The 144,179-nt window shown below is 37.6% G+C and overlaps 1 protein-coding gene across 4 annotated transcripts; it reads left to right on the forward strand.

Annotated features, from left to right (window-relative positions):
- Positions 1 to 13,803: 13,803 nt before the first annotated feature.
- Positions 13,804 to 107,619, forward strand: TDRD3 (tudor domain containing 3). Of its 4 annotated transcripts, none has more exons than XM_071448514.1 (14): positions 13,804 to 14,035; positions 55,431 to 55,515; positions 59,256 to 59,321; positions 62,590 to 62,750; positions 64,840 to 64,981; positions 70,133 to 70,204; positions 70,680 to 70,829; positions 71,517 to 71,657; positions 72,577 to 72,733; positions 73,368 to 73,493; positions 81,656 to 82,488; positions 84,421 to 84,546; positions 103,825 to 103,972; positions 107,356 to 107,619. In XM_071448514.1, exons 1-13 carry the CDS (start codon positions 13,995 to 13,997, stop codon positions 103,942 to 103,944), a joined length of 2,220 nt encoding a protein of 739 aa, XP_071304615.1. In that variant the 5' UTR covers positions 13,804 to 13,994; the 3' UTR covers positions 103,945 to 103,972; positions 107,356 to 107,619. The 4 variants fall into 4 exon arrangements, with proteins under 4 accessions (XP_071304615.1, XP_071304616.1, XP_071304614.1 ...); XM_071448513.1 differs by having other exon boundaries at positions 13,806 to 14,035; positions 103,825 to 103,961; XM_071448515.1 differs by lacking the exons at positions 103,825 to 103,972; positions 107,356 to 107,619 and adding an exon at positions 102,373 to 102,888 and having other exon boundaries at positions 13,805 to 14,035.
- The last annotated feature ends 36,560 nt before the right edge of the window (positions 107,620 to 144,179 follow it).

The following is a 144,179-nucleotide window of genomic DNA, read 5'->3' on the forward strand; positions in this document are numbered from 1 at the left end:
GGGATTTATCAGCTGCAAAGTGCCATCAAATTCACTTCCCTACAAGGGTTTCCACAGAGCCTTGGCCACAGGGTTTCCACTCTGCTCCACCCTCCATTCCATCCCCCCTCAGCAGGTGCTTATGGTTGTCGATTGTGTGTGTGGGGAATCTTGGTGGAATAGGTTTCGAGCATACTGATCACATTCCATCCAAGGAGCAGCATCATTTTGCCATATAATTTCTGTACCATTACAACTTCTGTTAGGATGCGAATGTAACTTCTCTATTGCCTCTAATTTTACTCCCAGTCATCTTTCCACATAAGGCATCTCAAATCAGAACATATCAGAAAGTATCCTTGATCGGGAATACAGTAAAGTGTCAAGGAAAAAGATTTCTTTCAAACAGACAGAAACCTACAAAAAAGGCAGGCCACTTATTCCTCTGGGCATTATTTCTTTAAGTTCTGGTTTTAAGTGTGCATTCTTCTTATTCTTTCTTTGTGACCTTTCTCATAAGGACAGGCATTTTCTTATCTTCTTCTTCTTCTTCTTCCTGGAGTCAAGTTAATTTAATTTACTGATCATATCAAAGGCCTTATTCCTATGTATGTGTATTTCACTGGATTAGTTTAACTGGATATAAAAGAATGTTAAGTAAAGATAATAGGATGATTCTTTTGAACACAACAGGTACAAATTAAGTTGTTAACTATATTATATAGCTTGCATTGCTTATCATGTCTGATAAGCAAGCTCAATAACATTTAGCTTTGGCACAGCATGTAGCTTCATCAAGAACATAAGTCTTTGGACCAATTTTTAGTTGCAATGAAAACAAAAGAGGGCTGCTGATTCAGAAATTGTTTTTACCTATGGTTCTGTTTCTTCTCAATCATCTCTTCTACACCTGCCATGGGGGAAAGTCAGTGTTTTATGCAGGGGCTACCTACTATATTGCTGGAAATTATGGCATAGTATAGCATGAGGAACTAAAACTTGTCTATTTTGTAGAACTGGAATTTATGCTAGTTTATCATATCAGGCTGTGGTGTTAAATGAAGTAGTTTAGTTCATGCAGGAGAGACAGGAATGGCCAAGACAAGCACAATGGATGGCTGGATGAGGTGGACAGCTGTTGTCTGCTGAATAGCATTTTGTTTGTATGAACCAGCACCCTGATAAAAATCTCTGTTCCTGTCATATAGCATATAAGGTCTTGTTCAAAGAAAGGTCTGCATTTCAAGCCTAAATTACAGCATAGCTTCAGTTACTCCACTGATTTAGGCCAGCAGACCTAATTAATTAGTCATAGAGTCATGTAAACTGGAAAGAATCTTTCTCTGGAACAGATCTGCTCTGATCCACCCTTCAGAGTAGGTCTGTCAGGTTGATCAGAACACTCAGTTGAGCTTTGGGTATTTCTAAGGATGGTTGGTCCTAATGGTGGAGATAGCTGTGGCTGCTTACCCTCAGTAGGAATAATTGTTTTTTCCTCTTAATATTTTACCAGAAATTCCTTTGTAGCAGTTATCTCTCACTCTTCCTCATGCTTTCACTCTGCACCTTCAAGGAGAGTTCAGCTTCATCTTCCCTACATCCTCCAATGGGCTTTGTAGACAATGACTTCCCAAGCCTGTTCCATGCTAAACAAACTCAGTTCTTTTAAGCTTGTCCTCATAAGTCATGTACTTCAGGTTTTAATCACTGAGAGTAGATAAATGGTTTATCTATATTTGTGCGTTGAGCATCGTATAGAGTTCAGCCCTTGGAATTCAAGTCCTAGACATATAGCAAATTTATCTTTGTGTTCAGGAGACAGAGGACCCAAAACAAATTACAAGATTTATCTTAGATGCATGTAAATTGGCAGGAAAACCTAATATCTAAAGTGTCTGAATTAATTACTGTGATCCTCAGATAAATTAACAGCAGCGCATTTCTATGCTTATATATGGCTTTACTTCAGAGAGGATGAAGGAAAAACATTACTTTCTTCTGTCTGGTCTTTAAAAATATACTTTAAAAATATACCAAATACTTTTAGTTTCTTGAGAATCTTTTTCAATTTGGTAAGGTTTGAAATCCATACCTTAAAGCCAGAAGAAGTTAATGAGTTTTATTTAATAAGTTTAGGCAACAGGAAAGTCAGGGGTTATTTGATTTGTTTGTACAGTGGGATGAGAGAACTGCGGAATCAGTAAGACAACATAAAAAAGTTCTGTAGCTGGAGGAAAAATTCAAGCTAATATAATGTACATCATATAGCATTATAGCAATTTCCAATCAAAACAGCTTATCTTGAGAATTCAGGAATTTATCACAATGCAAAGCCTTTAAATTATGACTGTGTCTCTTTCTAAGAGACATTCTCCAATCCAGTCAGAAATAATAGGTCAAGAATTATCAGGTGAAGTATTGTAACTTCTATTATGCAATAGCTCAGAGTAAACTGTCTGCATAGTTATTTCAAGTTTTAAGTCTGTGGACCTATAAAATGGAATCAAAGTGATGCGCTCCAAGGTCAATCCCCAATGGCTTCCTAGACTGGAAGAAACCATTTCCTTCTGTGTTAAGTAGTGCCATCCTCTCCATTTTACAAACTTCTTATCACCTGCATTTATTATTGCAACATCTGTTCCAAAAGATGGATGTCTTCTTTTGGTATTTCAGCTTGGGTTGTATCTTCTATTGCAATTAACTAGATTTATTTTAGGGCAGTTTCTGACCACTAAGCACAATGAAAATGAAAGCCATTAAATAATGTTGGTGGATTAGAGTCCTTAATAACATTTCACTTTCAGATCCTTTGAACTTACATACTAAGTTCATCTACTGCATATGAAAATCTACAAAACAAACAAAACTGATGCATATAAATTCAGAAGAGAACAGTGCTCCAAATCTAGGAAATAATTTGCCTTTGTATTATTGGAGACTTGTGGAAGCAGAGAAACATTTAAATCACCCATGGAAAGCTCAAAGGGCAATTATGAGCTAAAACTTCTGCACTTCATCTTTCAGTTCCAGAAAAGCATTAGGTTTCAATTTTACATGGATTTCTCTAGAAAGCCCTCTCTTCTCCAGTGGAACTCCTCTTGCTTTGCAGGAGTGGGCTCCTAGAGCTGTTCCTTCACTGCTGCAGTACCGTACCATGTGCATTCTTCTACCTCCTTACACATCAGATACCTGTAAATCTCCAATCTATTATCCTAAACCCTTTTTTTTTTAATAAAGCATAGAAATAAGCTTTCCTTCAGTAAGTGATCCTTCCTCAGCTTTCCAAAAGCAACAACTAAGTTGAGAAACCTGAAATAAATTGCATGCATGTTCTGTAGAAATCCTCTAAACAAATAAAACTGAGAGACGCTTTATAGCAGTAATAATTTCTTACTTGCAAGTGTTTCAGAAGACTCCCACAGCAGCAGGTGTTAAGGAAGTATCCATCTGTTCTCGTTTCTCTGCACAGAAGTACATTGAATAGATAAGAGTTTCTAAATGTTCAGGGTTGTCATTAAAATGGGTTAGCTGTGATCGTCACTTAAGGCATTCCTGATATTGAAATTAAAATGAAGACAATCTCTGGCTCTGTTGCTATTTGAAAAAGTGATCAATGGTTCCCTGAAGAAACATCCTGTCAACTGAGTGCTTTTTAAATTATCTTCTGAAAACCACTTCAGTATTCCTGTGACTGAACTGGAAATGCTGTATCAGCAACATTACTGTTCTCTGAAAATATGGATCAAACCCCAGCTGTTGCAGATATGTTAATTGATGAATAAAGTTAAGAGATCTGAAGCCTTTATACTACACTTGAAACTTATGTTTCTATTTAAATATTGAAGGCTTTTCAGCTTTCTCCTCCAAATGCAAAAAATTACTTGAGTCACTTCTAAGGAAGGCTTCAGAATCTCTAAACTTGAATGCTACAGTATAAAGACTAGAGGACTGGAGCTTCATCAACACAGCAGTGAAATCAGCATGAGAAAGGGGAGATGGCAAACAAGCTGTGAAAAACAACACGTCAGTTTTTCTGGAGTTCCTTTGGACAGAAAATATACTGAGCAACAGAATGAATGAATCTATGAAACAGCTATAAAACTTCTACACACTCCAAGGTGTTTTTATACTTTAAGTATTATATAAGCTACTACACTGTCCTATATTCAGATCAGAAGATGGATCTTGGCAAACAGTGTGCAAGTGTTAAGAATGAAAACTCCCTCTCTACTCTTTCAGTATTGTACCCCACTCAACAGAAGGGAAAAAAAAAAAGTTTTTGCATGTTATACATGTAACAATTATAATATCTTTAAAGCTAAAATAATACCAACTGAGGTATTAAGGCTTTGGATTAGTTTGAGATTTGCAAAGTCTAGTAGCTTCCACCTAAGAAAACATTAGCAGTACCTTGCTTGCCAAAGTTTGATTTCTTCATTAAGTTTTCACTTTCTATATTTCTCTGATACTTTCTCCTCTCAGGAAGGCACATTGCTTTAAGTCATTTTGCTATTTGTATGTGAATTACTTGGTCTGGATACTTGGTAGGCAGATAGTCTCATAACTTGATGGAGCAGTTCTGCTAGTATCAACCACAACTGTTTACAGCTGAATCTATCTCCAAAGCTTCTGGATATCAGCTTTGCAATCATCAGTTTAAAAAAAAAAAATACAGACCTCTGCATCTCCCAAAGAATCCCCTCAAACAAGTAATAGCTGGCCAGCCTTCAGCTGGCATGGGATATTTCCAGATTTTTAGTCCGACCCTAAATGTAGTTATAAATATAGATTTCACATTAAATTTTTGTGCTTTATGCAATCTTTTTCTATTCCTTAGTTGTTATCTTTACGGAAATTGTTGGATCTACAAAACTGCGAGTAGAGGAAACAGGGTGTTTCTTTTAGAAAATAGTTTGTTTGCAATGTTATAGCTGAGAAGTGGTAAAAGTTTGAGAACAGCATTGTTATTCAGGGAAAAAAAAAATAAATGGCAAAACAAGAAACAACCCACCCTACCACGATATGGACAACAGAGCATGTGATATACTAATTTGTTTGATGGAAAAGTTCAGATTGTATGCTAGGATTGTTTTGGCACTTGGCATTTTGCTAAGCCACCTGCCAGGTTAAGCCACTCTAATCATGTAACCATGGCGATACTGCTGGCGTCAGCGTGAAGAAGTGATTTGTGCAGCCAGTAAGGACTGGGCACCTTAATGCATTAACTGGAGCTGTTAGGAACTGTTTGGAAATAAATATGTAAAATAGGAATAAAAGGTTCTTTTAGATTGTTCAGTGTTTTGCTTCAGGCAATATTTGTTAGCAGCAGGCCGCCGTGCTTATCGGGCTAAGAGAACATGGTTGTGAGCACTGAAATAGATAACAAACTGCTGGTAAATAACTGTTGGTTTATTCTCCTCTGCTGCTTTGCTTTTGTGCTTTGATGGGAAACAACTGTTTCAGTTTTAGCAGGAAGGGCTAGCCTATCCTTGTTCTCTGCTGAGGTAAACTGGCAACTTACAGCAGTATTGCAGAAAATCTGAAAATAAGAGAAGCCCAACAAAATTTGAAAGTTTTAATTAGGTTCTATAAAGATGCTCAGAGAGTTGGTCAAAGTGTTGCTATGATATATTATACCTCTTCTTCCTATCCCTCCGTTGTTTTCCAAATGCTTTTCCCACACACATTTCCTGTCCCTCTCACATTTGCCTTTCATATGCCCCTCAGTTTTGTGTTTTCCTAACACCTTTAATTTGCAGCTACACTGCTCCACAAGTAATGGGTTTGTTTTTTTTTTCCAGAGAGGCAATGACCTGATGATATACTGTCTCCAGCATCAATGCTGGCTTAATTGATTTCTACCCCCATGTCAACAAGGTGCAGGACTGTAATGTGAATCAGACCAGAAAAGGGATCCACTTCAAAGTAAAAACTTCAGCATCCCTTCTCTCCAATTTCCCTTTTTTCAGCCAGGTGCCTGGTCCACACAGCAGCCCCACAAGCATAAGCATATGTAAACATAATTAAAGGAATGCCTCAGCGAATTTTATAGAGGGTGGAACAGAGTACTGATTATTTCTGATTTTGTGGCCAGATGAGGGAAAAAGATAAACTCATAAAATCTGTACTCACTCTCCAAGCCGAAAGCCTCATTTGCAGAAGAAAAAGGGAGTCCTTAGTGACCTCTCTGCACATTTTTATGCTGTGTGTACTTTGGTTTGCTTACTAGTAGCATTACTTGATGTATTATTTTCATGATAAATTATTTTCATTAATGGCATCTTATTTTACTGGTCTGAATCCCAGTTGACATAGGTAGCCCAAATTGTTGCTCTGTGCTGTGACCCACTTGTTGCCAATTTTTCTTCATTCTCTCAATTTTTTTATGGTCCTCCTCTGCAACTTTTTCTTCTAATCTCTCATTCCTCCATTTTTCCCCTTTTGGTAATTTTTCATGGTGATTGCCAGTTTTCAGTGGTTCACTAATCTGCCAAACACCACTGTGCTTTCTGGAGTATATTTGTGTCCCCCAGACTGGCAACTGTTGGACTCTGTACAGGAAAGCTGCTGCATAAACACATATATTCACTTTTGTACTAAATCACAATTTTTTTGTGGGCTGTGAAAAAAAGTGAAGTTATGATTTTGTACTGAAATAAAGAAATGAAAACTTTTAAAACAACTGTGGCAAGCAGAAGCCCACTTGAGGATATGGGGCTATGAATATTTTTAAGTCCCTGAAACTCTTCACTTTGCTCTTATGGTCCCATTTCTGTATGGACTCCATTTGAAATGTCTTAACTAGTTAGAATAAATATGCTAGTCAGGGAAGTTCCAAGTGCATCCTTGCAAATAGTGAGAAATTGCTCAGGGCTCTAGCATTTCTGTTTCTTTTCATCCTTCATCTTTGAGAACAGCATAATTTAATCAAAAAGTTAGCTGAAACATAGTTGGAAAAAGAAAATGTTGTTTTTAATAACTTAAAATATGTAAGGCTGCTTTAAGGATGATTCTGTAATTTTGTAATTCCCTTCATAATAATGCAGTTACTCAGAAAATAGGGTCCAGTTCTCTCTTGAAAGAAGATTAAAAACCTACCATGAAGATCAGATGATTCACGTTCTTTTGGTTTGTTGTGTTTTGCTAATAGGCAGGAAAGAAGGAGCACAAAGGACAGAGCAACCAAAATCAACAGATACAGAAGAGATACATAAATAAGAATTAGAAAAGAAAGGAACTGAATCACTCATAAGTGAAGGTCAGCAAACAGCATGCCCAGTTATTGCACTTGATTGCTAGAAGCATTGATTTTGCTGCTCCTTGAAAGTTCTTAAGAAATGTAGTTATTTTTCCAAACTGTACTGCTTTGGGCCTGCAGACTACAGGGCAAGAGCAGTGGTAGGCAGAAGCTGCCACATCTGAATAAGAAAGATGCCTAACACAGTATATTTTCACTGCCAGGAAATAACAAAGAAGCATTCTTGCCTGTTTAGTGGGTATTAAATCATGGATAGAAAGTCAACTGCTTATCTGGAGCTGGCATAGATTTCCAATAACTTGCTTTTCCTCAAGCACAAACATAACAACAACACTTGAGGAAAACCACAGAGTGAATCTTTTATAATCCAAAAATAATCTTTTTAGATTTCCATGAGAAAACAGCACTTACTTATTCAGTCTTTTTCTCTCACCTTGCAATTAAGTCAAGTGCTGACACAGATTACTGGGTAATTTATGCCCCAAACTGTTCAACAGAGATGATGCCTTCTAGTATTGTGGACATACAAAATAAAACCTTTATGACTTTTAATAGCAAACCCAATATACAGAATTCCTGCACAGCCACATACACATGGTGTTTAGGTAATAGGTGGTGCATGTAATAGGTGGTCACTGTAATCACTGTTTTGCTGCACAGCTGTGCTCTCCAATCTAATTTGTGTTTATAGTTAAGGACATATCCTGTTCGTGTACTCTGTGGGATGATGGTGTCTGTGCCTGTTTCTGTGCCTGTGTGGCTCTGACAGGCTGATCTACAGCTTCCATTACCGTGATGTTTGGGGTGTTGCTGTCCTACCCTAGAGAATTTGGCTTAGTTTTAACAGAGATGTCCATGTGACTTGACAGGCAACCCTACAATGTTCCATCCATCCCCACCCTGCAGGTTCTTACATCCTGCTGAAAGCTCCCTGACACTGTGTGAGGTGTCCTCTTGCATGGCTCTTACTCCACAAGGCCTTTACCCTCCACAGTAAAAGTGCTGTCCCTAACTTGTCTATTCACATACAGGCCACAATTCCTCAGCATGCAGCCAGCCCTTCATGAGCAGCTCTGCCCAATACTGCTCGCAGGCACTGACCTTAATTTTACTGAGACAAACTTTCAACTTGAAAGCTGGGGAAGCATGAGGGAAGCAGAAGCCTGCAGAGAGGACCACACATTCCCTACTTGCTCTCTTCCTATTTGAGGGCATTGTCCTGTCCTGTACATTGAGGGACTGTATGGCCAGCAGCTGGCCTCCAGCAGTGTCTCCATTGTCACTGAGCTTTGTTCAGTTGTATCATGTGGACTGATTTCAGACACCGGGTGACAGCCAATGGGCCACAAACTTCTCCATGTAACACCACGTTCATGGCTCTGGGATAGCAGCTCTCAGGAAGCAGCAAGCGTGGGCTGTCCCACAAGAGAAGGAAGCCAGGAGCTGAGGGCAATAGCAAGGCAGGTAGGGCAATGATCCCACCCAGAAGGGCACAGTCCTACAGTACCTGAGCAGATGCCACACTGGGGATCAGGGTGAGTACTCAATGTTACAGTGGTCTGCAGTAGGGAAGCAGGTGTGAAGTCAAGTCAGCAAATCAACCCAGTGCTTCAGGATCAGCAAGGCACATGGACAGGCACAGGCAGACCTAAGACAAGTCTCAATGATGGAAGCCTGAGCTTCAATGCAGCTTCCAAGCAAAGAACAGGAGGCCCCCATTAGGCTTCCCATAGCTCCTCCTCACACAGCTCTGTTCCCAGCACCCTGATCCAAGGCTACAGCTGCACCACATCAGAGCTGCAATGGAGGATGGGCAACCAAGCCCCAGGGAGCGGGGAAGAGGCTGCAGAGCCTCTTGGTGCACTCAAAACCCTGACAACAACATGCTTATTTCCAGATTTTCATCCAGTCCAGAAGGTATCAGTCTCTTAAAAGTAATCTTGTTAGAGACAAGGCACAGCTGTTCAGGGCTGGGATGTTTACTGCAGCCCAGTAAAGTCTGCAAAGCCATATGCTGTTTGATCCTCTGCTCCCTGGCTATTTACCAAGTCAGTGTCCAGAGGGGCAATAGGTTGAGCTCTGCCAGAACAGCTGACAAACACCAGCCCTTCTGCTGGCCCACAAGGGGCCCTGAAAGCATCATAATTATACGGAATTACATTCTGCAGTACTTACTGATTCATCATACCCTAGTGATCATTGCAGTGGTTCATCTGCACTTTGAGGTCTGAACTGCTGAGATTTTGATAGGCAGCCATGCACAGAGCCAACAACAGCATCACTGTGCCATATATAAATGCTCCTATCCTGACAGCCACAGTGCCCCACCGAGTGTGATGCTGTCTTTTTGACTGACATGATGCCAGTGTGAACTATACCTTTAAGATGCCTGACATACACTTAGTGATTTGCAGGAGAAAGTGGGGAGTGTGGTGAAACTGAAGGGTTCCAGAAGAGTGGCAAAATCAATTAGAGCAGCCTGACAAAAATGTTAGCCTTAACCTTTAGTGGAAATTATCTCTCCTTGCAACACCACCTTAACTACAGTCTGTGGCTATAGGTGATGGCATTATGTCCAAGACTTCATAATCCTTTACCACTTCCATGAAGGATATGTATTTGCTGTTTGTCTTCCCTCCATCCCACTCCTTTCCAAGCCTTTCTCCTTCCTCTCCCCCATGAAGAAAATCTTTACTTCTGTAACTTTCCCTTCTTCTCTTTAGTCTGTGAAAAGTCCATCTCTTCTCCAGGTGCCATGTAAGAAAGACTGAGTGCTGAGTACTGTCCTTCAGATAAAACATACACAATATTTTAGCTGACATGCAACAATACATGTAGGAAAGCTAATCCTTCTGACTGCAATCATATCAGTTCAGGACCCAGTCCATCACAGGACATGGAGAAGTAACCACTTCTGTTGAAACTCCAGCACACTCCTAAAAATACAGTGACCAGAAGGAAAGGCTCTTTACATTCAGTGCCCAGTAACTTTCAGCTACAGATCCAGGATAAGCAGATATCCATCTGCTTTTATGTTCAGTAAGCAGACCTGTTCCCTTCAGATAATGAAATGAAGAAAGCTTATTCTGTGGGAGACAAAATAAAAATTGAGACCAAAACAGCCTTTTCTGCTGCTGTGGGGACCTCCTATGAGACCTGGTCTTCATCCCAATGTTGTTGCTTTCAGCACATCCGGTTGGGTTGAATGATGCCGTAACTCAGGAGTGTTACAGGTTTCTGCTCTTGCCTGTTTCTGGAAAGTGTGGTCAAAAGTTTCAGCTCCCCAGTTTTGTGAGCTTACCGCTAACCAAGAGGATTGAGCCTGGAACTGGCAGGAGATGAAGGGAGTAAGGATGAATTAATCCAATTAATCAAGAAACCTGCAGGGCTGCTTCAAAAACTGGCTCTTGCTATCTTTGCTGCATGCTAGTTCTGTCTGTTAGAGTTGTCTCACCAGAGGTGCTCAAGTAGACCAATCTTTTCAGGTATTTAAAATTACAGAACATTGTGAAATAACCTCTTTGGCATAGATAAAGTTGTCCCAGGGCACATGGGCAGCAGTCAAACAGAGCTGCATTTTAGGCAGTTTGGACAGAAGAGGTCCATGTGAATTTTGTGGACAGTGATGCACTGATTCATCTGGAGCAAGCTTTTTCCAGAGAAAGCTCTGAAGGCACAGAGCCCCTGACAGGAGTGCAGGGGTTTAGGTCAGTCCCTTTACAGCCTCTGGTGGTACTCTGGTGCTCATTACCTTCAGCAACGTCATTTATTCTAAAGGTGATCAATATAGAGAATATGCTCTAAGAATGTTTTATCACAAACAGTTGGTACAGAGGGTCTTATCTGTGGGTTTCTGACTGCCTGGCAGGCACTGCATCACCTTCTGTTTTACAGTGGAACTAATTGCTCACCTCGGTGCAGCACAGCCAACAGCAGCTACAAACTACAAAGCTCAGGCAGTGCCCTCTGTGAGCAGAGGAACACCCACTAATGGGGACTTCTCCTGCACAAAAGGAGGCACATGTGAATACATACACACACATCTCAGCTTGCATATAATGAATTTATTAGAGCAGATGCCTGCAGACCTTTAAGAAGGACAACACCTACATTTCCTTTATAATAGATGGCATTTAGTGTCGTGAGGTGCAACAGCTAGCCCTATGCCAGCATAAACTGCTGGTATAATTGCCTGGTGATTTTAATGAAGATTTAAGTAAGCAAAACCTTCCATGTATTAAACTAACATGAGGCAATGCATAAAGTCTGTAATTCTCATTATCTTTTCCTAGGTCATACTCCATCCCTTATTAATTGGTTCTATGGGCATGCCATTTTGAGTTACAATGTTTACAACCTTTTCTTGAGAATCTAATGTGCAGACAGGTCAGACTCCAAATGCAAGGTGTTTTTATTCCCATTTCTTTTGCATAGTAAGTTCTGAACTGAAACCAAACTTATGTGCTAGTGCTTTTCCATGTCAGTGGCTGCTACTGTTGCAACATAGGTGTGACTTGGCCACCGACATTTCAGTGTGACTCTTCTGCTTTATAGTATCCTTGTCACTAACTCAAGAGTTTCTTTGGTACAGACATACATTAGGTCTGATTCAAGGCTCTTGGGTTAGTTAGTTCTCCTTGACATTATTCCTTTTGCAGCTCATGTTCACCTGGAGCCTTGACATGACATAGGACCGCACAACCTCTGATAATCCACTTTCCCCATTAATAACGCTCCCTCTGCTAATTTTTTTGTTGATGTTTAATGACCACCACAAGGATTAACACTTTCCTATGGCTATATTCATTGTTTTGAGATTTTGCTGGCAGAAATCACATGTTAGTCTTCTATTTTAAGCTGCCTTTTTTTAAAAAAGATTTTATTTTAGGTTTATGTTAAGGCTCATGACCAGGAAAGCTTCAATTATATGTGTAGCATATTCAGTTGAATAATACAGGTTTTGTTTTCTTCATCTGCGTCAAGCTTTTAATAATTATCAGCTTAAAGATATACCTGCCTTCTTAAAATCAGCAGCCACACAGGACACCATATCTACTTGTGACAAAATCTCTGCCCTAGAGTATATAACCTATAGACACAAAAGAAAATATAATGAATGAGCAGCACAGAGTATTGTGTGCAAAAGTCCTGAGTGATTTGTACTCAGTATAGCAAAGAGAGGTTTTCAGGTGGATCGAATAACAAAAAAAAAAAAAAAAAAAACTTAACAAAAAATACCCTCAACGAAAGTGAAAGGGTAAGCTTTGACTTGAAGATGCTTCATATAAACTGAAATATCTTAAGGATGAAAATAATTCATGAAGAAAAGTCCACCTTTAATACACGAACACAGCAAGCAGACAAGTTTCAAAACCTCAGTGCTGAAAAAAACCATTTGGCGTTGACGGGTTACAGAAGTAGCTGGACGTGATGCACTAATGCAAATAGTCAGTGTTTTCTGCAGAGCAGCTGACCTCACCTGCAGGTAGAAACCCCAAGCACCAAGGCCTTGATAAGCATTTTCTTAACTCCTGATCTGCTCGTGTTCACCTTCTGGCCATTTCTCTGGATGCTGGGAACACAGAGTAAACAGGGGGACAGTGCTCCCACCTCGCCTGTCACTGGCACCTGAGGGCACTGGGCACTGGTGACAGCAATAATGAAATAGTGCTATTCTGTTAAAGTATAATCCCCTTTGAAAAGGCAGATAAAAAGCCCCCAAAACGTTCATATCAGTGCCCAGCATTTTAGGGCAAATCATTAAAGGAAAAACCCCAAACAACAAACTGCCAAATATAAAAAAACCACAGGAACAGTCTTTCACAAAGAATCATTAATGTAGGGAAAGACTATTAACAATGAGCCCAACCATTCATTAATGAGCACTACCAAGTCTACCACCAAACCATGCCCCTAAGGACTACATCACAGCTTTTCCCTGTTCCAATGCTTCACTCTTTCTGTGAAGAAGTTTTTCCTGATATCCCATCTAAACCTCCTGTGGCACAAATTGAGTGCTTGACGGACAGCACTTAGCAAGGGGGCAAGAGGGAGGAGAAGGGAGAGGTTGGCGCACCTGAGGGACGGGGAAAGATGAAACAGGATATTGCTTCACACCGCAACACTTAAGGCCGTCGTTTTCTGGCCATTTGCGCTCATCCTACCATTTCTTACTTGGTAGAAGAGGCCGACCCCTACTTGGCCACAAGCTCCTTTCAGGAAGGTGTCAAGAGCTGGAAGGTCCCCCCTGAGCCTTCTCTTCTCCAGGCTAAACATCCCCAGCTCCCACAGCTCCTCCTTATGCGACGTGTGCTCCAGACCACTCTAAAAATCCCTCCTCACCCGCAACGCGCGTTTTGAGGAGAGCCTTTCCCAGAACAACGCTGCTGTCAATGATACTATTCATAGACGAAACGCGTTTAAACAAACCCTTCCCCGACATTACACGGTGTCAGGCCTGAGGCCGGCGCTGCCCTCATTCCTTCCCTTCCCCGCCATGGCGGCAGCAGCTTCCGGGCAGCCTCCAGTCGCGGGCTTTGTTCGTCTCTGCCTGCGCCGCCTCCGCCCCTTCCTTCCCTCCGCTCCCTCCCTTCCCCCCTTCCCTCCCTCCCCTTGGCCGGCCCGAGCGCTCGGAGAGGCCCGCGGGGCGGGGGAACGAGCGGGCCCCGCGTCCCTTCTCCCCGTCCGAGCGAGTGCCGGGGGTCTCCGCAGCGCCCGCCAGCCCCGAGTGCTGCGGGCGAGCGGCGGGGGAGGCGCCATGGCCGACCGGGCGCGGGCGGCGCTCTCCGAGTCGGGCTGGTAAGTGGGGCCGAGCTCGGCCGCGCCGCCGCCTCCGCCTCCGGGGGTGACTCCGGGCGGCGGGGCGGGGTGGGCAGTGCCCCGTGTTCGAGGCGTGCGGTGCGGGGGAGCGTCCCCGCCCCAGCTCCGCTCGGAGCCCGTCGGTGGCGGGCAGGGGGCTGTGCCGCCCCCGGTACGCTCAGGGCCTGGTGCCGGCCCGTCCTGGAGGAGAGCTCCCGGCCCCTCCGCAGAGAAGTTCCCGGTCCGTCCCGCCGGCCCTGCGGGGAAGGGCTGGCGCCCCTATCCCGGGGCCACCCCTGAGGTCCCTCGGGATCGGCGGCGGCCCCCCCGCCTGCCCCGGGACCGGCCTCGCCCGGAGGCCTGGCGCCTGCCAGTAGTGCTGGGGCTGGTAATTGCATGGTGCGCCCCTTCAGTGAGGGAGGCAAGATGGAAAAGTGGAGTTAAGGCAGGGTAAATGAACCACACATGAGGCTTGAACTCGGGTACTTGTGTTTTCTACGGAGTCCCAGTCGCTGGGCACACAATGTCCATTTTGGAAGAGTGTTTCATCGAGTTGTGCTTTTCAAATACCTGCTGCAAACACTTATTTGCTAGCCTAGAGAGGAGGTTGCATTATAGGAAGTTTTTGTTTTGGTTTGGGGCTTTTTCGTTTGTTTGTTTGCTTGTTTTGTTGAAGTGATTCACTTATTACTCAATGCTGACTTTTCTCTGTAACTACTTGGAAAGTCTTTCACCAAACCCAAAGTTTAATGCTACCTGTTAAAGCATGAAGCAACTTACACAAAGTTATTTCCAGTGGTATGTTGGGGACATTTCTGTTTTATTGTTTACATTAGTGGTTGGCCTGGATTGTGGTTTCATGCACGTCTAAGGTGGAAAAGGATAAAGTGAGTATCCTGTAATTTAGAATAGAACAGGATAATTTACTTAGGAGGGACCCTATGACAATCATCTAGTCAAATCGCTTGATGACTTCAGGGCTGACCAAATCTTGGTATGTTATTAAGGGCACTGGCCAAATACCTCTTAAACATTTGACTGGCTTGGGACATTGACCACTGCCATAAGAAACCTCTTCCAGTGTTTGACCATGCCCTCAGTAAAGAAATATCCAGTTTGAACCCTTCCTGACACAGCTTTGAGCCATCCCTGTTCGTCCTATCACTGGATCCAGGCACAAAAGATCAGCACCTCCCTCTCCACTCCCCCCACTCAGGAGGCTGTAGAAGGAGAGCAGTGAGGTTTGCCCCTCAGCCTCCTATTCTCCAGTGGAGACAAGCCAAGGTCTTCAGCTGCTCCTCACAGGACATGCCATCAGTTTTGTTGACCTCCTCCATATTTAAGGACCTTCACATAGTTTTCCAATTGTGTGCAGAGTAGTCGAGGTAAGGCCATGCCAGTGCTGAATATAGTGGGATAATCACCTCCTTTAACCCCCTGGTGATGCTGTGTTTGTTGGGCCAGCTTTTGCTACTTTGTGGTAATAGTAACCAAACAGAGTAATTAGGTGTCCTTTGGTATGCTTCTTGGATAAGTGTATCAAGACCCAGAAATATTTTTCAAAGTGGTTCTGGGGCGCACAATCTTGTGGCTCCTGGCTGTTGCTGAATTGAAATAATCATAACTTTTTCTGCTACTTTTTATAACATTAGTTAAATTAACAGGAATTTTGGACTGTGACTTGAAACTTGCCCCTATCCTTTCCTGTACTTAGACCTCTCCAAAAATGCAAAAGTTTTCCATAAAATTAGTTTTATTTTCTTAGTTTGCTTTTTTTGCTTTCTGTTGCCTATTCAAAAATTTTTCAGTTTTCAGCTCTTTAGTTATTTTACTGCCTTTTCAGCTGAACGAGTGCCATTTTCAGGTTTTTGGCAGCACAAATATGAGGTGCCTCTGAAACAGTCTGTCCCTCTGCAGTGTTTGCTGCCCTCCTCGGGGGTACAGACTCTTGAATGGCTGTCAACAGTTGTTATTCTTGCAGTTCTGTAGGGTGGGAGCCAGAGGCTGAAAGTTGAAGGGGCAAGTAATGGTCTCATTATCAGGTCCACTGGAATTATGCCCTGACCTAGTTGCATTGGGAAGGGTAGTATAAAGGAGAGAGGATTTCACACATATACTTTTGAGGAATGTGAGGTGGAGTGGAAAAAGAAATAATGATTTGGGAATCTTGCTTAGCTGTGTTCATGCACTTTAGAAAAGAGTAGTAACCTGTACATCCATGCTTCTAACTGCTTTGCTGTTGCTCTTTCTTATGATTTTTCTCATATTATTAGATCTTAGAGTTATTTAACACATCTGTGAGTGAGCCTTCAGTGGTGTTTAATGTAGTATTATGTGTCGAACTACGCTGGTGATTAAATAATGTTTTGTACCAAAGTGGTGGTTACTGTTGCTGTGACCTGATGTCAGAATGATAAGTTTTCTAGTACAAAAGCAAAACTAGTTTATGTGTTAAAATCTGGTCCCACTTAAACTGCAGAAGCACTGTATGGCACGTCAAGTAAAAAAAAAGTTGTCCTTGCTTAGCTTAAAATCTGCTAGCTTGTAAAATACTGCCTATACTGACTGGATTTTACAGTAAGTTTCTTAAACCCTACAAGGTTAGAGAGTTAAGGTAGGCATTGTTTATGTCAGTTTCTGCAACTAGTGTTTACCTTTTATGAATTAAAAATAAAGTTATTTTTCAAGTAGAACAGTAATAAAGTGTAGTTAATATTGAACAGTAATTATATATTTATTCCCCTCCCTCAACCAGGTATTGCCAGAATAATCTGTTATAAAATTGTCTCTGAATTTGTAATGTTTACCTTCAGTCTATCAATTACATTTTTGTCAGCTTCTGAAAGGTAAAGTAGCCCTACCTAATAAACAGTAGTAGGTAAAGTTGGGAGACTTTTTTTTTCTTTTTTTTGGTGATGGTGGTGTTTTATGAAAATGAGTAAAAGGCCCCTGTAGTTTGTGTGCAGAATTGTCGTTTTTCTGAAGACAGATCCCTGCAGCTCTCATTGGAAGTCTGAATTTTTTGGTGCTAGTTCTTTTTGTTATGCACTGAACTGTTCCTTGGAATGAGATATTGGCTCCAGCTAGGGGAAGAGATAAGGTGTTTGTATTATGTGTCAGTGAAAAATATATTCTGTCATGGAATAGAAGTTCTGTATTAATTTTATTTAATTATCAAACATGAGGAAGGCCAAGTGGCAGAATTACCCTTTTGTATTGTTATAGTTACATTAATGAATTTCAGAACCAGTTTTCCAGTTCTTATTAAAATATGGGCCTTAATGGAGCATGAATTAGTGAATCCAGTTTTATTACTAGAAGTGAAGTCCAGAAGAACTGCTGAATACATCCCCTTACATAAACAATGAGTCGCAAATCACTTCTTACTGGCTTGCAACATAATTTTTTGTGGTGTATTTTTTGGTTTGTTTGTTTTTTAAATTTCCTGGGTGGCATTTCACAAGAGAATATGAAAAGTCAAGACCTCTACAGTGTTCCTAGATCTTTGCAGAACCTGGGAATTTATTATATAGAAATGCCAACATATTGTCAAAAATGAAAAATATGCCATGGCCTACAGCAGGTTTAGCCTGTGGTTCACAGATCTTGGGTCTGGTGATTGATCTCTGTAGGAAAGCAAGAGGTGCAAACTGGATAAGTAAAGATTTTTTTAATACAGCTAAATGTACTTGTGAGTTCTTTGGCAACTAGTGTAGATTTTTTTATTGCACAGTGTGATGCTGTAGAAATTATTGACTCTATGGCAAAAAATATTGTCTTGTAAAGCATGATGTATTTTGAAGATTATGTAAACAAAGCTGTGACTATGAAAAGTTACTCCCAGAGATGAAGGGAAAATGGAATTGTACTAGTTGTTTGGAAACAAAAGAATACTGCTTAACAGTCCCTGAGAAAACCTTTATATTAATGTCATTGTGGTTGTATATTCTTTGCAAGTGAAAAATACCAAGTTGATGTGCAACAGACTTTTAAACTGAGTTTTTGGTATTTCAGCAAGTGGGTGATGTGCTGCATACTGGGTTTAAGATTGGTGTGTTCACATGTGTCCTCTTGTAGGACTAATCATCTGATATGATCCAAACTCTAAAGCAAAAGTAGGTGTTTGCCTGGAAATAGAAGGAAGTTCTCAAAGGGAGAATCTAACACCACTTTCTAAGAGCACAGCAGGCATTTGGCAGAGTAGTCAGTTCCAGAATTCTGCAAGATGATCTGCTTTTCCCTCATGTTTTTTTGCTGTTCCAATAAAACATTTTTGGAAATTACAGCTGAAATTGGTTCCTGCATATTGAGCAAGCTCAGGCAGGAGACAAGACTTTCCTTAGACACAAGCATAACACACATCTTATGTTTCACAGGAGAGATGCATCTGTTTTGAGATTCTTGAGACTTCTTTTGTGATATGCAAAATCTTGTGAAGTTTGGTTGGTACCATGAAATCTCAAAATGCCAGTACAAAACAAAATGCTACGTCATTGCATTTTTTATTTGTTCAGGTGTATCCCTTACTGGGTGATCTGACCAGTTGGCATTCCTGCTGGGTCACGAGTAATGGGTAGTTAGGACCTGAATTGTTTGTGTCATTTTCACTCTGGAGGAGTGCAAAAGGTCCAGCATTTTGCATTCTGTTAAGGGAAGCAATCCCAAGAAACTAATTCAGATGCTATTTTTCCCCTTCTTTTTAAAGAAGATGCCAGGTGTTTGAAAAATAACTGTTACTAGCTGGAATTGTTACAACTACAATAAACAAATTTAGGGGTATAATTAAAAGTTGAAAAAAAGGATGGGTAAAATTAGGTGATGGAAGGAGGTAGGGGACTAACATTTGGAACACTGCTGTTTGCAGAAGAGAGAACTGAAGGGGGTGAACTTGGTGAGGTTTATATAATCTGCAGGCAGGACATAAAATTAAAGTAGATCTCTTACTCACCAAATCCTACACAGTTATTGCTCACTGAATGCTGCAATGCTAGAATTGGAAAGCACTTACTGAAGTCAGTAGCAGATTGGTTTAAAAGTGGATGAAATTTTTGACTAAGGACCTCAACCAAAGCTTATTTGCTGAAGACAAGTGATTATCCTGTGGGTTAGTATGGTTGGTTAAAAGATGAGAAACAACGTAGATAAATGATTGCTTCATGTTGGAACAATGTTAGCAGTAGTTTTCTGCTAGGATTAAGGGGTTCATTATATTGAAAAATATTCTTAAGGAGTGTCAGTACTATGGCACTGTAGCAGTTTGTTGGTCTTTGGGGATTGGTAAAATACGAATTTATGAAGTACTTGCAGCAAACTCTTCCAAAGCCATTGTCCAGTTCTTTCACATGCAAGTGTAGTTCAGTTCTGGTGAATGCCAAATGATGCTCATACAAGGGAATATAATGCCAACCTGTCTACAGAGTGATAAACTCTAAATTTGCTCCTGTTACATATATACATGCATGAGAAGGGCAGTGGTCAGACAGCTGTTGGGAATTGTTCACAAAGAATTAAATCATTGTTAGGCCATTATGTTCATCAGTGGTGTGTTGAAATCATTAACAGTGTGCATTAATATAATCATTGAGGCACAGCAAGGGTTTAATACTGGAAAAGTGGATAAGAGATGTGGAAGATACTCTCTGCTGGAAGATACTCTGTGCTGAGAAACAGAACAACAGAACAAGGGAAGAGATGATAGAGATCTATAAAATCCATAGATCATAAAGAAATGATGAGTAGAAAGCAAGAGTAGCTGCTTTTCTTAGGACAAGAATTAGGCCACGTGGTGAATTAAATGTGCTACCTGATGAAAATTAGAGTAGCTTGTCAAGCAATGTGTAATTAAATTGTGGAACTTATTTGCCACATGATATTGTGGAGTAGAAAAAGTGTAAGTGAGTTTAAAATTGTAATTAGACGAAGCCAGGTAGGGATAGTTGCACTGAATACTGAACTCTACAGTGAAGCTGGCCTACCAGCTGTAAAATGGCTGATAGCCAGGAATTACTGTGGACACTTTATGTCTAGGTATTTGCTGTGGTTTGCATTCTTGACCTGAATCATCTGTCTCTGGCCACCCTTGACAAAAATGGAACTGTGTTACACAGCCCTAGACTGCGTAAGTTAAAACACCATTTATGTTCTTATTTTTATATTGTTAGGTAAACGTCCCCACACCATAGTTCTGAAGAAAAGGATTTTCTCCTCTTGATTGAAGATGAGGGAAGAGGGAGTGAGGATTTGGAGAGAAATGAACTGAACTGTTGAAAACAGAGCAAAAAGGCAAAGCAAGTGTGACAGTCCCCTATGTACTCCATCTCAGTTGTGATTTCCACTGCCTTGCTGCAGCTTGCTTCACCCTTCTGGTTTTCATCAGCTGCTGGGAGAGACTTTCCCTGCATCTTTTTATGTGAGATCTTGAATCGATTTATGCACTGTCTTGGGGAACACAGACTTCACCTGCTGGTTTCTCTGCTAGGAAGCTAAAGCACTAATATAAGATGTCCTTGATTTATAGAATTGTTGCAACTTAAAATGAAGTTGTTGCTACTGTGGAGAAAAAAAAAAAGGAGGAAAGGTAAAAGCTTACTCCACTTGGAACACATCTAAATTTAAAGACCTTTAAATTGCTGCAGTTCTCTTTGTAACGCCTGCCTTTTCAGTGTCCTGACTTTTGTTGGTATAGTGTGTCTCACATTGATTCTTTCCAATCAATGCATTCCCTGGAAATGTAGGCTTCCCATAGCTAGTCTCCTTTTCAGAGTTCTTGGAATTCTGAATGTATTGAGTCTTGTTTCAGACGTTATTTACTTAGCATTGTAATTCTTAGGCTTAGTCTTCTTGATGGAATGCAAATACTTTGTTAGGGGCAAGTGTTACTTAATGGGTTTGACTCAGTGACATTCTAGTTTCCTTCTTTCTACCTTCTTTTTGTGCTGGTGCTCTTTGAAGAGCTCATATTAAACACTGCACATTACCTCCTGTCCACTGAGTTTCATAATACTTTCTATAAATTTTTCTGTTGTTAAACTAGTTTATGTCATCACACCAGCAAGGTGATGGGGTGGAGCTTCTTACACAGTTGAGATTTATTGTTCTGACTTGATTTACCTTTTCCCTCAGAGAAATTTTGTTTCTCAGTGTAGTGTTAATGGGATTTTGGTAGGGATTTGAGGGAAGGATAGAATTAGCGGCATGCTTGATTATTATTTGCCTTTTCTAGCAAACCCAAATGAACTTCCCATTGGTAGGGTGAATTAATAAAAGCAGCAGTGTTTAAGAAGTCTAAAGTTTTCTGAAGGTCAGTATCTTACCACTTGAGCAAAGGTAGGAACTTTTAAACTTATATTTCCTGATAATTTAAATTATTAGTCAGAAAGCCACTGTCCTCTAGAATGTTCCAAATTTGAGGCATTTGGAGTAGATGTTGCATATAGATGAACTGGGTCTCAGGAGAAAGACCTTTGCAAAGTCTTTGTGTTCTGAAATCATGTTATAAGACCCTTGAGACAGATTTTTTTTTTTAAATCTCTTCCATTTCTGTGTGCTCACACTCCCCAGACAGTGAGTACTTGAGCAGCAAGCTGGTGGGAAAGTAGCTGGTGATCTTGGAGTAAGGTACTGTTATTGTTCATACTGATAACAGTGATATTCATTAGGATTTTCTGTGTATATTTTGTGTGTTACTGCTGGTTAAAATACAGCTTTATGTAAATAATACACATAGGAGTACATAGGAGTAAGAAGCTGTCCTGAAGTTTTAGAGAGAATTACACTTGGAAACATTAGATATTAAATATCCTGTACATCAGTTATTTTTTTCTGTGATTGTCATAGCAATAGGATTAAAATAAATTTAAGGCTTGATTCTCCAATCTATGCATATTGTTCATACTTTCAGGAATAGTACATTTTCTACTTCTTTGGAGCAAAAGGAGCATATTTAATTCCAGTAAGAGTCTTTCTAATAGAGCTGACAGGAAGAAGGAAAGGCTCTCCAGGGGATGAATAGTATATGCGTGTTTCTAATCACTTTTTATGTTCTTAATGTAATGCATAGTCATGAGGTGTCAGATTTTAGGAGGACTGGACAGCTCTAGGACTGATGTACAACCTTTGAGCTTCTTTGCACATTTAAGGAAAAAGAAAGTGGTTTAAATAATCTTTGTACTACTGGTAAGTAATTGAAGCATGACGGGTGTTCTTTTATTGGCATCATTTTGAACCCTTGACTTTGGAAAATGTAGCCTAGGTTTTGGAAATGACAGTGATGCCATTAACTGACAGCAAGTGAAAACTTACTGGGAAACAGACTGCTGAACTCGCTTCTTTGTGAGGGAGTGCTGTCTGGAGGCAGTGGTCAAGACTGGCTGCTTCTTTCTTTTTATTTGTCTCCTAGTGCTCCAGGAGCAGCTAGAGCTTCTAGTGCTGTGTCATATCCAAAAAAAAGCTGTTGAAGAAAGCCAGAGGAGAAAAAGCCATGTGTGTTAAGACAGCTTCAAGATACTCTCTGTGGCGTGGCAGCTGTGTCTTTGGCACGGCCCCAGCCTTAGTATATTTGTGTTCAACTTAGCACTTCAGGGTGGCTGCCAGCATTTTCTTGGGAAAATGTGAGTGAGAAAGTGTTCACAGCTTTTATCTGAGAAGAAAAGAAAAAAAGAATTTTAAGAATTTTGTTACATGAGCAAAGTAAACCCTCCACAGTGTTGTGACTTTTGTATGTCAAATTACTGTGGCCTGTTGGCCTGTTATGAATCGTGGAGTAGCAAATCTTCTCAAGGAGCAGAAAGCTTGCAAGAGCTCTTGTCCAGCAGTTTCTGACTGCAGGGGTTGTTTCTAGCATCTGCTGTTTACAGCAGTGCAGCTTGCTGGAAGCTTATCTTATCAAAGTTGGGAGTTAGTGAGGTTATCTTGGGCATATCTCTATGTGTCACCTGGAAAAGTTTGACATTTTTGCATCACAGCTATTACTGTTAGATAACAGTATGCCTGTGTTATCACTAAATCTCTTCTATTAAGTAGCTGTTAGAGACTCATGTTCACTTGTTTTTTTCAGTCTACTGAAGTTTCACTGTGTTATATTCTTCTACTGTTGTAAAATCCAATGTGTGATCTTAGTGTTTAAATACTTACAGATGTAAATTGGGATACAGCATTAAATCACAGGCTAGAAGTGTGCATTATCCAGTACCCTTATGAAAGGCATTAATAATGTTATTCTCCTATTTAATGAGGATATGAAATCACTTAGGTCTGATATTGATGGCAGTGTACTGAGTAGGTAAAATACATCTTTCAACAGGTGGATAATCTTGTTTCATGGTATTGCTTGTTAGGACGATAGAAATGGAAATTACCATTTATTATGGAAGCACATTTTCACTTCTTTTGCTTGATGTAGCTGTAATTTCTATTAGGTTCATTGTACAGTGGGAGTGCGAGAGACTTTAAAAGGCATCAGGGCAGTTAAGTTTACTCAGAGTTTCCAAGTAATACTTTTTTTTTTTACTTTTGTAACTGTGATACTGTGTCCAAGACAGTTTTAAATACAAAGCAGAGGTGAACTTTAAACTACTTTTTAGAACTGAAATTCTAATGACCATTACATTTTTCCTCTTAGCACACTTTCTGTTATACAGCTGAAAGTACTAGCAAGTGTGAAGTTTTTGATTTAACTGTTATTTGGAGAAGAGCGTAAGGGGGGAATGTATCAGTGAAGGAGCTGAAGAGAAGGTGGGTGATTTTCAAGGGTCTGGTTCTGACTGTGCAGAGTAGTGATTTCTGAATGAGGCACACTTTGTGTTGAAATAATGAGCTGCTAAGGAATGAGGAGAGGATCCTTATGTAAAAATATGATGCATCAAGCTGCTTTTCATTGAAAAGAGAATGTATAATGAGGACAGTCATGATTCTTGGTTTTAAAACTTATTTAAAGTTGTGTTCTTAAATTCAAATGTTAGGTATGATACACAGTCATGTGTGTAATACACAGGTAGGTTTTGATAGATTAGAGAATTGCAGTTCAGCTAGTGTAAGAAACAGCCTGGAATTCTGCCTTTTGGCAAATACTTGCCAAATACCTCTGCAACTTTTCACTTGAGTGCTATCTACAATTTTTGGTAAGAAATAACATCAGATTTGTTTGTAACTATGAAAATCAGAGTAAGTGAAGAAAGTGGAGGCATCATTGCTTAAACTTAATATCTTAAGATAAACAGGTTTGGGTTTGCTTAATAGTTAAATAATTCTTGAATATGTAGCATAAAATGATTTCAATCAATTTTTGTATCATTAAATAGTAGTAACTGTTTGTAGTAATCTCTTTGTTAATGGCCAAAGAAACCTCTCATTCTGAGTTTGGTCTGAAAAATTTCTGACATATGTTTCAGAATTTAATTTTGAAGAATTGTCTAAAATAGAGATAATTGGTATGGAATAAGCAAATGAAGAAACAAGAACTTGAAGGTGTTTTTATGCTTGAGTTTAAGTTTTGTAAATCCACTGAGTTCAGCCTTCATCAAATAACTATTGCAGAAATTTGCATTTGATGCTCATTTATGATTTTGGACACTTCAGGAAAAAGATTCTTTATTTGTGATTTTTAGATGGAAAAGATTTCCTTGGAGAATGCTGCTGACATTTTACCAGTGTGTGATTTTCTCTGGGTTTTGGAATGGGGAAGAGAAGGAAAGAGAATGTCTTTCTGAACACCACATTAGTCTCTGTTCTGTTTTCTTAATTTATGTTTTAGTTCCTAACTAAACCATGCCACCATATGATCATAACATGACGAAATGGAAAAAGCTTAAATTTAGTCTAGAAGAGTAATTGCTGTTATGCTTTAGCTGTGGTCATATTTTCCTCATGCTGTTGTACTAGAGATGAATTTAGTGCTTTGTAACTGCATAATTCTACTCTTAAGTGTCTTGCAGTATTTTTTCTCTGTTCAGAATAATTGCTGTGTGTCAATGTTGTTTGATTCTTACAATATCATAATTTTTATCTTTGAATAACAGTAATAACTGTCTGTCCCTCCCCTCCCCCCCAAACTTATTGACAGAACAGAAAGTAATTTTCTATCAGATGAAGTGTTTCTGTGATTGACTTGGGAAGGAAGGGAAGTGAGATCTTGAATTAGAAGATCATTCAAAAAAAGCAGGAGAATAAAGAATATGTGTTGTTCTCAGGTTACACATTATCTGACTGGGAGGTTAGATGAATCTTGAATGCTAGAGCCCTTAATTTAAATCCTTTCTCTTCTTGAGCCTCCAATGCCAAAATACTAAATTGAAAGTATTAATTAAACCAAAGAATATGAAAATAAATTGTAGGGGTGAGCTACTTCAGTACCTGATTTTTGCCTGTTACTTCAAAGAACATTTGGGTAAACAGTATGAAAAGGAATATAATTTGGTGTCTTACCATGGCAGATTTTTTTACACTTTATTTATAGCAGTAGTAGTGAAGGGCAATGCATATTTTCTCTTCTGCAAAGTGGTCTTTAAATTTTTACTAACTTTGAAAAAATGTTTTCTCTATTACAACTCTGTGGGCATAACTATAATCATTGTAGTGAAAGAATACAGTTAGAAAAAATATGCTCCTGTACTATGTTCAGACTGCATTTACGGATACTTAACTTGGTTTTGTAGTCGTTTGGATGATCATCTTCACATTTTTTACAGGCCTATACTTGGATTTAGGATAAGAATACCATTGATATGCTGATGATTTAGTTGTTGCCAAGCAATGTTTATATTGTCAGGGACTTTTCAGCTTCTTACTCCACTCTACCTGCTGGTGGTCACAAGGAGCTGGGATGGGACATAGGCAGGACAGCTGACCCCAGTTGTGCCAAGGGATATTCCATACAATATGGCATGATGGTCAATGTATGTACTTGGGGGAAAGCTGATCAGGGTCTGCTGCTTGGGAACTGGCTGGGCCTTGGCCTGTAAGTGGTGAGCAACTGCACTGTGTTTCACTTATGTATATATTAATTAATTATAATTATAATTTTTATTATTTTTCTTCCTTTTGTGTCCTATTAATCTATCTTTATATCAACCCACAAATTTTACTTTTTTTTCCCCCAACTCTTTTCCCCATTCCATTGTGGATGAAGGAATGAGTGGCTGTGTTGTGTTTAGTTACCTGCTGCTTAAATCATGACATTTCCTTTTTTGGCACGCAGTATGGGACATAAGGGTTTGAAACAGTGGAAGATCTGACTGGAGCATGTTGAAACAAATTTGTTGTAATTGTAGAGTTATAGAATGGCTTGGATTGGAAGGGACCTTTATGATTACCTGCTTCCATCCAACCCCTTACCACGGGCAAGGACACATTCCACTAGACTCTAGACCACATCCAGCCGGGCCTTGAACACTTGCAAGGATGAAGCATCCACAGCCTCTCTGCGCAGTCTCTCCCAGTGCCTCATCACAGTAAAATATTCTTTCTAATATTTCATCTTCACCTACCCTTGGCTCACAGTATTGATTTGTGTGTAGAGCTGTGTTGTATATCGACAATACCCGCTTTAAATGTCTAAGTGTATATATGTATAAGTGTCTATATGTTGTATAAGTAACAATTCTGTGCTGTTGATCACCGCTGGGGGCTGGGCTGAGCTTTTCATTGTGTTGAATTTTGTAGCGCTGGCTCCCGGTAACAGTGTGGTTGTGAGACTGCTGCGGTGCTTGTGCTCGCCCTGCCGCCATCTCCGAGCTTCGGGAGCCATCTACGGGAACCAGGAATAATTGCACTGTGCCCCTTTCCTCCTCAGACAGTCGCGGCTGCAGGGGAGACGCTCCTCCATCTTCCCCCTCTCCTCCAGGCTAGTTGCAGGAGCTCTGGAGGAACTTTTAGTATCCTCGGCATGTTCAAACCATATTCACAGCATGTTCCTGTTGCTGTGTCTCCTGAATGTGTTTCAGGTCGTTCAGAGTGTAACAACTATTTAAGAATATGACACGGACATTTGCCCCTGGGTTTGGGTAGCTATGGGTGGTAGTAGGGTCTGTGGGCTGGTACAGCCTGGTAAAGTGGTCACCTCTAAATTATGCAATTTCACCTCAAACATGAGCAGGGAGTGAGTGTTTGATTTTTGTGGTGAGTGTGGTGTTTATCCACCTGCTGGATTAAAACACAACACTGATGAACTGCAACTTGGATATAACCTTTGGAATACCACATAGGCGCAGTAGTATTTTTTTAGGAATACATTAATCTCATTAATACATTAATTTTTAGGAATACATTTTATTAGGAATACATTAATCTCTGTTGCTGTAGGGCTTTTCAGATTAATTGTAAACAAGTCTTTGTGTGTCTTCTCTTACATTGCATGAGTGCATGCCTTCATGCTGCTTACTTTTGAGTCATATTTTGTAAATATGCTATAAATCTAGTTTTAAAGGTCTGTAGAAATGGTTATTTTAACACAAAGTAGAATAAAAGTAAACAGGGCACCTTTGCAGGGTTGAAGATACTGCTCTGTATCGAGAATTTTCTGTGCTGAGTTAAAATTATGCAGTAATAGTGATAGGGATGTGTATGTTTTAAGCATTGATGACTGCAGCTGTAAAAGAAATTACTTTCTGCCTGGCATTTCAGTTTTGATATACTTCATTGTTTCAGTAGTGATCCTCATCTTTCATCCTTTTCTTCTAAGCAGATTGTAGCTTCTTTTTTTGTTTGTGCCATTTTTGATATGTAGGAGGGAGGGATATGCCTTGGGTGTCTTGAAAAGCTAAGTTTTTTTTTAGTTAGAGCTCTTGAATTGATTCTCTAAGAGCAGTACCCATTATAGCAGCTATTCTTGTTGGTCATAAAATTCTGTTTTAAATGTTTTGAATAAAACTGAAGGTATTTTCTTACATCTTGCTTTTTGAGGCAGCAAACACTGGGCATGTTAAGCTTTTTTTATTTCTGAAATTAATATGAAGTGTCTTGAAGTAGTCCAGGTCTTTGATACTGGTATAGAAGACATACTTTAATAACAAAATAGCAATTAATAATATTTCCAAGTTTCATTTTGTAGTTTTATGGTTCAGTGCTGCTTTTGTGTGGTAATAAAGTAAGATTTTACAGCTTGAATTGAGAAATATTAATAGCCTCCTTCATGAGTACAGTTGATAAGCTAAATAAGGTGATTAAAAATGATCAAATTTATACTTGGTCTACTAAAGATTGAGCCTTTTGTTATTTATCTGTAAGAATATAATGTTACATATTCCAGTCTCAATAAGCCAGCTTTTAAGTATTCTTGCTGGGAGAAAATGTAGAAAAGGTTCCTCTGAGAAAGTATTTTTGGGAATTAATTATTATAAAGATGCCAGGTTTTGCTTTTTTGCTCAATATATAATTTAAAAAAAAAGTTTACTTGGCCAGATTCTGAAGAGGCAATCCTAGTCCCAGCCTTTGCTCAGAGCAGGACTAACTTAAGCTAGGTTGCCTTGCTCAAGGTCTTGTCTAGTTGAGCTTTGAATATCTCAAAGATGGCCTGCTCTAGTGCTTAGCCACTCATTGGGAAAGTTTTTCTCTCTGTGTCCATTTGAGATTTCCCAGGTTTCAGCCCGTGTTTCTTGCACTTTCTCATTTCACTTCACAGCACTCAGAATTGGCTTTGTCTCCTTAAGCCGTGTTCAGACTGTGGGCAGGGCAACAACTTCCTCCTCTGGTCTGCTCTTCTTTGGGATGAACAATGGTGCTCTGCTCCTGTGAACATGGGCTGCAGCCTCCAAAACACCTCAGGGGCCTGTCTTCGGTTTGGGGATGTTCTCTCACAATGGGGACCTCTGAAACTGGATGCAATACAGAGACATTACATAAACATTCTCCCCCATAATTTATGGGGAGAGAAATAATGACATTTTTTGATTTGCTGACTAGAGTCTTGCTGCTGCAGCCCAGTATGTCCTTAGGCTTTACCACTGCATGGGGACACTGGTTTGTGTTCAAATTGTTCTACACTGTGAAGCCACAGAGCTGCTTTCTGTTCAGCCACTTAGTGTCAGTGGCTGGAAGGAGGAGTATGGCTTGGCTCTTATTGTTGACCTCTGTGATGTTCCTTTTGGACAAGGAATTGCTATGGTGGTACATCTTGCCTCGTTCAATTTTTACTAGCATGTCATCCTCTACACTCTCGCCTCACCCCCCAAAAAAATTCTGTTACTTTTTTTTGATGAAAAGTTGTGCATCTATTTTAAACTTCAATGTGGTAATATTAATAAAATTTTGCCTTGCTTATGCCAGCACAAGCTATGCTGATGTGTAGGAAAAGAAGTGTGATGTACTACTTCATTATAGAACATGCATTACATGGAAAGTCAGTACTCTATAATAACCATTACTAGAATGACTTTTTTTGATCTGGCTGCTCTAATTTGTGAAGTGGAGTGTGTTCAAAGTTTCTGTCCAGAACTGTCTCTAATCAAGTGCAATAACTTATGTTTGTAGTGAAGCCCAAGAGTGTGACAGATGTGCATAGATGATGTCTCAGAATGTTTCCCCAGCTTTTAACTACTGGGTTTTTTTGCAGTGATTTCCTCAGCTAGATGCTTTTTTTTTCTTGTAAACTTTTGATGTACTTTTTTTGCATGGATCTGTGCAGTGCTTTCTTGAACCCATGTTAAATTTCAGCAGCCACACAATAATGAATAACACCTTCATATGCTATAGGAAGCACTCTTTTCCCAGGTTTGCTCAATTTCCTACCTGCTAACTTAGGGATGGTGAGTAGCCAATCCCTTTTTATCTCCTTAATGTGACTTTCAACTGTACGGATATGTTAAATACCCTCTTTGGTCTTTTTCATTGTGAAGAAACCTGGTCTTTCTAGTTAGTCTACAAAAGAAAGGTGTTCTGTATTTCTGGTCTGCTTTGTTACTGTCAAGTAGAGAAGGGCAGACAGGAGCGAGAGCTTAAGAAAAGCAGATGAGGAAAAGGAGAAAGAAGATGATGAAGGGAGATACATATTCCATCTCTGTCATTATAGAGGAGAGTACCACATGACTGAGTAAATGTGATGTGATGCAGTTACGGTATTATTCAACTTCCTAGCCCTCAAAGAAAGTTAATTTCCAGCTTATTAAGCTAAATATAGTGCACAGTAAATTACATGAAAGTTTCAAAATTGCAAGTGTGTGGCCTTTGCATGGTGCTTTTTAGCCTGCCATGTACTTGTGATTTTGGGTAGAAGAGTTGGGTGTCAGAGTGACAATTTGCAGTTAAAAGAGGTAGGACTTGACTTGCACAGTTCTGTGAGAATTGGTGACTGGATGTTGGTATATTCGTATGCAGAATAAAAAAGTTTAGCATTACCATGCCACCTCTCTATGAAGATGATACACCTATTTTACTATTTGACAGATGGAGGGTGTAACCAGTTCCAGTTCTCAGCTGAGAGGTGACTATTGCTTGAGATATCTTATCTCTGCTAGTTCTTGCTTGCCTGCCTGCTCCCATTTTTCCACAGGATGGAGATGTATATTTCACTATGTACTTTTTAGCTTAATATTGCTTCCTAAATGTTGTGGCACAGACTTGATTTCATTATTTCTTAATCAGAATATTAGAGCATAAACTTTGAAACTCTTGTATTAAAGGCAGTAAAGTCCAGTTTTGAGTCATAGCACCATACGATTACCTAGCTCCATTGATGAAATGAAAGCCAAGTTGAAAATAGGCTTTTCAGAGCTGTGGAAATCTGAAAGTGTGGTTGTCTTCAAGCTCCTAATACTAAACTAATTATTGCAGACTTTCCCCTTTGACTCCCATGATGGGGCTGCTGCACTGCCCTTGGTACTCCCCAGCACCTGTGTACACGATCATGCCTTCATTTCCTTCATGTGGCCTGTCCTACCCCAGAACACATTTGGCTTCCTCTCACGTCCCTCTGCATTTGGCAAGCACCAGCCTGTGTTATGGCTGGTTTGGAACTAGGCGAGTGCTTCAATTGACCAGTTGATTGCTCCTGCTGGAGATGGATGACAGCCAAGTTCTGTTTCCTTTTTCCACAATGCAACTGCTAATTTGTATGTCTTGCTCCTACCAGGCAGCTGATTTCTGGGAAACTTAGGGGAAACTTAGGTGTCTTTGAGATCTCTGTTTCTTTGTCAGATTTGGCTAAAATTGGCTTGCATGATTAGAATTCGTTTGTGTGACATGGCTGCTGGACAAACTGCATAATATATAATCATTGTTTTTCTGAGACTAATTGAACTGCATTTAAAAAACTTTTGGATTTGGTCACTAAAACAAAAATGAATAAACTAAACTTCATGTGAAACGGTTTATCTATTTAATCTTCGAAGTGTTTGCTCCTTCCAGATACTGAATACAAAAGGAGGGGAGAGAAATTTGGCAAAAGTGCCTGTCTCTGCCTTATGCTCGTTAGTTTAGCAGCTGGAGTGTTTCAGTCTAGGTAAAATGGATACCAGCTCAGGCCCTGGGGATTTGAGACATGTATTCTGCCTCCTGTGCTTTGTGAATCTGTAATACACACTGTGAATTTGTTGTGAATAGTCATTCCTCTTTGATGCCATTCCCTCATTTATATATAATCAAACTTTCTTCAGAGTTGCCTCAGGATCTCAAGCAAATTACCCCTTAGGCTTAGTGAGTCAGTCTGTGGGTTTGTTTGATTTTTTTTCCCCCTTTGTGTGTATTTTAGCATTTACAGGAAGTTCAACAGAAGGAAGTGACAAAGGGTCAGATACCTAGCCCTGAAATTGTGGGGAGATGCTATGTTTATGCAGTGCTCTAAAATGAATTCTTATTTTTGTGCACGATGATATTTGGTGTTACAATTATCCACTGCAGTTATTCTTTGCTAGGACAACGTGCAGCTGTGGTAAAATGCTTTTTAATCCCTTCATGCTTTCAGAAGCAGATGCTAAACTCTTCATTCAAGACAGGTTGAAAGTGACCATTTCTTGAAATATTGAGATAGATAAAATTTCAGCAGGTGCAGGAAGGATTTTATCAGAATTTGTCCAAAATGAAAATGGCTGAGAGGGATGATGCTCTCTTATGATTTATTTTATAGACCATATATGGTTATTGGCAGATAATTATCCTGCAGAACAGGAGAGATTAATTTTTAAGGGCACTGTTTTCATAGATTCAGCTGAACTTATCTTGATTTATTCAAAATAAGGAAGATGATGGTCCTGAGCATTATTTTGAAAATTTTACTTCTTCCTAACTCTCATGATGAGGCACCATAACTGGTCCTAAGTCAAAGCAGCTGTATTCTATTCTCCCTGGAAATCAGAATGCAGCAGTTGTGAATTGAACTTCACTGTTTATTCTGATGCATTACTTTTGCCCTCTAACACCTCCCTCGGCTGTCAGAGATCAAGAGCAGGTGTGTACTAAGGTTTTTAGCTCTTAATACTTCAGATGGAAGTAGACTGGAATTTTAACTATCTGTAAAACTTGTAAGGAAAACAGAAAACCTGAAGTAGTTGAGCAGGGGTGGGTGTGTATTAACGAAGGATGGCAGAATTGCCGGTAATTAGAGCTTTCAGTTAATCAGCAGTATGCTGAACAGATAACAAGAGCATAAGTCTCCTCTTAGAATGTTTTCACATTTGCTAACATATGAGATCCAGTCAAATGACCCTAAAGCAAAAAGAGAAAAAGGAAAAGCCTTTTAAAAAAGCAGCTAGGTATCTGACCAAATGGCTGTCATACTAGTTACCTGTTCTTGACAATAAACACATGCCTCATGTTGCTCCATTTTTTCTGCGTATCTTTTCTGAACTCTGCTGAAAAGACATCAGAGTGCAGAAAAATGAATTGTCATAGTTGAAGTAATGTTAAAAAAAAAAGCAGAGACAAGTTTACTTATTTTGTTTTCTTCTACCTTTGTTCTTCACCCTTATTTCTCTGTGACTAGTTGTTACTATTTTTCTCCTCTGTCACTAATTTTTATCAGTGTCCTTTGCATTTCTGTGTACCAAGTTTGCAGTTTTCAGTCGTATGAGGAATTTAAAGAGATGTTTTTGGTCAAGGAAATGTTGTGTAAATGCTGCTCATGGCTGGAGGTGAGCATCTCAAGCCTTTAGAGCCTGTAGAACACCACTCTATATCCCAAGGCTTGCTCACAAATTACGCCCTTTCACCTCACTGATAAAATAGGTGGAGCTATGAATACACCTGTAGTTAGTTATTTAAGTTTTGATTATATATTGCAATTTGCCTATAGAAGATGGAGCTGGAGTTGAGTTAATTCAGCCCCAATAAAATTTTCAGAATTAGGAGCAGAATGTATGAATTTAATTCATGTCAAGAATACTTGGATGTGTGTTATTGTGTGGTTTTGTGTGGTGGGACTCTTCACAGTAAATTCTGTGATTGCAGTTGTTAGCACAGAGATCAGGAATTACCCATTAATGAAACGTCAGAGGAGATACAGGTGTATGTGCAGATAGGCAGAATGTATAGCAAAGACTGGTGAATAACCAGGTGGTGCCTGGTTGAGGAAGAAGTCTGTGAGTAAAGAGGGAGTTCTCTGATCAAATTTGTATGGGCAAAGCAACTTTGAGATCACAGCACTATGACTCATGGCTATTTGACCAGTCTGCATGAAAGCCAAATTTTTTTGTTGTCAAACCATTAACTTCTCGCTAGTAAGCAGAGTAATAGTCTTGCCAAAGTGTAGGCAGTGACTTGAGCTTTCAAAGCGTTATGAGTAATATCAAAGAAATGGGAGCAAATTATGTTTGTGAAGAGGGATGTGAAAATGGTCTCATGAGAAGCATTTTTTAAAATTTTATTTTTGAGCAGACAATGTCTAGATCCTTAAATCAGTAAAGACAAAATAAATAGTTGGTCATAAAGGGTAAGCATAGGCTGAGTGTACAGCAAGACAGAAGCCCTTACTGAATTGTTTAGTTAGGCATTTACAGTTTGTCAGTGGAATATAGAGAGGGGGGAGTGGGGTGCTTTCTGTTGAATCTCTTTGTGAATTATATTAAAAGTGTTTCCCTGTGTTCAGTGTGAATTAAAGAGCTTTGGTGTATGACAAATATTTCTGAGGCTTTAAGGTCATGAAGAAATTTTGTAGCATGCATAGCCGACTTCATGCCATTAATAAAATAATTGAATAGTGTGGGTCAGAATGGATGTATAAAGGACATCTAGTCCAGCCCCCCTGCCATAGGCAGGGACATCTTCAACTAGATCAGGTTGCTCAGAGCCTCATTCATGACTTGGAATGTTTCAGGGATGGGGCATCTACCAACCTCTCTGAGTAACCTGTTTTAGTGTTTCCTCACCCTCACTGTAAAAAAATTGCTTCCTTATATCTAGTTGTAATCCCAACCTCTTTTAGTTTTAAACCATTATCCCTCCTTGTCCTATCACAAGAGGGCCTGTTTAAAAGCTTGTCCCTATCCTTTTTATAAGCCTTTTCATGTATTGAAAGGCTGCAATAAGGTTACTCTTCTCTTCTCCATTCTGAACAACCACAGCTCTCTCAGACTTCCCTCAGGTGAGGTTCCATCCCTCTGATAATTTTTGTGTCCCTCCTGTGGAATTGCTCCAGAGGGTCCACGTCTTTCCAGTGCTGCACTCCATACCTGGAGCAGGTGGGGTCTCAGCAGAGCAGAGGGACACAATCACCTCCTTCAACCTGCTGGTCCTGCTTCATTTGATGCAGCCTGGGATACCATTGGCTTTCTGGGCTCTGAACATATACTGCCAGCTCATGTCCAGCTTTTCATCCAGCAGCACCCCCAAGTCCTTCTCAGCAGGGCTGCTCTCAATCCCTTCATCCCCCAGCCTTTATTGATACTGGGGGTTGCTCCAACCCAGGTGCAGGACCATGCACTAGGCTTTGTTGAGCCTCATGAGGTTCCACTGGCCGTTTTCTTGAGCTTGTCCCTCTGGATGGCATCCTGTCCCTCAGGTGTGTGGACTGCAGTTCCCAGTCTGGTGTTGCCAGAAGAGAAAAATGGTAAACCAGATGCCAAGGTGCTTTGCCTGAGCACACAGAGTGAAGTGCTCTTTGTCTGCCTCCCTGTATGTGTTACTGAGTATCTCTGTAACAGTTCACTGACGCTGTCCTCATTTTCAGACAGTGTCTGAGAAAAGACTGTTTTCCATCAGGTAGGGAGGGTTAAGAAGTGAAAGGGTGGGAATTCTGACTAGGAATTAAAGCAGAGCAATGGAGAAGGCTGGAGTCAGGATTTTCAGAAGTGTGGGTTGCACATTCCATGCACATCTCTAAATTCCTATCAGAATGATAACTACTCAAGCCAAAAGAACTGTAGGTGTTTCAAGCAGGGCATTCAAAGTTAAAGCTTGTCTTTTTGATACTTTTAACTAAAATCTAATTGTGCTTCATTCCATTTTGTAAAAGGTAATGTTATCTCATGTTATGGAAGCCCTTGATGGCATGTTTAATTATTTCATATTTTTTCACTTGGATCCTGTGATCACAATATCCTTACAAAAAAAAAAAGTAGCAAAAAAAAAAAAGGCAAAAGGAAAAAAAGTTCTAAGGGTGGCATAATATTGTATTTGGTGTGGACTGCAAATAGTAGCTATTGAAGATAAGAGTTACAGCATATTGTGGTATTGCCTATGCCTGAAGTGATGTGAGTAAATACACATGAAAATACTGTTCATGAAGCCTGTTTGACATTTAATGTTTGTATTTTCTCTCTCTTCTGGTATTGTGTGTGTCTTTAATGTAGTTTTTGTGTAGTAATACATAGGCTTTGAAAACTACATGTAGTTTTTCAGACTAACCTATTTGATAAATTATTGAGAGCTTTATTTTCCTCTTCCTGAATTTTCTATCTACATGTGAAACTTTAGTTATAAAATCAACTTCAGAAACTTCTAGAGGCAGTGCAAAATGGAAGAATTTTTGTGGTGCACATAGGATGAAACAGAGTAGAAATTGTAAGATTTTGCATTATTGCTACTATGAACTGTCTGCATACCATTTGTTGCAAGTTTGAGTCACACAAAATAGAAGTTTATGGGGGTATCTGTTAAATGAAGAAATTTAAAGCAATTTTTTTAAAGCAGACACCTGAATTTGCAGACTATCAGAGTTTTACAGTTACATGCAATATTTGCTTGTCAGGGGTTTCTTTTAATGTTGAGAAAGTCATTTACGTTTTGGTGTAAAAATATTCTATACTGGACTGTGCGAGCAGTTTATGGCTATAGCTGTGGTGTTGGCTGTTGTGGTGCTGCATGTGTTTGGAGATGGTGACTCCCAGAAGGACATCATTCAGTCATCCTGATGTGCACTTTCCCCTTCTGCATATTTCTGGAATCTATGGCAGCCATTGGTGCTCTAGGTATAAAAGTATTTCAGTGTTGGAAGCAGCTGTTTCCCTGAAATCATCCAGATCAATTTGCGATATATTCCTGAATCAAGAAGTTCAGACACTGTTGAAGGGTGGTGTAATGATGGGTTAACTTCTTGGGCAAGTCCTCTACAAAACTGTCTGTAGTAGCTGTTTCTGTCTTCCTGTTAGAGGAAAGAGAAGGAAAGAGGAGGAAGCACAAGTTTAGTTCCTCCTAAGAAGAACTTTTTCTTTGACATTCAAGAAACTAGGAGATTTCTTAGGATTCTCAGAAGAGTTTAAATGTGCCTATACGTATTTTTAATTGCTGTTTATAATATATTAATATTTATAATTGCTGACAGAATTTTGTTTTCCCTAATGTTATGATTCTGCCTATTTTGGAGAAACTTTATCTTTTCTGACAATACTGAAAGCTCTTCTTGCAGTTGCATTCAAATAGTAGGTAAATATTAGCCTGTGCATTTCAAAATGTAGTGCCTGTGCTCTTGTCTTGATGCCTGTTGTCAGGAATGTGTAGTCTTGGAGTTATGGTCCAACAGTAGACACAAGTTTAATTCTCTGTCCAAATTTAATTGCCTAAAATTTAGATGCCTGTGTTGAGATGGTTACTCTTATATCTCCATTAAATTTACAGAAATAATTGCCTCCAGAAGGCCATTCATCTCTTTCTAAGCTAGGTGTCCAAGATAAGAAAGATAAATTGCTGTGGTGATTGCAAATGGGGCAGTGACTCATTCCGATTCAAATATCCAGCCTACCCTCTGCAGTGAGGGTCACTGAATCTCATCAGAACTGTTCAGATGGCACTGGTTAGTTGCAGATTGCTTTTTCCTGTTTTTAACTGTGTAGGTTTTATTTTTCTCTAGATGTATTTTTTTCATATTTATGTATACATGCTGGAGATGTCCAAAGAGGAGGAATAAGTCTGGTGAAGGATCTGGGGTAAAAGTCTTTAGAATGGCTGAGAGAGCTGGGGTTTTTCAGCCTGGAGAGGAGGCCCAGGGGAGACCTCATAGCTCTACAACTTCCTGAAAGGAGGTTGTAGAAAGGTGGAGATCAGTCTCTTCTCCCAAGTAATGAGTTGTAGGACAAGAGGAAAAACCTCAGTTTCTTCCCAGGGGAGGTTTAGGGTATTAGGAAAAGCTTTATTCACAGAAAGGGTGATTAAGACTTGGAGTAGGCTGCTCAGGAAAGAGGTTGAGTCTCCATCCCTGGAGGTTTTTAAAAGATATGTAGATGTGGCACTCGGGGACATGTTTTAGTAGTGGACTTAGCAGTGTTTCATTAATAGTTGGACTTGATGATCTTAAAAGTGTTTTCCAACTGAAAAGGTTCTATAAATTTTTATTTGGAGTGCAAGGCCTTTCTTTGTGCATTTGTAGCTCTGGAGTTTTGGATGAGTTCCTGTTATTTGCTTCAGCTTTGGTACTGGAGGATCAGTTCAGAGGGGCACTGGTAGTTCATAAAATGTTCCTTTTCATCTGAGCCATTTTTATAGTAGTATCTGTTTTCTAGGTTGGTTAGCCATAGTTAAGATGGATATAGGATACAGTCCAGTGATTTAATTTTTTTTACCATAGTGGACAATATTAATTGGTTTTGCTTTTTAATTATGTTTTTAATTATAGCATCAAATGCAATATATCACTGTATATAAAATAAATGTGCTTTTCTGTGTGGCATTTCCTTGGAGCATGTGGAAGAAGGTAACAGACTAAGGACTGTGGTTTTGTGTATGTGATCTTTGCAGTATTTTTGAATGCAGGGTATAATAAATATGTTGCTTCAAATGTTTAGTTGTTGATTAAAAAGACTTCAAATTTGCTCATAAAAATACCCACTTTTTGTCTCTGAATGCTTTCCACCTCAAATTGAATTTTCCCTGCAGTACTTTTGTGAGGCAGAGATGTTGTTATCGCTCTTTTATGGGTGGCAGCTGTGGCAGAGGCTTTGCTTTTGCATTGTGAGTGGAGTGGGCAGCGCGCCCATGCGAGCCGAGTGCCAGGTCCTGCCGGCGCGGGGGCTCTGCCTGCTACCTGACAGGCAGGTGCCAGTGCTGGGTGAGGCTGAGGGCTGCCAGGTGTCACACAGCACCCTGGCCTGCTGGAGCTACTGCTGTCCCATGTGCTACTACCAGGTACCTCCACTGACAGCTCCTTAACTTGAGCACATGAAGATTTCAAGGTCCTTGTTCTTGGAGTACCTTAATTTTTGGCATGTTTCTGTAATTTCTGAATACTCCAGTTCCCTGAGGAAGCTAAAATCTTCAGTCTGAACTGCAGTTTTTTTACATGACTTGTTGATTACAATGAGCTGGTAAATAAATTTCTTTTTTAAAGCAGAAAACTTTGAAAACTACAGCTATTTATACAAAGAAAACATTTTTTACAAACCTAGGCTCTTTTCATTTGTAAAAAGCTATGTTAGCATGATTTTGTGTTTAGACTTAAAGCATGACAGCTTGCTTATTGGGTTTGTCTGGCAAGATTTTGGGAGCAGGGGGCTACAGGGGTGGCTTCTGTAAGAACTACCAGAAGCTTCCCCCATGTGCATAGAGCCAATGTCAGCCGGCTCTAGGACACACGCACTGCTGGCCAAGGCGGAGCCCATCGGTGGCAGTGGCAGCACCAGCATTCATCAGAGTTAAGTAGGGGGGAAAGTTACTCTGCCAGGACAAATGCTTTCTGACTGAGCATTCTCACTCCAGAGAGAGGAGTGAGAATGTGTGACAGAAACAGCTCTCTAAGGTAGATGCACATCAACTCAGATGCAGTCATTCTCGATCAGCAGCTAAACTTTTAAACTTAAGATCTGTTGGGTGGAGGAGTGAGAGGTGTCGGGAAAGGGAATTAGCATCCAGTAGGAAGAGGTGGAAGCAGGGACACTCTTTCCTTGAGCATCATGACTGAGATTTTTAAGATGTATTATTTAATTTATGAAATAGGTTTTTCTTGGTGTCTGGGAGTTTTGCTTATTTATTGTTTGAATTCCTTTTCTGATGTACTAGCTTAGTTTTGACTAGGAAGTTTTTCTCAATATGTTGAGGCTCTCAGATGTGACTACTTCTATGCTTAGTGTGTCTTGGCTTTATGGATTGAGAAATCTTCATGAATGCTGCATCTGTGGGTAAAATTGGGATACTCTGCTTTGCCATAGCATGATGTTATTTTCTACTTAGCAGAAGGAGATAAATATTAGTATACAGCTGCATATCTCCAAAGCTGTTGAAGTATGCTGAAAATGAATTTGTGTTTAGTTTATACCCTTGCTGTTTTAGTAGGATGAGAATCAAACAGACCTTTGCTCTAACACAGATTGGACTAACAAGTGAGCATTTTTCTTCATGGGTTGCAACAGGGTGAGTTAGAACCAGCATATTTCATAAATCTTGATTAAAAAGCTTGACAAATGTATTTAAGAAGGTTGTGAAGCCCCTGTACTTCCAGTTAAAAGCGGGCACCTCCTGGTAGTTTACAGGGTCTAGGATTGGGGAAATGGTGGTGAATTGCCTAACAAGCTTAGTGTTTGTACAAGCTAAAGTATTTTTATTGCAGAAATATATTGCTTTGTTCAATGAAGGAAAGGAACGAATTTACCTTTTGTAGCTAAAGGTGGTTGTAGCTGCTTGAACTACCTGCAAGCTGCTCTTTTGATGGCAAAAGCATACCCATGTCTCTATAGAAAGGATTGTGACTGCCACTGAGAGGTTCCAGATAATCTTTGCCCTGAATTTCACCACTACAGATAGACAGTTTCCTTTTGTTTTTTCCCCGGGAAAGATATATTCATTCTTCTCTATTGTACTGGTACAGTCACCTGAATTAGTCATAGCAAAAATTTTGCTGTAAGATGCTGCCAGCAGCTACTTGGCTGCCATCCCACAACAAGAGCAGACTGCATTCAAGTTCTGATGCCAAATCATGTGTAGGTTAACCTTTGTAACCCATCTGAAATCAACACGTGCTGTCTTTGGGGAATAAATCTGGTCTATTTATAGGAAAACTCTGTCTGTATTTGATAGCTTGCATGCAAACTATGCAATTAAATCCTCTAGCAGTTGTTGCTGAGAGGCTTCCCCACTGTGAGGCAATGTCTGTGAGAAACTACCCTTGTAGAAAGTAAATCCTTTTTTTTTACCTTAAGATTCTGCATGATTGAGTCATTGAATATGGAAGTATCAGTAAGGTGTCTGTCGCTGAAATAGTGTCATGGGCAGGAACAAGTTATGGTTCCTGTCTGTTCACTTTCATCTGGCATGTGACATGAGTGGCAACACCGAAGTGAAAGATGTGACCTGTGATCTGGGACGTGTGCGAGGAGAGGACTGTGAACACTGGCACTTTGAGCTGACATCAGTGAAACTTGAGATGCCATACTTGAGTGCCAGCGCTTAACACAGAGTAAAGCTCCAGCCCTTAGCAATTAGCACAGAGGGAAAGTTTAAATGACCGGTGTTCTCCAAAACCTTGAACAGTAGGACAAATCTTTTAAGGCAAAGCTTGGTGAATATTTTGTATTGTGATTTTGGTTTTTTCCTTTCTGTAAACTTAAATTAATTAGGGATGAGAAATATGTTTTTCTTTCCAGAAGATAATTCTTTATGTCCTCTTATGTTAAAGAAGCATCGGAGGGAACAGGTTAAGACAGGGGTCTTAGTCTATGAAGTCCTCTTCCTTTCCCGTTTTTGTCTTTGATCTATTCGTCTGCATTATCTCCATCCGGGATAAAGTTAAAATTATGTGCCTGTAGTTGGATAACAAGATTACCTCCAAAATGCCTGCTTTTTACTTTATGTAAAATTGAATGATTCACACTTCACACTTCTGTAAATGTGGCAGCAGAAGAACATTGTGAGAAAAGATTAGTGGGCTTCAGCTATTGTTACTGCTCCTTTAGTTTTTTTCCCCTGTAAAAATGAGAATCTTGAAACACTCAGGCTAACATGGTGTTCTGTAAACAGTTTAATAATTTTCAGTGTTTTTATAGACAAACATAATAAGATGACGAGCAACTGCAAACAGAAATTTAAGAAGTAAGGCAAGACAAGTTTTGACAAGGAAAAAAACAATGCTGTCTTGTTCATTTAATGAAGCTTTGTTTGGGTTTTTTTAGGTACTTAAGAGAAAATGTAGTTTATATACAGTAGACACAGTTGCTTGTGAGATGGGGGATTACTTACAGTATGAGACAATGTCTAACCTGAAGGGTTACAAACACTTCAGCAGCAAGTCTTTAGAATTTAAAATTAACATCAAAAAGGTCTGGAATAGAAGAGAAACAAATGTCTTTCAGTAGGCTTAATGCAGATTTTTTGTGGGTGTAGGTAGGAGTAGTCACCTGCATATCATAAGGATTCATGAGAAGCAGTTCTGCAGGAAAATATTTCGAGGGTTCTTTTTTAATATTTTGTTATATATGTAGAAAGTATGATGCAGTATCATGCTGTTGAATGGGGTATAAAAAGCAGCTGTCCTGTTGTTATGGTGTTTGTAAGATACATTAAAAGGTTCTTTCAGCTTGGGCAGTGCTGTAAGGCATTAGCTGGAGCTGGTGTCCAGTTTGGGTACAGCACTGTGTGAAAGCTGTGTGGGTGGGGAGAAGGGGAGAAAAAGAAGTGTAAGTAGAGATCTAGAAAACAACATGACCTTCTAGGGAAAGGCTAAAAGATAAGGGTAGTTTAGTTGAAAAAGAGAAGCCTAAGAAATTCAAGTGTTCAAATATTTAACAACTATAGTATCTTCTCATAGATGTCTGTAATACTTGAAGGGCAGTAATGCTTGAGGTGTGGCCCAGGAACTTACATTTGATTTCTGTACCTAATTCTGCATCATCTTCTACAAAATACGTTTGGATAAATTTATTTTGCTTGTATGGTTAATGTGTGTCCAATTCTGAAAATTGAGTAGACCAATTGCTGTGTGACTTAAAGGCTAGAAGATAAATTCTGTATCTAAGAGTGTAATAATACTGCAATGACATGGAGAATGGTGTACTTTCAGGGAAATGTATTTATGTTGTGGATCTTCTCTCTGAGAGTATTTTCAACTACCCACTTGAAAGCTGTCAGGTCATATCTTGGTGATAAAGCCCTGGTATCTTACATGCCATCTTGCATATTATTATATAAGATCAGCTTCTTTTTTTTTTTTTTTTCTGCAGTATTGTAGTTTAAGAATAAGAACTGTGTAAGTTCTTCCCATGGGGAAGAGGAAGATAAAAAAGGGAAAGAAATAGAAATGAAAAACAGTGATTAACTCATGGATGTGTTTATGCTGCTTTTCCTTTTGCTGAATTTTGATTTGGTTAATGGAATTTACTTTTTCCTGACATGCTTTCATGTTTCAAAATTTTAAATGTTTTCTTTTGTTTTGGCAGAGAACTAACTGTTGTCTTATGGTAGACTTGGCTTTCCTATGCAGTGAAATGCCAGAAGCATCACAGCCTCACTTTGTACCTTTTAATAATAATTTAGGATAAACACTATAATTGCTGTATTTACCTTCATTTTATAACCTGGAAAAGCATAGTTATAAATTACATTAATTTAGAAGGCAGTACCATCAGCTTGAGTACAGGAGGAAAAGAGAAACACTACTAAATTAATTTAAAAATGAAGGTGGTTCTGGAAGTATGGATTGACAAATCTGCTTATGAAGATGCAACCCAGAGTCTGACAGTAAGATAGTGACTTAATTGTATGGTTTTATGCCAAATTAAGAGGGTTTTTTGGTAATTTTTATGTCATCAGGCTACTGCTGGTAATACTTAAGTTACTTGATAGCCTTGCTTTCATCTTTCTCTGCATCCTAATTCTAATTTTGCCTTATCTGTGCCTTGAGTAAGAGAACAGTTTCTGTGGATGACAAACTTGTATTGGGTCAAGTTTTTCAGTGCTGACATCTAATTAGAGACATCAGAGATGGTGATGTTCAGGGTGCTGTGTGTCATCCAACTGCAGACTTCTATCATTTCATTAATTAAGTGGTAGTGGGAATTAAACTTGGGATGACTGATGGTGTTGGTAGACTGCAATGAATTGCTGTGTTTCTGCCAGGGACTGAGCAAAGTCACCTTAAAAGATCCAGCCAATTGAAATCTCCAAATATCAATTGCAAAATTGCATTCAGATTCTTAAAAGTAATTTTTATAAGACTTAGAACTTCTAATTGGGACTCTTGAGGGAGAAGAGAACAAATCAATATTGGTAACAGACTCAATTTCCTACATTTATCTATGTGATAGTTTCTTACACATCTGGTTTAGTGTTGGAGGGATTACTGATTCTCCATGGCTTCCCAATTCATTCATTAGTTAATCAAAATACATGCTAAGTTTACAGTAAATCACCACTTCATTGTTTCTACATGTTGTGTATTTGTTGTGTACATGGTTTCATACATTGTTGTGTATGCTGAGAGCTGGTCTTAGTTAATTCTTGTCTGGCTTTCTGTAAGAAGCTGAGGACTCTAATCTGTCGTATAATCAGCTTGGTTACACAGAGGCCACACAGTTATCAGCTGTTTGCTGTATGTCTTAAAAAGGTTGGCACATTACACTAGAAAAGAATTGTAACATTTGAAAGCATGTGCATTGAACCTATGCTGAAGCAGCAGTGCAAACAACAACACTTCATGCTCTCAGAAGGATGGAAGGCCTAACACACAGAGCATTAAATGTATTCTGAACTGGGATTTGGTATCTTTGTCTCTCTTCACCAGTATTAGTAACAGACTTTACATTTCTATAATAATTAAATGTAGAATATACATGTTAATTAGGTTATTTGTTAAAGGATTGCCAATTCTATTTATAGACACTAAACAGCTTTTGATCTAAGGTATGAAAAAACTGACCTGAAGGGCCAACAACATCATCTATGAAATTCTGCCAGAATTCCAGTAGATTTTAAACCAGTGGAAATAAAAATAACTGTAAGTATGTAAAGCCAGCATGGAAGTAAGAATAAAGTGTGTTAACCAAGGGAAGAATAACTTCAGGATTTTTAAAACTAAGCCTATGTTTTTGCATCTTAAAATGTAATATGTTAATGTGTAATATGTTCAAGGGTTGCAAATTGCCTTGAGTTCTTGAAATATTCGAAGATATCTCTGAAAGTTGTCCTAATTAAAGCTTCTGCTTCTAGATTAGATCATCTGTAGCTTCTAGATTAGATCATCTGTAGATTTACTTAGCTATGTCTTGGAAGATGTCTGTGGATGGAGGTTCTGCAACTAGTCAGGAGAATCTGTGCTGTGCAGTGTGAACTGTGGTGGAAGTCTGTGTTAAAAATTAAGCAACTTGAATTTTTAAAATAGAAAGTTACATGTAGCAACAGTGTTACTTAGTAATTATTTGATTTGCTTTGTTTTATAATGTTGTATTATTTTCAAAATTATATTATTTTCAAAATATATATTATTTTCAAAACAGATCCTAGTATTCTTTGTGATTTGGACTGCTACTGAGCCATGACTTACTGTCCAGAATGACATATTTTTCATTATATATTTTTCATTAATAACTAAATTAGAGTTCAGCATTGTACACATTGTGTGAGCTTTTTTTTCCTTCTCATTGTGCAGTGTTTTGTGTTTATTAATGTTGAAATTCACCTGACAGCTTATCCTATGGTCATAGAGAGCAGTAAGCTATAGATTTTTGTGTCATCTAAAACTGTATAATCATCACCAATTACCACCTTGCTGTCCAGTCCTTAGCCTTAAAATTTGTGGTATTCTGTGCAAACCAGAGGAATATATCCAGTGTTAACTAATCCTCTAGGAGAGAAACCATTATGTTCATACCCTTCCTTTCCCATGTTTTAGTATGTGAGAAAGGATTCTTCTCTCTTCTTGTGCCTAAATTCATTTTCTTTAAAAACTTTTGTTGAAGGGTCTTCCCAAAGCTATTTTAGCAAGTCTTTCTACCCTCTCCTCCTTGCATCCTTCTGCTCTCCACTCTTTCTCTTCATCTTTTCGAGATCTCTAATAGCTGTGGGTGAGACATCTTCTATCTGCCAGAAATATTGTCTTCCCCCTAAAGCCCAAAAGGTTCTCACGAGGCTACAAATTTTAGTCTTTGTTATAGCTTATATGAGTTTGCTCATGTGTGTCTATGAAAATCCTAGGATTTCATGTGATCAACATGTCTGATGTTCTATTGTTTTCCATTCTTCTGGTAGAAGTGTTCATTTAAGGCATGTCAGCAGTTCTGGATTTTGGCTGCTGTAGAGCTATTGGGTAAACATTTGCTGATCCCAGTGGGATTTGCTGTCACTGCTGTGTATATTCTAAGGCCTTTTATATTGTAATATCAATTTGAGAAACTTGCTTAGATGTGTATTTGAATGAGAACTTTAGTTTGGAGAACTTCGAAATCTCTGTAGAGATTTAGTTTAGAAAGAATAATAAAAAACCCCCCAAACAACCAAAAACCCAAAGAAAACCAGCTTACATAGTATAACTGTTTTTTATCAATCCTTTTGGCACTCATTCATTTGTCATCCTTGTCACCTGTCAGGATTTTTCTACCTGCTTTGAAAAGTCTTTATTACTAACTTTTAACAAAGGAATCCTCCAGAATATTTTGTTCAGTCTTTCTTTTGACTTCTTTTTTGCTTGGTTGATATAAGTTATCTCCCTTTTTCCTTTGAAAAACATCCTTTAATATTTTGGTTTTAAATATAAAATCCAGTACCTCTTTACTGTTTTGTCTAAGCTATCAGTAATAATGGCCTTTGAATAGAGTTCTCTGGGAAGACACAAAAATCTGAAAATATGTTTATTTCAGAATGAAATAATAATTCCTTACCGTTTAAATATAATTTTTTATTATTAGCAAAGTTTCTGATTTGTCCTGGGCTTTTGATGGTTTTTTGAACTTGTTTAACCAACTCATTCACTTGAAGATTCTTCATATGGTGAAGTGAGAGCTATATACGCTTTTGATCTTCACCATGAAAGAGTGTGTAGCCACTGAGCAGAACAGGGATCTCAGTTTGATTCGGGCACTCCTCGTCTTACATACATGATGGTGAAATAAGTAACTCCTGTGCCTCTATTCCGATGTGATTAATGATTATGGCTGCACCATGGAACTTGGTTGGTTACTTCGAGCAGAGAAAGTTATGCTCTGTGTCTGCTGTGTTAATTCAGGGCTCAAGAAGTGGAAATAAAGTAATGAGTTAGATGGGCAAAAGTTCCTTCTAGACTGATGCTAGGCAGCTGGTGATTTCACCTTCTATTTGGGGGAAGTTCTGTTTTCTTTCTTCCTTTCAATTGCCTTCATTCCCTACTTCCTACCTAGTGCTTTGGATTTTGCCATCTTTAATATGAAAAATTTATAGTTTGTCAGATACATTTTGAATGTAAATTACCTGTCAAAGTATTTATGAGTAGCTTTTGTTTTAAGGTGGAAAATTTAGTGGCTCTTCACTTATGTAGTAGTTGCCTTTGCATATACTCACAGTGCTGCTAGGTCAGTTTAAAACTATATCACAAATAAGACCTAAAATTGCAGCAGTACAGTTTTTAAAAACCTATCACATGTAGTTTTGAGATCTCAGTTTGTAGCTTTTTTCCTGATTTTCAGTGATTTCTCATGCTGTTTAGAGATGCCAATGAAGAGATAAACATTACATCACTTAGTGAAGTCCATCTAATTTGAGCTTTTTGAGAGCGTAAGGAAGTAAACTTATTGTCTGTGCAGCCCTTTCAGAGAGTGCCCCGCTTAGTAGTTCCTTGTCAGTTCAAGACAGGCTTTTCCACATGCCTGTTTTCCAAATGTTACAATTTTTCTCCCTTTCCCAGTTGTCTGCTTGTAGAAGAATTCTAGGTGTCCTGAAACCGGCTTCTTGTAGACCTTGTGTTGTGAGACATTCTCCAGTTTCTAGGATTTCTGACTCTGGGTCAGAGCTTTGCAAGTGGTTATTTTGAATTCTTCTGTTGGGAACTGGAATTCTAAAGGAAGGTTGATTCTGGTTTTCAGTTTTGTGTACATAGCTTAGGTAAAGCGTGTGGTGAATGAAGTATATTGCATTTGTGAAAGAGCAAGTGGAGAGGGTGAGGTTTTTGAAGGTGATGTTATTAGAGATGTGTCATATGGTTGTAAAGGTAAAAAAGCTTTATGTTTTATTCAAGAACCAAACTTTCCCTTTTTTTAAATTGTGAAATACTTGTTAAAGATGTGCTGCCAGCCTCATACTCTAAATATTCCCAGCAGTAGGAATTTTATAGAAGAAAATAGACTTAAAAAGAGCACAAATCGCACTATGAGAGGTGCGACTGTAAAGACTTCACTAATGCAGCTGTTAAAATGTCTTAAAATTCATGTTCTGTGTGCAAGAACTTGATGCAGAGTATGCTTCAAACTTGTTATTTGATACTTCATGTTTGGAACAGAGTAATTTCAGAAAGGCTGTGGGGGGGAACCCCAAAATAATACAAGTTCTAGTAATTAAAAAGAGAAGGGTGGTGTGTGGGGTGGATTTAGAGAGGTGTGAGAGTGACTGACTGTCAGGCTAACCCAATAATAGACTTACTGTTCTCCTTGCATGTCAAACATATTAAAGATTAATTCTAAAACTATCACTGTTTATTCCTGCTTTTGTATGACAATAGTCCTTGTCCTTTGGAAATGGATAAGAGGCTGGTTTGTTAAAGGTGACTAAAAATTCATAATAGAAATATGACTTGGAAGCCCTTGAGGGATTGCTGGGGTGCTCTCTGCCTCTGACACCAAGCAGAAACATGCTTACCACCAAATCCTGTCTCAGGACTACTGACCCAGGGATAAGGCAGCTCTCCTCTCCAGTGTTACTGTAGGAGAGACAGAAAAGGCTCCTTGTTAGGGAGAGCAGTTCCATCTGGGCTCTTTGCCTCTCTAGTGTTGGTAGGAGGGCAAGGAAGTGGCTCCACATCAAGATGGGATACGTTGGCTGAGGAGCAGGAGGTTGCTGAAGGAGAAGCACAGTGGGTGCTTGCGTTGGGCCTCACTGTCAGCTGCTGGACTACTGTTGCTAATGCAGTGAAATAATATTTGCAGTGCTTGATATTGAATGTGTTTAGAACTGACATAACTGATATGCTTCTAAGTTATTTGGTCTTTATCCCATTCCTACTGAAAGTATCAGGTAAGTGTAAGCCAGGAAGAAGCTAATGCATTGATATTAAGTACTGCACGTTTGGGTTTTGTTTTCATTTTGTTTTTTCTCCTTTTCCTTGGCACTGAATATTTGCTGTGCTTTCTTTAGGTCGGGATTTTACTGTCAAAATAGATTTTAGTGCTAATTAACTTGGATTAGATTTCTCACATTAGAAAAAAAAAGGTGGGGGCAGTAATGACAGTCATTCTGCTTTTATTATGGAATGTAAAAAAATGCCAACTTTTTTATTTGTTCTAAAAATACATTGACTTTCTTCATGTTTTTTATTGAAAGTCAAATGTCATAGACATCTGAGAGAGGTTTAGGCCTTAAGTTTTGTCAGCTAAACATCTGAGAACATGAGCTTGTGAATGTATATTTTATGAGTTCCTTTCTGGGGTTTCAGCTTGGCTTGGGTTGGAGACTGCACTTAAGGAAGTGGTGTATCCCCAGGAGTGAAAAATTAGGTAGCTGAGATGCAAGTTTAACTGCCTGGGGAACCAAGATGATGTAGTGGCTGTGCACCAGTTTTAGAAATGTCAGTAATATTTTAAAGATACGCTGATATACTTTGATGCCTCTTCACCTGCATGCTTACCGAGTTGTAACCAAAATTCTGTATTTCTCAGTGTGCTTTTTGGATTATTCAAATTGGCTTCTGCTAGCATAAGTGCACTTAAAACTTAGTGGATTTTTAATAGTGATACAGTACAGTCCATTCTATTATTTTAAAATTTTGGTTTGCATCTTTAGGAGTGAAATAGAGAAACAGTTTAGATTAAGTTCCTGTAAGGCAATTATCAAAGTAGTTTGACTGTACTAGAAAGAATGGCTATGGATGCTTCACTGTCAAAACCTGAGGCTACGTGAAAACATCTTCTGGGTCATGCTTGATTTGATACTATCATGAAAAACCTGGGTGAAATACAATGCTCAAAAATGAGATAAAGCTCCTTAAAACTGCAAAGCTGTGAGTGCTCAGGTCAGAGTTCAGGTGTTATTAACAAATTGAAAAAGTGATAGGAAAACAAAAATACAGTTTATAGCAATAGTCATTGGTGTATATGCAAAACACACGAGGAAGATACACCATATGTAGGAGACAAGAACAAGATGTAGGAAATAAATCTTTAAATGCAATTGCAAAATGAAACTGCATTTCTTGGTGTGAGAATATTGATAGTACAATTGCCAAGAATGCCACTTGAATCTAGGTTTGTCATTCCTTGCCGATGTTTGCCTTGTGGATAAAGGAACAATTGACTCTAATTTTGCCCATTTAGTTCTTTAAACTAAAACCTCAGAAGTTGAAGGGAAGAACAGTGTCTGTTGCTTCCCAGTAATAGTTACACAGGTTAAAGGAAAAACTTAATTGGCGATCTGATTTTTGTATTTGAATAATAATGCCTTAAAATGTGGTTTGTTTTTCTTTTTTTTAAACAGCTGTAGTGGATAGCCCCTTAGTGAAATTTCTAACATTTTATGTAATTCCTTTACACAACTGAAATTCAGCAAAACATTTTGAAGCCCTATTAAGAGAACGCCCAAGTTTTTCAAATAGCTGGTGTGCAGTTTTTCTGTCATAGAACAACACTGACATCCAGCGGTGGTCTTGTACTACTGCGGTCTTTTAAGATCGTCTTTGCTTAATTGCTTCAAGTGTTCTTTTTTCTATCGAGGCGTTGTCAAGTAAGAAAAATTTGAAAGCTTTCTGCGATTTTTTCCTTTTGAAAACCTTACCATTTTATAGCATGATTGTATAAATCTGCTTCTGTAGCAAAGATATGTAAGGAACATTCTGATTTTTGCATAAACACAATGAAAATAGCTATATAAAATTTGCTATAAAACTCATTGATTTGTGTGGCTGGCACTGAATTAGAAGTGGTAGTGCAGTTTGGGTTTGATAATATCACAGTGATTCTGGAAAAGTTGGGAATCTGAAATGGATAAATTTTATAGAACATATTTATTTATATTAATTTTCCTTATTTGCTTCTTCTGTTACACAAAGCTTCTACTTAATAAGATGTTAATTCTAGAGATAGTAGAAAAAAATTACAGAGGATTTATAGAAAAATTATGTGATAGAAAAAGGATGGAAGATTAAAGATTTGTGTGCATGAGCTGTAAATTACAAAGAGAGAAAAGATGCTTTTCAAGATAGCTGCTCATGACAAATAAATATTATTAGGAGAGTTGTTTACCTGATGGATTTAATTAGAGAATAAGGCTCTCATTTAAAACCTTTCTCTGTGTGTGTATACACATGCGTGTTTGTCTGCAGATGAAGTGTTTGATCCAGCAGTATAGAGCAGACAAAAAATGCATCTTGCTTTGATACTGCCAATTTCTTCAGTGTTTCAGACACAGGTAATAGAGTAGCAGTACCAAATCTGTCTATTCAGGCCATATCAGGTGTGATTTGTTCTTCATGAAGTAAAGCAGAACATAAAGGGAGATAAGTAGAGGCATAGGCAAGATTGGTACTATGGTTATATCCTATAGCAGTGGGAAATACTGAAGAGGAGAATGCACACCTATAAGATACAAAAGTGGGTTATTAAATTGAGGTTATACTTGATATGAAGGAGCAGTGGGAAAACAGCTCTGCCTGTCACTGATGTAATATTTTTTTTTGTGTATTACAAAGGAAGAATTACTGAAATCTGTTTTCCATAGAAGCTTGTTGAGAACATTTTGATAGAAAAATTGCAGATTTGGATTTATATGTGAATGATTCATGTAGAAAATGCTGATTCATTACTAATGGCTTTGTTTTAATGTCTCATTTGAAGGTGGGAATGCAGGTACTTTCTAGGAGATGTTTTTTCTGACAAAAGCTGTTGCTAAGCGGATTGTACTGCTTCATGTCTCACATGAATGAAGCTGGAGTGGGGGGAGGAATAGGTGAGATATTCCTCAGGTTTCAGCAAGTGTAATGCAAAAGAATTGCAGTAGAAACATTTATTTTCCTTTCTCTTCTGATCTTTCTCTTGAGAATGTGTCAGAAATAACCATCTCAACCATTTGTGGAAGCTTTATACCCATTTGGTTGAAAACTGATTTTTTTTTTCTTCTAATTTATATTAATGTTCCAAGGCCACAGAATCCCTGTGTGACTCCTGCAGCATTACTTACTAAAATTCCCTTGAAATCCATGTAGTTGTTTTCATTACTTCAATATGTAACTTTTAAGATTGTTTTAAAATGTGTAAGAAAGAAGTGTAGTGAGTACTTTATTTCTTGGAAACTAAAGGTAATTTTAGTGTGTGTTAGTTTGGTTACCAGTCCTTATGGTGGGAGGTTATGCTGTGGGGTGTGTGTTGTAGGTTTTTTTTGGTGTCCATTGTAAGATGTCAGTGGTCAGCCACTGGCTTGCTTTGGACTTCTTGGAGAGCTTTGTGGAGCTTGGCTGCTGGCTCCCTATGCTTCTCACCCGTTTATTTTACCTTTTATTTATTTGCTGCTTCACATTAAGCAGAAGTGCTTAATTCTGAAAGGTTTATTTACAGAAGGAAAAAAGGGAAATTTGTTGATTGTGGCAGCAGCATTTCTGTGCCAGGTTATTCCCAGTGTCTCCTTTATTTATAAAGGAGAGTTAGGGGAGATGGCTTGGAATGGGGGTGTGGAGAGCAAGGATTGACAGACACTGCTTGCACAGCACCAGCACAGCCAGGTAGATCTTGGGAATTGGGGGATTTATGGGCGCTTCCAGCCGTGTGATCTGGCTCATGTGCGGTTTAGGATTGCTTCCAACCACTTGGCAATAGGAAGTGTCTTGGATTAATGTAATAGGATCACACTGTAGGTGACCTTTTGTTACCTGAGGTCATGGCATTTTGCAAAACGGGCAGAACAGGTTATGCAGATGATGTGAGGCATTTGAGTGAATATAATAGAGACACAGAGCTGCGGGGCTGTTCTCTTTGACTCCAGAGCAGGTTTTTACTGGTTTTGGTTTTGTTCAGGGTCAGTTGTTTTTTTGTTTTTGTTTTTTTCCCTCCTTCCTTGATCTAATACAGAGAACAAAGAAGTGAGTGGCCCTATGCTGTAAAGGTGCTACCTTCAGCATATCGCATGCCTTCATTAAGAACAGATAGGAAAAGGCAATCTGATTCCTTCAGAGTCTGGAAAAAGCTCAGACTTAATAATCCTTATGTTGTCGAGGGAAGGATTGTGCCATCTGAAGAGGTAGCTTTATCTATTTTGACTCCCTTTTCATACTTGAGTGAGGTAGATGTATTTTTTTCTGTATAAATAAATTTATTTTAAAATAAATTTAATAATTTTTTTTTCTTAAATAATTTGTGGGCCTGTAGCAGGAAATACTCAAAGCTAAAACTTAATAGTTCTTATAGGAGACTGTACAAACAGGAGAAAATAAAATAGTTTATTTAGAATAAGTTTCTTTAAATTTGTTAAGAAAATATAAACATGTTTGGAGTAATCATTGCTATATGAAGTAGTCTGTATAAGAATGTTATTATGGCAAAATGGAAAAGACTGACTTGATAAACACTGGTTTCAAGCTTTTGTTACAGCAGGAGAGATCAGTGCTTTGGCTGAATCTGGTGTACAATGTCTCCTGGTTGCAATTTGCTTCCTGGCCAATTTCTGACCATTTTTTACTAAATCTGTAGTTTTGCATCCTGTTGCACAGAAGCAGCACCTGACACATTACTGGAAAGCTCTTTTTTTCTCTGTTGAAGTTCTTTAGCAAAATTTGGCTGACAGAATTGTTGATTTGATCTTTTTTTCTTTAAAGTAATCTTGATCCTGATCTTTTGCATTTGCCTAATTTATACTTTTATATAATAAGCATCTATGATAACCAAACCAACCAACCCTGAACTATAAAGTATCCCCCCTACATTGATATTCACAGGTTTTTTTTCTTTTTTTTGAAAACTCTTAAAATAAGGAAGTCAGTCAGGTTTTTGCTAAAAAGCTTTGATGTTTGCTTAAATCAATCTAACAGATGTCCTCAGTAGTATTTTATGATTGGTGTCTCTGTGAGGTTGGCAGAGATTTTGGTCAGATAGGCAATGTTTTTGCTGAGTGCTGTTGCTTAAATTAGCACAAGTCAAAAATTAGTGGTCTTCTCCCATGAGGTTCTCTTTATCCTTCTGTCTCAAAAACTTTCCTAAATAATGAGAGAAACTAAATTGAAAATTCATATGTAAATTTATACATAAAAGGTTATAAACTGAAAATTTTGACTAAACCAGAGCGTTGTTTTGACAGCTGTGATTCAGTCTTCTTCACTTTGAGGTGCAAAAGTAAAATGTGACTCAGCAGTGAATTTTGTAATAGAAGAATTAATCTTGTCTTATATAGAGAAAGTTTAATTGTAGGTCAGATTCTTGTTTAGTTGTTCTTTAAAAATGTTTTTCTCTTGCTGGAAAATGGTAGCGCTTATGTTGGAGTACGCAGCTTAAATAAGTCTGTAAGAGAATTGCAGTCCCTCTAGCTTTAGTAGAATGAAGAATGATGTCATTTGCATTTGGAGCAGTAAAAGAAAAATCCTTCCTTGGCTTAGCCAACAGTCTAAAACTCAGCTTATGGATTTTGTACTCCCTTAGCCCCTGCTGTTCAACTTATGTTCAGTTTTATGCTGAAGATGGCAGAAGGCAAACTGGTAGAGTTTGATACTGCTCTTTCTAGGAATTCTGTTGGTGTAATTAAGCCACAGTTGAAGCCTTGAGAGCAGGATAGTCTGGATGTATCTGTTTCCCCTGGCACAGAGTGGGAATGCTGTTCTGCTTTACCTTCTGACTCCAGCTAATGAGAGCTGCTAATGCACAGGAGTTGCACAAAGCTTCCCATATCATAGTACTGAAGCTTAGAATTACTCAGCTGGGAAATCCTCTATTCCCATGCAGAGCAACACATCTTGCTACCTTATTCTTCTCAAGCATTTGTCTTTTATTAAACAAATAGAATTGTGTCTTCGTATGCTTCTATATATACGTATGCTTTTTTTTTGCCATCCAAATTGTTTATTTTTGGCTTTTCTTCTTTTTGGTGATGGTGGGCTAGAGACTCAGGATTTGCTAGATTCCATTGTCTGACATGAACAGATAAATCCCATCAAGTGTCTGGGTTAGAGCACAGCTGGGAGCAGTAATTAGTCTTGGAACACTGGCAGGACTGGAAAGGGCAATGTTAAAGTCACCAGGGCTGGAATCAAAAATGTCTGTCAAGTGTACTTCCCTTCAAGAATTTTTTTGCCTTGTTTGTATGTTACACTGTGCATGTTATTTTCTTCAAAGCGAAGTATTTCTTGAAGCACCCAGGAATATTTATTTTTAGTATTTTTAGTGTATGTTACTCTTTGTTTCTTAAATCATTCTTTTATTATTTGGGAAAAGGTAATTTCTTGGTGAGTAGTTATTTAAATGTTGAGGAGGACCTATGTTTCAGACCTGGTGTCTATCAATTATGTAATGGTTGCTGTCATGTATTTGAATAAAATGAAGAGCTGTGCAGAAGAAGGCAGGTTGCCAGCTACATAAAATTGAAAACTGGAACTGCAGATGGGGTAGAGTAGGCAAAGTGAACAACAAATGTCACAATTTCTGATCACTCCAGTTTAAAACTATCCTTTTTTAAAGTTTTTTTTTCTTGAAGGCTAGTATAGGTCAGCCCTTTAAAATGGATTCAGGTAATCAATTCAAAACTTGGTGTTCAAAACTTACTGTATACTTACAGAATTTTTACAGAAAGATACTGATCCTGCACTACCACCATCGGTGTAAGGAAACTACTTAGATTAAGTAATTTTTCATTAATTTTTACATCTATGTTTTACCAATACAAAAGATAGGAACTAAGGACAATCTCATAGAAAGAAGAAATGTTTGTCTCATTGATACATCATGTGATATTCCATTTTTTTTTTCTTTCACAGGTGTCTTTCAGATGAAGGAATTGAAGCTTGCTTAAGTTCATCTGAAAAAGTTAATACAAATGATATTATCCTAGTTGCTCTTAATGTAAGTCATGGTAGTGAAAATGTTTTTTCTGAGAAATCATGCTAAAAATGATAGATGCAATGGCTCAAATATAGGTTTGTGTGTCTAATTAAGTGTGCTATTGTCAGTGTGATTTATGTAAAGGACAGAGTACTTATCTCTCTCCTTGCCTATATGAATTGTGAGTTTTATTTGCAAAGAACATCTATTCCAAACTGCAAAACTTGTAGGAGAAAAAATGAACAGATTTGGCAGTAGGAAAATATTTTTTTTGTTTATGAAATGTAAAACTAAAGTCAAGCTATAAGCAGTAATACAACCAGAAGTGCTATGTAATGACATGAGTATGAAATTTTAGTATAAGTTTGTTGGGATTAAAAAAACACCCTTACTTTGACTTCTGGACATGATACTCCTTAAAGCGCTTTCAGACTACATATCCAGTGTTGTCTACATATTTATGTAACTAAAACCTGGATTTTTTTCTTTACTATAGAAATCTAGATTAGTACTCAAAATTTTGGCAAAAAATTAACAAGGAATGTACAAGATAGCACAACATCTTCAAAGCAATATACCATAGTATTTTTTAAGGATATGAGAAAAGTGTGCATGTCAATCCCTGTTTTTCAGAATTCTAGTATATACATTGTTGGTAATCATTAAGTCTGCTGCCTTTCTTAGTTCATGTATTTGCTATTTTATTTTAACATATCAAATCCCTACTCAGATGTTTTGAATGATTTAATATAAACTGTACTTTATTTGGTTTAATATAAACTTTGTAATAACTATATGTAGTTTCAAGGGGGAAAACAATGTAGTTGAGTGCTTAAGAGAAAAGTATTCTTCCTTTCTGAAATTAGAAATAATAAAATAATGAAATTATGTGGGAGGTGTTGGGGATTATTTTGTTCCCCCTCAAGATTTAACCACTAGGTGGTTTTAGATGATACTCTGAAAAAGAGGGTCCCCTCTGCTCCTTTCACTTATTCTTTAAAGCATGTGTTCAGTCACTTCTGTATACAGGCACCAGTTCATGTAAGGAATATGAAAAGAATTAAAGCAAAATTATAATGCAAAGATGCAAAGAATGTAATGCAAAACATGCAGAAGGCAAGCATTTGATGCCTGGACCAGAGCAGCATGTCCATATATTTGAGAATGTATTGCTGCTTTATACAAAACCCAAATAAAGTATTTGTGAGTTGCTGGGTATTACCCTGCATGTAATCGTATGCTGAAATGAGTACTGACATGATCATTTGTGACTGTGTTGGTATTTCAGGTTTGATAGGTAATAAAAATAAATCAGGAATGTTGCACAAGTACTCCAAACCAGACTTAATGGCTTATCACTTTTAATGATTAAGTCAGGTTTTTTTGTGCCCAAAAGATTAACTTGTCTGTTGAGTATGTAGAGAGTAGCAGTGTGTCTTTAATGGCAGGATAATAATGAATTTATGTTCCACTTCCTACAAATTCTTCCTTGATTGCTAGAGGCACCTTTCAGGCAGAAGAAATCCAGAAGTCAGCTGACCTTTTTTGTCTTTTTTTGGATGTGTATGTGTGAATTGCTTAAATAAATATGAAGTAGATACACTTATATCTTCAGTCCTTCAAATGTTTTTATTTTGTCTAAGAACTTTGAAGTATTTGTAAAAGTTGTCTACCGCTCCTGCTACTCTGATGGGAAGCTGGAGATTTCAGCAAGGGCAAGTTCTGCCTGAACAACCCAGTAGCCTTCTGTGATGGGGTGACTGCATCAGTGGGCAAGGGAAGGGCTACAGATGTCATTTATCTGGCCTTCTGTAAAGCCTTTGACACAGTCCCTGAGAATATCCTTCTTTCTAAACTGGAGAAAGACATTTAATGAATGGACTGTTAGAGGCATAAGAAAGTATTTGGACAGTCCCATCCAGAGAGTAGTGATTAATGGCTCAGAGTCCCAATGGACATCAGTGACAAGTGGTGTCCCTCAGGGATCTGTACTGGGAACAATGTCACTAAATATCTTCATTAATGACACAGATGAAGGGTCCAAGTACACCCTCAGCAAATTTTCAGATGACATCAAGCTGAGTGGTGCAGTTGACACACCTGAATGATAGGATGCCATCCAGAGGGACCTGGACAAGCTCAAGAATTGGGTGCATCAGAATCTCGTGAGGTTCCAGGACCAAGTGCAAGGTGCTGCACCTGGGTTGGGGCAAGCACCAGTATCAACACAGGCTGGGGGATGCACAGATGTAGAGCAGCCCTGCTGAGAAGGACTTGGGGGTGCTGCTGGATGAGAGGCTGGACATGACCCAGCCATGTGCACTCACAGCCCAGAAGAGAAAGCCAAATGTGTCCTGGGTTGCATCCAAAGCAGTGTGGGCAGCAGGGAGAGGGAGGGGATTCTGCCCCTCTGCTCTGGTGAGAACCCACCTGCAGTGCTGTACCAAGTGCAGGAAGGACATGAGCCTGTTATAGCAAGTCCAGAGGAGGGGACACCAAGATGATCAGAGAGATGGACCATCTCTCCTGTGAGTAAGGCTTGGGATGGTTCAGCCTGGAAAAGAAAAGGTTTAGGGGTTGACCTAATTGTGACTTCCCAGTGCCTGAAGGAAGCTTAGGTCTCTCCTTGGAGAGACCTTTTTACAAGGACATGTGATGAAAGAACAAGGGGGAATAGCTTCAATCTGAGAGTAGGTTTAGGCTGGATATGAGGAGGAAGTTCTTTACTGTGTGGGTGGTGAGGCACTAGCATGGATTGCTCAGAGAAGTCATGGATGCCCCACCCCTGGAAGTGTTTAAGGGTTTGTTGGATGGGCTGTGAGCAATATTGTCTTACCAGAAGGTGTACCCTGCCCATAGGAGAGGATTAGAATTAGATGTTCTTTAAGGTCCCTTTCAACCCAAACCGTGCTAGAATGATTCTGTGGACCACACAGGAGCCATTTATAGGAGCGTGTGTGCTATTCAGAGACATACAAGTGACAGATGAGTTTCCCCAGTTGTGAAAAACTCAGATTTTCTCAGATTGAAAAACTGAATGTGCTTCCTTGTCATTACCTGGCTATCTTGTGGAACAGAGAGAGGATTGGGCATTTATTCCCTCTATATACTCAGCAAATATGCCAGAAGTGCATTCTTATGATTATTTTCTAATTTGTAATTTACCAGTGTTTCTCACTGAAAACCAGAATAAATGATTTACAATATTTTGGATACTAAGATAGAGTCCTGCTCAGTTTTGGATCAGGGTGCCAGAACAGTAGGCCATTGACATATATTAATGGCAAAATATGGTTCAAGTTCTTGTAGTAATTACATTTAGCACATTTTCTTTTGAAAGAGTTGTTTATGATCATAATAAGTAAGGATTTGTGCATGTAAAAAGACAGGAACTAAAAATACTTTTCTCTAAGTGCCAGATGGAGAGCAAAGATGGATGTTTTACCTCTGTGAAGCCTCACAGTTATGTTTAACCATTAAACATTGCATAGCCATTTGGTTTTGTTTATTTAAAAGCATTTTAATCAATGTTGAAAATGTTAATTTCATTAATTAAAACAAGAATATAATTTAAAAAGCAAATGGATTTCTTTTGTAAACTCTTGAGTTGTTGAATTTTTTATCACACAAAGGAGTGGATTTCTGTTGAATAAATAGTTGTCATTATGGAAAAAATGCTATTCTTATTCCTATGTTATGGGGTTTTTTTTTTAAGTCCGTATTTTAGGTTAATATTGTCTTGTCTTCTGTAATCATTTCAGACAGATTTAAGAACGATTGGCAAGAAATTCCTCCCCAGTGACATCAATGGTGGAAAGGTGGAAAAGGTAGACAATATTTTTACTTCCCTTTTCTATATTCTGTGATTTCTGTGTTATGACAGCCTTCTGCGGCACATTAGTCTGGTTTTGTCATTACTTCACGTAAAAAAACCCCCAATGTTTGAATCTATTATAGTGTAAAAATGTGAACATAAGCTCCATAAAAGGGGACTTTCTGGGTTTTATTTCAACAACTTTGAAATGATTAAATAAAAATGTGAACAATCCTGGCAACTTCATTTGTTGCTGGAAAGTCATTAAACTTTTTTAGTCTTGACATTGTATCAGAATTTCATTTTTTCCCCTCATTATCCTGAGAGGGCAACAAAGCAGGTCAGAAATAAATCGAAGTAGAAGTTTGATTCTGATACACAGTGATACATGTTTATGCTGGGTTACTTGCCTACTGGCATCCATGGCTATAGCTATGCATTTATGTAATTTTCCTATGGTTGTGTATCCCACAAGTCATGTGGATAAAACATGTTAGATGGGGTAACACTTTGTGCTAGAGAAGAGCATTATACTTGAAACTTGGGTGTGCTAGATTTTAATGCATGTTGCGTGTTTAGGTAAAAATGAAATTTGTCCCCTTCTGTATAGCCTTCCTGTTTTGTTCCTTAGAACAAAACAATTCAGAGATGGGTAAAGGAAGGAATTTTATTTTAACCTTAGCAGTGGTTCTCACTTCAATTCTTTACCACTTATTTCAAGTATTGATAGTCTATCACTGATATGAAAGATCTGGGGAAACTTATTTCTTTTACTGTTGAAATTCAGTAGGTTAAGGTGGGTTTGTTTTAAGAAAGCCAGATTGCTGAGAGAGGCTGCTAAGAGCTGTTAGGATTTGTTTATTTTGTTGTCTAAATGGAGTAGTCACTGCTGCAAGCACAGACTTCTACTAGAAAAAGGCACAAACATTATTGCCATTTATACAAAGCACACTTTAGAGACAGGCCATTGCAGGATCATAGATTTTAGTAAGGCAGCAGTCAGTGCATGCAGCATATTATTTAGCAAACTAACTTTATGGGAAGAGTTTTAACTTTATCTATATTCATAGATCTTTAGAAAATGATTCTAAAAAAAGACCCAAACCAGACACTTGCAAACTGTTTCCTGGAGGGTGATAATCCTTCAGGTTTTGGGAAGAATTAAGCAAAAAAAATCTGCTTGAGAAGGATTCCTATTTATAATTTTTACCTCAAGCTATTAGATAGTATGCTGAATCCTTGCTCTCTTAACAGTAATTTCCTTTTTTTGAGTCAAATAAGGTGAATCTGACTCCTTAATCAGTGCTGCTGCTTAGCTTTCAATGTATGCAAATGCATTATGTTATAGAGCTGTGTGTTTACAAAAAAAAAAAAATGCTTTATGGGAGAGGAACAACTTCTTAGTATAATTTCTCCATGGAAAGTAGTAATTTGTTGTTCAGAAATGTTTCAGTTAAAAATAGAAATTATGTGCTACTGTTCTTCCTCACAGCCAAGACTAATATCAGTATTATTTATTTATATCTTGAGAACCTATGATGTATTTCCATCTTGCATAGAAAATAACTTTATTTATTTAAAAAATAACTTTTTATGCCTATTATATAATAGGCAAATAGTTGCATAAAAGCCAGGAGAGTCCTAGTATGAAACACGGGTATTTGACCACTGTAGATGGTTATCTTCAACTTCAGTCATTAATACACAGAGCTATTTCACTCATTCATTTAATATCTATGGGTTAGAAAAAATCAATATTACCAGCATTAACCACAAGATGGCCACATTTACATAGGATTTGGGAAAACTGAATCCTTCCATTTCTATCTAGATGACTACACCACAGAGATCCGTTAAGTACTTTTGAAGGAATTGAAGTGCAAAGAAGACTATAAAGTTACAACATATAACTTAATAGCTGCTACATTTAAGGGTTACTGGTTTTCTTTTGAGAACTTGTGTCATTACAATGGAAACATTAACTGCAGGAGAAGCATTCAGAAAGGATTAAAGTTGTGATCTCAGAGTTCCTGTCTGAGTACTGGCAAATTGATGGTAAGCAGTTGAAAACATAAGGTGCCAGCAATTTAATTCCTGTAAAGGTTACTCACATGCTTCCCCATTTCTGTTTCATTGTTTTTTTGATTGTAGATTTTTGTTTCCTACAGCCTTTTAAATTTTTTTCAAAATTATGATTGGATTTGTGGTTCCTTTTAAAACTGATTGGCATTGAAAAAAGCCTGTTTCAGTGAGATTTTTTACTACATCAGATCTTCTACTGCCATCATAGTAAAGCCATTGTGCCCCTGTTCTCTTATTTATTAATTTCTCTTCTTTTTATGTATACTTACCTACTGGATATCTGCTCTCATTTTGTGTTCTTCTGGCTGCATATTCTGTTTCTTCAAGGTTAGAAGCTGATGGACTGTGCACTTTTTCATCTTTCTGCTGTCATTTAGGAGTTAGAGATCAGTTGAGCAGCCACAGACAATTTTATTTTCAGACAAATTAAAATGACTTACCCATAGCTGAAATGTGATAAATGGTTGAGATGATTGGTTTGGGCTTGGGTTTTTCAGGTGGATTTATTTTGCTTTATTTTGGTGTTTTTTGTTTGCTGTGGGGTTTTTGGGGGTTTTTAATGTTTTTTTGTTGGGTTTTTTGGTTTGTTTTTTGATTTGTTTGTTTTTTTGTTTGGTTCTTTTTAGTAATAATTTTTATTGTTTGTAACATAGGTTATGGTATGTCTAGTAGGGTATCCATTTTTATGTAATCAGTAGACAAGTGACAGCCCTTCAGTTTGTTATGTTTTGATTGGACCATTGTTCAAGGAAGCTATATTTCTAGTTGGAGTTTACAAAGCAGTTGTACTTGAAATTTCCTCTTGATCCAAACAGAGAGTCTTCTAAGCTGTTTTTTTTGTTCTTTAGAAGACTTTGTCGGTGAAAGTCACCCTGCAGTGAAATCTTATCTGGACTCCATGCTGTGTTTGAAGTGACAGTATCTGTGTTTTTGTTTGTTTGCCTCCTACACTGTTTTCATTCACTTTTATTTTATAATCTCTATCTCAGAGATGTGTGAAGCATCACAACTGTTTCTTTGTAAAACCCATTTTTATCATGTTTTAGAGCACAGAGTACATGAGTGATAGAAATTCAACATGACTGCCTGATCAAATTACACTTTTCTCTGCCTGGGGGCATCTGTTGGTATGTCTAGATATTGCAGTGTGTTTGCTTAACAGTGCTAACAATTTTGTCTTTTCTGTTTGACTTATCTAGCTGGAAGGGCCATGTGTCCTGCAAATACAGAAAATTCGCAATATTGCTGCACCAAAGGATAATGAAGAATCTCAGGCTGCTCCCAGAATGTTGCGTTTACAGATGACTGATGGACACACAAGCTGCACAGCTATAGAATACAGTAGCATGTCAAAAATAAGGTGAACAGCTAACTTTTCCATGTTTTCCTTTGCTACTTAAATGTCCTTGAAATAATGGAAGTGTCCCTAGTAATTTATGAAAATATTGCTCTGCAAAAGAGGCTTCCTTTCTGGATTTGTATATAAAGGAGAAATTTGATTTCAGCATGCAAAGGTACATATGAATGTAATTTACAGTTCTGTTTATGTTGAACTACATCACGAAAGAAAGTGGATTTTTGCAGCCATCTACTGAGTTGTGGTTTCACAACACAGAGCATTTTGGGGGTGTGTGTAAACTTGGGGCAGATTCCCAATTTTCAGTAGTAGCAGATCTTTTGCCTTACCTTTGTAGCAGGAATGCCACAGGCTTGACACTCCTAACCCAGTGCAACTAATGCTGCTTAACCATGGGCAGGTCTTTAACTTGGATATTTCTTCAGTTAAAAGTGAAGGGTAAGAGAGGTGATTATTGCTGAACATGGGGGTGCTTTGTGTTTTTGGTTATGGAGGTGCTGAAAACAATTTCTGGTGTTTAGTCTGCAGAGTCGTGGTGTGCTCTGCACTCTTCTAGTTCAGGTAATTTTGGTTTAAAAAAAAAACCCCTTTTTCTGTCTCTCTGCTAGCTGCAGCAGTTAGATATAGATATATACTTAATTTTTGAATGTCATCTTTAAGAGTTAAACTATTCCTTCTGAGCAGGAGCCAGCTTGCAGTTTAGAGTGATGCTGTCAGAACATTTAATGATATTTTAATTATAGCTTGAGCCAGCAGAACTTGGAATATCATATTCCAATGCGAATATAAAGAAAGCAATAAAGGAAGGCAAACAGACTCTTGTGTAAGTAGATTCTAGATCACAAAATGTTTGAAGATAAATACCCAGTTCAAGACATAATTTGAAAGCTTTTTGATAAAATCTCAAAAATGTTAGAGAACTCATCGCTCTAGTAATGTTGTAAACACTTGTTTTTACATAACATTTTAAGATTTAATTTGTGTTATATGTAATTTTTTCAGGTCTGATGTTAGATTATTAAACTGTAATAATATCCTGTTTCAGTACATAGAGTTACTTTAAATAAATAAAAATCACAATTTTCTTTTATATTATAGGTTTTTCATGACTATAATTTTCATTTATCCCTTTCCCCTTGCCTCATTTTAATTTTTTTTCTGTATTTCTTTCATGTCTATTTTCTGATTGTCCATGTTTTTGCCTTCATCAGAACAATCCAAAAATTCATTAACATTGCTATGGTTAAATGGCACTGGTTCTGTAATTGGCTGACTCCATTATGAATTTTCCTCACCGTGTGGTATGGGCCTGTGATTGCAACAGTAGCTCTAGCATATTTTAAAGAGATTATTGTCTCTCAGTTGAAAGGTTTTAACTGGCTGCGTCCTGTTTCTCAAAAGAAGAAGCAGTTTCTAGATTGCACTGCTTGTCATATCTTTCAATTACATGTTGGAAGTACATGATTCTTTCATGCTTCTGCTGTTGCTTTTCCTAGGGTAGATTCATGTGAGAAGAAGATAAGGTGGCTCCATGTGGGAGCTGGTGACAGAAAGTATTCATATGTTTTAAAATTATAGAGTAGTGAGAGAAGAAGCACTACAAGATGCATGGTTTTTATATTTATTCTAGTGGACTCCTAACTCTTAGTAATGTGTAGAAAGGTTCCTTTCTAACCACTCTGTGTGTCTACTAAGTTAAATGTCTAAAAAAAAATTTGAGATTATTAACTATTTGGAAATCCACTCTTAACTGTAAATATGAGGAACCTGCCTCAAATCAGTTGTCTGAGAATATTATCTGATAATCAAAACAAATCATAACCTTACTTCAGTATTGTGAAATTAGATATTAACTAAACAGGCAATTTGCCAGTATTTATCTCTGTTAGAATCTAATTTGCAGTATGGCATTTTTGTATAATGGGTAGGAAGTGTTTCAATAAAGCTATTGAAAAGTACTGTGCTTTTTGATGCTAATTTTTTATTATGGCATATGAAAATGTTGGAATTATAATAAGAGTAGTTTTTTATATGTTTGTGACAGAATATTAATAAATCTATTGGAATTTTTTGACTTTGTTTCTACCTCTAGCCTGAACACTCCACCTGGAACAAAAATTAAGCTTTCAGGAATTGTTGAAGTGAGAAATGGATTCTTGCTGTTGGATGACAGTAACACAGCAGTTCTTGGAGGTGAAGTGGAGCATCTTATAGAAAAGTGGGAATTACAAAGGGTGAGGTAACACCACTAGAAATGCTTGTCTTACAAGTTGCATATTGCATTCAAAAATGTCAAGCTTATTCTGTTGGTTGTGAACTTTTGTATAATAAACTTTTAGAACTGTACTGTCCAAATAGTTTTAGGGCTGTGGCCAAATGTATGCAAGTAGGTCTTATGTATAATGTTGCAAATTAAAAAATTACAAGTGATCTTTGCATGGGAACTGATTCCTTTCTGCAGGGATATATTAAATTTATGTTGCTAAATAGTCATGGGTGGTATTATGTTGGTAAATAGTCATGGCTTTCTTAAACATTGTGTTTGTTACCAAAATACTATGGAGTTCTGCCTTTTACAGTTACTGTCTGCAGACTGTGTCTTTTTGAGGAAAAAATAATAGAATAAATGTACAGAAAGCATTGAAGTTGGTAATGTTTGGAATGAGCCCTGTACCCCAAATTTCATCAGTACTTCAGGTAAATTGTGGTTACAAAGTCAAATTGGAGATTTAAAATTCTTCCAACAAGGCAGAAAAATGTGTAAGCTCCTTTACTTTGGTTTCTGTCCCAGTAGAACAAAAGTGGCTGCAGGAATATTTTTTGAAACATTTTCTCACAAACAGGTGCAAGTTCCTAGGGCAGGATTTGTGACCCTACTACCATTAGTCTCAAATATTTGCCAGGTTAACTATCACTACTACAACCACGCACATCTCTGTATTTTTACATCCACATCTCTGAAACAGAGTGGCTGCTTATGGACATGATGGTTAGTTCCATATGAAGTACTCATTTTATTGTTGCTCCTGCTAAGTTGGGCTCAGTAATTTTTGTTAGATCTAGCCTTCTTTGGTGTTCAGTTGAACTTCATAATTTCCAGCACACTGAGCCAAAATTAATTTGAATTTTAGTTATGCATTCTAGTAGATTCTGTTTGTCATCCTTCAGCCTTTATAGCTAAGAATAAGGGTTTTTTTTAAAACGCAAAAGCATTCCTGGTTTTAAATGAAGCTTAAAGAAGTTCTGGCAGAACCATCCCGTTTTGTGATTTTTATTCTTACTTAGCATTAAGTCTTGTGAGTTCTCTCTTCAGTTAAAGAAGGTAGATAGATGGGGTAGAAGAGAGAACACAGAGCTAACATTTTCTTAAGAATTCACAAGACAAGAATAGAACTTGGTGATATTTTGCTCTCTTGGTGATATTTTGAACAGTCTGTTTTCATATTTCTTCTACCTGGACTTCAACAGATAAATTTTGCTTTATACTTCATAATTGGTTTTTGAAATCAGTGTCAATAAATAACTTGGAACAGACTATTTACATAAATAAAAAAAAAAAAGCAAAGCATTTAGTAACCAAAGGTGTGCTGCTGACTACAACTTTCAGCACCTGATAGCCAGCTCTCTTGGCTGTATGCAGTATGTGAAACAGAGTGCTAGCTGTCACTGATTTGCTCTGGTAAGATATAGAAAGTTAACTATTGCCTGCTACTATCCCCTCAGTGCTCTGGTTCTCAAACTTTTGGAGTTTGCCAGAGTATTTTCTTTTTCTTGTTGACCAGCTCACAGCACATGAACGTGGCCATGTCAGAAAAGCTGTGGGTGACAAGGAATCAGTTTGGACAGGTGAACCATGACCACTGGAAATTGTAGTTCCAGTTCTATATCCAGACTGACAGCTAGACAGATAGGGCTCAAACAAATCTGTAGAAGCCAGATGCTACATGGTAGCAGTTTCCCTTTGAACTTGATGCTTCAATCCTGTTCAGAAGGGTTTGTAGAAGAGTACAGCTGACAAATAAATATAATTGCTAAAATATCTGAGAGGTGGTAAGGACATTGCCACTCCTTGTCTAATCTTGTCATGGAAGCTTAAATAAATGCTGAATTGTGTTTGCATAAAAAGACATAAAACTTTTATTTGTGTAACTATTTCAAATTACTTGTTTTGAAGCTAGTTTTTTATTTTTGATGGCAGTTTTATATTTTGTCTCCACTAGGAAGTCTAAGCTGTGTTAATTTGGCTTCCTGTGTAGGTGATGACATAAGGGGGTTTTATACTTAGCATAAAGTTAGTGTTATTAAGCCAAATAGCATGAAACTTTAGAATAAAAGTTGTCTATTCTGTCTTAAGGTATTGCCCTTGCACCTACTTGTCAGCTTCTACTTGTTCAATTGTATTACTGTTTTGTTCCATTCAGAGAAGTGTTTGAAATTGCTTTCAGGAGGAATCAAGTTTTAGTAATAAAAGACTCATAATACAAAGTAGCATATGTGGAATGAATGCAGTATTATCACACTGCATGAGGAATAAATGTGCTCTTCCTTGTAGATTCAATTTTATCATAAGGTAAATTCTTGCCTGGGAATTTCAGGTCATTTTAAGTGTCCCTATTTAGGAGACAGTAAATAAATACGGAAGGAGTGTAAATGAGACTGTTACTGTGAGATTTGCTTTTCTAGACTATTTGGAAGTATGAGGTGAAGTGTCGTGGACATCTTTAAGAAAAAATGCAGTTCCAAATAATTATTGCTTTGTGGTGTTCCTCATTGCTTTGTGATGTTCTGATGGTGACTGCTGTTCCAAACATAAAGGATCAGTATATATGTGATGTTGCTGCTACCCTTCTTATGTGGGAAGAGTATTTTGTATTGCTATTAAACAAAACACCAGACAATATGTAAGTGAAGTCTGAAGAAATCTGCTGAGGTGATTGGTGAGACTGTTTGGTAGGGTCTTAAATTTTTAATACTTAGAGTTACAGTTCATCTAAAAGTAAAGCTGTTTAGGGTACTTCAAGATTTTTCTGTTTCGGTGAAGGTGAGGCTAAATACTGAGATTACATCATGGGAAAAGGAAGTAGTTTTAGGTATACTTCAAAATACATGTATAAAGGAAGGCAAAGGTACAATGGTACATAATATCTAGCAATCTTATATTGTAAACCTTAGTTTCTTAAGAGATTCTCTAGGAAATATATTTTTAGTGTCATGATGCAAGTAGAGCAAAAAAGGTAAAAGAAGTACACTATATGTATTTATAACAAAGTGTATTGTTAATGAGAGTTACTACTGGGTTATGAGGAAATTTAATTGTAAGTTAAAGAAGATTGTGTGTGTTGCCAATTTGCTTTTTATTTGGTGCCATGTGAAACCTGGTTTCTAAAGCAACTGCTCTCACTTCTCAGCAGAGAGTGCTCCTTGAGAAGGTTTCAGATCATTGGAATTCTTTGCTTATGGATAACAGTTTTATGCAATAAATTGTTATGATTCAAAATTCATGTAGGTAACTGTTAGTAAATAAGCAGTCAGTTTATGAGGGCTTTTTTGCCATTTGTCCAAATACAATTGCACATTTGAGCAGTAGATTGGAACAGTCTTTTTCTTCTATGTGATTTCTTGATTCTGATTTGGTAAAAAAGAAAAAAGTGTAAATTCAGCTTGCTCTTCCTGATTATAGGACATGAGGAATTAATCCTATGCTTGAGTTCTTGTCTAGCCTATAATTATTTCTTTTAATTATAATTTGATTCTGTATGGGAGTTCATTCCAAAATTGCCTGCATTTATCTAGGTACAAACAAGCAAACAAACAGAAATGCCAGAATAAGTGCAGGGTTTATTGCACCTGGAGTGCCTGCTCTGGGGAAGTGAAGTGGCTTGGCCATGAAATCCTTGTTCTACGTGCTGCTTCAGTTAATAGGTACAGGGAGGTGTGAGCATGCTGCAGTCATCAGCCCTTGGTTAGCTCATATTTCTAAGGCAGCATTTTAACTGAACTGGTTGAAACTAAAGCACAAAAATTTTATGATTTCTGCACTTCTAACTGCTTTTTGTGAATAATTTATTGAATACTTTACCAGTGTTTTTTGCTCTAAGGTATGAGAAAAAGGATTATTCTTTTTCTTCAATCCTGAAAGGAATTAATAGCTATAAATGATTTAGAAAACAGTCTTTGGCTCCTGAATAAAAGTAGTTAACTTGAAAGGAGTGGACCAAAAGCTTTAATTTAGGTATGTATTAGCTAAATTAATCTATTACTTAGTTTAAGAAATTCTCTGATAACATAGTGGCTTAAAGCTTATTTGTGTTTTTACTCCATTTCTCACATGATGGATTTAAATCAGTTCTACATCAGGTTAAAAAATATATAGGTAAATGTCATATATAGCCTTAAGTAGTTAAGGCTGTCTCTGACAACAGAGAATGTATGTAGTCATGCATGAATGTCTGTTGAGAGAAAAGGACAGGAACAAATTAAGCTGATAAAAGAGATGCATTATAGGAAATGCAATTTTAACAGCATTGAGGACCTGTTCTTTTCTTTCTTAGTAACACAGTATTTTGTTTCTAGCAGTGGCAAAAAGGAGATTGTTTTAGGCAGAGATCACAGTCTGAGCACTTACACAGCCTTGACGTACAGAATTGCTGTATTATATCAGGGAATACAATTCTGATTAATCCTTTCTGTGCTTGCTTATGCATGGGATCATGAATTTCACATAATTGTTGAGGATGGAGGTCATCTGGCTCAATCAAGGTCACGTACAGCCAATTGCCCAGGACAGTGTCCTTGCAGCTTTTGAGTATCTCTAAGAATGGGGACTCCCCAGCCTCCCTGTCTCAGTCACTCTGACAGTCAAAAAAGTGTTTTGTGATGGAGGGAATCTCCTATGATTCAGTTTCTGTCCACTGTCTCTGTCATCTTACTGGGCACCACTGAAAAGAGCTTGTCTCCATCATGTAGATTGATAAGGTCCCCCTGAACCTGAACTTTCCCTTCTTTAGGCTGAATTGGTCCAATCCCTTTTTAAAGGTGCTGTGTGCCTTTACACTCTCTACTGGCTGCAATTTCATTGGACATTGTATGAAAAAACATCTGCTGCCTATTTGTGTTCTGCTTTGTTCTCTTCGGTATATAACTGAATTTTCTACATGGGCTCTATGTGCCTTAGTAATTATGCAAAATTCCATAATTTTCTTTGTTCCTCTGCCTCTCCTCCAAACCTCTTCTTAACTTAGATGGCCCAAGATTTAAAAGTATGAATTTATTTTCTGCTGAAAATTACCCATTTTGCAAGTTTCATGTTCTTTCTGAAATAGAGACATTTATCATATAATCTGTTTTCTGTTTGCAATTTATTAATTATCAATTTTCTTTTACAGAGTTTGGCAAAACACAATAGGAGTAACATCGGAACAGAAGGTGGCCCTCCTCCTTTTGTACCTTTTGGGCAGGTATAGTGTACTTCTATTTGTCACTTCATAAAAGTACCTGTATTATGATATCTATGTACCTTGTTCCAGTTAGGTAAAGGCTGTCAAAACACCCTAGATCTTGTTAACTTGGATATAAAAAATGGTCCCATTTAAAAAAACCAAAACAAAACAGTGTTAATCCTGTCTCTTTGTTGTGCCAGTGTCCAGTAACATTTTTCCTCTCAGTTTCAAACTTAGCTTTATTTAGTGTATGGAGCCTTTGATTTTGCTGGTGAGATTGTGTCAGCACTTATGCAGTCTCTTCTTAAATGCCAAAGAATTTGGCAAGGATCAGCAAATTTCCAAGAATCGTTGTGTTGCATCATGATATCTAGTTACATGATTGTATTCTTTATGTGAGGGTCTGCTACTCTAATGGAATAAAACTTGGGTGGGTCTTTTTTCAAATGAGAGCAGGCAGAAGAATAATTAAACATTTCTTTTGCATTTTCAGAAGTGTGCATCTTATGTGCAAGTGGATAGCAGAGATCTTGATCGCAGAAAGACTTTGCAAATGACGAATACTGTAAAACCTGTTGCGGACAATGATGAATTTGAAAAGCAGAGAACAGCTGCTATTGCAGAAGTAGCAAAGAGCAAAGAGGTTAGAATGCATGTGTTGCAGCATTTTACTTACTGCGATTGATCTTTTCTTGTCAAGTATTTATCTCTTCAATGACAAATGCTTTCTTATATTTGCCTGCGTATAATTCTACCCCTGTATCTTTAAAAAGATGAATCAGACTTAGAGTCCTTTTGAATTGATGACTATGTTCTTATTTTAATAAAGGTACTAAATGTATCATAATGTTTTATTGTAGATATGATTTTGCTACCACTACTAAAAAATGAGGGGTGTACAATTCTGCTAATAAGATTTAAGCAATAAATGCAGGTTATCAATTTTCATCTGTTCTTTTTAATTCTCAAAACCCCCATAATTCGCTAAACTCGGTCTGAATAAATAGCTAGGAAATTTAGTTCTAATGTGTCAGGTTTTTATGTTCTCCTTTGGTCTTCTTTTTAGTTTATTTCTCAAAGTGCTTAGTAAGTTGTAACAGCTAGAATTACATGCCCTTTTTACAACCTCATTTAGGCACAGGGGAAAAAGACTCCTGACTAATAAATTCATCTTTTTCTCTGTGTGTGTAAATTAGTGCTTTATTTGTTGACCCAGACCATAATCAAAAACCTCAAAAAACCCACTGCAGCAAAAGTTTCTACTTTTTCTACTAGCTAAATATTTTCATTATTTCTGTTTGCTGAAATGTTATTTTGTGCTTATCTAAAGACCAAGACATTTGGAGGAGGTGGTGGTAGTAGCAGAAGCAATCTCAGTGTGAGCGCTGGAGGGAATCGAAACAGGGAACTGTTCCAGAAAGAGAAGATAGCAAAACCAGAGGGGAAGAATGAAGGTGTCTACCGAGAACTGGTAAGATGGAAGACTTTAATGGGGTCTTGAATGTGTAAGATTAAAACAAAACCCCAAATATAACAAGAAGATCAAAACTCCTTGAGGGATGATGGCTTTCCTTTCAATTAATTTTGAGGTCTGCTTAGAGTACTTATGGTGCTTTTGTACCTTACTGAGATAGCTATGAGTTTCACTGTAATTCTGGGTAATGTAATTCTTAAACATTTATTCAGTGAAATTTAAGTATGTATCTCAGAGGTTAAATTCCATTAGGCTTGGGATTTTGTGGGCTTTTTGTAGGGTCTTGATATGGCTAATTTTGAACCTGTAGACAGAGTGTTATAATCATGGGGTTCCAGTTAAGAATGTTTTTGATGGCAGCTGTTGAAGTAAATGGGTAACTGGTATGATTTTGGTGCAGGTGCAATGTTATTTTCTGTACTTAATGCTTTTTGATTCCTATTTTGACTTTTTGTCATCATGCTCTATGCGGTTTGGAATAACAGAGCCTGTGCAAGTAAATTGTTTGCATTTCTTTGCTTTCTTCTGTAAAACCTTTAGCCAGTTACGTTTTATCCATATTTTAAGAAGTAAGTGGGTTTTGTGTTGTCTGCAAAAGCTTTTAAGGGGTTCAAATCGGAACAGATGGCTAGTTTTGATGTGCCCATATTATTTTGAGATATTTCTTTTAGTTTTCATATAGACTAGGAGAATTTGTCCTTGAAGGCCTGTAGTAGTAGAACTGGAAACTAATGAATTAAAAATCATACTACTGAAAAAAAACCCTTGATTACCAGATTCTTTTGAGCTTATATGTAAAGGTTTTATATAAAACTAAAATGTTGTTTCAATTAAAAATAAAAGAAAAATTAATGTAAAATCTGGTATGTTTATAGAGTGTTGTATTTATTATTTTTGTTTGTACCTTTTATTTCAGGTTGATGAAAAGGCTCTAAAACACATAACAGAGATGGGTTTTAGCAAAGAAGCAGCAAGACAGGCACTTATGGATAACAGTAACAGCCTGGAGGCAGCATTAAATTTTCTTCTGAACAACAGTAAACAGAAACCCATTCAGGGACCACCACCTAGAGGTAAATCTTGCAAAGAGATGCTTTAAAACTGTTTACAAGCCAAAAAAATTGTGTGGGGTGGATTACTAATGTAGTTATAGAAGGACATATTTGCATGTTTTCTTCCTGCAAGTTAGAATGCATTGCAAACCTGAAAGCAAATCCCTAAGAAAGATTCTGCGTATTACATTCTTGTCAAAATTTTTGAGTTGGAAGTCAGATGTTTAATTGGCTTTAAATGGGAAATGTGTATCCTAGAATCACAGAAGAACATGGGTTGGAAGGGACATTCAAGATCATCTTATTCCACCTCCCCCACACCCAGCTCCCAGACAGAGAGGCCACCCACTACACCAGGTTGCTCAGGGCTCCATCCAATGTGGCCTTGAACACTTCCAAGGACAGAGCATCCACTGCTTCTCTGGACAACCTTTCCAGTGCCTCATCACCCTCATAGTAAAGAATTTTTTCATCACATCCAATCTAAATCTCTCCAGTTTGTAGTTTAAAATGGTTCTCCCTTATCCTATCACTGCCTTTCTGTTACAGAATTTTTTAAAGACAGAAAATACAAACATTTTATAAAGCAAACGAAGGCATGTTTGCGCTTTTTAATTTTTATTGCCCATTCACAAAAAGCCTCTCATGCTCACAGGTAAGGGGAAGGGCCGAGGCCGAATAAGACCTGAAGATGAAGAAGAGCTAGGAAATGCCAGACCGTCTGCACCAAGCACACTGTTTGATTTCTTGGAATCCAAAATGGGTACTCTAACAGTAGAGGGTGAGTTACTGAAATTAATCTATCTAGAACAAATGTTGGATAGTGTAGATTTATTTTTCCTAACTCTAGTCATTCAAAAGTTGATTCATAGAACTTCCTCCACGGTCAGTCATTAAAAAAACAACGAGTGCTTGGAGAATTATTCTTCTCAAGAAAGGCCAAATAAGTTGCTCAGTGGTGATTAGATGTTTAAAAGTCGGTAATTTGAAATAAGATGACATAAACCACAATTTTTAATCTGACTGGATTCTTCCTGAATCATGAATCTTTATTTATGACATCATAAGTCTTCACTGTATTTATCGAAAATTGAAATATTCGAAGAAATAACTTTTAAATACACCAGCATTCTGCATTAGCTGATGAAATTTTGTAAACTGGTCAGGTAGTGAATATAACCACATTATCAGAAAGAAGATATTTGAGATATTTCTTGGCAACTCATATTACTTACCAAAGATGCACTGGATTTCTTACGATGAGCAGAAATGAAAACAGTGGTAGTGTTTTTGGTTTACACTGCAAACATTGATTTTTCTTTGGATACATTTGTCTTATATTGAGATATTACAGAATATTATTTAAATGTTCTTCAGACTAACAAAAATAATGTAATATTTATATTACATAAATATTACATTATTTATGTTTGTCTGAAGGACATTTAAAGGAAAATAAAAGAAATAATCCCTGTGGGTTATATAAATTTCTCATTTGTCAGTGTTTTTGTAGTAAGTAGGTAATAGTAGTTTATCAGACTCATGAAATGAGTGAATTGCTTTTTTAAAATGATACTACTGATTGCTTAGGGATACTTATGATCCTTTGGTTTCAGTGCATGTATGTAGACAATAAAGCATAGTGTTATGTGAGTAAAAAGATATATTTATATTTATTACAGTTACTTCAGTTTATAATCTTCAATATTGTGTTTTAAAGATAAATACACATTGCTTTTATGAGTTTTTTTCTTCTTATATGAAAATAAAAAGATTCCATAAATGTCATAAGAAGAAAAACATAATTTTATTAAAACTTTTTTTAAAGGTTTTATACTTCTTGAGTTACTGAAGGTTCTGCCATATTTCCTGCCATGATAGAGGGTTTTTATTTTTATGGTTTTATCACTATGCTGGTTTTTCTCACTTTATCTGAGTAATCAATATGTAATCCAGTGTACTATTCCTGAACCATACTTTCCTGAAAAAAATCCAAACCTAACTTGTTAGCATTTTTGAAGAGCTCAGAAAGTGTTCTGATTATTTTGTGAAATTCTTTTCAATCTTTCTGCCTTTTTCTTTTCTGAAAAAAATAGATGTTGTACTTTGTAAGGCTTTGAAGTGGTTGCTTAGTTTCATGTTCTTAGCTTTTATTTTCCTTACTGAGAATAGCCCATAGGATTGCATCTCTGTTTTTATGCCAGGTTTTAGTTTTGCTTGCAGAGTCCTTTAAATGAATATTTCAAGAAATACATAGGCATGTGGTTTTTTTTACTTTCAAAAGTGATTTTTTTACTTGCCAAATTTGAGAAAAACTCTGCAGTCTGATGAATTCAAACCCATCCTTAAAATCATATATTAAAAGTTAATTTTCTGCCATTTTATTGCCTCTGCCTTTGAAAATAATTTCAGTTAAATTCTTAATTATTAGTTGTCTTACGTTCCACTCAAACTGAGATGACAGGAGTTTTAAAAGTATTTGCTGAGTGATCTATCTGCAGTGACCATACTTGGCACTGTGAACTCTTCAGTCATGAAATCTGCATCCAAATGTCTGCAGAAAACAGGAGAGATATATATATATATATACACACATACATATATATATATATATATATAACTAGTACCTCCTATATTTAATTTGATCCTGTCATCTATGAGCAGTAGAGAAACATAGTTTCACTTATAATTAGAAAAGTATTTGGTCAGAATTGAAATGCACATTGGACAAACTGATCAAAACAACTCAAATATGTAATGTTACAAAGCTAAGAATGCCTCTTCATTGATTTTCCTGCACAGTATTACACTAAGGAGTGCTCAGGCTGGCAGGTTTTTCTCCATTTATATTCACCAAATGCTGTACTATACCACATATAAAAGAAGATAGATAGGTTGTTCTGCAGTATTTCTGGCACCTTGCTGTCCTGCATGGTCTCTAAAATCTCATATTGTTTTTTGGGTGTTGAGAAAGAAAGGGGTTTTCATAGGGACAGTGGTTTTGAATATATGAGCAAGTCCCTACTATTACATGTTTGTGTATGATCAGGGGCAGATGATTACCTGGAATGGCCATACTTATCATTATTGCAAGCATTAAAGTCCTGTACACTTGAGACAGAGTGTAATTCCTTCTAAATGACTGGAAGTCGTTGTACAATCCAAAAAGCAAAAGGCGGTTTTGCTGAACTGTTTTTTAATATTTTTAAATCCTGTACTACACCACATTTTGTTCAAAATCTTATGTGATCTGGGGAAAGTGTCTGAAAAAAAAGAATAATTTCTCTTTTCAAGTACACAGAAGATTGATTTGCTTTGTGCATCCCTCCTTGTTTTTCTTATCTACTGTTTCTAATTACACCTGAAAACCTTAGTAGTGTGGAGAATTTCAAAATTCACTTCTGGCTGGGTGGTTCTATTTCTGAACAGGAACTGCAGAACTGTTGTTGAATTTTTTTCTTTGATTTGGTACTTTTTCATACTTGCATTTAGACCAAATAGAAAAACATTTATGAGTTGAAATACCTTTGTATTTTTTTAGGAGGTACTTGTATTCCTTTTAAAAGTGAAGACAGCACATTAAGTTTCTTGTTGTTTGCTTTTTTTTTTAAAGAAGTTACAAGACAGCATGTTAGTGTTTTGCCCCATAAATGATATCTTGTGATGTTTTTATGTTTTATCTCCTCTTTTCCATTAAGGAAATATTGTTTTAAGTAATTACAGCTATCAAAAGTATTAAATACCTGACTCCATGATCTGCTAGCTCTTTAATTGTAAAACACAGCATACTTTAAACATACTTTATTTAAATGAAATGCAAAGAATTAAAACAAACATATCCTTAACTTTAAACTACATGTTTATTTATTTATTTATTTATTACTGTGAATAGTTGGTGGCACCTACTAAAGTATTTCTGTGTTGAAATTAAGTAATTTGAATTTTGGCAAGAGAAACCTCCTGACTGCAAGAGATAACACAAACAGAAGACAAAATTGCTTTCAATTAGCTGCCTGTGCTTGTACTTGGTTAATTTCCGCTACTGAACACAAAAGATTTTTTCCATTAATCTCCTTATTGTTTTCTTTTGTTATGAGGAACAACTCATCTATCTTTGCCAGCTTAAATAAGTAAACACAAGGATTATCAGAGAGAATAAGATGATACCAAGAGCACTGGCTATAGTATTAATGAATAATGAACATTATTCTTTATCTAGTCCCAAATAAATTAAACATTTGAAATAAATTGGTAATGCAATACAATGTAATTAAAAATATTTATTTCATTTTGTGGTCACACAATTTATTTGAATATCTGGGAGTGAGGGTGCTTTGAGGAGAAAAAAAGAGTCTTACTTTTTTGGAGTTAAAAGAAATTTGTAACATTTGAAATCTGCCATTCAGTAGCCATATTTTCAACAAGCACGGAATGCTATGGACAAGAGATCCAAATTGAATAATAGCCATATTTCTTATTCAGCCTTTCTTCTAAAAATTGAACTTTAGTCAGAGCTAATTGTGACTATCAAGAAAATCACTTTTATTTGTTGTATTGGTATGTTAGCATTGATGATATATGTTACAAGGCTTGTACTTTTATTTTGCCTTTAAATGTAAAAGGGACAAATATAGTAAATTTCATACATTTTAAAGAATAATTTAAAAAATCAGTTTTTTGTTAGAGTCCTTTAATCCAGTTAGTTAAAGTTTGTAGTGAATACAATGCAAAATTTTTGTTCACTTCTTTATTATAACTCTTCTCAGCTTGTATTTGGTTTGTTTCAACAGAAACATGCTCTCAGGTCCCTGTTCCTCAGTGTTGCTACATTTTAGAAAGAATTATATTGATATTGATTTAATTTGACAAACCTATTGGGTAATGGGAATTCTACTTCATGACACGAAGTGTGTGCAAATGTATCACTAATTATCTTCTAATTTTTAAATCTTGTGGTCAGTATGAGATAGCACATGCCCTGGAGGTAGCTGTCTCAAAGTTATACTTCCATACAGTTACACAAAAGTATTATTCAGTCCGAGAGGAGAAACCCAAAACATTGCCAGCAGTGTGCGAGGACCACGCTCATTGAATTTAGCCGCATTATTAAACATGATAAAATCCACAGGAGAGGACCACAGGAAGCTGTACTTTTTAAATTCCATTGTGCATTGAGCAGTGATTTATGAATTGTGTTGGCTGGAATTTCCAAGTGCAGCAGGTCCTGCTGGTTCCTTGTAATCAGGGGAATGTGATTGGTCCTGTAGGGTCCTCTTGCGTCATCACACACAAAGGCCAGAGTGAGTGAGTGAGTGAGGGTTCCAGGCTGACAAATGCTACTTGTCATCTCAGAACTTCTGAGTAGATGACAAGAACCTTATCATTAACTTTTACATGTATTTTTTCCAGACCATGTTCCCAAACCTCTGGTTGCAACAATGATGACTGGATTAACCTATCCCACTGTTGGAGAGTAGCTTACTACATCTTCTTGTTAAATGCCAAATTAATATTTGTTATAGCCCTGTAGGAGGCATTACTTTTCTGGGAACAGTTGCTAATGGTTTGTTGGAGTTGAGGCAGGAAGTAGAAGCAGTTGTGGTAGACAACTTGTGAATGAGATCCCTTGATGCTTTTTTGATCCTTATTTCTCATAAAGAAACTTTAGAATCCCTTCATTTTTTGGGGATCAAACCAGACAGCACAAAAACACGAAGAACCAGTATTTTTATCATCTCCTGGCTTTTTTTGTTGGCTACTGTTGACAAAGTAACATTTACTGCTACTTGACAGTTTCCATTTACAAGTGACTTGTGCTTGAATGTCAATCAATCAGTTAAGGTGTCCTGCTCATTTAAGGCTGCTGTGTATGATGCAGTCCCCAGGAAAACTTTTAGCACAAGAAATGCACCTCTGTAAAAACCACAAGTTTATGGGATTTTGCATACCTTAAGCTTAAACTAAAAAAACTCAGGCGTTTCATGTCAGCCTTTGTATGTCACAGTAAAGAGACCTAGAAAAAAATAACCACATTCACTGTTTTGAAATTCTCTAGTCACTTTACCTGCAGTCTAACACATAGTATTATTTTAACTTTCCACTACTATTTAAAAAAAAAAAATCTGTAATGAAAGGATGCAACACACTTTCAAACCAGCTTGTTGCTTTTATGTTGTGACCACATTGTCTTGTGTAGACAATAGCTAAAATTACTCATTACATGTTATGAAATTGAATAGAAATTTCAGTAAACTCTCTTGAATTATAGAAGAATATATCTATGTTCTGAGTTTTCCTTGAGGCTTTAACTAAACTGTAACTGCTTTGCATGCATTTTTTGTAGAGTCTTTGTACTAAGTATTGTCACTACCTATCTCAGCTCAGGAAATGTTTATTTATTTAGAAAAAGAGCAAAGGACAGCCCTTAAGAGGAAATGTTTTGAGTTTAAGTCAAACCTAATATCCTGCCATCTAGGAAAGTATTGCCATGTCCAATCTAGTAATAACTCATTCCTGTTTTTTTTTTTCTGTTGGAACAGTGACTTTAATTAATTTAATGTTACAGAATATTAAATAAGATGATTTATAAGTGAATTAAGTTAGAGTTTTATGCGTATTTTTCTGTAATGGTGTGTACAAGGGAGTAAACATGCAGGGGTCATCGAACTGTTCAGTCATTTTGTGTGTAATTAACATTAGGAATAGACCTAAGAGCTTAGATTGGGCATAGGAAGAGTGGAAGCCTGAGCATTTTACTACCAGGAGAGAAGAAGTATAAATTAAGAATGTTGTGAACAAAGACTGTTAATTCGTTAATTTGGAAGTTAAATCTTTCTAGATGATAGGAAGTCTATAAGATTGGTATTATACAGAAGTGGAAAAGTATAATGAAGCTATTTAGTGAAAAGTTACAGATGTAAAGAAAAACAGTACTTTAATGTCTCATTTGTAAAGAAGAAATAAAGAGGTACTTCTAATTTTAAACATGTTATTCTAACAAATGAAAATTAATTATACAAGATCTAAAGTCATCTTTGCATTTTTAAAAAGAAAATGCATATTTATGAAACTCTTGTTTCTGAGTAGTATGTATTTACATTTAATGCATTAAAAATGTGATGGGTTTTAGAGTAATATATTATAGAGTAAGATGTATTTTTACCAAGATCATGTTCAAGCTAAGCCTTATATTTGCTTATGCCATGTTAAAAACCAAAAATGCTAGGTAATTTTGGTAAAAATTTTGACTTCTATAAGTTATGCTGCATCAAATATATGTAAAAATTGAGTTAGATTCTTATTGGCCAATTTAGTAAATTAAATTGATAAAAATTCTGTGAGCTACTACTAATCATGTGATGCTTGAAAAGTTTTTTATTAAAAAATAAACCAGGTAAAATTTACATTTTAATTTTAACTTGCCATCTTGCATGTAATTATGAAGGTTGATATGTTTGCTGTCTGGTATCAGCATTCATTGTTTCTAGTGGTAACATTCCTTTCCATGGGAATGTGTGAGAGCCTGACTGCACAGTCCCACCAGGCCCATGCACACACCAGGCTCATGGACACAAGCAAGAAAATAACACCTTTGCAACCGCCCACATGGCACAGAATGGCTCGTGTAAACATGAATCCCTTTAATGGGTTTATGTTTTCCTTTTCCATCAGCCTTACAGTCTGCTGGCAGATCTCATGCCTAGCCACCCACACACACACACCCATGTCAGTCTGTCCTGTTCAGGAGATCCCTGACCTGTGGTACCCACTTCACCTCTGGCCCAGCTTGTTGGCTGCTACAGCCTGGAGCTGGTAGGAGGTTACATGGATGTACTTTATACACTGTGTGAGCCCAAACCTGGGGTCTCCTGGCAGATGGCCTTCGAGACCACATCGGTCTGTCCAGTGCTCATGGTCTCTCTCACGGTTCCTTGTCCCAGCTACCAGCTTATCCTACCTCAAATTTGCCACTTTAAAAACATGTCCCCTCACATACACAACAGAGAATTTAATAAGGAGATGGGACAGGTTACAGTGATCACAGGCAGGACTGTATTGACCAGGAACCTACTTATTTGCAGCTCTCCTGTTTAATCTCATTTCTTCTGTATTTTCCCCTGGGTTTATCTTCATTTCTCCCCTCCTTTTGCTCTTCACCTCAACAACTCCATTAAAAATTTCATGTTTGCCTAAAAAGCTCATAATTCCATAAAAAGTTCCACAGATATCCACAGTTCCCTTCCTCTCCATCAGGCCATAGCATGTTTCCTCTCTTTGCTTATATTCATGATAATCTTGTCTTTATTCTCATCAGTTAAGAGTTCTGGTTGAAGCTCTTAGAGGTGGCGCTTGAGAAGGTCCTGTCATGGCTCACTGATCAGAGTCTCCAGAGTCCTGGGCTTTGCTACTACTCCTGTTATCTACATTTTGCCAGCTCTGTTCATTTTATCACTTCAGATTCTTGTCTTTTCTCTTTTTTCCTGAATAACTGTTAACAAGGTATTTTTACAGAAAGTTTCAATTCAGATTAGAAGTATTCCCTTTTCCTCCTCATTTTCCTCTCTCCTTCTTTCTTCACCTTGGAATTCTGTTTTTCTGTCTTAAAGGGCTCTTACTCAAGTGGGTTGTTGATGTCCATAGGGAAGAACGAGTTATCTCCTGGAAATTTATGCCTGGCTTTTCTCTTGCTCATAGGTGTTTTGGTTCTAAGTACAGCCCAGAGTACTATACAGAGTTCTGGGCTGTACTTAGGACCAAATTCTGATAATTAGGAATTGCAGTTCAAATGTGTCTGGTAAATTCTCTGTGTATACCATTCCATTTCCATGTCACAAAGGTGCATACATTTCTGAAGAATACTGTTGCTTTATCAGAGTCTGAAACAGTATTTCTAAAATGTATTTGTGTGAAATATGTTAATTGAAATAATTTTTTTCTTTGTAGAACCAAAATTGCAATTTCAGCCAACACATCAAGTACAGCACAAAGTTATGAATACAGAACAGAATGGCATCAAAGAGAATCATTCAAGACACGTTTCTCGCAATGACATGAGACAACCAAGGAATGAGAAACCCCCTCGTTTTCAAAAGGACTTTCAGAATTCAAGGCAGGCTTTGGAAAGTGGTGGGTTACCAAGAAACAGAGGTCCTGAAAGGCACAGCTCTTTAGAACAATGGACAGATGAAAAAAATAAAAGTGACAGACATTATCCTAGAAATGACAGGTCAAAGGATTTGAGTTATCCCATAACCACTCACCAGAGTGATATTACTTTCAAAAAAAGGGATAACAACATGCAAAACAGAGTAGGAAAAGGAGTGTCTTTCTCAGAATTCAAGGAAAATTCTGCTGCTCAAGATGTGACAGACAACAATAACCAGAAACGTGGGAAAAGGGAAACACACAATTCAGAAAATTTTTGTGATAGGAAGGCACGAACAATAAGTAATGAAGCCTTTATGGTAAAACGTGAGCAACATTTTGGTGTTAATAATGATTACCAAAATCCAAGTAGGACTGATAATTTTAGTGCTGTACCAAATGGAGATACTGAGCATCATCAGAAAGGAAGACGAGTAGGACCCATCAAATCGTCAGGACCCACTGTTATCCCATCTTTTGATGATAAAATGTTGTATTACAACACTGGTCCCAAAAAGAGAACCGGGCCCATCAAACCAGAGAAAATACTGGAACCATCAAGTCACATGGAGTATGGAAAAAGTTGGAGACCAGGGGATGAATGCTTTGCTCTTTATTGGGAAGACAACAAGGTATGCCTTTGCTAAGTGAGAACTATCTCAAATTGTACCTCTAATGCTCTCTTAGTGTGTGTGAGAGATACTTAGCACACTACCACAGAGACATGGCCTTTGTTCATAGGTGTGTAGTGTGCTTCTTGCCTAGCTCCGTGCTCTGTTTTTTATATTTATGATGTATGTCACTTGCATTCACTGCACAACATTTTTAAGTCCCTAAATCAAGTCCTTGTTTCTGCCATGTATGTAGAGTTTAGGATGTCTTAAGTTCCTTACTGAAACATTTGACTTAAGTGCTGAAAATTTGAAGGGATGAATGTGGATGTAGGTGCTCATATTCTTTGCTGAGGAGCAAAAACAAAACAAAACGGTGCTATCTAGAATATCTATAATGGTAGATGTGTAATACCTTTTTCTGGAACAAGTCAGCACGCAACCTTTAGCAGCACAAAGAAAGAATAAAGTCTGCAGGAATGGGGCTGTAAAAAACCTGCCAATTTTCTTTCAGTCATTACAGAACAGAAACAGCAAAGGCTTAATTTTGATAAGCACTTGTATGCTATCAGGTAAAGAATTTGTGGACAAATTATGCTGCATGATAGATTTGTATTACTGATTTTTAAAAGTTTAAATATTTATTTTCAGCTCTTTTCCCCATTAATGAGATTTCTCTTGCAGGAGGACATTTTGCTTTCTTCTCCTTTGCTAAGAAAGTTTTAGGCTGTTTTCTTTGATTTATCATCACCTGTTCAAGAGTTGTCTGCCACTCTTCATGGGTAGTTTCTTTGGGTTTTACCCCTTTCTGATAATCTGAGAACTACCTTAAATATTGTTGTTCTTTAAGTACATTTTATTCACACATTTTTCTGCTTTTTAAGAATTTTTAATTAAGTTTATTATATTTATTATAAGTGTTTTCTTTTTTTTTTCTGTCTGCATTAACTCAGCAGCATAACTTTATTTTTCTCTTTTCTGCTGGTATGACTAAAACCAATGACAAACCATGCAGGATTTTTGGTAGTAGCAACCCATAGTCAGTTGACTGCCTTAAATAGGAATATGTAGCTTGAGTGGATGGATTAGTGTGAAGTATAATGGCATATTACTGAATTGTTTCCTATTTTCAGAGTACTTGCATTACTCTGAAATGAGATCTTGAAATTTTTAAAAGTACAAACCTTGCAAGATATATACATATGTCATAATCCCAGACTGTTAGGTATTCAGCAGATTAAAAGGTGTGTTTTGGGCAGTAATTGGTTTCTTGGTAGTTTAAGTAAATGCTGCTACTCACTTCTAAGACAATTCTAAAATGTGATGATAAAATACAGTACTGAGCCTTACCATTTAGGAAGCAGTGATTTTTTTTGTGTTCAGTCAGATAAAATTGATTTAATATGTTCAAGAAAGTATATTTGCATAAATGTAAAAAACCCAAGTTTTATGTTTAGAAAAAGAGCTTTATGAAGAGGCAGTTTTATCATATTTTCATCATATTTTTATCATGTTTTATTGTATGATAACATAGGTATGCAAGTACACACATACAAGCCATATCAATATATGGCTAATAAGCACTTACAGATGTATATTTTAAGTAAACACCTTACAATAGCATTTCTCTGTATACAGCAGTATTTGTGTTAGTGATTTATTTGTTCTGCTTTCAGGGAGATGAAAATGGGTCTTTTAAATGGTCAGTCTACTTAAATAAGCTGTGTATCTTCTCAATGAGTACTCTAAATACATTCTGCCATGTCCTTGGAGGCTGCCATGTAGAATTTTAAGATACCTGATTTCATATCTAGTACAAATTTAAAACAAAATATAATGCTGACTATGACTAAGTATGTATACACACACAGAGACATATATGAAAAGGAAGTTGTTACGTATTTGTGGTATTTCTGGTTGTATTTTGTGACCTTTGACAATTTCTCTTTTAAGTTCTACCGGGCAGAAATTGAAGCTCTCCATTCTTCTGGGACAACTGCAGTTGTTAAATTCAGTGATTATGGAAATTATGAAGAGGTGCTTCTCAGCAACATCAGGCCTGTTCATGCAGACACATGGGTATGTGATAACAAATTGTATTAAAAAATATAAACTACATAGTCTGTACAAAATATGTAACTCTTAACTAATTAATGCCTACTCATGCTACCTACATGTGTAGAAAAATAGTTGCAAAGTACACGCACAAAATCTCTGATTTTACTTGTCTATATGAAACCTGATAGACATGTATTACGATGTGGTATTCTTCCTGTATAATAAATTTCAATTGTATTGTTTGAAAATGAATAATTGATCTGTCAACCAAACAGTTTTATGCATGTTTTCTCTCTTAAAAGTTGTTACTTACTCTATTCAACCCAATTTTTTGTTTTATTTCATGTACATTGTATGTTGTTCTGTAAGGGTTAGGAAACAGTCATTTAAAACATATATTCTGAAGCTTTTCACTACATGTGTATGTATGACTAAAAATACACATCTGTATCCCTTTATTTTGTATCATGATTTTATTCTTGTTTCAATGATTTCTTCTTTGCCAAATATTGTAGTGGTCATGTATGCATCAAAATCTGTTTTATGAAGTTTAGAATGTATTAGCCTTATGGAAGTTGGAAATTTTAAAAGGCATTATTAGTGAATATCATGGAAGCAGAGATACATTTCAATTAAAACAAATATCAGGAATGCACAATTCTTTGCTGTTTACTCTTACTATAAAAGGCTGCACAAAAAATATACATCTGCATATTGATTCCTTAATGATGAGTTGACTGTGCTTATTTTAAGTTCTTACTTTTGGGTCACAGAACCGTGTTACTACTGCTGCAGAGGCTGAACAGTCAGCTTCTGTTTCCCAGTGGTCTTTTAACAAGTATTGTTGCCTGTAGCTCTCAGATGCCTCTGAGATGGCCTTGTTGTACTTAAAAAGATACCTGAAACTCCTCCCAGCTGATGCATTGCTGTTTGTATGAAAATTTACCCTTAATCCTGCCTCCTTTTTGTCCTACTAGCTGACCTGTAAGATGCTAGTTACTTAGGGTATGATTGTATTATTTTAACCCTTTTTCTGGGTTAATAATCAGACTTCTTCATTTGATTACAGTTTTGAGGAGTGGCTTTTATTTTACTTTAAGCCACTTAATGTTAGCTCTCACAGTCTAAGAGTTTGGCCTAATATTAAGACTAAGTTGATCCTGGTAATGAGGTGCCGTTTCCTACTTGATCCTAGGAATGAGGTGGTCATTTTCTCTGCCTCTTCTGCTTATGTCTGACCATGTGTTCTTCCTCATCCCTCTCCTCCCATGTTGTATTGTCAGTCATGTAGCCACAGGATGAAATTGAATGAAATGGACCACATTTTTATTCCCCTGGGTTGTCTTACTTAATTTCAGAGTTAGTTTGTTAAAGCTGACACGAGGGTGGGACAATGTACGGAGAGGCAATTCTGACAGTAAGTACCATAGTCTTGACATCATGCTGCCTCCTGATTGAGTCATTCAGGCTTCCTCTGCTATTACTGGAGACAAAAGAGGAATTTCCAAGGATTTTCAGTCCATTCAAAAGTGAAAAATACCTTTCTCAAGGTTCTTTTTTTCTCTCAAGGTAGCCTAGTAAATTCAAACAATGACATTTCAGATCATTACAGTTACACAAGATAAATGCCAATCAACATCTTCACAGTAAACATAATTTTAATGAGTTGTTTTCTGCCAAATTGCTCTTTTGTTGCTAGAAGGTCCTTGCAGCTATAGGATATTTGCAGAAGAAAGTTGATTAGGACCTACCTCTTCACTTCTTTGTTTTTGGGTGCTAAGCATAATCCTCATTATGCATTTGCAGTTCTTAATCACCCATTGATACTCAGCTTTGTCTTTTAAGCTGAACACTGTTGGCCATTTTTCTTTGTCTCAGTGTTCTTATTATATATAAATCTAGATAGCATGCATAAATGCAAAATAAAGTTATGCTGCTTAGTTCTTTGACTTAAGATTCAAGTAACTTGGGTGTATTTCCTCTTTACAAGAGAACAAAACAGATTTTAAAGTGACTTCAATAATTACTTTTCTTTTGCTGATCAATGCTATTGGCCCCAAGGAGCATGTATTACTGGAAATATTATGCTGATTTTTATTTCAGTTGTTCCACATAATTTTCAGATAGCTAAGTCCCTTTTTCAGGTGCTTGGGTCCATCAGTGCTTTTCAACATCACCTCCTAAGGGCACTGGAGCAGGCAATTCCCAAAAGTCAGAAGTCAAGCAGGCAAGACAGAAGGCTGGCTTGGCTGAACAGCAATCTTCTCTTGGAAATATAGCAAAAAAGAGGGTGTATGCCCAGTGGAAGCAGGGTCAGGTGGCATGAGAGGAATACAGAGATGCTGCTTGCCACTGTAGGGAGAAAATGTATGCAGCTGAACCTCAATTGGAGTTGATGCTGCCAGAAATGTGGGGAGTGATAAAAAAAGAGGGTTTTTTCAAATAAATTAATGGCAATAGGCAGTGTAAAAATAACATCAGCTCATTACAGGATGAGGATGGTCTCCTTACAAACAGGGACAGGGACAAGGCAGAGGTGTTTAAGGCATTCTTTGCCTCCATCTTCAACATGGGTGATGGACCAAGGGAGTCTCAGTGCCCTGAGCTGGAGAACCATGACTGAGAGAATCAGCAACTCACAGTTTACTCTGGAATTGTGTGAGGTCTGCTCGTCCAGCTGGATCTGTTCATTTGTGGAGCCTGATGGGATTCATCCAAGAATCCTCAAAGAACTGGCAGATGTAATCACATACCCTCTCACAAAGATTTTTGAGTGGTCTTGGTAATCTGGACAGGTGCCAGCTGACTGGATGCTGGCCAGCGCTATCCCAGTTTTCAAGGAGGTCAAGGAGGACCCTGGAAACTACAGACCTCTCAGTCTCACTTCAGTGCCTGGTAAAATGATGGAAAAGATTATTCTGGGAGGTATTGGAAAATACCTGGAGGACAATGCACTCATCAGTCACAGCCAACACAGCTTTGTGTGAGGAAAGTCCCACTTGTCAAACCTGATTTCCTTTTATGACAGGGTAGTCCACCTAGCTGACCTAGGAAAGCCAGTTGATGTAATTTTTTTGGATTTCAGTAAACTTTTGATGCTGTCTCTCACAGTATGCTCCTGGACAAAATGTCCAGCCCACAGCTTGATAATCACATTATGTGGTGGGTGAGTAGCTGGCTCTCAGGTCAGGTGCAAAGGGTTGTAGTGAACAGGGTGACATCAGAGTTTTGGTGACTGGTCACTAGTGGGGTTCTGTAGGCTTCATACTCAGCCCCGGTGCCCTTCAACATCTTCATTAACGACTTAGACATAGGTCTCAAAGGAATAAGTTTGCCAATGACACCAATTTTGGAGTAGCTGTCAACTCCCTTGAGGGCAGATATGCTCTTCAGAGGGACCCAGACAAATCAGAGGGCTTGGCAGTCACCAAATGTATGAAATTTAACAAGGACAAGAGCTGGATTTTCCACCTTGGATGGGGCAACCCTGATGGTGTGTGTACACTAGGTAATGAGGGGCTGGAAGCAGTGCTGCAGAAAGGGACCTGGGGATTCTGTCAGTGGCAAGTTGAGTCATCACTGTGCCCTGGCAGCCAGGAGAGCCAACCATGTCCTGGGGGGCATCAGATACAGCATCATCAACCACTCAAAGGAGGGGATTGTCCTGCTCTGCTCTGCACTGGTGTGGCCTCACCTCGAGTGCTGTGTGCAGTTTAGGACATCTCAATATGGGAAAGACATTAAGCTATTCGAGAGCATCCAGAGGAGGGTAGCAGGCAGGGTGAAGGGCATTGAGGGGAAGCCTTGTGAGGAGTGGCTGAGGTAATTGGGTTTGTTCAGCCTGGAGGAGACTGAGGGCAGACCTTGTTGGGGTCTTCAGCATCTTTATGAGGGGAAGGTACCTATCTCTTCACTCCTGTGACCAGTGACAGCACCCAAGGAAGTGCATGAAATTGCATGATTCAGGGGAGGATGTCAGGAAGAGGTTTTACACCCAGAGAACACTGGAACAGACTCCCCAGGGAAGAGGTCACAGCACCAAGCCTGACAGAGTTCAAGAAGCATTTGGACAATGCACTCATGCTCATGGTGTGATTCTTGGGATGTCCTGTGCAGGGCCAGGAGTTGGACTCGATGATCATTGTTGGTCCCTTCCATTCAGCATATTCTGTGATTACACGATTCTTGGTCTTAACTGTCTGTACTGAAAACTTGTAGAAATACACTATATGTGAGTTCTAATTCAGACTCCTTTTTGAAAGAGTTGCTGATACTGAGAGAAGATTTAGTGAACTCTATCAAGGCATAAATTTAGCTAGCCTATGTCTTAGAAGTGATTATTCTTTATTGTTTGTTTCAGTACTGTTTGTTTAGGACTCATGTTGACTTTCATTTTTTGTCCAACAAATACAAATGGATGATAGTATACCACTGGGAGGAAGAAAAAAAAGCAAAGCAAAATGTTGCTTGGCTAGTCACTTGAAAGAATAGCCAAAGTACCACAGTGACCTTATTTTGATGACGTAACATATTATTTAAGCACCTCAGCTTCTGGTCTGCTTTTGGCAACTTTTTAAAGTGATTTTTGCTTTGTTTAGTTTTTTTGGTGGGTTTTTTGCTTTGTTTTGTTTTCTCTTCTTAACTGTAGATCAACTCTGCCTCATATTCTCAGAATACATTGTGCTTACCACCTTAATGAAAAAAGTATAATAATTGATTGTGTACTGTCCATTATGCAGTTTGCTGAGAGTTCTTGTAAGTTTTCAGTCTCTCTGACACCTTACATGCAGCTCTTTATCTTTCTGATGGCTAGAAGTAGAAGATAAAGCTGAATTTTACATTAGGTAAACCAAAAAGGTATTGGGGATTTTTTTTCAATAATCACATACAATACCAATATAAATACATTTAAGAACACTAGAACTGCGTATTGTTTTTCTTAGAGCCTGAAAATATGTCCTAGGTATGGAATTCATAGATATTTTTAATAATAAAACATTTGGGTTCCACTATTCTAGAGTTCTTATAATGTCCTCTATGTAACACTACAATACTGTATTCCAATAGTTCCCTCAATGTAGCAGGGGTCACTTAAAGTATTTTAATCCAAATAAAAAAAAAAATCACTGAAATGCTATTGTAGAAATAAGAACTGCTTGTTTTTTCTTGTAAATGATGTAAAATTATACTAACAGCTGAAAAGCATTGAAAGGACCTTCCTGAATCACTTAATAATTTGTTCTGTGGAAAAAAAATAAAGTCAAGATAATACTTTAAACTCTAAGTCTTAATTTTATTCTCTATTTTGTAGGATATTTTTCCCTTAATAAATTATGAAAATGTACAGTCTAAGTGTTTATCTTGTGACATTTTTCCCCAAAGCCAAGTAAGTCTTTGCTTTGTTTTCCATTCTCTGTTTCCTTAGTAATGTCATCGGCTTTGTTCCACCCTCTTTATGCTACAATTACCTTTTTTTGTTTTCTACTGCTGTATGAAGGAAATAAAAATCGTAGTGTTCCCTATGTATGCATGTAGTTTCACTTACATATGTCACAGCCTCAACTGCTTGTTCTCTAAACAAGCTGAAATTCTTACAGATACTTTGAGTACAATTATTTTAATTCCTTAAGAATTCCAATTATGAAGTGAAGCCTATAGTTTAGCTTAGTTCCTCTTCCTGCAGTATCTTGCACTGGATTTCTGCATAAAGATAAAAGAATGCAAAAATTATTACTAAGACATAAATGTTATACATACTCCTAGTTTTTTCTAGAGTTTCTTTTGTTCTCTGGAGACTGAAAATCCATTTTGCAGGTTTTCTCAGCTCATTCTTCCAGTAAGGAATGAGCTGAGGAAAGAAAATAACAGGATCTTGGATTGCAGTTAATTCTTGCTGGCATACAGTTCAGAGTTCAAGTTCGATAACATTGTATCTTGTCACAGAGCTTTAAGAGCTTTTGTGTCTGTTGAATTACCTTAAACTGTAATTCAGGGCTTGATCATAGCTTTCCATTTCAGGTAAGTGAAGAGGTAAACTCCTCTTAGTTTTCTGAAGGTGTTTGAACCTCCCTCAGCAGTGTAAAGAGCAGTGCTGAAAACCACTAAATGGTAAAGGTTTACAGCTGCTGCTTTAAGCTGGAGAAGGCTTTTGCCTACCTGTTTTATGGAGGTGTTGAACCCATTCAAATGTCTTTATGACAGGCTAATAACTACTTGAAAGATTGGGTGCTGTTTCTTTATGGCTCTTAGGCCTGGATGCCCTTGGCATCACACTGTGGTCTTTTTGTGTTGTGTGTAAAGCAGGAAATCTTTCCCACTGAATAATTAAGTAGGTGCAGTAGATAAATGTGTCCTTATACAGAAGCTTATATAGCTTCTGTCCGCATTGACTATACAAAAACCAAGGCTGGTAAAAGACAATGGTACAGTCTACTTAATTAGTTCTAAGATTCCTATAGAAAAAATGTCCCTGAGTATTGCATCAGAGAAGACTTTGATGTCTTTAATTCTTTGGCTTCTGTACTGTTAGGAAAATCTCTAGAATAATTTTACAGTTCAAAATAATTCAGTGACTCAATTCATTAAATGAAGGATGAGTGTTTTGGACTACTCATCTTTCCGAGTGATGGTGGACATTTGTTGAAATTAATCTAAAACATTACTAGTGTGACTTTAGTTTCCACAAAAAGCTGTCTTTTGGCTTTAAGAAAGAACTTGAGCTGTAGGCAGTAATTTTGTTGGGATGTGCCTTACTTTCTATCTTATCAAGACGGTGATTTCCCTGTCCTCCTAGACTGAAAAATTGCTTCTCCTAGTATAACTTAAGCTTTTTTTTTCTTACCTGAGACTTTTTGTACTCACTGGAAATATTGTCTTAAATTCCATTGTGTCTTTTACAGTACACCATGATACATACCCTACACACAGTTTAACCTTCAGGTTCTCTCAGGATAATTCTTTATGTAATTATTTATTTCCCCAGCCTTCTTTTAAGGGGAATTATTTTGAGACAAACTTTTTGGAAACCACTTACCCTGATCAACTGCTAGAAAATGTTTTTCTTTAGCACCTTATCCTCTGGGAAGCTGCATTGTTTTTCAGACTTCAACTTGTTGTATGCATGTTGGAATAGAGATAGACGTTCACAATTTAGCTATTCCTCTGAAAGTTACTAGCCCTTAGCTGAAACATGGTAACTGACATTGAAAGGTGGTTAAAGAACAGCATTTTACTTTTTAATGAACTAAAAGGAGGCAAATTTCAATTGAGGAGGTAATTTCTACCAAGTGGGCATAAACCAGGGGCTTTCAATTTTATAGTTGTATCATTAGGCATTGTAAAACATATTTGAGTCTTCACTTTGAGCATTTCATATTCATCAGACTAGGAAATATTGCTACTAATTATTATCGGCTCTACAATTCAGATTAAGGACATATTCTTCTTGGGGTTTACAATTATTGAAAATAGTCGTGGCAGTTAAAGCAGGACTCTTGGAACATTACACTGTTCTTCTCCTTCTCCTCTTGTTATTAATTGTAATTGCGTATAATGACAGTTCTTTATTTGGAGACTGCATATGGGCTCCTTCCTTGGGTTATTTTGAGACTGTTTCTCACTAAATATCTTCCTTTAAACTGAGTTGCAATTTCGTTTTGAGATAGTTTTTGATCCTGCTCTAGTATGATTAAAGTTCTTCAAAATCTCATTTTGAGAATTCTGAAAGATTCTTTGCTTGAATTTCTCTATATTGCCTATGTTGAGATTGAATATGTTGAGTAAAAGAACTTAGTTGAGTAAAAATATCTGGTCTGTTCTTGCCATCACTGTTTCTCTCCTGATTTCCCTGTCTTGTTCACTTTCCCATGTTCTGAGTTTGTCCAAATTTCATAGATTAATTAAAAGGATTTTAATTTAAGAGGAAATGAGAGGAATTGGTGTAGTATTCCGGACCAGTTGCTTTCTAAGGAAGGGAGACATGTTACTGTTCATTTGGTATTGCAGAATAGAAGTGATGATGAATATAATCTGTGGAGTATGTGGGGTATGTGTGTGTAAGATTACATATATATATACATACACATGAGTAAGATTCCAGATCTTACTCATGTGTACGTATACAGCACATGTTCAATAGATATGTTACTTAATGTGCTGAAGATTCCTTATACAGGGATGGTTAATATCTGGAATGCTTGAGCATTTTTCTTCCTTGTTTGATGACCTGCAGGTGTTGTCAGTAATAATATCTAGAAAAATAACTCTTTTATAATAGAAGAACTAAAAAAAGAAGTTTACTGTGAAGGCAGTTTTTTTTCAGCAAGGTGGTTTGTTTTTCTTCATAAATGCTAAACATAGAAAATTACTCTTTTACTCTGTTTTTTGGGGGGATAAGGGGAGAAGGAGGGAGGTTGGGGGAGTTCAGTTGTATGTTTTTTGTGAGTTCTGTTTTTTAGTGTTGAAGATATCTTTGCCAAAGGGAAACGCATGTTTCTCTAATGAGAGTGAGTTGGTTGATAAAAAAGCAATAAATATATGATGGCTATACAGAGGGACCTTTTATCCGTGTTTTGTGTATTTAATGAGTATGTCACACATATTGAACATCAAACATGATAGGATCTTCTAACTTTCCAACTTGGAACATTTGATTATGCAGGCAGATATTAGGGACTATCTCATTGCTCAGTTCAGATTCTCCTATGCTTATGAAGCCTATTTATAACTGGTCTTTTCTTTTTGTAGGGCTTTTTTGGTTTTGGTGTTTTCTTTTGTTTTTTCTTCCTTTGGTACCTAATTGGAAGTGTTGCTTCTGACTTCTTAGTGAAAATCTCGAGAGGTTATTTCATGCAGGCTCAAGTTGATAAAATCTTTTGCAGAAAAAGTTTGCATAGTTATGTAATGGTTTCCTATTTGAATTTATTCCTTCATGTCTTTTCTGATGTGTTTATTTTTGTTCTTCCTCTAGACTATATGTTCTCATATAGGACATCCACTGTGGGTCACAAGGCATACAGGAGCAAATAAAAGCAGTGGTGTTTAGTTATTGCCATACTCTTTGTTCCTTTCTTGACAGAGGTCCCCCAGTGTCCTGTTTCAATGTAGGACACTGCTGAAGAATGTTCTTGAATGGTCTACAACTGACAGTAAAATTTTACAAGATATCGGATGCTGTATTGCACTAAGCCAGGCACAATTTTACAATTGGATGCAGGCTTGTGGGGTTTCTCTTCTTGCTTGCATTCCTTCCTGGCCTATTCCAGTCTCACTTCTTTTCCCTGTATGGATAATCAACCTCTTTTTGATGATGTCAGACACATGTTAGGTTACATCAGCAATTCTCACAGCTGGGCATTTTGAGGCCCAGCTGATGGAAATCACATCATAAGTCACAGAGTTTCATCAGTGTCTAGGGAGAGGAGTGAAGCTGAGTCCCCACTGAAAGAGCTGAATCTTCCAGAAGTTCAGGCCAGTTGAAGGAGAGAGCTACTCAATAAAAGTTCATCACTCAACCTGGAAATGGACTTCCTTCCATATCAAAGTGGGAAGGGAAATACTTGTAAATGTGAGTAAATTGGTGCTGTGGGGTTATTATGTAGTAGTTTTATTTTTACACATGGAAAGTTTTTTAGGTTTTTTTACTTTGTTCCTAACATTGTGTAGATGTAAAAATTACTGAAGATTGGATATTACAGTTTTAGGATAATAGAATTGCTTAGGTTAGAAAAGGCCTTGAAGATCATCAAGTAAAATCATTAGTCTGGCACTGTCAAGCCCACCACTAAACCATATCCCAAAATTCCACATCTACAGGTCCTCCAAATACTTCTAGAGATGGTGGCTCAGCCACTTCCCTGGACAGACTGCTCCAAGGCCTGACAAAGGCTTTTGTGAAGATATTTTTCCTTATATCCCATCTAAACCTCCCTTAGCACAACTTGAGGTGATCTCCTCTTGTCTTGTTATTCGTTACTTGGGAGAGGAGCCTGACCCCCACCTTGCTACAACCTCCTTCAAAGTAACTGTGGAGAGTGATAAGGTTTCCCCTCAGCCTCATTTTTTCCAGGCTAAATATAACCCCAGCTTCTTAGGATGCTTCTCAGAGGACTTGTGCTCCAGACCTTTCACCAGCCCTGCTGCCCTTCTGTGCTCATGCTCCAGCACCTCAATGTATTTCTTGGAGAGAGCCCAGAACTGGACAAAGCACTCAAGGTGTTGCCTGTCCAGTGACAATCACTGCTGTGGTCCTGCTGGCCGCACTATTGGCCCTCTTGTCCACCTGGGCACACATTGGATCATGTTCAGCCACTGTCAGCCAGCACACCCCAGGGTGCCATTTCCACTGAGCAGCTTTCCAACCACTGCCTTCAGCCTGTGGAGCTGCCTGGGGCTGTTGTGACCCAAGTGCAGGACCTGGCACTCGGCCTTGTTGAACCTCTTAAAATCTGCCGCAGCCCATTGATGCAGCCTATCCAGATCTTTGTAGAGTCCTTCTACCCTCCAGCAGATCAACACTCCCACCCAACTTGGGGTCATGTGCAGACTGACTGAGGGAGCACTAGATCCCCTCGTCCAGATCACTGATAAATGCATAAAGCAGAACTGGTCCCAGTACTGAGCCCCGGCAGCACTGTTTGTGACCAGAAACCAACTGTTCTGTCCTGTAGCAGTATAAAAAGTTCCTAATGTTTATAAGCATATTTTGCCCATTATCATCTTTTGAACCTATTGTAGAACTTGCAGGATGATGTGGTGTATTTTTTTAAAGTCATGGTTATTCGCTAAAATATAGGTGACCCCGACACAATTTGGCAAATTTTATTTTAAAATATAAAGCATACAAGATACAAGAAATATAGAGATCCTGACTTTCAAGTTAAGATACTCTCTTTTTTATGGGTCTGTTCTGTGTTGTCTCATGGGCAGGTTATGTTTCAAGTCTCTTTTAAATTGCTGTGTCCCTGCACTACCTAATGCAGTTTTGTTTCAGTTTTTAATTGGGTGTTGTTTTATATATATTTCTTTTGAACTTTTCTGTATATTTATGAAAATAAATTTTGCCATGTTTAACTTTCTAATTTTTTTTGTGTGCGGTCAGTCATTCACAATCAATTCACATAGGTGTTTTTTTACTAAATATACACCTCTGTCTCTGTGTGGACTTTGATATTTTTATGTCAAATTCTGTCATGGGTGAGGTTGTGCACATGGCCTTCTTTTTCACATAAAGTGTCACCAAAGCTCTCTTATTCCCTGTTAAGATTTTGATAGTGATTTTGTGTCCTAACAGGAAAGTATTTGATAATTTCTCATGGCATCCCTGAGTGCTTTCTTTCTCAGATTTATGTTGGCAGGGCTTTCTGTTTGCATGCTAAAGCAGGTTCAGCAATACAGCAAATACTTCCCCCTACCTTCCACCCTTCTATGGACTCATAGAAGGTTTTTCTCACAAGTGCATTTTATGCAGAGAAAATGAGTGTTGATTTTTTTCCCCCAGTCTATGCAAGTATTCTTTTTTGCTATAGTTTAGGACTGTCTGTATTATCAGCCTGGCAAAAACACTTCCAGTTTGTGGTTTTTTTTTGGATGAATGGAGAAAACCTGATGTGTCCGTTGGTTCTGTGTTAATTTATATAGAATGTCTTACTTTAGTGTATCAGCTTTTCTTTTAGAAATTGAAAGTAAACCTTTAAATATTTATAGTTTGATATTGATATTGCTCAGTGAAGAAGCTTTTCACTGGTGAAAGAGATATGGTCTGAATGGCTTAAATATGTACTTGTAAGGAATTTTTAACATCCATTGCTTTTTCTGTATTGAGAACTCAGTGACAAATTTGCAGGAAAGTAGGTCCATTTCCACACAAACTGCACAGTAAAAGTTGCCTGTTTATTTCCATGTGTGCCAGAGGGAATGACTGCAAGTATGAATAAACTGTGCAATACCCTTAAGGGGAACCAATAAGCCAGCAATATATCTGTGGGATAATCATGCCCCAGGCTTACATTATCATAGTTTTATGGAAATGTATTCAAAAAATTGTCTATGTAGAAAATGAATAATTGCTTTGTTTCCAGACCTGAAACAATGAAGTACAAAGAAATGTCTGATTCCAAGTTAATTATTTAAGTTATTGTTGCTTTTAGTTGTCACAGATTAAGTATGTAATTATTTTCCTTGCTCATCCATTTATTTTCAATTTCTTGATTTTTTTCTGAAAAATCTACTAATTTTCTGCTGCTTTCTCTCTAATGTTTTTTGCTTCACTCAAAACTCAGGATGTGTATGGTTTTAGCAGAATCATTTGAAAATTAGCTGGTTTTGAAGCTCAGGTTCTTTATATTTTCAACAGAGGAAAATGAGATAATTCTAATTAAAATTAACAGTTTATATTAAATTTTTCAGGATTACCAAATCATTTTATTATAAATCTAGTACCTTTAATTGATGTGTAATAAGGCATTAGTTGAAAAATTGCTGGTCCTGACAGTACTTACAGAATATATAGAATATATATATTATATTATTTATAAAATTTATATTATTTATAGAGTTTTAAAAAAACTGGCCAAGAAAATACAAAGTTTTCTGATGTTTGGTTAATGAAAGTCAACAGAAAATATTTATTATCATGATATTATTTCAGATGCTAAAGAGAAGACTACTCAGAGAAGGGTCATCTTGAAATTATTATTTGGAACATGGGAAAACAACAGTTATTATGGGATAGTTCCATGCCACTTAGCTTTACATACCATAGTTAGGAGCATATTTGCTTGTGGCCCATCTGTGTTCAGTGGAGAAAAAGACATATCCTCATAAGGATAATCTCCTTTTTCTAAGTGTAAATAAGGGTAACAATGGGTATATGTTTTATTGGTTTTCTATTTATTTTTTAAATGCCATTACAGCAAGTTTGTTGTAAGGTCAGTAGCTGTTGAAATTGACTGCTCTTGGATTAGGGAAATATTAACTGGTTTTCTCTCTTGGATAAAAGGCTTTGTACAGAGCTTATCTGTGTAGTACATCAAAATCTCATAGAATTTGAGAAGCAGTGAAGGAGAAAGACATCACTAGTACAGTAGATTAAAACATTTTGTGAAGGGGTAGGGATTATTTGTGAAGGGGTAGGCTGCATATAGAATGGCAACAAACAGTAATTTTGTAGTTGCAGTTCAAAACCACAGGGTATTTTTAGTACCTGATACAGTACCACGCAGCAACTCAATTTTATGCATTTGAGGACAATTTAATTTCCTTAATTGTTGCCATGATACATTTAACATTTCCATTTCTGCCACTACTGTTTTGCCTAATACATAATTTTACTGGAGTGAAGCTAGGGCTAAAAACTTCAACAAAGCTATTGATGGCTGAGACACAAAAGTCAAACCAGAGTTACATATGGAGGACTGTACATGCAGCAAAACTGGGTTTATACTCACGTATCTGTACTAATTACCTAAGGCTTGCAAAGTCCTATATGCAGTGAGGTGCTTATTGGGTCATGAGGTTCAAATAGGGGAAGAGCTTGTATACCCTTTAGATCCTTTACAGTTGCTTATCCTGCATGTTCTTTACAGACAGAAGATAAGGCAGTAATAGGGCTACGAGTTTATTTTAATGATCAGTGAGGGGTCAGCTGTATGCAGATCTCAAACCTCACTTGCTCTTCTCATTCAAGTTTTCTTCAGGAATTTGAATGCCCATAGGCCCAGTCTAATATAGATGTGTTGTACACTGGGGGGAAAAAAGTGAGCAACTGCAGGCTTACAAAGGTTACTCTGGGAGAAGATTACTCTGTAAAAGGAATGGATATTTTAGGTAAGAAGCCTATCTTGCAAAGAAAATTGATGAAGAACAAATATGTTGAATTATTCTGTAATAGACACTTCAAAAAAAAGTCAGTACTTGGTTGAGACCCTTGAAAAATCTACATCAGTCATACTTCCTCTTTTACTTAAAATATTTACACATCATTTGATAGTAATTTCTGAAATTACAGCCTAAAGCCACTCTAAAGTTGCATAACAAACCCTTTTTTCCCCCCCACAAAATCCTGCTTTATTCTTAGTTATTATGGAATTCAAAGAATCTATTTAAGTATTCTAATAAAGTAGAAGTTCCAGAGAATACTGTAAACACTTCAGCAAATTAATTTATTCCTTGCAAATATGGGATATTTAATATATTGAATATAAAATAATTAAAAATTAATTACATTTAGCTGTTTCTCAAAATACTTGTGAATTTCTCAATTTGGCCATAGCATGCGTTTTCTCTGCTTTTTTTTTTTTTTTTTTTGATTCATCTGGATAATCTTGCAGTCTCTTTTTGATTGATCCAAGCACTGGTAAGTAGAAAATGCAAAAACCAAAACAAGTATTCAAGGAGCTCAACAGTGGATGATTAGGCAAAAGAAGCAAAATCTGAGAAAGGAATTTAACCAAGAAAAAAGAGATCACTTGGTGTTTTAACAGCAGGAGACAGCTGTTGCCTGAAGAGTGGGCAGTGCAAAGAGGCATTAAATCTGGATCAGGAAATGGAATTTGAAATGCACATGAAAGAAAAAGTCATTTTACAAGGAAGCCAACACTCTCTTTGTACTGAACCAGCAAGTTCCTGATGCATTCAGTGTGTGGGTGAAGTTAAAACTACAGCTTAACTGAAACAGGGGCTTGACACTACCTAAATGGAAAATATCTTCTGCTTTCTTTCTTTGCCTTCTGTCTCCTCTTTGTCCCACAGTCCCTGGCCCCACACTGCTTCTACATGCTGCTTCTTCATGCCTCCCTGCACAGGCTTGGGTGTTCATCCCTTAATAGCCCACAGAGAGCTATAATTGAAAAGCTTCAGCAGAAGGCCCCAGTGAATGAAGCAGAATTTTCTATCTGTAAGCAGTAATAGACAGAGGTAACTACTTTGCAAGTGGCAAAAGTGTAGGAGCTGATCAGCTGTGACTTGCTACTGCTTCCTAAATATGTGTGAGCACAGCATTAAGCACAGCTTTTGTGTCAATGCATAAGTTCTGTCTGGTTCTTTACTGTACTCCTTCTATTCATTCTCAAAAGTTATGTATGTATGAAATATTTACTTCAAATGAATGTGTTTTAAAAAATAAGTCTCTAAACTGTTCTTTTGAATGCAATAAAAGAAGTCTTGCAGTTGAAATTCAGAGAGAAATCTTTTAATGAAGTATAAATTTGCTCTAATATTGTTCATTTGAAGAATAAATTGGTTGGTGAAATATGTTAAATGCTGGATTTATAACTGTATTCTGCAGCTATGAAATCCATTGACTTTTTTATATAAAAGCAGGATGGTAGTCACTTGTCTGGATGGAAGTTACTTGTTGATTCACTAAGCTCAGTTGGTCAAATATGGTGGTGGTACAACCTCTTCAGAGTATATGAGTACAAAATATAAGCACTGGCTGTGCATATGTTCCCATTTTACCCTTCTTTAGTTGTCACTGGTCTTATGAGATGGAAAAAAGCCATCAAAAGTTCTCACTTTTCTTATGAGATGGAAAAAAACCCATCAAAAGTAACAGCAGATTTTTACAGCAAAACTTTGAATGGAAGATGAATTTTCAAATTACTTATCCTTCCTTGTTTGTCCTCTTTTTTTAAATACCTAAAGAATGCTGGCATGTTCCATCCTCTCTGTCTTCATTCTAATCTGTTAGTGCAGAAAGAATTCTTTGTGCTTTTCATTGTTTGCATTGTGAACCTTTCCTTGCTTTTTCCTGTGGGTCTGCCAGTTTCTCCTGTCTTTAGCAGTTGTGCTTAGTGCTATCATTTAATCTGTGTTCATAGTCCGAGGTGGGCATTGTGTAAGTACTAACAGAGTCCTTGATCCTGGAATTTTAGATAAATAATGGAAAATAAGCTGAAGTATGGAGATAATAAAATACATAAGTTTTTAGAGCAGTATACTAATATAAAGCATCTACTGATAATAGAAGGAGAATAAAGATGCTCTAAGAGACATTTGTGGTCACCTTTGCTTTATAAAATGTAATCTAGATCTTATATGGATAAGAATAATTTAGAATGAGTCACAAGCAACTGATAAATTGAAAGCAAGCAGAGAGAAAGATTGGAAAAGTAGAGTTGGTAGCAAGATGAGTGACCTAACTGCATTTATAATGGAAGAAGTATAGACATTTGAAATTTTTGGTTGAAAAACAGAAAAAACAAGAGTACATAAGATACACAAAGTTTTGCCCACAAACAGTGCATGCTGTTCCAGAAAATGGCAGTTTTTAGTAGGTGGAAAAATTTTAAAATAAAGTGGGATAAAAGTCCATAAAATGGTATTTGTTTCTTTAAGGTAGTAAGAAATTTCCTTAAAATAGAAATAAGGATAAATAGGCTATGCCTGTTTTGCTTGAACAAGACTGAGAGTGAAATCTTAACAATGTAGGGAGGGTGTCCAGAGGAGGGAGCCAGGCTCTTCTTGGTGGTCTAGCCAATAAAACAAGAGGCAATGGGCAGAAAGTGAAGTACAGGAAGTTCCACTTGAATATGAGGAAGAACTTCATTATTGTGCAGGTGACTGCACACAGGAACAGATTGTCCAGAGAGGTTGTTGACTCTCCCTCACTGGAGATATTCAAGAACTGTCTGGACACAATCCTGTGCAGGGTGCTCTGGGATGACCCTGCCTGAGCAGGAGGCTGGACCAGATGACCCCCCAGTGGATCCCTTCCAACCTTTATCTGTTCTGTAATTCTGTGGAAATGAAATGGCAATAAATGGTGAAAGATCAGCAGTAGTGAATTGAGGGTCAATGATTAAGAAATGATGACAGAAAAGCAATTCAGTTACTTGTAAAGTAAGAAATTTTTAATAAAAATATGACTTGGCAAATTGTTAATTCGGAGAACATTAGAGCCATTTAGGATCACATGTGAATAGGTAAGATCCAAGAAATGACAGTGTGTCATCTGACGAGAAGATGGCAGAATTCAACAGGACAGTCAGTAATTGTGTGGAGCCATTTTGCATGGAAAGGAATCAGGGAACACTTGAAAGGTGTTCTGTAACTTGTTTTTTTATTACAATTTGCTGCACTGCTCACATCCACATTTTTTAGATCCTCAAGAAAGTGAATGTGATTTCACATTTCACTCTTGACTATTGCAGTAAAATTTCTTAATTTGGAATGCATGCATGTGAAGCTTTTCATTCACTGTGTAAAGACAATTACAAAAATAGAAGTGTATAATACAAATACTGGTTTTAATTTGGCTTTACTGAGTTCAAAGGATCAACAACATTAACGTTGAGATTTGATGAAAATTTGCTGCTGTAGAAATTTACTCTGATGTGCTTACCCTCAGAAAGAGGTTGGCTGTTACAGTTGAGATGCTATACACTGAACTATTTAAATTCTGTGCTATTTTCAGCTTTTCTTGTTTCTCAGGGTACACTGAAAGGTATACTCTGAAAGGGTATACTGAATGGTATTTGGACCACTTCAGGCATTTAGTTTAGTTTTTAACATTTGCTGCTAGTGCAGCTTGCATTGTCAGTGATGGGAGATGATCTCATATACTAAGTTGAGTGTTTGAACTAGGGCTAGCAATATTGCAAACTGTGGCGACTTTTGTGTTAGACATCTAATGCTCTATTGATTTTTTTCCTTTTTTTTGATAATCAGTGTCTCTGAACCTCTTTATATGAGGGAATTTATAGTACTACAGGTGGTAAAAAAAGTACACTGAGAACTGAGAAAGGTTTTATGGCAGAACTCTGTTTCTTGGCCTTCAGCTACAGTGAAACTAAGAGATATAAATCAGTTATGCTGTATTTAGTGCTGAAAATCTTCTTTCTTCCACAGTTGTTTCAGGCTCTCTGTAGTAATGCTTAATCTGGAAATATAGCTGTGACCACAGATGTGCCCTCTAAATAGGAGACCTTACCAAGAGGAATGTGGTTGTTTGTAACTGTTACTTTAAAAATGCATGTTTTTTTCATATTCATGCTAATTCAGAAAGAGAAGTTTCTTGAGTAAGATCTCACTTTTCACAACAGAAAGAAACTTAAGCTGTAGGTTTTCCTTTCTGTTGCTTAAAGTGAAATATTTTACTGCTTTGACTTGCTTAATCTGTTATGTGCATGCTGTACTCTGGCAGTTCCTGGGTGTTGGAATTGTTGATAAACTTCTAATGAACCATTCAATGCTCTTGCTTTGTGTTGCTTTATGTTCCTATGTTGTGAATAAAAGGGATTGAGAGTTACATATCCAGTACTTTTTCAAAAAGCTAATTTCTTCCAGCAAGTTCCCACTAGACCTGGTGTCTGCTACTGTATAAAGATATTAAAGAAATAAAATCAAACCTGTTTTTCTGAGACAGTATTTGACAATCATACTCATTCTTGGGAGATTTTTAATTTTTTCAGCCTATAATTTTTTCTTTGATATAAACTCTTACACTCTTAAATTTTTTCTCTCTCTTCAATGTGTACCACATTCAGATATTCCACTAGATGAATGTTTTTCCATTCGATATTTCTTGACCAAAATAAATATGTAGTTATTTTAATATTTGTAAGTCATTCTCCAGTATCTTGATTATTTTAAAATTTATTACTTTTTCACCTCTGAATACTTTATGAATATCTTTCTGGTTTGAAGATGCCTAGGAGTAACTGAATATTGCAGACATTTACCTCCCCTCTCATTATTCAGAGCATATATTTATTATTGCTGCACATAGAAAATACATCTCTAAATTGTTCACTCTACTTGTAGGCTTTTTTCATTATTATTGCATCATAGATTTTTATCTAGTGTTTCAGATGTGTTTATTAAGCATGCATATTTCCAGATGCTGTTCCTTGTAATTCTATTTCCTAATTCTTTTATTTCATTCCACACACATTTGTGAACTCCTGAAAGTTGATATTTCTCTTGATCTGGCAGGTTATTGAGGTTATTTTGCTTCTTGAGTTTGTTGCCTGTATGACTCTTGGAAAATAATTTTTATTTAATAAATATGATTTTTTCTTCCCTGCAAATATTTAATAACTTCTGTTGCCCTGGGGATTGAGTTTTGAGATTTGTCAGCTTGATGTTGTTAGCTTTCCTAGGCTTGAAAAGCCCACTTCCATCCCTCACTTATTTTAGTAAGTGGTCATGGGCACAGAAGCAGCAGTTGCTATGTGTGCATGGATTCACCCCTCCATGTGTATATCTGTATGTGGTGTGTGTTTGTATGTGTGCAAATACCAACTCATGTATCGTGCATTTCCCACCTCTTTCGTTTAAAACAATGCTATTTACCCACAGGAGGAGGAAGAAGAAACGTATGAGCAAACTCTAGAATTCCGCAGAGGAGGTGATGGTCAGCCACGGCGGTCCACACGACCCACTCAACAATTTTATCAACCCCCCCGAGCTAGAAACTGATTAATAAGAAAAGAAAGGTAAATATAAGGTACCAGTGCTTTATATATTGGTTTAGATTTCAAGATAAACAAATCTGGATTGTTCTATATTTTTCTTAGGGATATTGGTATATTTATGATAGAAGTTGGATATCTGTTTCTCTGAATTTTGTGTCTTAGGAGGACTTAATATATCTGTGGGAAGAGGGAAAGCAATAAAAACACTTCAACAAATAGCTTTTGGCTTTTGCTTTATGTCAAGACTCATATCATCTCAGGAAGCTTTTTTCTGATGCTTTTTCACCTGAAAGCAGCAGCAGCAAGATTCTCTGACTCACATATATTTGAAGCAAGCTTATTTGAAGCAAGTGTCTGCAGTCCCTGCTGAGCTCAGGATTGTCTAGCTCTGTCCAAGGTCCCATATTCTACTTTTTATAAGCCATTTATGCAAATAAATATTCTTTCTGCCGTTTTGCTTGCATAAGAAAGAGAAATATAAAATCTGAGTTCACCATTAAATAGGGAGGTGCACAGACAACAGATATTTATGATACTCTGAATCTTGAGGATATACTTGCACCTATACCTTATTAATTACCAGAAATTAGGGGTTATATATCTTCCTTAGAAAAGATACCTGCTACATACATTAATACATTTAAAAAGGTCAGCCAGATTAAACAGTTACAGTAATTTCACTGAACAAATCTCATAAGCTGTGCTGCTTTCATTTCACTGGTTGATCTTCTAAATCCTTAATTTACAAAAGACAGTCAAAAGTCTATTCTGACTAAAGAAAGCTTTGATAAGTCACTAATATTTGATGTACACCCACAGTGTGTCTTTTTCTTGAATGTGATTTTTTTTTACTAGCCAGTTTGTTTTTACCAATCTCTTTTTTGTTCTTTTCATTACTCCAGTCTTCCACATTTTGTTGGCTTAGCACATGCAGTTGATCTTTGTACCTTTTGATATTTCTAACATGCAACATATGATTCTATTTTTTAGAGTATATGTTAAAATGTATTTTTCATTTATGGCAATACTGGCAATGTAAGAGAGGTGATAATTGTTCTATTTTTGCTGGTATAACTTGTATTTCTATTTTAAGTACTTGTATCAATCACTATTAGTAAACATGTCCTGAGACAGTTCATGCAGAAATTATTCTGGAATATGCACTGAGCAGAGTTTTAACCAGCACAGTTGGTGCTGTGCACAGGGTGATCAGTTGAATGAGAGATGTGAAATGTACACAGCAGTCAAAGCCAGGGAATTTTTTTGTTTCTTAGGTAATATTTTTGGTATTTCTCTAGTTTTACAGTATAAATCTGGAAAACTCTACGTAGCTTTGGTCAGCTATGAGGCACCAGGGAGAGTGGTAGTAATGCCTTTACCTCAAGAACAAGTTACTTCTTGGCAGATAAGGAACAACCTTTCTAAGGCAGAGATGATTTTTCCTTGCAGGTGTTCCTATACTTTATTTTAAAGAGTATAATGGAGTCCTGATTTAAAGAGACAGCAGATTTGGTATCAAAACTTACCTGGCACAGAAAATAAGTCTTCACAGCTTTTCCTTTCTATTGGGCTTTCCCAAAAATAAGTGGTTGGTGTAATCAATTCTTCACTGGTTTTAAATGGAGGCAGAAAATCAAACACAGTCCTTTTCTAAATTGTTTTCAGTTTACCTGGACTTGTACAACAATGTAGCTTTAATGTCTTGACATGTAAAAGTTCAGGAATATTAAATGTCGCTTCCTAGAAGTGGATTTCTATATGGATTCTGCCTCATTTTCATTTCTTAGATCTTTTGAGAGCATGGCATACTGTTCTTATTTCAAGTTTTTAATAACCTGTTAAATGAAAACAGAATTTATTGGGGAAGTTTTAAGGGATCCAGTGAGACATAATTTTACCACAACTTTCCACTGCAGGATGCTTTACCTCTTCAACAGATCTTTTATTAGCAACACCTTCACTTACTTAAAGGGAGTATCTCTCTATTATGTTAAGTAACTTAATGTCTTTTTCCTAAAGAGATGGAAAGCCATTGATGATTCTTATTTTATATTATAAATTGGTAAATTCCATAGAATTTTAATGTTGTAGTTTGTAACATTTAAAATTCCAAGGTATCTTGTTCTCAAAGGCAACTTAAGCAGTACTAAAACTGGAGTTTGCTGGCTATATTTGTATTGGGTGTGATAGGGATGTATCAAAGATGAAGCATGAGGTCCATACAGTCAAAGTGTCAATTCATACCCAAAACCTTTTAGATCTACCTGTATAATCTTATATCACTTGACAAGGAGGACTCAGTAATGCAGTGGCGCATCAATGCAGAAATGAGGCTGTACTGCTTCCTGGATTGGTGTTCAGTACACTCATTCAGGTGTTGCATTTGGGCATGCACATCTGGAATAGGTATTACCAAATAATCACTTCAAAATCTTTGTCTGTACTTCAAGGGGTCTTAAGTGGAAGAAGGTTCAAGATTTTAAAATTCTGAGTTGTTTTTTAAAAGTGGAATTTGTATCAATGCAGCTGTTCAGTCTGGGGAAGAGTCTAAAGGGATCTGATTGCAGTATTTCAGTTTTTAAAAGGGGACTTCTAAAAAAGATGGAGAGGGAAAAACACTGCAGATTTTCAGGAAGTCTTGACCTGATGATTTTTATGAAGATAGATAGATAAAGTAGAAGTATGGGATAGTCAGTACCTCACTGTGGTTGCAGTTGACATAAACATTATCATTTATTAATATCCAGCAGTGTGAGGTGGAGAAAACTAAGTCAGCATTTTAAGTCAGTCAGGGGGAATTTTATGTGGGTATGAATCAAATACTAGGTTTAACAGGTCGGTAAAATAAGATACTCCTCCTAGAGAGTCACGATACAAGAATTAGAATCTAACAATAATAAAAATACATCCTGAGGTTACATTTTCTATGTAGAATGTCTTAATAGTCTGAAGTTGAAGTGGAGCAAATAATCAGAAATGAGTGTTTTCAAGGGCCAGAACTTTTGGAGGAGATTGAAAGAAGCTATGAGTGTGTATCTGTAAGTGCTTGGTCCTTATATGCTTTTTAGGTCTTCCTTTACTTCATGACAGAACTAATCAACACCTTGCCACCTTTGCTATAAAATCTGTATTGAAGTCGTTAACAATGGAGAAATTGTGGTTTTGTGAGAGAGAGGTCTTAACCAGAAAGTGTTCTTTGTATTAGACCGATCATATTTATTGCATTGAAGTGTAGCCTTCTGATTTATTCTTTTAAAGAGCTGTGTCTCTGTAGGTACTGAAAAGCAGATATTCACTCTTTTGGAGGAAGAAAATGAAGTGACAGTGAAGCCTATGTTGCACAGATCCCAGGGATGGGGGGTGCTTATAGTTTCTTGAGTGCCAATACTTTTTGTCTTTATCTGTTGTATTTTAGTTCTTTCATTTAGAAACCTTCCTGGAGTCGGGGGGAGTTCACTGGCAGCTCCCAACTTGCTGAACACTTCTTCTAGAAGAAATTCTGGGGTTTTCCAAGCAGCAGGATGGAACAAAGAAAGCTCATGTGAGCAGAAGGAATTTGGACCTGACACCACAAAAGACTTTTTTAAAGTTCTTAGTTAAATGAAGCTGAATACTTTTTACATATGAAAGAGGCAAATTGTCATTGCTACCATCAATAAAACCACAGTGCACTATTCTATTCTTTGCCTTGTATTCTTTTTACTGAGCCTCCATTGTTAGTTAACATAATAATGTATCATGATTTTTTCTTAATTTTGAACTGATTTTACTTCTAATATTGCTTCTAGTAAAGTAAAATTAAATATTTTCTCAAAAGCTGACAGGGTTGGGCATTTCATTTAGATTTTTGGTTAGTATTAGTGAAACATGTTAAAAAAATTCAGCTAATTGTACAGTAAAATTCTGAATAGGCTTTTGACTATGTTTTTTGTGTTTATTTTCCAAAGTTGCTAAAAGACAAACTATAGATTTGCTTATTGTGTTTTTCATGATCTGTGACCAGAGGGTCAAACGGGAGAAAGAAAGAAAATAATCAGTTTCAATAGTACTTTTCTAAATAATTTGAGGTAAATATTTTCTTTATAGGAATATTTATATTAAAGAAATAGAAACATTTCTAAAAGGTACAGAAAAGTCATTTAAACAAAAAATACTGAAAGATGCACATTGGTATTTTAAGCATAAATATGTGTATAAATGCACACGTGCGAGCTGTTGGATAGTAGATACTAACTTTCTTGTAATTTTAAACTATGCTTTCATTGCTTCATATTACTAGAATTTTTTCAGTTGTCATTGATGTTTCAAAGAATCTTATGTCAAACTACTTTTCATTCTAAGCTGTATCTTTGAACCTTATGTGATTATGACAAATAGTTGAAATTTCACTGTTTCTTTAACTGAGAAGCACTCAAAATCTAGGTAACCTGGAAATCCCTTTTAAGATTTATGCTGATCATTTAAGACTGAAATAGCACATGTGTTTTGAGGTAGTTTTGTAGAGATAGAATTATACCTGAGAGATGTATTGATGGTATAAAGTCTACAGTTAATTCTGCTGAATTTCTCTCTGAGTGCTCATACAAAACTGTTTGAATAGAACCTTGTTTATTTGGATGATAAGAAGTTTTATATTGAGGATGTAATTGAATGTATCTGCAGTACAGAATGTGGATTATTGTCTGGATGCAATCAAATCTTACCAATCACATAAATTTTTGCAGAATAGTAAGCAACCAAATGTTTTGCTGTCTTAATGGATCCTAAACAGCTTCTTCATAATTACAATGAACCTTACTAATAATTCTATAGGCTTTTCGAAGTTTTAAACATGAGTGTTAAAGTTCCTCACTATCAACTAATGCACAACAAGTTTTATGAAGTTTGTTAGATTTACATTAGAAACCACTTTACAAATAGTATGAAATATCCTGGTCAGTTCTGCTAAATTGTACCAGCAAATAAATAAACTGTAGATCTAATACATTGCATGTTGGATACTTTACTTCCAGAATCATTACTAAGACCACTGACAACAGCTATTCAGCTTCATTAAGAAATGCAGCCATAGCATTGTTTTAAAAAGCAGTTCTGAATTTCCTTTGCAAAGAGGATGTGCGTTAAACAAGCCCTACAGTCAGTGTACCAAAGCAAGTTCTGAAATTAAAATAACTTTTATGTTCTTTTGGGCTTTCATTCTTGCTGTGGACTAAATCATAAAATAAAGAAAACTGCAGTCTGATTCAGTGAACTTTAAAAAATAATGCCTAGTTATGAAATTTTAAGACTCTACAAATACAAAGCAGCATTCCTCTCTAGTGGCTGTGGCATTCTGAGATTATGACATGTATGTGCAGCTGTAGGCAAATGAAATATCCTTGAGAATGTTGTTTTTCTTTGTGAAACAGTAAAGACTATTTCCTGGTCTTTTTAAGGGGGCTGTGTATCTAGAAAGCCAGAGTAAGCAAACAGATCCAGAGTCTTCTTCGAAAAGTCATGTAGTCTTTGTATGTTTTATGATTACTTTCTGCTTTGGTTTCAATTGAAATAATATATGCTGAAAGTTCTGCCTTTCAGGATCTGAAGAACTGTTGTTTGAATAGTTAAAAACTTATTGCATCAACCTGTTTTGAAAAGCAAGAATTCATATATTAATGCTTATTGATTTCTGTATCTGGAAACAAAATGCCAATAAATTAGGTAGGTATATAAATTATATTCTTGATTTGCATAGTCCAACAAAACCAAAAATACAATTATTTCCCAGTCATACTGTAGTAAAGTTTGCATGCACAAGAGCAACATTAATTTATTTATCTTTTGTGTTCAGAAGAAATTACTGTGTCTAGATAGGTCTTCAAAACTGATGTGAAAGTTAACTTCCAGTTCATCAAAAGCAGCAGCAAAAGCAAGCTCCTGAACTTGGTGTGGCCACATTTGTGTGGTTAAAGGGAGAAAGGTGATAAGGGGCACCAGATCTTGGTCATGCACGCTGTTTATTTACTGGCTTGATTTGTGGCTCTGTATTGGAGTGTTCTTGGCTAGCTGTTGCTAAGACAAACCTGCCACAGAGGAAGTTTGCCCTTTGCAAGGTGGACATGAGCCAACCTGTGCTTCTTGACCTGTGAACCTGGTCCCTGGTTCATGGCTTTGCTTTGCTAGGATTATAGATAGGGCTTTTGAGAATTTCTGTGTTGAAATTAGGAGTGCAATTCAAATGAGGTGTTTTTCTTGCCTTGGACTTGTGTATAACATCTTTACTGAATGAAAAAAAAAATCAGAATTTCTTGTTTAAATTATTCTAAAACTTATATGCTAAGTTGGTAATATTGTCATTGGCAAGGTTTTTTTTTTCTCCTTTATATTATTGAGAGATAAAATAATTTTGAAACAAAAAGTGTAAATGATGTGGTTTTATCTTACAGGTTTTCAGAATTTTGTATTAAAATCTGATTGAAATCGTCATGTTTGCATTTAAAATTCTTCCTTGGTCTAACATCTTCTGATAGATACTCACATGTATATTTTAATATAGCTTTTTGTCACTAGCAGGTACTTTCTTTTTAAGTCTTTGGCAGCAACTGTGCAAAGCATTTTGAGGATTGCTTGTCAAGGTCACTTTTCCAAGAAACTGCTGGAATTTTCTCTTCAGAATCTCTTGGCTTGAGCCTTATGCAGATGAAACTTGTTGGGAATATGGCTTTCCAAGGCAGTATTAACAACATAATACATATTCATTGGGATGCAAAATGTTGATATCACAGGAAAGACAAATCTTATGTATAAGATGTACTTGGCATTAGATACATGAAGATTTAGCTTGAGATAAATCTGAGGGATATTTGCAAGAGAACTCCCAAACAGCCAAAGTAGCTAATGAATGTTGGTAACGTAAATAATCTGGTAGTGTGGGGTGTACAGTCCCTTCTTAGCATTATGGTTGGAATGAGCTTCATAGAGAAAAAGCCAGTGCTTTTATGCAGACACAGGAATATATCATTTGGAATAATTCTCTATAAAGATACATTTTTGAAGAACAATTCTATTTCAGCTGTCTTTTCATCACATGACTTGATCCAACTCTAGTAAAATGCTGTAACTTTCTTGAAAGTAGTGTAAACCTGAATAATGAATGACCAATTACACAATTAAGTTCAGTTTAGCTTTCTGCTGCTATACAACTGTTGGTGTATTCTCTTGGGTTTTTTGCCTCTTACTGGAGGAGAGCAGCTAAACCATGGAAGGTACTCCAAACTTGTAGGCACTGACCTTCTCATAGCATGGTATGCACGTGAAAGGCTTTGTGGTGCTATCCTTAAAAACAATGGTAAAGACTCATGATTACTCTTATTTTCAGTATTTAATTCATATCACTTTCTTTATGTTGGCCTTTTCTGGCTTTAAATTCAATTTTGTTCTGAGAACGATTCAAAATAATGTAAAGGAATAGAAATTATATCAATACCTAATTTTCCCACAAGATTGAGAGGCCATAAAAAGTCAGTTTCCATGTAAGCACATGGGCTGTTGATGGGCAAAATTATGTCCTGGTAATTATGATGTTATGAGTGAAACCAAAATCTAGTATATATTGAAAAAAATCTTACATGTATTCAAGTAAACAGGAACTGTGGGGAGGAAAATGATTAGGTGTATAAGACCAACAGAGAACTATAGATAGTGTAAAAAAAATTTGGCAGTTGCTTCTATGGAAAATGTTTATAGTCATTTTCAGTAGTGCCTTGCAATTTTTCATGCAACTTGACTATTTCTATCATAAAATGAATGCGTAGGTAAATTTTGTGCAGAAGGTATTAATGTAATTTTCTGCTTAGTTTGTCATGAGATCTTGAATGCTTTGCATTTATACCATGTGTTTCTAAACTGCAAAGGTTAAAGAAAATAAATAACATTTTATATTTGTTTTATAGTCAAAATATTCCCAGGTATCCTTTGTTAGTCATTTGATGAATGGGTATGCCTCTGCTAAACCAGCTATAATCTAAATTGACTATGCACAGATTTAAGTCTCAATCTAACTGTATTTGTGCTGAATATTTTTCTGTAGCTATTTCGCAAAGGAACTTGTTTACAATAATAATAAAAGTGAAAAGCAGAATAAAGAAGGAATGCTTATCATTTTGATAGGCCATGAAGGAAACCGTGGGGTTTTGTTCACTGGGGGACTAGAATAGCATATGCAAAGCCCATGTTCCGTGTATTATTTGAATGCAAAATAGCTTTCTTCAAAATTGATATTTTAATTTTTTTTCCTCAGTCTTCTAACTAAAAATTATTTTAACTCAGCATAATTCATGGGATAAGACAGGTCATCTACTCTGACATTTCACTGCTCTTGCTGTATCAGTATTGTGATCAAATGCTCCCAATAATAGATATTCTTGATGGCCAGGTACTGTGTTTTTTATTTCAATTTATTGCATTAAAATGTTTATAAAAACTTGAATTAACTTTGTACATGGCAAAGATGAGACATGCTGTATTGACTTTCATCACAAGTAGGAGCTCAGTTTCAGTGTACTTCAGTTGCAGAAACAACAATAGAATTCAGTTGTGCTGCTCCATTTTGCTTTGTTGCGTTAACTTTGATCTCTCATTTTCCAAAAGGAAATAAATTCTTACAGCTGTACATAAACCACTGAAATGGACTGAGTTTAAAACAAGAAGCTGATGCCTATTACATCTTTGGAAAGAAACAGAAAATTACAAGAGTTGTGATATGTGAAAACTTGCCATGCATATCAGCCAAGAATCTTTATGCTCTGTGGAATTGGGCAATTTTTTCCAAGATAATGAAGATCTGAACAATTCCTATATAGAATAATTGTATTTGAAAACAATTTATTCCTGTATTTCAGTCTCTGTATCCTGCGAGGAACCTGGCTTTCATTGCCTCTGGCACTTTAGCTTTCTCACAGCACGCAAGAAGCCAGGCAATGATTGGGAGTATCAGATGAATATTGATAGGAAGTTAAGATACTGATGTTGGTGTGTGAGTTCCTCCAAACTTAATGTGAGAAGCTGTACCCCAGAAGATGTGAAAGAAACCGTGACACTGTGGTTAAATAGCTGTAAAAGGTGAATGTTGTATCATTAATTCATCATTAATGTGTTGCAAAGTGCAGTTGTGCACACTGGAACAAGGACAAGACAGGTGGAAAAATAACTTTAAGTGATGATATGGTAACATTTTTTTCCAAATAGAGTTTGCCATGGGCTGAAAAGTATACTTAGCATCTTGAAATGCAGATACTAATGGGCAGAATGTACAGTATTTATAGAAAGAACCTCAGATTTAAGATGGTTTGAATTTGTCATGCGTATCACCACCAATTTTTTTATTTCCCTGTTTTTGCAGTAATGTGATTTTTTTTGAGGCAGGTGTTAAGGAGGTCTTTCACACTGCTTGCCTGATGTGCTGGTGAGATGCTGTTGGTGTCTAATAGGCCAATAAAACCAGTCTGCCACTAGATTATTTATTTTCTCTTTTCATTGGTGGTAAGAGATAACAGTAGCTATATATTATTGTTCCCTTGATACAACTGGAGACCATTCTTTTAGTAAGGGCAGACCATGTAGTCTCTTTTGGATAAAGTGTGGGTCTTATGCTGAAGGCCAGCCAATCTGTGTACCTGAATTTATGTACTTGTCTGACCAAAGCCTTGACGTCTCCTCCTGTAATTTTTCTACCACCTGCAGTGGAGAAAACATTAATGAATGATGAGTCACTCTGTTTCTTTGTTATGTGCAATTATGGTCTGTTTAGGCAACAAGTTCCCATGGAGTCCATGTATCTCTCCAGAGAATGTGTGTCTGAAGTGTTTGGGCCACAATGTTCATTTGGGCCATTTCTGCTCTGATATCTGTAAGCTGTTAACCACTGCATTTTTTTGACTTTTCCCTAAGTAACACAACACCTACAACTTTAGCCTAATCTAGTACAGAATACTAATGATACTTGGTTTAGATTTTGTATGTTGGGTTTTTTTGTGAAAAAAAAAATCTACTGCTTCACAGGAAAATATTCTACTTTGGGATGGACTGGGCAGGAGTAATACTACTGTGTACTTTTGTCTCAGATCCTTTCATCAAAGGCTGCTTATCACTGCTACTTAGCATTTTAATATCATATTTTTAAGGCAATTTTCACTTTGATCACATAGGATGTAGACTTTTATCCAGATACATTTTCAGCATAGCAAATAGCACTCTCCTGAGTCCTTTTCATATGAGGTCCTTCTTGAGTTTTTTTATGGACATTGATTAACTTGTCCCTTTGATAAAGTTCCTTAGCTCTTGAAAGCACTTAGCTCTAATGCCCTATTACTTCTATTACCAGATTGTTCCAGAATTTAATTCCCCAGAAGGCTAAAAATCTTCTAATTACAGCCTAAAATTATTCAATTATACACACTTGTGCTTGTGTCGCTGTTGATCTTCACATGATGAGAGCTCTCATCTGACCCTTGAGGTATTTTTCTGGACTGTGCTGAATGACAGTGTGGAAGAACAATATTCTGTGAATCATGCTCAAAAGCCATTTGCAGTGTGGTAACACGCTGTCACAGCAGGTTCTGTGATTCACATGGTCCTTCATGCTTATAATGCATGCAGCAATTTCTGTTCACTTGTATATATCTTCACTGAATTGATTAATTCTTTAAACTTATAGTCTTGCGTGCGCTTCTTCTAGTGGGCTGGGAAAAAGACTCTGTGGTGTTACAGCAGTTTAGATGGGACCTCAGGAAGTGCATGTCTAAGTCATCCTCATACTCAGAACCACGTCAGCTATAAGATCAAATAGGGCTCACTGCTCATTGCTCAGGGCTTCATCCAGTTAGGCCTTGGAAACATTCAGGCATATGGAGGCACAGCTTTCTGTGCAACCTGCTCCAATGTTTGACTCACTGTCCACAGGGGAAAGAGTCTTTCCTTTGCTTACATGAGTCTGTCTTACTTTAGTGTGTGGTGGTTGTCTTTTGTCCCCCTGCTGTGCACTGCTCTGGAAAGCCTGGCTCTGTCCTGATAAATCTCCTTATGGGAAGTAGGTCCCCAACAGCTGTCTTCTCTAGGCTGAACAGGCCTCTCCTCTGACCACTGCAGTAGCCCTCCCCTAAACTCTTTCCAAGTTATTGATGTCTTCCTTGTATTTTCAAACCCAAAATTGTATGTGATATTCTAGTGGGGTCTAATGAGACCTGAGTGGAGGATATCCTTTATCTACTGTCTGTGCTCCTCTTGATACAGCTCAGAATACCGTTGGCCTCCCTTGCTGCCAGAGATACCCTTGGCTCATGTTCAACTTGGTGTCTACCAATATCCACAGGTCTTTTTGTCACAAAGTCCTCCACCAGCCTGTACAATTGAAAGGGGTTCCTCCTTCCCAGGTATTGGACCTTTTATTTGTCTTTTGTTTAGTGAGATTCCTGTCAGCCCATTCCTCCAGCCTGTCTGGGTCCATCCAAATGGTAGCCCTGTCTTTGAGCATATTATTTTGTTCTCTCAGCCTGCCTCCAGTTTGGTTGCCTCCAGCGAACTTTAACAGCAACCACTCCACTGCCTCTTTCAGGTCACTGATAAAGATGTTGAATGGGACAGATTCCAGGGCAGTCCCCTGTGGTACAGCTGTTGGTTAGTGGCATCCAGGCAGACACATAGCACTCAGGGACCAGAGATCACAAAGGAACATTGGCAGGACAAAGCTAAGTTGATGTTCTAACAAGAGGTAATCAAGTTATTGGGGCTCAGTCTGTGATAGTCTGTGCTACAGAAGGCAAGTGAAACCTTTTGCTCAGTTTGGCAGATCTGCAGTAAGACTCTGTGGCAGAGACTACCTGTTACTACAGCATACCATGTGTTAATTTCTATTCTAATTACAGTTTCTGTGAGTCTTTTTTTCCTATCTTAAAATGTCTCACCTTGTAAAATATTAGGAGTATCCAAATCCAGGCCTTTTTAAAAATTATTCAAAGTAAAGAAAGATAAGGGCGTAATTGTGATGGAAAGAATTACTTGGATTGTTCAGTCTCTAAGCCTGGCTGATCTGGCTGCTACTGTGAATTTGCTCTGACGTGTTTCTAAAGTTCTTTGACTCATACTGCATGTATGCCAGGTGACTGTCACTCAACAGAACAAAACTGTGCTCTGCCAGCAAATATTGGAATTCTGTGTCAATCTGCTGATGTTTCTTGATGAGGTGTTGACCTGAGTGGTGGTTAAACTCCACCTTGAAAGAGTGAGCACACCTGATACACAAACTTGGACAGTAGCAACTGAGCCTAGGGTAGAAGAGGCTACTTATTCTGTTGTTGATGTTGTCAGTACGAAGCAACTTTTTAAATCCTAAATATACTCTTTGGAATGGTTTGAAGTAGGGCAGGGAAGACATCCACTGATGGGGATATGTAATGTGATATGGTAGGACCCAGAAGCAAAGTACTCTAGTGCTGTCAGAATAAAATCTCTCAGCTAGCTACTTTGGTTTCCATTGTGGAATAGAAATGAGTGTCTTGGACAATGTCAGGACCAGGGGTAGCCTTGGGCACAAGTTTAACAAAGTCTGATGAGCATTGACTTGGCAGCAGAGAAGCTGGGCTAATTTGTCTATTCCTAGCAGTGGGACCTGAGGAACAGGGAGCTCCACACTGCCTCCAAAGAAAGCTGAAACTGTACAAATCATGAGGGTAGGCATATCCTGAAGTACCCATTTAATGAAAAATAAATGCTTGTTTCCTCCAGGATTTGCTCTGATGGGTATGTTTTATTGCCAGCAGTTACTAGCAGGCACTGTAACATATATATATGTTTATCATAAAACTTGGAATAGACTGTGCTGGTCACAGGGTAATCTCAAAGATTGGAATATATAATTTTTTATTAGTTTACCACATCACTTTAAGTACATCTCTTACTCTCTATTTGCCTGTGGCCTGCAGAATTGAAGCATTACCTGAGGATTTATGCGAGAATAAACTTTTAAGAGCCTACATTTATTGAACTTTTTTTAGTCCAGTTCCTCTAGCTGCTTATTTGAGTGTTCCAAATATGAAAGTTGTTAGCATATTTAAAACTTTACTTTGCATGGAGGTTCATATTGTGTGTTCATTTATTGTGAGCTATGATATGCTGTGAATAGAAATAACCCCAAATACTGTCTGAAAGTCAACATCTATATGTGTTTAATTGAAGGAATTATGAAGGAGAGACCTCAGCTGTGCTTGGCAAGTTCAAAAATTACTTCCAGTTTATCTAAAGCCACGTAATATGAAATGAACAAGATCAAATTATAATGCTATGGTTCATTGGGTGCATTTGATTAAGATCATTGTTCATTCACCTAAGAGCTGTCATTTAATACTTATATTGTTGGAGAAATGCACAACTTGGAACCAAGTGCTGCTTACCTTTCAAAAAAGAACTATTTCTAGAACACAGTTCCCCATGAATATATTAGCACAGGTAAACACGAGCCTAGACTACATTGAAATATATTCTCTGCCTAATAACCTTTTCCTCCCTGAGTAGTTATATTGGTAGAAATCCTCCTACTGCAAAGTCTTATCATAATTTCAAGAGTCGTTCCCTTTCCCTTATGGAAACAGATTACAGTAGTATAAACACTATGACTGTACCAGTGCAGCCAAGGCAGAGTGATTTTTATTAGTGTCCTTGTGACATGTATCTGTGTCCTCTGTCACATCAGCACCTGGCTCTGCTCTTGGGAGTGTGTTGGGTGATGTTTGAAACAGCTGGCTCACCAGCTTCAGGGAGCATCAGGAGATACCCAGTCCCCAGTGGTGGGTGCCTCTGCCCTGTGGGAAGACAAAGCTTTGTGCTACTCTGCCACACAGACTATTCCTTTTGAATACCTCTAAGTCCTAAAGACTTTTTTATCATAGTGCAGGAAAACTGCAGTATTAGGCTATGGTGTGATAGGAAAAACATACCAAAAAAGAACTGCAAATAAACATCTGTCTCAAAGATGGTTTATGAACTCTGCAGATACATTGTTGAAATCATCACTTCTTACACGACAATAAAACTTTTGCTTTCAGAAATAACATTTACTTGGGATCATGGGTTATAGCATCAGTTTCAACACTGATTATGCTCTGGTTTCATACCTTTGGTTTTGAATTGTGGCTTCTCTGATACTCTGGGTAATTCTAATGTTCACTATGATTTATGGATAATTTCCTTCTTCCTAGGGTATAACATTTCTCTTCCTGCTGATATCCCTAAATTTCAGTCTTAGATATGTTAAAGATAGTGGAAATTTAGGTTTGTCCAGGATATACAGAAATATGGATTAGAAATTCTTTTATCTATAGAGTAAAAAATTCTGAAAGAAGATCTGAATGGCTTTTGTACTCCTCAGCTTAAGAGAGGTCAACTTGAATGACTGGAAGCTCATGGAATTTATATGTTGATCTTGATAGTACAAAGCCAACATTTCTATTGTGCAAGATAGATAAGCAGATAAAAGATAGATAACTTTTTTCCTAAAGCAAGCAAAGAACTAAATCAATCCCCCAAAACCCAAAATGAAACCACACCACTTTCCTGCAATGTCCTTTTGTGGCTTCTCCTTGATTTTTTGACTTTTAAAGTATGTGTTCTAATAAAACATTTAAAATTACCTTTCTGTGCTCAAAACACAGTAAGGAGTTGTCACTGATTATGAATGTTGATAGATTCACTATATAAGCTTATAAAACCAGAAATGTTTTACCTCTGATCTTTTACTTACAAAATGACTGCTCATATGAGAAGCAGTGTATTGAGAATTTATTTTTAAATGTTTAATTAGAAAGTGCTTAATCCAAACCTACAAAACTCCTTTCTTTTTCCCCCAAGATACATGGAAAATTGACAAAATGTTCCTCATTCTAGTGCATGTTTTGAGAGGTAGAAGAAAGGGTTAATCATGTTCATTTGGACAGAAAGCACTTAGTCAGGCAAATACATAGGTTTTGCCTCAAACTTCTCAACACAGTGTTCTTCACATTTCCATCTTTGAGGGAAGGGGAATTAATGGACTTTCTAAAGTCAGCGAAAAATTGATCCTAATTCTTCGGTGGTATTTGCGTGGAGAATATCTAAGCTGCTGTCTCTGATGTGTGTTCTTCAAAGTGCTTACGTTGATTACTTGGATTTTCAGCACCTCTTCACAGTTTTGTTATTCTCTGGTAATTACTTTGAGAAACATCCAGGCAACCTTTCAAACTGAATCCCTTCAGTTCTAAATGAAAAATGTCTAAATCGAAGTTTCTCAGATTGTGCAGAAATTTAGGAATGCAGCTTGTTCATTAGGGATAATTTCAAGCAGATGCTACTAACAGTGATGGAGAGGAATATGTCTGGCAGCTGCAATTTCCTTTTTGCCTCAGATGATTTGTTTCTGTAATGGCTTTGTAAAGGCATCTCACTTCTAGAAAAAACTTCTTTGAAATGGAAGGTACAAAAACATGGAAAAAAATTCAATTGGATTTATTTCCAATTTCAGTTATATTTTCCTTTTTCAATAAATACAATATGTTACGCCTCTGTCCATACTGGCTAAAATTGTATTGCGTTGTGTTTCAACCAGGAGTGCCCATGATTCCGTCTGTAGCCTTGGTGTGTTTGTATCTATTGCTGTATTAGAAATCTCCTCCCAAATCCTTGTGCATTCTGTGGTTTATGGCTCATCTAAAATTAGTCATTGTCATCATTGCATCAGTTAAAATACTGTAGTTGCCTTTTTTAATTGGCTTATATTTCAAGGACATTTTGTGTCCTTTGCCATCATTAATAAGCAGATTGTTGTTGATTAACAGACCTGGATTTAGGTAGCAAATTTAACAGTTTCTTTGGAAACAGGAGATGGAAGTACTGATCTACAGAGTGTAACTACAAGGCTACCTTGTGGGCCGTCCCTTCTTCCTCCCTGCCTCCTATCCCAGGGATACAAAATTAATAGTGCAAGCCAGCACTTTGGATATTCTGACTACAAAGGAACAATCCTCAAAACACCCACATGGAGCTTATTTGTTGTAGGGTGTGCAGTTTTGGGGAGAAGACCTTGACTTTTCACAGGGAAGTTTTAGCATAAGTTGTTACAGACTGAGTGAAGCACTTGAACTTGAGCTCTAAACAGAGTTCTGTGATTTGCCAGGTGAAAGCAACTCTGGCAATGTGCTTGGCATTGGCTGCCCAGCCAGGGACCATGTAAGTGCAGGGTGGTTTGTGACTCCTGGTGTTGGTACAGCCCTTACCATGGGAACTCAGCAGTGGGTTGTGTTTGAAGGCTGTACATTCCCTGTCTGTTCCTTTTGCAGGGCAGAAGGTCCTGGTGGATGGCCACAAGGCAGCTCTTACAAGAGATTTCTGGGAATTTGCTGCTTTGCACTCTCCATGTTTGTGTCACTGGACTTGTTAGTCTGAAAGCCCAGAGGAGGCAGTGGAGGCTGACTGACTTTGCAGAGTGGTTTACCCTCCTAAAGTGATGTGCCTTACTGTGAAAGGCAAGACTGGAGCAAAGGCAGTAATGGACAGAATGGCAGCACATGAGTAAATACACATGATAGAATGTCTTTATGTCCAGCTGAGGTGTATACTTCTGTGTTGGGGTGTCAGTTTGAGTGGTCAGTATTTACATAGGACATTTTATTTTCTTGCTGGTTTTCTTTTTTTTTGAACACTGATTCTATTTGTGAAGTGATTTAAAGAAAGTGATTTAATCGAATGTAATTGCTGGTTGCTTTTTCAATCCTGTATTTAAGATTGTTCTCTTTTCTAGTAATAGAGCAGTAAGTCTTACTGTGAGTGTGTTTATTTTGCTTTGCTATTATTAGTTCCAGGAACCAGATATAGTTTGGATAATTTGCAGGTTTTCTGTTACACAGAATTTTGCCTTTCTCTATATTCCTTCTCTTTCTGTTCTTAGAAGGTACTTCTTGCAGAACATTGCAGAAGTTTCTGGTTAAATGGATTGCAAGGATGAAATATATTTGTCCTATTTCCATTTTTATTGCACAAGGAATCTATTAATCTGTATTTTTATTGGTTTATAAAATAGAGTGAAATTCAACTACAAAGGACTGTTTTTCCCAGTGTCTCTCTTGTTTTCATATAAAAATTGTTTCTCTATTCCAATTTTCTTTTATATTGCAAGGAAAACCTTGCCTTTTGTTTAATATGTCTTTTCTTGTCTGCATTTGAAGGGAGATAATTTAATAAATTTTGGAGTCAGAATCAAGTCACGCAAATGGAATTGAGTAATCCTGAGAAAAGATTTGATAAGTCGATTGTATTAATGTGACTATCCGAGTTGCTGTGAGTTTCCAGACATTTAATTAGTACCTCTGGCAGCATACTCTTTTCAGCTTTAGGTGTCATTTTCTGCTCTTCCAAATATCCGTAGTGACTTCAGTGCTTAAGAGGTGAAGCTCAACTCCAGCTCCTCTCTTTCTCACCAGGGTTCTGCCTTTGCAGATAATTTGATTTCTTTTTGGAAACAGAACTCTTTGGGGAGCAGGGCAACCAGCAAATATATAAATCTGCACATGGCAATGCTTGTTAGTTTGGGGAACACAGCATACAGAGTTCTGTGGTTAGAACAGAAAATTGAGATGTACAGTTTCATTTGGATCACCCTGCTGCCAAATGTACCATTGTGTTTCCTCCAAGCAGCAATGCTGGTTGGAAACTACCTGGATTCATCCTGTGCTGGTGGCTTCAGCAGCAAGTTGTTGTAGGGCTTTTGTGTGTAAGAGTCATGTGTACACAGAGACAGTGAAAAAAAAGACACTGATTGTGGAACTTAGTTTGAATGGTCCATAAACATTGATATCTATGGGGTTTAGGGTGGCAGATGTGCAGGTTAGGATCCAATTCCTAACGTGACACACACAGAGATCACATTATTAATAAATTTGGAGGTTAATTTGATAGAAAATAAAATACATGAATGTACAAAGAATTTAATCAGATCAGAGTAATATTCCCAGGAATTCCTGTGAACAAAAGTCCCCCAGAACTGGGAGATGATGCCATTACGATTTAGAGAGCCTTATAACAATGATGACTACTAAAGGCAGAAGTTTCCAAGAGCATTAGGAAAAAAGAAATAGAGTGAAGTCTGTGTGTGAGAGGGAGGTTTGCTTTCTCATATTAATAAAGTGAGGATTACACATGTCCTTAATGTCTGTGAGTGGAGTCAAGGTTCCTGATACTGGGCTTGGACTGCTTGCTTTCCATCCTTTCTTCTTTTCTTCTGCTTCTCCCTCTCCTGACACTTTGCTATGTGCAAACTTCATATTTATGTGAAAACCCCCTGATTCTTGTGGAGCCTTGCCAGATTTACCCGTGCTAAAGAAGGACCCTTAACCTGCAAGCTGTGTTTGGGGCAGTACCAGACGACTATAAAGGACAGTCCTAGGTTGAATCAGGAGAGTGGCATGTGGCTTCTTCCCTTGGGGGGGAAAATATGGGAGGTTTTCCCATTATCTGGGAAATTTTTTCCAGGGCTGGATCATCAAGAGCTACCAGCTCTTGCCATCTCCTTCTATGTACTGGCAGTTGTCCACAGACTGAGGCTGTAGCATCATGCCTGAAAGGAGAATTGCATGATCATGCCTTCCCATTCCAGGTCCATCACTGGTATTGCCATTCCTGAGCTAACACACACAGCATCTAATTGATACAGAAACTGATGAGACTGACCTCTGATCAAGCCCATCTACTCTATTGCTAACAGCTGCTGGCTGAGCATGCCCTTAGACATGGCTGGGCAGAACCTCAGTGGATCTGACCTTCAGTTTCCGCCAGTGGTTGTGAGTCAGTCATCTGGTACAAGCCAGTGTTCTTGCTGGTTGGTTGGGGATTTTTGCTGGGTTTGTTTTTTGTTTTCTCCCTTTGGATGTACAGCAGGACTTTGCTCTCTTCCAGGTATACTTTTCCAGTTTCTCAAGTTTTCCAATTCTAATGGAGAAATGAGGACAGATTGAATGTAATTATGGCAAATAGTAATGAGTGGAACAGTCTGTTGAAGAGGAAAGTGCATTCTTGTCAAATCACTCAGAAATTTATTAAGAATGGGGTGATGATGGGGAGGAAATTGTTATAGGTTTGTTCCTCACAGGGATAACAGAAAGGCATTAGGGTTATGGAAAAGTGTAGAGGAATCCCTTCTGTGAATCTTGGAAAGGGGAGTGGCTCTCTTGACTGACAAACAGGTACAGTTGATGGCAGTCAGCTCAGAAGAACGAAGTTTCAGTTTAGAAGTTTCAGAGTTCTCCACATTAGGTGAAGAAGGCTTTCAAGGATAAAACAATCCTAGGTGAAGGTGAAGGCTATCAAGGATAAAACAATCTTTGACTTCAGAGGGGTTATAGTCAAGAAAGGGCATCTGCAGGGCCTTGTTTGATTATTTGAAGCAGAGCAGTGTGCCCTTGTTGCACAGGTGGCTGTTGGTATCTTGGGCTGGCTGCCAGCAGGTCAAGGGAGGTGATCCTGCCCCTGTGCTGAGCACAGATGAGGCCACACCTGGAGTGCTCTGTTCTCCTGTGGGTTCCCAAGTACAATACCAATGTGGATGTACTGGGGAGAGGGCAGGCAAGGGCAAAGAAGCTGGTGAAGGGACTGGGATAACTTACATATGAGGAAAAGCTGAGAGAGCTGTGACTGTTGGGCCTGGAATAGAAAAGGCTCAGGAGGATCTCGCCACTGTGTACAAAATACCTGCAGGGAGGATGCAAACAGGATGTGGCCAGGCTCTTTTCAGTGGTGCCCAGTGACAGAACCAGAGGCAATGGGCACAAACTGAAGCACAGGAGGCACCCTCTGGGCATCTGGAAATATCAGGATGACTGATCATTAGCACAGATCGTCCAGGGAAGTTGTGGAGTCTCCATCCTTGGAGCTATTCAAAAGCTTCCTGGACCATATCCTGGACAGCCAGCTCTAAGTGGCCCTGACTGAGCAGGGGTGTTGGGCCAGATGACTTCCAGAGGTCCCTTTCAACCTCAACTACTCTGTAACTCTGTGATTTTGTGAAAAAAGAGTTATTTTCTTTGAAGATGTACTTGGTAGAAATACCCTTTTCCCCCCTTCTTCTTCTCCCCCCCTCGCCCCCACCCTGGCCTTTGTTAGAGTGGGGGAAAAATCCCCAAACTTGAAACTTTTCTTACTCTGCTGGTTAATAGGAAATAGAACCAATTTATACAGACTAAAATGCAATCAAAGTGGTCAGAGTAATGAATAATGAGTGTGTGATGACAGGAATAGCAGCAGCTCTTGTCCTATGTAACAATTATAGCAGCAGTTCTTGTTCTGCCTAACAGCTCCTGGGAAAGGGAGACCTTAAGTGGGTGCAAGGACACAGGAATCTGCAATATACAGGAGAGTGTTCACAGCAGTGGATAAATTAAAATCTTCCTGCTGTGATATCTATGACTAGCCCTGAAATGGATTATCCTTTTAGGGATAATCATCATTAACTAATAAGAAGCATGAGATTCCTAAGACTATATAACTATTCTAGTTTGGTTTGAATTAAGATAAGAAGCCTTTGTGAAAGCTGGAGGCGATTAAGTACAAGGTAACTATGTCTTGGATTTTACCCCTGCAGGAGTGACTAAGGAGAACTCCTGAACCCTGAGTCTGAAGATAGAGGTGAATTTTCTCTGAAAGAGATACAAGTGACCTTAGAACAATTGACCTTAGAAAATCCCTCTGGGTGTTCCCAAAGGGAATCTGGAAATGAGATTGTTACAGTTGGATTGGATGCTGGGCCTAAGGATGGCAGCAGTAGTGGTAGAAATTCAGCTGAAACTGTACCTACACAACAGACCACCAGAAGTCTCCAGACTCTAAGGCATTTCACTTCTAGGAAGGGAAATTTTTACGCATTTGAGACAGAATCATAGAAATCCTTTAAATATTGAGGAAAATGTCTGGAATTGCAGAATAACACAAATAGGCTTAATTGACAATAGATTGAAAGTATAGATGTCTAAATACTTATTTGACAAATATCAATCATCCATTTAGGAAAGAAAAAAAGAGTTTTTAACAAGGAATAAGTCTCATGTAAATTCAGTCTCTCATGTTTGGGCAAAAACTGCATTTATCTTCCAGCTATTCTGGTTTTTATTTGGTATTCCATTTCTCAGAGAGGGCTTCATTCTCCGTGAACTATCCCTGAAGCTGTTCTTGCTTGTGGGTACTCACCCCTACATTTTTTATTTCTTGTGTTGGAATTTAGAAGAAATGAAGAACTGTTTTTTGTGGGTTTGTTTTGTTGTGTTTGTTTGCTTGTTTTTAAGAAAGATCCACTTAGCTGAATGATGCCTAAGGAATTAGTTTCTGGGCTAGGAGAAATACACAGGTGCTGAATCTGAGCTCTCTTTCCTCTTTGCTGTTACCTGAAAGTGGAGGGCAATTCATTACTCTTTGCCTGTCTCTACACAGTCAGGTCTTTTCATCTTCTGTCATTGTTACTTATGGAATGAAGACAACCAGAGAAGGCAAAGCAGAAGCTGTGCTGCTGGCTGTGGCTGCTGCCTGCAGCCCTTGGCAGTGACCAGTGAGCTGTTCTCTTGTGCAGGTCTCTTTGCAAAATAACCTTCCTAGGCTGCAAGTAAGGGCCATGCAGACCCTCCCTCTGATTTGAAAAGTTCAATAGGGTTTTTGTGAGAAGCTGATTTTAATTGCCTAATAATTTGAACAGGGACATAGTGATTCTTGTGTCATTGGATCATTAACTGAATGCAACAACAAATTAATATAAATTGGTTATGAATACATGGAGGCGGAAAATTAGGAGTTACCTAAATTATCTTTGAAGCAGCCCAGCCAAATACTCAAGTTCATTCTGAATCCTGTGAAATTTGCCAAGGACTACCACAGACCCCCAAGTGTCTTGAAGGTTATGGATACACTTAATCTTGGTTCTACAGCTTAACAGTACAGTCTATTGTGCTGTTCTTATCTCAGGAGTGCTCTAGCCACTCTCCCTTCCTGGCAGTGGCTTTCAGCTTCAAGGTCTGCACAATTCAGTATAATTCCTGATAGCTATTCAGTCTCCATCCCTTGCCTTGGTTCAGCTGGATGTCAGATGAGGACATAAGTAGCCATAGCCTTGTTTCTGGCAGCACCTTCTTTCATCCTGTTCATTGGTCTTGGAGGACCTAATGTTTTTGTACTCCCCAGGTGTCCAATTCCTAACCCCATTTTTATTTAATTCTAGGTAGACTACTGGCTAGATCACCTCTCCTATTGCACAGACCCCTGACTGCTCCCTGCCCAGATTAACAATGTGTCAGAAGTTTAGCTTTCCCCCTTGTTGTTCCAAACACAAATCCTAGTCACAACTCTGACCATAACCTGAATATCCTGATTTTGTAAGTTGGTTCCTTGAGTACAATTACTGTGACTGGAGAGACTGATCTGTCCCAGAGTTACTGGTCCCTGTTGGTGCTGTAGGTCATCTTAGCTCAGTGTACTGTGGATGATTGATTAGGAAATGGATTTCTTCCATTTCAGCCTTATAAAAATCTAAGCTCTCAGACAAACAATTTAATGTTTTCTTGGCAAGGACCAGGGTAAAAACTATTATCAAAAATCAGGTATTCTCTATTCTCTGTGATGTGTATGTTTTACCAATCCATAGCAGATCTCCAGTTCCTCCTATCCCAAGCCATTAGAGTTTCTGTGTAAGGCTAGAGTTAGAATGATGAGGTAGTTATAACCATGAATGTATAGAATCATACAATGATTTGGGTGGAAAGGACCTTAAAGATCCTCTAGATCCAAATCCCCTGCCATAAGTGGGGACCTTCCACTAGACCAGATGGCTCAAAGCCTGATCCAGCCTGGCCATGAAAACTTCCAGGAATGGAGCAGGGAGAAGGAAAATGTACATGGGTTCCTCTGGCTGCACTGAAGGCACTTTGCATTTAAGAGTTTCAGATCACTCTCCAGATCTTCTTTCTTCACAGCAATGTAGGTTTCACCTTTGTGTATCTGTTTAGATGTGCACACAACTTCCAGCTTCTTCAGAATATAGATGCATGTGTATGCTATTTTATTTATTTATATATTTATTTATTTATTTATTGTGAACAGGGAAAGGTGTGAATCTTCTCTGTAGGGTTAAAGAAGGAGGAAACACACCTATTGCATGAAGAGTAGGAAAGGACTTATCCAAATGAGGAATTCACTCTCACTTGGGACCACGGTGGGCTGGAAGTTCGATCTACTCAGAGTGCCAGAATAGGGAGCATACAACCTCCCTTGTTATACCTGGGATGGACAACAACCAGTGTAATTGCTTACCAGTCAGGGTTGGGATTAAGTTTAGGGATACCAGGTTCTGAAGTGATTGATTTATTGGTGGATTTTGCAAGTTTTGAAGGGGTAAGTTGGAATTGTGTTCTGGTAAGGCAGAGTTACCACTGGGATGTTATTATAAGGTGAGGGTTATGTTTGAGTTGGGAACAACATGGCATAAAACCTCATGTCTGCTGAAATACTGAGGTATCCTGAGGGAGAAAAGGACACTAAAGAGAAGTGAGCTGAAATCAGATAGGAAAATGAAATTAAATTTTTTCAGATTTGCATGTGTCACTTTAGCTCAATTTACGTGTTTCCTTAAAATGAAATTGCCACCATAGGTAAAGGGTATTTTCCAATTAACAGTCCTTGTGCATGGATGCAGAGGTCATATGCAAGCCACACAAAACACACTGAATCTCTCCACTCTTGGCGTGGCAGAAGCTTTAGAATAATGTTTGTTTGAAAAAAAAGCATAATTGAGTTTTTCCTGCATCCTTTATGCAAGAGAAAAACAAAGACAAGTTTGAAAGAATGAAATAGAAGGCTTAATAAAATCCTAGAAGGCTTAATAAAATCCATGTGGAGACTGAGAAAAATCTCTGGTAGCTCGCTCCAGGGATGAAGTTTGCCTGTTCCACAATGAATGGTGACTTTTCTACCTCTGCTTTGCTTCCTCTGAAAGAACTGTGCAATTGTTTTTCTTCCCATGCTGTGTAGTGTATATAGTATGATTACATTTCATCATACAATGAGATTCCACGTTGTTATGATTTAATTTTGATGTAGTTTGTTTTTTAATCACATCCCTTTACCTTTTCTAAATCAATATCCAATCGCTGTTGCTTCAGGGGAAAAAATAGCAATTCATTAAGACTTACCTGAAAGAAGAGTGAGTTTTATCTCAGTAATGTGCATGACAAAGTTTAATGAATCATTTAAATATTTTTCATTATTTTCCACCTCTTATGCAATGGAAATATCATTTTGGAGTTGACAGAGAGTAAGGTAGCAGGACTAAGCCAGAAAACCCATTTATAAAACACTTTTTACAGGGCATCCTATCTAAACAGGTAATTTTCCCATTCTTGAGAAGGTCAGTCTTACTGATGTTAATTTAGCAACCACCAACACATGTTTTTTTCATGGTTTGAACCAATCTTTCAGTTCTTGTGTAAGAGAATCTCTCAGTACTCTGAATTATCACAACTTTTGAAATAGTGGTGTTTGGCTTTATCCCCAGCTGTTTTCTGTGCATAAATGGATGCTTTCAGCTCTCCAATGAGAGAAGGATTTTTTCCTTCTATAGTCCCAAAGGTGGACCCAATGTCCTTCAAGTAGTACACAGGTAAAGGATGGGCGGCGATGGACACAAGCTGCATCAAGGAAAATATTAATTGCCATTAGGGAAAAAAATCATAGGCAATCAGATATTGGAAGATGTTGCCTCAAGAAAGTGTGGAAGATGTTTGAAAACTCTCTGAACTCAATTGGATAAGGCCCTGAGCTACTTTATCTAATGGCAAAGATTTCCCTGTTGCGTGGTCAGACCAGATAACCTTCTTAGGTCCCTTTCAAATTAAATTAGTGTATGAGACTTACCAAGAAGTAATCAAGATGCCTGTGCTGACTAAGAACTGACCTTATCAGGCAGTATTGCCCCTATTTCAGTCAGCAAATTACTTTACCTGATAAAAAGTGCAGCATTTTCTAACTCTAGAGCTGTTACCTGTAGCATTGTCAAAGTTGATGTAAGTGGTCTGTATCTCCTTAGTCATTGCCAATAACGTGCAAATTACTGTCTTTATCCTACCATATCTGTTTTTTTGCAACTCGCTGAGGAGGGAACTGATAAGGATGGTAATTTTTCTTCAGTTGGATGAATCTAGGCTGTACTGTCACATATGTGTAGGAATAAATAGGGGAGATTCAGTCTGAGACTAGTGAAAATCTCAGTTCTTCAGCTTATAAAAATACCAAAGAATCAGTAAAGCCTCCTTACCATAGTTTGCCTCTGCTTTTAAAATTGTCTTTTTCACATGGCAAATTCTGATCTAGCAGTGAAACCCAGGTTAGCAACAGGGATGATTCATGTCTTCTGGGCATTTTCTACAAAGTTTAGTTCAATCTTCTAAAAGACAAGAAAAATAAGGAGACTGGAGACTTTGACTAGCAGTAGAGGCCATTTCACATACATCTTTGCAGAAATAAAATTATAAGGCTTGAGGGATCAGTCTGGCAAAATATAAAATTATGTGCATTGGTATACATTTCCATTTAAAACTAGGAGTAATTTTAAAAAATGAAGCTAGGCGGAAATAAAACAGTAATGAGTTGATCACTCTACGCTGTAAATTCTTGAAGCATAGCCTAATGTGTAAGCAACCATAACCTTTGGGGAAAAGAAATAGGGCACCCAAGGCTTTCTTGCCCTTGTCTGGGTTTTGTGGTTTGGCAGTGGGGAGAAGCTGTAGAGAGAAAATCTTGTAAGCTGAGTCCACGCATTTATTTTTAGTTTTATATGAGGCATTTACTAATGGCAAAATGTCCTTGAGGTTAGGAAGAGGGGTTTTTTTCCTTGGCACAGACAAGTTTCTGCATTCCAATTTTGTTGTGATGTGTTCTTTCCAATTAATAATAAAGCATTTTGAGAGGAAACAAGGGAAAGCAATGAGACTGGGGAGGCCAAGTTATTAACCCAGTGTTATTTCGCCCTTATAAGCAACAATTATAGTCTAGAGCACACAGGTACCATCAAGTTTATCCCTTAGACCACAGCCAATTCCTTTCTGCTACAGATTTTCTCTCCTATAAACTCTGTGAGTTAAAATTATTTCAAAATCCAAAAACTTTCAGGAAAGTGGTGCTAGGGTGGCCAGGGAATGGAGAATCACTCTTTCAGAACAAGTTAAAAGAAGCAGGTTTGTTCAGGCAGGAGGAGAAGGTCTGACTGCATAGTAGAAATATATCCAGGGTAAAAGCTAGGAATCAAGAGTTAGAAAAGAATGGTAAAAAGTGAGTCAGATGTATTCATTTTTCCATGGGTAAAGCTAGATTAGACTCTAGAAGAAGGTTCCTGGCCTTCGGGAGGGCAGAGGCTTAGGATGAATTTGCTGAAGGTGAAATAGCTTGGTTGACTCCATTAGAAGACACTGACCTTGATTCAGGAGGTCCTGCTAAATCCTATCCAGGGGAATTACAGAAGGGTATGGAGCTGTGTGTGACTTTTCTTACCTCTCTCCAGAATCTTTTGCAGTTTAAAGATGTTTCAGGCACTATGAGTGATTTTTCTTGCCTTTGATACCCAGATAATTATTCGTTCTGTGGGGAATGTGACTTAAGCAGTAAAATGCCATTCACAGGTCATACAAAATGCAAAATTGTGTTTTGTTTTGACAGAAAGCTTTTCAGGAGGTTCATTTGACTAAATCAGTCATTTTCTCTAGACCTAAGATAATTTCCTATTTTTTCCTGAAAATTCCAAATTACTTTTAAAGTACTTTAAAAATATAGAGAGAATCCTATTTGTCAGTCTCACTGAGACTGAGCTTGTGTAAGTCTCTGAGTTTGTAATTTTTGTTATCCTCTTTTCCTTCTTGCTTCCTGGCCTTTCAATAGGAAAATATGTTTCCATGGATGTACTATTGGAATAACTTTTTCTACCTTTAAGCTGATTTTGAATTGATGAATGTGGTCATATCACTGTTTATCTTGCAGTAGTTTTTCCTGGCATGCAGCTTGCTACCTTTTGATTAATTTCTTTGTCTCCTGGGATGCAAATATGCATTTGTGAACTTTGTGTTGAAAACCTGTCACAAACTTGATTTTTCTTCTGCTTTCTAATCCTTAATTAAGCATATTGACATATTGTTAGTAGGGATGATAGCCTCCTGTCAAATAGCCAGCAACAGCACTGATTCTGCTGTTATATTTATTTATGAGACATCACAGTACATGGAATCATCACTTTGTTCACTGAAATCTTTGTAAATTAGGAGGAATTGATCTCTTTCCATGCGGAGAAATCGTACCATTCCCATTCTGATTCAGAGAGAATCTGGCTCAGAAGTAGGTAGGGGTGACCTCAAAAGTTTGGAGAAAATTGGTAGGTGAACTTGGTAAGTTTTTTAAAGGACTTCAAGAGTAAATGAAACACATCAGGGCAGATTCTCAGCTGGTGTAAATTGCTATCACTCCACTGAAGTGGGTATAGCAAAAGAAGTTTAACCAGCTGACAGTCCCTCAGGTGTGCCTTTCTTTCTTGTTTTGCTGCTGATTTTGAGATGAGAGGACTCCAAGTGAACCTTTGGACCAAATTATTCTGTTGGGGTTGGAGCAGGTCACAGATAAAATAAGAGTACAGATCAAATCCAAGCTTTTTCCACATGAGTTATACCCTAATCATGGCTTCATGCATTCTCAGAATTTGATTCCCTGCAGCCTTTCTCCTGCTTCTGCCTGCCCCTGATCTGGAATTAAATTGTTATCAGAATCACTGTAGCATATGTTGTATTACTGTGTATATCAAATAAAAGTTGGAAACTTGGCCTATTCAAGCCTGGGAATAATCTTGTCTACCACAGAGCACCTTCTGAGAGCCAGCAGTTCATCCAGTGAAAACACCAGCATCTCCCAAATGCTCCTACAAATGGGACTGCATCTTAATATTAATAAAGCAGTGAAGTATTAAGGCAACATATGCTGTAACTGTGCAGTCTGCAAGTGAGTTAACTCCTTCTAAGAGACCTGATCAGATTTCCTGATGATGAAGCAATGCTGTGCTTTGTCAGATGACTGCCTCCTCATTATCCAACATGGCATTGTGGGGTTTGTGGCATACTTTGTTATGTTTGAAACAAAGGTGAGGATTTTTTTTTTCTTAAAAGAGAAACCAACAAAACCAAACATAATTATTTTTGGTTTTGCTGGAAAACATTTTAAAAATGATGCTGCTAACTACTCAAATTTAAGTCTTAATTATATGGATTCTGGCAAAACTGTTCTATTTGCCAAAAAAAATGGAGAATTTTGGATAAAATAAATTAGCTTCTAGAATACTTTTTTTAAAAGTAAGTTCATACTTTAATTTTTTTTTCATCTGAATAGTTTATAAAACTTAAATACATACCTGACTTAGTACCCTGTTTCTCCATTTGGTGTGAAAAATGTTTCAGTGGGTGTAGTTCTCTGTTTGCAGCAGGGCAGTCTGAGCCTCAAGTGTGTGGTGAACTGCTTCCTTCTGATAATTGCCTTTTGTAGGGGCAGGGCAGCTCTGTGAACAGATCCCACAACAAGTAAAGCCAAAATATCATTCAGGAGCATGTGACAACCTGATTTCACCAGGTCCTGCTGAATTTTGGGAGGAAAGATGTTGAAATTCCAGGTTGGTCCTTAAAGGCCCAAGCCCCTCTATGCTCCATCTCCCTTCCTTGGTCACAAGCACATGAGAGGTATGTTCAGTAGTGTAATGAAGTTAAATGTTTTTAATTTTTGGCCTCAGTTCAATGGTGGGTTTTGCCCCAGGAACACAGAGTCTATGTGTGTGCACATGCTCGTTTCCTGCTGGGTCTGATAGCAGAACAGGGCTAAGTTCCCTTCCTGCTCATGCAGAGAGGTTACTCTGTAAAATGAATCAGACAGATTTTATTGTGAGATTAATGTAAGAGTTAACTGTCCAGTGTTATCGCCTTTTTAGAAAATGCATTTATTTACCTTAATTTCTGTTTTAAATACTTTTCTGTTAGAATAGAATATTTTATTCGAAGTGTTTACTCTCCATATTAAAGTACTTGTCTATTAAAGTGGGAAGCTATGCAGTATAGCCATCCCATTATAGCTATTAATTACTCTGTAAACTAAAGCTATGGGTAGGAGTGTTGTGGGCATGTGGTGAGAATATTATAAGAAATAGAAACTTCATGTTATACAGTGAAGTAAGGCTTTTTTCCCTCTATAAATTGATTTTTTTTATACATTTCCTTGGGGTTTGGTTTCATTTAGAACAGATAATTGTAGAAATATGATTTTTAATGTATTCTAGTTTAATATTAATAAATTGATACAATGCTGATGTAACCATTCATTTTTTCACAAGTTAGTTTTATTGACATCAGTGAAAGAAAAACTTCTTTATTCTTTCTCTGTAATTATAGTGTTCACACTATTTTATTTTTCCTGTATTGTGAGCATTTAAGCATCGAACAGCTTGTTTCAACCTTTGAAAATTCAAGCCTCAATGAAATATTTAAGTACAACCAGTTTTAATTCTTGCTGAATGGAAAATAATGAAAGTGCAGAACAAAACCATGTTTTTCCTCTGACTTCCTAGTAATTAGTCTTTGCCTTCTTTTTGAAACACCAATGTTCTGCCTATTTGTTCTTAGAATTTAACTACATTTTCAGTGCTTTGCAAAAAATTGCAAATTGAGACAGGCCTAGTTTCTTCATAGTGTTTTGCATTTTAGAAATATACCATTAAGGAATAATTTAACATGCTTTTCTCCTTTGTAAACCATGCAATTTAAACTACAAGAGAGGTTGTCTTCTATTGACACTTGAATATACTTGTACTTTATGTTGAAATCAAGAGGATGTCTGCATGAGGGCTGAGCACTTAAAGTTTTGTGATGTGGAAAGGTTTATATTCTGAAGTGACTAAAGAACCTAGAGATCAAACTGAAATCTGTGGAATTGTAGGAGAAAATCTTAGGAAAACAGCATGCCTCCAAACACCTGAAAAGCAAACCATCTCAGATTCTGTTTCCTTGACCTAGTTTGTCCTTGGATATTTAGACACAAACCCCCCTTCTCAAAGTCAGCATGAGGCAGAATGAAATTGAGTGGGAACAGATTGAGCAGTCAGAAGTATGAAATTTGCTCTGAGATAAAGTATCCTCATAGGAGCGCTCCTCCCTTGGGCTATGGACACTGTAAATTTACCTGGTAATGCCAGCTGACTGAAAGAGTCCCTTGGTATTTCTCATGGAGGCTTCCCTTGTTGCTGGAGATATCTCTTGTGGCTTAGGATCTCAATTTAGGCTTCATTAAGTGCCCTGACGCAAGAAGGATAAGAGCTGATCCATGCTTTGATCAATGCTGATCAATGTTGGCATTAATCCACAGGCACTTCTAACAAAAAAGTTCTATTTTCTCTGATGCTGTTCTGACTCATTACAGTTAATGGACTTTCCTGAGAAATGCAGCAGTGGTTATTAAGAGATGAGGTGAGGACTCAGAAATGAACCAGAGGAGGGCTGGCTGCCTGTGCTTTGAAACTCCTGCAGTATTTACGTAGTTACACACATATGCGGCCTGAATTCTTCTGCTCTGAGTGAATTTATTTTTAAAAGCTCTCCTATGCAGCTGCTTCTCTGTCCTTCAGCACAGAGCAGCTGTTCTGGCCTCGCTCTGCAGCAGATCACACAGTGGTTGGCTTCACCCCATGGCAGACCAAGGACTTGAGCTTGGGCTCCTCCAGCCTGGAGAAGAGGAGGCTGAGAGGAGACCTCATTGCAGTCTGCAGCCTCCTCTGGAGGGGAAGAGGAGGGGCAGGCACTGATCTCCGCTCTGTGAGAAGAGTGACCCAGCCACTGGACCCAAGGGACTGGTGGCCTGAACTTTTTTATGTTGGATATTAGTAAAAGGTTCTTCACTGAGGCGGTGTTTGGGCACTGGAACAGGCTCCCCATGGGTTGGTCACAGCACCAAGCCTTGACAGAGACAAGAAGCATTTGGACAATGCTCTCAGGCCTGTGGTGTGACACTTGGGGATGGTGCTGTGCAGGGTAGGGAGCTGGACTCGATGATCCTTGTGGGTCCCTTCCAACTCAGCACATTCTGTGATTCTGTGATCTGTATGGCAAATCTCAATGTACTTTCCTCAAAGTTAGAGCCAGAGGCACTGGAGAAACTGAGAAATTGCTATGATAACTGTGTCCCACTGGAGGGCTCCCCTGCACTTGCAGTAATCCTCCTCTTTAATGGCTATCTCAGTTCTAGGGCTGTCTCTTCTCTGCAGTGCAGTGCACTGCAGAGCTGCTCCCCTGCAGCAGAAGAAATGGGTCTAGAGATGGGTTTGTGGGTTTGTGTGCATGCAAGACTCACTCCCACACTCTGTGGGTAGTTTTTATCACTGCCCTCAGTATTGCTATCAAGAAACTGATGTGCTAAATCACCTCAGAATCTGGTACTACTCGTATTTTGAATTTTGTGTTGATTCCTCAGTGAGGTTGGCTAAATATCTTCACTGCTTCTTAACTGATTACAGCTTTAGAATGGCAATGGCAGTTATTCTGGAATTTTTCCCTTTATTGTACTTCAGTTTTCAATAGAAACCTTCAGTACAATCCAACTACTTAGAAGTACTCCAAAGGGAAAATGGCTACACAGCTACACTCAAAGTTGACTGCTTTGCACTTTCTCGGTTGTTTTGCTTTAATATCATTTAACAATAAAATAAAATCGTTGTTCAATTTAATTTGTGATCAGTTTTAAATTTTCTGTTGAGATTTCAGGTAGCTGCTGAGTCTTGAGGAGTCAAGTGCTTTAGAAGGATACTCTAACTAGAAAGCTTCAGTGATCTCACAGAAAAGTATATGAAGTGAGTTAGTGATCTGTTTGTGTGTAGCCATGCAATAGCTTTCTACAGTTCTCCATTTTGTCTGAAATGAGTTAGATGAGGCAGGATCTGTTGGGAAAAATCAGTAATTATAGTGAACTTTTGTGACTATTGTAACAGCTGCTCTTAAAAGTGTTAATTATTGGCAATTTAATTTCTTTAGAAATACATTATTTTCAGACTAGCTTACCTTGATACTAGCTTACCTTGAAATTTAACTAATGTGCCCAGTTACTTTTGGATTCATGATTGTCTTTTTCCTGCATCAGCTGCACAGTGTTTCAAAAGTCTTAAATTTTAAGTTGGATGCAAAAATTCACCTCTTCAAGAAAGTTCTTAGGTCATCTTTGGTCTTGTCTTTTAAAGATCACCCTAGAGATCTTTTAGAGCCCGTCTTACTGACTGTTAGATGATGGACAAGGACTTCTGGGGCTGTTGACTCTAAATCCTGATTCTATCCCATAGAAGTTCACTACTATGCTTTGCCTGTATGTATCCAGAAATAAGCTTTAAAATGCATATTTTTAATCACAGTGGCAATTTCTTCTAAGCCATCTTGCTGCTACATATTGCTTCTTAGTCCATCAAGCAACTTTGTGTAGTCCTTTCCTTTCCCCAGCCCCCTGCAAATGTTGAGGCTTATTCTGGGATTTAAAAAGAATTACCCTTCTTCAGGTATTTGTGTATTACTTGAGAAGGGCTTCAGATCATAATTAAAAAAAAGTCCACTTGTACAAAGAATTGTTCAGCTGCGAGGAAAATTATTATTGATGAAACTCCCCTATTCAGCCAAGTTCTTAACCAAGGGATATGGTGTGAGTTCATGTGAATGAATTTTTCTTCATCCTTCTTAATGCTCTGCTGATATTATTTACTTCCAATTTGTCCTGATGAAGGAAAATATGCACAGCAAAGTACAGTAAAGTTATCAAAATGTTTAATGTTCTTCACTTAAAGAGGGAGCAGCCTAGAGAACCGTTCCTAATTACTTTGAGCATGGAGATATTAAGATTGTGCATTAAATAGAAAGCAATTTTAGTACAATGATGAGTATCATCCAAGGATGTTGGAGCACTTTTTTGGTTTATATATCCTATGTGCCTTGTAATTTCCATTTTATCCTAGGAGTCCACTAGAAATACAACTGCTCATGTTGACTCTTTACAGTTAGAGAAAAGTAGCTGTGTTTTCTGGGAACTCTGTTAAAATTCACATTGCAATAAATATACCAGGATTCTTTTCCATTAGAGACATTGTGGTGTCAGTGAAGTATAACATACAAAACAATAATGAATAGACTGTGCAGTTTACAGTTTCTAAGCTGCACAAAATGTTAGGTCTATAAATATATTTTAAAAGATACACGAGCAAATATTTAAAAATAATTGCAAATTCTTCAGTGATGTAGACACATAAAATGAAGGAATTTTGCTGGGGCAATTATAGTGTCTCCTGCTGCTCTGCTAAAGTTATTAGCATCATACATGAGACCTAGAAATGCTTGCAGTAACTGGAGATTTAAGGTTTAGAACTTGGAGATGTGGGAAAAAGGTGTTGTAAATAACTCCACAGGTTTCAAATCTAACAGCATGACTCTGGTGCTTTAATACTGCTGCCCTTGGCCAGGAGCATTTGCCACTCCCTATCAAAGCTTTGGGATGGCTTGTCTTGGTGAGTACTGTAGTCAAAATATCCAGGTGAATGCTTCTTAATGTTCTTGCTGACTAAAAACATGTACTTTTCAGAGCTTAAACTGTTCTGTGTATCCCCCCAGAGCTGATGGTGTCACTTAATTTACAGAGCAAAGTGGGGAATAAGTCTTTCAGTGTTAGAAGCTATCCTTGCATCATCTTTTGTTTTCTCCAAAAGGCTGAATTTGTTGCCTGTTGTCTTTGAGCATCTCATGATACCGTTCTTTAGAGGGACAGTAGGGCATCTTCTTTGGGATCACGCATGCAGTGAACACACAGCTGGAAACTGAACATTCCTTGCCCCCAGCCCTATGTTACACTCTTTTCCCTGCTGGCAAGAGTACCATGTATATACATAAGTAAAGAAATCCTGGTAAGCTATTTAAATCCAATTATCTTTGACTTTTAAGCTTACATATATTTCTCTGAAATTAAGAAGGTATTCAGAGATATTTTATAAAACTGTTTGTTCTTTATATGTCTAATTTTCTCTTTTTTTATTTTTGAATAAACTTGATCCAAATGTTGATTATGTCAAGAAACATTTCTGCATTTTATAGTTATGAATCAGATGATGAGACTACTCGAAGAGTTTCTCTGCAAAAGTGAAAATGAGTTTTCTTTAAAATTTTTCTTCAATGGTTATTAAAAATTAAGCAAAACATACATCTGTGTTTATCCATAGTTTATTACTCATCTTTTAATGAGAGAGTTAATTAAAAAAATTAGAGAATTATTATCTTAAGATTTACCTAGAGGGAATGCTTGAATCATGCCTCTTTTGTATGGAGTTGCTCTTTGGGTCCTTCTGGCTTCATTCATATGAGCTGTGACATGGAAACGGAAGTGTGACCCTATCCAAAGCTTGTGGGAACTGAAGTGTGACCCTATCCAAAGCTTGTGGGTGTTAGGATCTCCTTTTACATCTTAGGACTGTTGACTTTACCTGAAGAAGCTTGTTGCTTCTTCAGAGGACATAGAAATAGATACTTAAATGAATTCAAAGCGTACTGAGTTCAGCCTATGTGTGCAGGCAGAATCTGACAATGTGGATGCAGATGTCAAAGTACTCTTCCTCCTATCCCGTAATTCTGAACTGGGGATGAACTAAAATTACTCTGATAGATGATTGATCATGTTTCTCTGACTAGATTTTGTCTTGTTCACCAACATTTTAGCTCTTAATAGGTTCTGATACTGTAAAAAAAAATCTTATCAGGGTTCCATTTTATAGGAAGACATGGTTACATCTCCATTTATTTTTTGACATTGCTAAAGCAGAGAGTTGGTCCAACTGTGACTCTATCAGCTGTAAACAATGCTCTTTGCCTTTGGCCAAATTTTAGTCTCCTAAGTTTTCACTTTGCCTGGAGTGAGTCACTGTGACAAACAAATCCCTGAAAATAAGAACATATAATGGCAAAGCTGACAAGACCCTTAACAATAGCAGAGCCATGGGCTTTGGTATAAACAACATAATAGCACAGTGGATTTGATTGTCATCCTGAAATTTCACTCTTTTGTTTCATTTCTTGTCCAATTGCCTGCATGACTATTTCACAGCAACACTTCCTGGCATATTCCAAAAGCTGTGGTTATTCATTGGCAGGCTCCAGCCATAACCCAGCAATAAAGTGTACATTGGGATGGTAACTGTTCTTTCCTCTAAAATAGAGTAAATATAGAAAATCAGAGCTGGCTATGGGATAAACTGGTAGTTAAATCCAACCTAAACAACTAGACCTCTGTGATGTGCTGTGATACTGGGGCTTGTCAGCATGGGGGGCTGTGAGAATGCCAGGCCGTGTGCTAATGAGTCATAGTGTGGAGCTTAAAGAAAAACACAATCCCTTTTCTTCTTCTCTTCAACTCCATGTCCTATTTGAAGTGGAAAGACACTGGATGAGATGTCCATGGTACAGCTCAAAGACAGTCTTATTCCCCAAACAGGAACTTCTCAGTGCTTCTCTATTGTGGTGGGCTGACCTTGACTGGACACCAGGCACCCACCAAGTCATTCTGCCATTCCTCTCCTCAGTAGGACAGGAGCAGAAAATAAGATTGAAGCAAACCTTGTGGGTTAAGATAAAGGCAGTTTGCTAAAGCAAAAGCAAGGGTCATGCCCATGCAAGCAAACAAAAAACTCAAAGGATTTTATTCTCTACTTCCCATGAGCAGATGATGTCTGGCCACTTCCTAGGAAGAAGGGCTTTGGCCTGTGTAATGGTTACTCCAGAGGGAAAATATCACAAATATCATCACAAATGAATAACAAATAATGAATGCCCTCTGCTTCCTCCTCCTCTTTTCCCTTTTATAGCTGAGCAGACACACCATATTTTATGGAATGTCCTTTTCTCAGTTTGGGTCAGCTGCCATGTGTCCCCTCCCAATATCTTGCCCACCCTCAGCCTGATGGTGAGGATGGAATGCTGGGGAGGCAGCACTGATGCTGTGCCAGCCCTGCTCAGCAGCAGCCAAAACAGTGGTGTGCTACCAACACCTTTCCAGCTACCAGTGCAGAGCACAGCACTGTGAGGGCTGCTGTGGGGAAAATGAACTCCATCTCAGCCAGACAAAATACACCTGTACAACATGCTGGGCAGCCAACACCCCTAAGAAGCTTTACAGAAGGAAACAAAGATGCAGAAGAGAGGAAAGTTGTTTTGTATTTAGCTGCCAACTTCTGATCTATGAAAAGCCTCTCCTTACTTTTCTCATTTTTTCTCTCTAGACCAAGGTCTCTGAATAATTTTTTTTTTGTCTCAGCTGCTTGAGATTGGGAAGAGCAGTGCTTTGATTGTGGCTTTTCTTTTTGAATATTTGCAGTAGTTCCATGTCTATTGCCCTTCTCCTAGTTGGAAATGTGTTAATTAAAGCATTCAGGAAAAGTCCAATACTATGTAATTAGCTCATGACTATTAAGATCAGTGCCCCTATGGAGCAGCATGGATGTTCCTATTGCCCTTCAAAAGAAAGTAGATCTCTGTTTTGCCCCAGCCCTAAATAAGGATAGCAATGCTGAATAAAGATACAAGGTCTTAGTCATGGGCCCGCTTTAGGTACTGTACCCAGCCAAGCATCCAGGAATGATTCAGAAATAATTTGACTGACAAGCTTGTAGGGTAAATTTCAGGTAAATGCTTCTGGTGCTTTGTGCTGCTACTGCAACACAGCCACAGAAGCCAGTTTGAAACCCATAGTGCTAATATAATTCCTAATTTTTGTTTATATGCCATAGACTAAGTGACTGCATTTTATTATCTGATAATTAATGAGCTCTTCAGTCCTTTGCATGATGTGCAGAGGGAAAACCTCGGATCCCAGGAGGTAGGGATGGGAGAGAAGGAAAAAAAGACTATTCCTAGACTGGATTATCTCCATTAATTCTTTCCTTTATTCATGTTCTCAAAGTTACTGTGCTAATAAATTGGAAAGATTAAGATTCCAGACTGGAAGAGATTCAGGTCATACTGAAATATATTAAATGTAGATTTATTAACAAAATTTCCTGTTTTCAATAACATGCTCTCATACTTCACCTGTCCTTGACCGAGTAAAACACAAAAAAGCCCCATCTGCAGTTATTGTGAGGTTACAATTCAATAGATAATCCAATTATATGCCTTTCTGAAGCTAGGTCAGGATCACACACAGAATTGTATTGATTACATTTTAATGCCAGCACTCTCATGGCAGCAGAAGGGCAAAACACCAGTCAGCTGCCACAGAGCAGGTGGGTTGCCATGTGATGTATTGCAGTGCTGTGTAGAAACTTTAGGCAGTTTCAGTGGTTGCTGAGTTATTTTTGATACCCCTGAAAGGTAACAACTCAATCGCCACTTTAACTTGTTGATCACCACTTTAACTTGTTGATACTATGGTTAGCTTTTCTCTGTACTGGTGCCCTGTCTTGAAGCTGTGCATTTTCTTGAAGAGTTCTGATGAATGTTGTGATTTGCTCATATTGGGAGAGTCCCAAATGTTGAGAAGCAATGTAAAAACTCAATTCTTTATGCTAAAGATGGAGTGAAATTTCAGCATTGAAGTGCAAGCTTGTAATCCACTTATCTTCTGTCTGATATAAAAGAGTGTGGGTTTTTGGCCAGTGCCTAAATTTCAAAAATGACCTGAAATGTCTTATTCTTGGTTTTTATGATGGTGCCTGCCACTTGCCAAAGTGGAGTGTATTCCACATTAACTTTCTGTTTATGTTTCCTTTTTTAAAATGTTGCAGAACAGAAGCTGGAGCTGTTAATGATGTGAGAGCCTTCACAGCTAACCTGAAAATCTCTTCTCAGTTTGATGGGAATCATATTTGCATCTCCCACAAATTGCCTTAGCTATTAGGCACTAGTCCATCTGAACAGACAATATTTCCTCTCCTACCGTTGAAGGCTTGCTGACGTGCAGGAAAAAACATCAGGGCTCTTCTAATCTATCTGTCTGTTCCTCTTACTTCAACCTCCCACCTCAAATCATATCTCTTTTTTCTTCTAATGCTTTTTGTCACTCGATTTTGTGCTCTACCCTCCAAATGACACCGTGCACTTCAGAGCATTATGTGAGTAGAGTGCCAAGGAAAGAACCACGGTGGGAAGCAATGATTCTCAAGCTGCAATTCTGGGAGTATCAAAGGTCTCTAAAGGCTTTTCTGAACTTAGGTGAGCAAGATGCCTTAAGAATTGGAAAAGAATAAAAAATAGTGACTGAGGATGTAGGAAGGAGCTCTATGATTTTCTCTGATTAAGATGTCTGTAGAATGAAATGTTGGCAGATTTTCTGGGCTGAAATAAAAGCTGTGTTCCCTTATGCCTTCTTTTCTGGAGTAACAGGGCTGTGATGTACATTGCTAGAAGCTATCGTGTGTGGCCTAACAAAGAATGCAGTGCTTCCATGGATGTCATAATCTACCCACAATATCTGGAAAAGAATATGAAAAAAATGAATGCTCCAGATAAGTTTTGTTAACTGCCTATGGAAATGGTACTGCTATGTACTGGTATATTGCAAATTCTATATTAACACTTCCTTTGTGGCAATGAAAGTGATTTAGCATTTTTTTCTGGGAAACTATTAGGGTTTTATTGTTTTAGTAGTTAAGGGTTCAGTTTTAACTTTGAAGAGTTTGCTCACAACTGAGCTTCGTGGAATTCTTGATAGATTCTTTTGATAATGGAAGATGAAATTACAAATTATATGAAGCACAGAGAACCTTGTGTGCATACACACACACACACCCCCATATGTAAGTGTGCATATATGTGTGCACAGACAGAGAATTTTGTATTTTAGAAATATCTCTCTATGTGTCTCTATATATACATATCTTCATACACACACACTCTTACATATACAAATGTGTGTTTTCCCCTTTCATATTATGGTCAGAGTAGTGCTGAAAAATATATTTTGCAAATCTTTTACTGAGATAAATGTAAATGTGTTGAAATTGAAGCTGTAAAAATTTCAAACAAAGATGAGAAGTTATTTACTATCTGAGAAGTGGCTTTGCTTTGATAATACTCAAGAGACTTGACTTTTTCACATCAAAATAAAGAGATATTTTAACATTTACTGTACATATTAGCAATACAGCATTTAGTAGGTTATATTTGAGGACTGTATGTAAACTGTTGATTTAATCTTAAAATTCTGCTATGAAATAATTTTCCTTAATGTGGAATTTTAGTAACTAAAAAAATATCTTATTCTCTATTATTGCTTTTTCTACCTATAGTAGGTTTTGAAAGATCTTTTGGAATTGTAGACTATTCAGGATCAAGAGCCTAGTATGTATTTGATGAATTTCATGTGATGTACTTGAAGAATGGGTTCCTAGGAGGGCTCAGATGATGGAATAAGGAACCTTTATCTCTCTTTCCTATTGATACTATGCATTATGACACATGCTCAGAAAAGTAATTTTTTAGGAAAAGAAAATAAAAAAGGAAAAAGATAACTAGAGATTAAGCACTCGTAATTTCTGCTTATGGTGCATCTCTCACTTTCCGTTCAAAGGTAAATGGCCTCATTTTCTCGAGTATCCAGCATGAATGGTTCAGCAGGCTGTGCCTATGAAATCCCACTCTGCCTGGTTGCTTTGCATCATGAAGTTGGGTTATTATCTGTCTAATGTATTCAATCTCATGGGTTAAGGAGAGAGAAAGACAGGGGCTATGAAGTTAATCACTGCAATCTCCTCTAGAGAAATAGCCTGAGAAGTGGTGGGCTCTGCTACACGTCTGAAAACGGAAACAAATCTGTGTGCTGAGATTAAAGGTGAACGGGTTCAAAAACCAAGGCTGTTTGCCAGAGAAAGTCCTGATTATAGCAAAGAGGATCCAGATAAAGACCTTTTGTTACCCTTTGTTGTGGCTGTCAGCTATCTTTCATATCATGACTAAGGTAATCACTTAGAGTCTCAAAGATTAAAGTAAAAATCTTACATCAAAATCCAGCAGCTTTACTGAGAAATCAATTGGAAAGCAGAACTCCTAGGCAGTGAATTCAGTCAAACCACTGCAGTAATCTTTATTTCCTGCCCATAGGTTCAGACTAGCCTTGTGTTTTAAGGTAAATTAAGTTCTATTT

Source organism: Agelaius tricolor, unplaced genomic scaffold, assembly GCF_023055355.1.
Source record: "Agelaius tricolor isolate 1412-34295 unplaced genomic scaffold, bAgeTri1.0.p SCAF_26, whole genome shotgun sequence".
Lineage (NCBI taxonomy): Eukaryota > Metazoa > Chordata > Aves > Passeriformes > Icteridae > Agelaius > Agelaius tricolor.

What these genes read in the sequence shown, in the direction of transcription:
- TDRD3 (XM_071448514.1), top strand. Translation starts at nt 13,995, where the DNA reads ATGGCCGACCGGGCGCGGGCGGCGCTCTCCGAGTCGGGCTG. An exon ending in AAGTAGCAAAGAGCAAAGAG is followed by an intron (nt 70,830 to 71,516) that starts GTTAGAATGCAT and finishes GCTTATCTAAAG; the next exon opens with ACCAAGACATTTGGAGGAGG. An exon ending in TTTATTGGGAAGACAACAAG is followed by an intron (nt 82,489 to 84,420) that starts GTATGCCTTTGC and finishes TTCTCTTTTAAG; the next exon opens with TTCTACCGGGCAGAAATTGA.